Genomic DNA, 144,179 nt, shown 5'->3' with positions numbered 1-144,179 from the left:
AGATATCTCGAGAACGGTACATAATTTGTAAACACTTTTTGAACAAAATGTGTTTGAATTGACAAAAGCTTTCATTTGAAATCAAGAAAAAGGGGCTGGCCCTTCAAATTAGGGGCTGAGGGAGCTCTGAAGTCTTTTAATGATAACCTTTTACCGTGAAATATTTTGTGATGCGTTATAGAAGCAATTATGTTCATTCTAAGGTTATTTACCTATACATGGCAATCATTTACACTTATGTTACGTAATTAGTCATTTTTAAGGGGCCAGAAGTCCAAAACTTTAATACATAATATCTCAAAATGAAGAAACATTTGGATAAGCAATATTTAACAAAAGATGCTCAAAATATAGAGCTTAACAATAATCAACTATAATTTCTTTGTTATGCGGTCCCTGAAAGGAGATACAGGGTTGGCCCCTAACACGACCCTCTCAAGATATCTCGAGAACGGTACAAAATTTGTAATTACTTGTTGAACAAAAAGTGTTAGAATTGACAATAGCTTTCATTTGAAATCATGAAAAAGGTGCTGGCCCTTCTAATAAGGGGCTGAGGGGGCTCTTAAGTCTATTAATGATAACTTTTTACTGTTAAATATTTGGTGATACGTTATAGAAGCAATTATGTTTATTCTAATGTTATGTACCTGTACATGGCAATCATTTACACTTATGTTACGTAATTAGGGATTTTAAGGGACCAGAGGTCTAAAGCTTTGATGCTCAATATCTCAAAATGGAGGAAAACTTTGGAAAGCAATATTGAACAAAAGATGCTCAAAATATTGAGCTTAACAATGTACAACCATATATATTGTTTTTATCTGGACCCTAAAAGGAGTTTTAGGACCGGATATCAAAACGATTTTTCCCTGATATCTCAAAAACGGTAACCAATTTCTAAATACTTATTAGTGGTACACAAAAATACCTTTTGACTAAAATGAATGAAAAGGAGCTGATCCCTCAAATAAGGGACACCAAAGGGATAGATAGTCTTTCCCCCATTACTCATAGATCCCGCCTCCTTTCCGGATACGTTTCGTTGATAAAGGTCAAGAGTAAGGACATTCCATATTCTAAAAATCGGACGGAAGACCTCCTCGTTGCTCGCAACGAGATCGTGTCTAGTTATTATTATTATTTTTTTTTTCTTACCGATTTTGTGCACGCGATATCTCGGAAACGACTGAACTGATTTACGTCAAATTTTCAGTTCTGATAGGTAATGATCTGAACCTTGTTGGAAATTTTTGTTGTTGATGACGTCACTTCCTGTCTTGAGACATCGTGGATTTAACTGTTTTTATAGGGGTATTTTGTGCGGAGAACTCCTCTTTTATCATTTAAGATATGATGTTGAACTTTTCAGGGCTGATAGACGAAAGATTGAAATAGTGTCTAATGGTAATTAATCATCTTTATCTCAAAGAGCGCCGAAGCTCGCCCGAGCTTGAAAATTAAGATTAAAAAGGCGTCGTGATTTTTCTTGGTTTTCTTTTAATATCTCTTTTCTCGAAAGCATTTTGTTAAAACAAGTAGAACAAAAAAACTTAATTAAATCAAGAGCTTTCATTTGAGATCAAGAAAAAGGGGCTGACCCTTCAAATTAGGGGCTGAGGGGGCTCTAAAGTCTTTTAATGATAACTTTTTACCGTGAAATATTTTGTGATGCGTTGTAGAAGCAATTATGTTTATTCTTAGGTCATTAACCTAATCATGGCAATCATTTACTCCTATGTTACGTAATTAGGGATTTTAATGGACCAGAAGTCCAAAACTTTGATGCTCAATATCTCAAAATGAAGAAACATTTGGATAAGCAATATTGAACAAAAGATGCTCAAAATATTGAGCTTAACAATCTGAAACCATAATTTTCTTGTTATGCGGTCCCTTAAAGGAGTTACAGGGTCGGCCCCTAAAACGACCCTCTCCAGATATCTCGAGAACGGTACAAAATTTGTAAACACTTTTTGAACAAAATGTGTTTGAATTGACAAGAGCTTTCATTTGAAATCATGAAAAAGGGGCTGGCCCTTCAAATTAGGGGCTGAGGGGGCTCTAAAGTCTTTTAATGATAACTTTTTACCGTGAAATATTTTGTGATGCGTTGTAGAAGCAATTATGTTTATTCTTAGGTCATTAACCTAATCATGGCAATCATTTACTCCTATGTTACGTAATTAGGGATTTTAAGGGACCAGAAGTCCAAAACTTTGATGCTCAATATCTCAAAATGAAGAAACATTTGGATAAGCAATATTGAACAAAAGATGCTCAAAATATTGAGCTTAACAATCTGAAACCATAATTTTCTTGTTATGCGGTCCCTTAAAGGAGTTACAGGGTCGGCCCCTAAAACGACCCTCTCAAGATATCTCGAGAACGGTACATAATTTGTAAACACTTTTTGAACAAAATGTGTTTGAATTGACAAGAGCTTTCATTTGAAATCATGAAAAAGGGGCTGGCCCTTCAAATTAGGGGCTGAGGGGGCTCTAAAGTCTTTTAATGATAACTTTTTACCGTGAAATATTTTGTGATGCGTTATAGAAGCAATTATGTTTATTCTTAGGTCATTAACCTAAACATGACAATCATTTACTCCTATGTTACGTAATTAGGGATTTTAAGGGGCCAGAAGTCCAAAACTTTGATGCTCAATATCTCAAAATGAAGAAACATTTGGATAAGCAATATTGAACAAAAGATGCTCAAAATATTGAGCTTAACAAAAATGAACTATAATTTCTTTGTTATGTGGTCTATAAAAGGAGTTACATGGTCGGCCCCTCACACGACCCTCTCAAGATATCTCGAGAACGTACAACATTTGTAATTACTTGTTGAACAAAAAGTGTTTTAATTGACAAGAGCTTTCATTTGAAATCATGAAAAAGGGGCTGGCCCTTCTAATAAGGGGCTGAGGGGGCTCTAAAGTCTTTTAATGATAACTTTTTACTGTTAAATATTTTTTGATACGTTATAGAAGCAATTATGTTCATTCTAATGTTATGTACATGTACATGGCAATCATATACTCTTATGTTACGTAATTAGGGATTTTAAGGGGCCAGAAGTCTAAAGCGTTGATGCTCAATATCTCAAAATGGAGGAAAACTTTGGAAAGCAATATTGAACAAAAGATGCTCAAAATATTGAGCTTAACAATGTACAACCATATATTGTTTTTATCTGGACCCTAAAAGGAGTTTTAGGACCGGATATCAAAACGATTTTTCCCTGATATCTCAAAAACGGTAACCAATTTCTAAATACTTATTAGTGGTACACAAAAATACCTTTTGACTAAAATGAATGAAAAGGAGCTGATCCCTCAAATAAGGGACACCAAAGGGATAAATAGTCTTTCACCCATTACTCTTAGATCCCGCCTCCTTTTCCGGATACGTTTCGTTGATGAAGGTCAAGAGTAAGGTTATTCCATATTCTAAAAATCGGACGGAAGACCTCCTCGTTGCTCGCAACGAGATCGTGTCTAGTTATTATTATTTTTTTTTTCCACAAATTTTGTGCATGCGATTTCTCGAAAACTATTCGACCGATTTCAATCATTTTTTCACAGAAGATGGGACTTGATGTTAACTTCATACGTTTTTGATATTTTTTTTGTCGTCACTTCCGGTACCGATTTATCGGCCATTTTGCACATTTTCACGACCTATTTTGTGCAGAGCTGATCTCAGAAACTATCAGAGATATGACTATGAAATTTTCAGGATAGGTAGTCTATAGTTTGAAGTTGTGCACTATTATGTTGTTTTACGCCAGTGGCGCCATTTCTTGGAGCTCGCCTGGGCTCGAAAATTGAGTACGAATTTTCATTCAAAATTTTCATACGTTTTCATCTGTATCTTTTTATCAGTTGATATTTTGTTAAGACATATATAACAAAAGTAGTAGATAATTAAACGTTCTTTCCAACAAAATCAAGAAAAAGGGGCTGGCCCCTTAAATTAAGGGCCAAGACACTCGTAAACTCTATTACAAATAACTTAAAAACGATCAAAATTTTGTAATGCAATATAGAAGCAAAATTGTTGATTGTAACAATATCTATCAGGTAAAATCATTTTCACACCCATTTATGACGTAATTAGGGATTTTAAGGGGCCAAAGTACTTAAACTTTGATGCAATATATCTAGAGAAGGAGACATATGTTGTTAGGCAATGTAGAAAAGAAAATGTTTGCATTGATGATTCTAATCGATTCCACTAATCAAAACTCTAAAGTCTGTCCTTATTAATGATCTAGAGGGCTGGCCCCTAAAATATTCAATAATTTGTATCTCAAAAATGAACAACAATTTTAGATGGGTGTAAGAACAACAAATGTTAGTTTTCGTGAGACCTTTTGATCGAACTCAAGAAAAAGGGGCTGGCCCCTTAAATGAGGGGCCAAGACACTCGTAAACTATATTACAGATAACTTGAAAACAATCAAGATTTCAAATATCTTTGGTACCTAGCCTTTTTACAAAATTGATACCAGCGAGATTTTAGTCACTGTAAGTGATTGAGACACAAACTTTTATAAATGATAGACAATCGATTGAAGATATATTTAACGGGTTTTCTTTTGTCAACCGTCACTTCCGGTACTCACCAGAAGAGTTCAAACAATTCATTTTTTTTCACAAGTTTAACTGATTATCTTCGGTGTTTCATCTTCCATGATTAACAGTAGTGTACACTAAACAAATGTATAAAAAAAACCTAGCTTTTATTTTCATAAACCTCTTTTGTTCATCCGTTTTCGGTCTCGAGACAAAAATCCTAGATTCACCAAGATCGCAGATTCGGCAGAGAATATCGATATTTCATCTTATCATATGAAAACAAAATCGGACGGAAGACCTACTCGTTACTCGTAACGAGATCTAGTTCAAAATCTTTTTTTAATTTACTATCGCTCTAAACATGAAAATTCCACTGGCTAAAATTGTTAGGTTTTTTATAATCATATTACTATGGAATATATAGTTTGTGGCAGAAAAATAAGGTTAAAGAACGTCGGCGGTTATGTTGTGAGTGTCCAATGCTCAGAATTCACTTGTCATCTATATTCAACATTTTCACGTAAATGTTTTTATGATTAATATACATTTGTTAAAGTCTCCTTTGATTTACAATTGTTATATTGTGGTGTTATTTGGATTTTCCCGTGTTTGTCTTCGCCAAATGTGTATAATGTTTTTGCTAAAAGAGAAATTCCAATGGCTTGACCCACAAAATGGTCCTCAAGGATAATAACTTAGAGGGAAATTACATGTACGCAATATGATATCTATTCAAATGGTTACCATGATTTGAATAATTCAGTTTCGAGTACATTTTCCTAGAATTTCTATTTCACAATTTCGCTTCAATATTTATCAAGAGATTATACACAACAATATTTCTCCTTATTTTTTCTTTTTTCATAACATAAAATGATTCAATTGATTTAGATCTAAAAAGAGAAAAAACCACCAATATCAATATTTTTACGATAAAGAAAACACAAGACAAATGTAGGTAAACTGAAAAGAGAAAATGTCCTCAATTGTCATATGGTTATATTTAAAAAAAATTATTTTCAAAATACATGTACGTATAGATGCACATTTGTTCTTTGTATGTAACAGAAACAATATTTATATCTTTTTCACTAAAAAAGTACAATCTAAATCCAACGACTGAGAAAAGTTAAAATACATACATAACAATTTTATTTAATTTTAAAACCAAAGAAATCAATTGTACAATTTAAAAAATGAAACTCTTAACTAGACTACAAATGAATTATTGTAAAACATTGTAAATGTCATTTATAAATCATCATCAAAACTGCCTATTTCCAGAGATTCCTCCTGGTCTTTTGTACCATTGACCTTCTTGTCGTTTGGACTAATTTTGCTTGATGTCTTTTTGCTCAAAATAGAGCATACAGTCAATTCAAAAATCTGAAGAAAATAACTATCCTAGTAGATTAATTCAATATAATATAAAAATCATAAGTCGATGCACATTGTCACGCAAAACGTTTCTTTATATAAACTGTATATAACTGACCTCTCAGTCTAGTGATACGCAAAATATTTCTTGTAAAAAAGGGCTCAAAATTAGTGGATCTCTTTTATTGTGCTCTATAATGCTTTGGATTCAATCTTAGGATACAAAACGAAATGGACCTGGATATTCAAAAATGATATCTAAAGGTAAAGGGCATAAACCAGGATGACGAATTTATCACTGTGTGTTTTAACTATGGCTAGCAAAACCAAGTCCAGGAAATCTGTTTTGGTGGAATCAGCTGAGAAAAATAAACTTATTTAGCTTATTCATAGTATATGTATGTGTGCTATTGCTGACTATATAGCCTCAGAAACCTATTCTCTTAAAAGGGTGTTTTGGTTGTCGACTTGCGAATACGTTCAGGGTTCAATATTTAAAAAAGAGGATATACATAGTCAATTTTAGATAAGCTCTTTGATTTCTATGATAATCGACGTAGGCAGACAGCGAATAAAAAATTGATTTTAAGTAAACAGGATTTTTTAGCTTCATAGCTCGTGTTACTTTTTGAAGGAGCCATTGTAAATTCACCTGTAAAATAACTGATGCATACTCACATGAGAACAAGCATTCACTACAAGATAAGCCACCAAAGTTCCTGAAGCGTGAAACAGCAAGTATGAATTCCGGCATACCTAAAGAAAATACACTTTTAAGATATACTTTCATTTAAGGGATATACCACAGTTCAGTGACTGACGTTAATTAAAGAACAAAATGCTAAAATCATATAAATTTCTTAATTTAAAATGATTAAAAATTTCCAGAGTATTTTATTTCGTAATTAGTAATGAAACTAGTTTTTTGTTATCACATACCTCTTGTTTTAAACTATAGTAAAGTGAAGATAAACAGACCGGACCTGGTCCACACAAGCAATAACTCTGTTAAAAAAACAAAGGATTAGTAGCTAACTTATGTAATATATAGATCTGACAGTTTTTCAATTTGAATAAAAACATCAAAACGTACCAAATGAAGAATTGTTGATGACAAAGACAACGTGGTGACATCCGATGCTATCCAGATTATTCGCATTAAGATGCTCTGTGAAATACATTTTGCATACATTAGCATTCAATATCGCAGACAAAGATCAAGTTTTTTAATTTTGAGATCCGTATGTATGTATCCAGGGCTCAGGCCCATCAATATTAAACCAATCCAGAACAGAATACGTATGATCTATGTAGAAAAAAAGTCAAAACGCTACTGAGATTTCATAACAGACTTATTTTCAAAAATACTTCAAACTTTATCTTGATGTTCAAAAATACTTTAAGCATTATCTTGATGTGTGTAATAGTTAGCCAATCCTCAATTTTGTCAAGGTTTATACTTACTAGCATTAAACATAAAATTACAAAGAATGTAATTTTCATCTTTGAAGATTTTCTGAAAAGCAAAGCAATATATGTGTATGAGAAAAATCTGTACCACTGTAAAAGTATATTATACCGTAAAAATAATCATGGAATGGTAAACAAAAGGTAATTTATTTGATTAAAACACAATATATCGCCGACTCACAGACTGCTGTACAAACGTCCAAATGCAGAACGAAACGCTCCGTTAGATACCGATATATCTCCAAGATACGAGTACAATCGATCAAGCATAATGATACTTAAAACCTGTAATATTAAATTAATTAATTCACATCAAGCTGTCAGACCGTTTTCATCTAATACATAAAGGAAAATCAATCAATAATGAGAATAATATACTCACATTTATTATAATTTGAGGAACTAAATATGAAACGTAAACAGCAGCAATGTCGAAGACATAACCCACATTTGTATCGCAAAACTGAAAGAAAATATTCAGTTTCATTGCAATTAGTTCTCCTAAAGTTGAATGCATAAAAATATATTTTTTTTATATGTACTGCTTTTATTATATATTTTACCAGAACTGTTGCTGCATAGTTGGTTGCGCTTCTGATGTCTTAGTCTGTCTTCATAATTGATGCTCTAGCTTACAACAACTTACAAAACAAATCATATGTTCCACATTACGTGCAGTAATGTTACAAATGAATTTGCTAAATATTTAATTACGTAATGATGAGAAAAATTGCAGATAATTATATAAAACAAAGCCATTGCAACTCAAAAAAAATTAAACAATATTAGGAAGTCAAGCATGTAGATGTCGAGGAAAAATCAAGAAATCATTAATCTTCAAATAAAATAAACACACTAGCTTTAAAGTAAATTACAAAACAAATGCCAAGTTTCCAATTACATGCAATGCTGCTGTTTGCATATGCTATCTAAAAACGTGATGGTGAAGACATTTTGCCTATATTCATATGTTAATCTCAGCGAGACTCGTCGAGACTGAAAAATTTTTGACGGACGTCTCTTCCGAATCTCAGACCAGTGCCACACAAAGTGATTATTTTTTAATTCATTTCCACACTCATTCAGATCTCCAATGCTGAAGAGTTCCAGTCAAGGTCACAAATAGCCTGTTTCAGAATATGTCGTACTCAAAGGTTTCAACCTTATCATTTTATGAATATTTCATTATGAAATTAAAAGGTTTAGTTATAAATACCGGATATTTCCTTTTTATTTATTATAAATTCCAGATTTTATTTTTTAGGCAAATAAATTGACATCTAAATGCATTTATAAAGTTTATGTTTGCCCTTTTATAGTTTTCTATGTAAAACTACGAATACGACATATTTTGAAACAGTCTATTTATGACCTTGACTGGAACTCTTCAGCATTGGAGATGTGAATGAGTGTGGAAATGAATTGAAAAATAAACAAGTTCATATTTTGTGGGATATAAATCTTTTAACGGTAGGAACCTAACATTTTATGTTGATAGGGAGTTAAAGGGATGTTCAAAGTAAAAAGTTGAAGCGAGCAGATGATTTAATTCAGCGTATTTCTAACATAACAACCGGCCGAAGTTGGGGCAAATTTTCCCGAATCACTTTGTGTGGCACTGGTCTGAGATTCGGAAGAGACGTCCGTCAAAAATTTTTCAGTCTCGACGAATCTCGCTGAGATTATTCATATGTAACAAAACTGTTGTAATTTGAAATGAATCAAACAATTCAGTCCAGCAATTCAATGGTAAGGGAGAATAATACAATACATTACCGATGAAAATTTCGTCGAACTATAATGTGAAAAGAATCTGTCGTAGCAATTGTAAGCCTGAAATAAAAGAAACACATCGTCAGCTATAAATAAAGTACTCGATAAATAGTTATTAACATTATTTATGGGAGAATTACGCTCAATTTCAAAACCTCTTTTTCTCACAATACAATGTTTATTTACCAAATTTAACAAATATGAAGACTGTGTTATCAAAACAATATATCCTCCCAGAAGAACAATCAAGATGGTAATCATCTAAAATAAATTATTATTAGGCATGTTAATACCATCTACATCAGGATAAAACCGTCATTTTACAACGTCTGAATCTTATTTTGATTTAACATTTTTTTTATTCAAAATTGACACAATCTCGCTTAAATACTTTAAACACAGCTTACAATATAAATAAAAAATGAGCGTGTATGTAATCCAAAACATATGACAGCAACCCTGGAGAATAATGTGAGCGGTATCAGCGACATCAATGTGTAGGTAAGAGCATTAAGAAGATCTTGCATGTCATAGCGATGTTTTTCAAAAGCATTCAAATTCTGCTGCACAAATTGATCGAATGGATAAAAGTTTACAAAGTAGAGGGTGTATATTGCAATGCAGTAGGACGCATCAACAACCTCTAAAAGAAAAAAGGATGTGAAAAAAAACCGATTTTTTTTTTATTAGCTAACGAATTGTGTACTTGCAAGCTCTGTTTTATACTTACGATACCAAGCCATTGCACAGCTTTGAATGAACTTTGAACTTTCACTTCAGAGATTTTTGCTTTCCTATATTAAAATTCATATGAAGAGGATGTTGTATGCACATTTTCACAAAAAATTTTTTAGTGCTTAGATAGAATGACTTTTCAAACGGGACATAACTCACAGCTTAAGCCACAGAATCTTCAGGACTCCTTTGTTTTCCTCGTCCTTCAGTAGTATAGGATAAACTCGGTCTACGAGGATAACGTATATTGTCTATGGGAACAAAGTAATAGTTCGTAATATTTGAAAAAACATAAGCACCGTCTCATTGAAAAAGAATATATTACCTTTTCAAAATTTCAAAATGTTTGTTTTCATGCTCTTACATTTAAGATAAGGTGAATGGTTAGAAAAGTCATCTTGATTGCCTCCATGCTGTGCACAACTCATCTCCAACTATCACAAAACTAAACAACAGAGAAACGATCAATGGTACATAAACAGTACTAAATAAATAAAACGGGTAAAAATATTTATTATAAATTTCAGACACGAACTCATGGGTTTCTTTCGTTTTTATACATTCATCTACCTGTTTTCGTGAATACCTTCTGTGTAATATCACGATTCTCGTTGAAAGCAGGTGTATGTCTTTACAATAAAGATATGTATTAATAAAACATTTCTTCAAATGTAAATAATAACAGTATATATGTATATGAAGTTTTTAACAAATTTTACAACTTACCAAGTTCAACAGAAACGATGACAGTATTAACATTGCCAATTCTCCAACTATATATGCAAGGGAACTGACAACAAACTAAAACAAAGTTTTGAAAATAAATATAATGTAAAACCAGCATAATAAGCAAATATAATTTCGTATTTAATCAATATTCCAGTAATATGTTCCATCGCTTAAAAAACGCTGAAATATGGATACATAAAAGCTAAATATGTTATCAAAAAATTCTCTTTTTGTGCGTCTTTTAATTGATCAATTTCAAGTCTGACAGAAATATCATAGTAAACTCTAAACAATGGTTATTGAACACAATCGGTTGTCTATATTTCATTACTTACAAGAAACGAAGCTTGGAGTTTGCCGATTAGCAGTATTAACCACAGAAGCAGTGGACGGAGTATGAGTGTAATGGGAATAACGGCCATTCGAGTATACGTCAATCCATTCATAAGGTATTGCATATTCAAGCCATGATATGTAAACCTCCCTAAAAACTGCTGAAGGTATGCTGGGTAAATTTTCTCAAAGAAATATGCGTATGTTGCTATTCCAGTTGCAATCTCAAAAACCTGCGTTAAAAAAAAAAGAGTTTAGCATTAAATTGCAGTTTGATGAAAGCAAGCAAACTGTCCATTTCACTGACGAAACAATATCCATCCAGACAATTTTATGACTTATCTAATATTTAATTATTTACTCTGATAATTTGTTTGTCTATATTTTACATTACATTTAATAACAATAAATATTTAGCTAGTTCATAAAATATTGTGAAAATTATATATATATATATATATATATATATATATATATATATATATATATATATATATATATATATATATATATACATGTATATATATATATATATATATATATATATATATATATATATATATATATATATATAAAATACAAGCCCATACCATTGTAAATACTGTCAGAGATTCAATGAAAATTTGTGGGTTGCTGATAACCCTGAAAAAAAAAATTAAAATCGGTGATATATTGGTTCATACTGTTAAATCAGACTTAAGGAGGTTTGATGGCAAATAAATCACCGATCGGATTTACCTTAATCTTTTAAACAAGATAATATGGAATAACAATTTATTAAAGACATAAAACCCCATTTGTTTAACATTACATTTGAGCATGTTCCAAAGATTTTTAAACAGAGATTGATATAATGTAAAGTAACCACGAACATTTAGTCTTTTTCGGGTTGATATTCTTAAATAAAATGATCTAATAATATACCCAATATATATCCGCTTAAAATGCCGCATACATATTGTTTCTGAAAACAATTTCCGGTGCAATTTCCAACAAAGAGCCACAGAGAAAAACTGAAAAAAATTACAAAACAATTGTCAAAATCAAAACTTTAAAACTTATTTACTTTAATCCTTTGAATGTATGTTATGATAATTAAAATAAAGTACAAACATCTGTACATTAATATCTTCGTAAGATACAATCACCTACCTCTCATAAATATTTGTTGTTGCAAATTTATCTGTTCGTTGATTCGATTTAAATTCATGTCACAAAAACTAAATGTCATGAACTATTTAGATATATGTGGTTTGCTAAATGATATTGTCATTTTAAAGAATACTTTACAGTAAGAAGATAATTAAGATATATTCTCATTACCTGCAGTGAGAGGGATGCCAGTGACCAAAATAACCAAATTTACCTCGCAGTACTAATCCAAAGATCGGTCCGGCCATTGCAGAGCTTGAAACAGAACGGGAAAGTTGAATATAAATAATGACACTGTTCTGCTCTAATAAAGATCTGATAAATGAATATTCATGTTTCTACTCACAAAGTGTAAGTCATCTTAATCGGAGGAAAATTCGCACTGTCCGACACCCTCGATGCAGCAATATATCTACGAAACAATTGATATTATTTCATCGTCATAAAACTTACAAGTTTAATAATTAAGTCAAACCACGTGGTTCCGTCATGTAAATCCTGAAAATGATTTGGCAAGTTATTTTATTAGTAAGCACGCTTTGTAGTATTATAATGGTTGATAAAAATTAGTTTAGCCAAATGAGGCAAAACTAAGCGGTATAGACGTTAGAATGAAACCGGGAGTAGTTAATCTATAAAACAACCTGTATACATGTTGTCATTGTCTTTAATATTTTAATATTATTCCTTTTTCAATTATTTTGGCTTTTAATTACCAAAACAGCTTTTTTAGTTATATATGATTGCTTTGGTTTTGAAATATATATATACAGTGTTAAACTGTAGATAATTTCTTACCATCTTTAGAGGAACCACAATCATAAACAGAGATATAATGTGCGGCAGTAGTAGGAATGTCTGAAATTCAAAACAGTGATGAAACAGTTCCTGCTGACAACTGATGTAACATCCCAACCATTCCTTTAGACGGAATATTTGTTTTCTTTTTCCTGGGATTTGTTAGTCTTCTCTTCTATGGAGTATAATTTATAATGTCATATTGTGTATTCAGAATGTTAAGATATCCATTTAAACCTATTTGATAGCGATTTCCAATATATTCTTACCTTTTACGCATATTACGTACTTCGAGTGTATCAATATACCACAAATTCAGTAAAGTATACAAGAGAACTACAATAATTACTTGTGCGAAAGACATATTATCGCGTGCGCAAGACATAACGAGTCGTGAACACAAATGCACACACTGTTCATTGTCGCAAAAATTGAAAAGAATATGTATGCCCTAAATGTACCATAATGATTGTACATCATAGATGCAAACTTAGCTTTTGCAAATTATAAGTACGATTTCTGTGTTAAAAAATAAGCAATGCTAGAAATGTTTTTGTCTTTCTTCGAGGTTTTAAAAATTGCAAAAAGCAATTTAAAATCCAATTCAACCAGATTATAAAAACATGCGTGTCTCCTTGTTGAAATTTTAATAAATAAAATACTTCGTTATACTAAAACGTCTAAAGTCTATCCTCTTTATCCCATACGTGGTTCGAACATAATGTAACAATAATTCATACCGTCGACACAGTGGTTGTGGGATAAGTATATTCGCTGCATTCGGAACTATCTTTCTCAAAACAGCAATACAACTGTTATTATTGAAAGGAAAAAAGAAAGGCCTATAAGCTAAACGAATGTTGATATACATTTTCAAAGAATTTCAAAGTAGGTAAATACGAGGGCTGTCCAAAACGATTTTGAACATTCACAATTTTGTCATTGGTTTATAGATACATATTGCATACTAAAAAATTTGTCATAAAATCCAAATCGAACTAGAATTGTTTTTAGTGTTATAATAACTAAAACTAAACTAAAATGAGTTTATTAACGGGTCGCGAAAGTATGCACGGCCAAGTGTAAAAATTGCCCAAATTTCGTAGAAGAGTTTCAGCTATGAACATTTACAGTTTTAAAAAAACATATCAAAATTTCATAATCTTCTATTGTGATATTGTCTGTATGGTGTAGGCTACGTCGTTTTCATAATTCATTTGAGGACGTTTTCAAACCAGTAGAGCATTTTTACAAGATATAACGACAAGAACAAGTCTTTAAAAACGCCAGAAAAAGCGACATCGGCTGACAAATAATAGACGAAACAGGATCGAGTTTATTTATCTTTAAGCAACAAATGCGGTTTTTTGATGAAGCATGCGATTGTACCTTCTGACAAGTTGATGAATGCAACATATCACTCTTGAGTAAACCCAGGACTACGGCGTTATAGAAATGTCGTTATAACTCAAATTCAGACTGGGTCATGCCGCCTGTTTAGGCAATGTACATTTAATGATAACTCTAACATAAAAATGTACATTTGTCTGTTTTTATAAATATTCATTATTATACTCTATCAATAAATATTATAATACAATTCTGAAAATGACGCCGTTGTTTTGATTAAAATTACATGTTTTCACGAACTTTTTGGACAACCCTCGAACTTTTTGCATTAATATTTTCGAAAACCAAAGAGAAATGATGCATACCGCTTTTATTAGGAGGCCGGCAAATATCAAAATAATACTTTCCAACAACATCGTTATGATTTCAGAAACGATGTACTACAACAAAATGTTCTTTTGTCTTGTACAATGTAGCAATTAATAAAGATTTTTACAAAAGCCCATTGAGCTCATTTTCGTAGGTAAAAAAAAATATTTTTTTCGCGAATAAACGCGATACTTTCGCGATATAACGCGTTAATTTCGCAAATAAACGCGAAACTTTCCCAAATAAACGCGAAACTTTCGCGATATAACGCCTAACTTTTGCGAATAAACGCGAAACTTTCACGATATAACGCGTTAATTTCGCGATATAACGCGTTAATTTCGCGATATAACGCGTAAGTTTCGCGAATAAACGCGTTAGTTTCGCGAATAAACGCGTTACTTTCGCGAATAAACGCGTAACTTTCGCGAATTAACGCGAAACTATTATATAAATATTGTCATTTCTGTAAGCCTCCTGTCTTAAGGATCCAATTGAGGGTCAGCTCAAACTTAGTGATCACGAAGTACAGTAACTGTATTTCTTTCTTAAGCGGTTTTATTAAGCGTGATCGTATAGTTACAACAATTAAAAGCAGCCCAAATCAAGAGTCTGCTCAACCTCATTTCACATGGGTATATATAAGGTTTTACTTATGATGGACAGTTCTGACTAGTTCGGCCCTTTTACTGCGATCATGAGTGAACATTTAGTGCTCAAAATTAAGATTAATAGTTTATTACTAAATAAAGTAACAAAACCCTCAAAACTGCCAATCAAAGAGTCGGGATGCAGGATTTGAGTCTCAGAGTCCTGGGTCTCAGAGTCCCCCACCTAGTATGAGGCATCACTTACTCATAATACGTTCATTCATACATGGCATAAAAGGTTACAAAGTTTAATATAAAGAATACACAATACATGACTCAATATAGAGTACCAGAGCTATCGTTGCAGACACAGAATCGCCAAATATGTCACTTGTTGTTAAACTCTCAATTTGGATATTATTATGCCCGTATTATTCACCTGGTTTCATAACAACATTTAGGAATACTACGCATTGCTACAAGAGTCACAGAGTTCATTCTGTTAATTATCATTAACACCATTCAGTGCGCAGTATCTAGTTACACATAAATATCATAGTGACCATTATGTAACACTATCAATTCAATGTCATAGCATGGCTATCTGTTTACATACGTCCCCCAAACAAAAGAAATATCCCGAAGGGAGATTTCTCATGCCTGGCGCCCGGAATAGGAAAGCGTCCTTGATCTACCCTTGATCAGACGAACTTCCTAGTGACATACCAGTCAGAACATCTATGTTAAGAGATAGCAACAAGTGACATGTTTCCACCTCCGGCTTGGAACATCATTCATCTACAAAAACAAATCTATAACCAGGATGTATACATGTACATAAAATCAAATAGTTTGATTATATCGCATTTCCATCATGAATAAAGTATGACAATAATGACCAAGATGAAATAACCATAGTTGAATATAATCGTAATTCATCATCAAAGTAATACTAAGTATGATTAAACTTAATGTCACATATATACAAAGTCAAGGCATGCTTGTAAGTTCACAAAAAATCTCTCCCTCCTTAGGGGCGAGGTTAGCGTCATAGGTTCGGAGTCCATCGGTTTCTTCCTGAACTTCTCCAGAGTGAATCACCAAATACAAGATTCATATTAGCACAAGATAACGCACATTTCTACTTTAACACATTTTACACAATTCACATTTTTAATTTTCACTAACTTTCACAATTCCTTGATAAGGAATACACAACTTCTTCACGGCTGCAGCTTAATTATTCATCCATCATCGGCATCCGTGGTTATAGGGTCGGCGCGGATGGCGAGGCGACTTCTCGCGGAGCGTCTCTTGCGTTTCTCTGTTGCGTAGACATCGCGGCCTTCTCTTCCAGGTATTTACGTGCCAGCTCTGGGTCCAGTCTATAGTATTTGGTCCATGGAGATTCTTCATTTTCTCCTCGTCAGGAAATTGTTGTTCTAGATTGGTCGATATTGTTCCCGTGTTACTGGTTAATTTGCGAGTTTCGAGTCTTCCGCTCCGTCGGTGTTTCTTTAGGATTCTAGTGTCTTTCGGGATTGGTTCAAGTTCTGTAATGTCACTAGAGGTCCATTTCTCTGGATTCTCACAACAAAATACAGTGTCTTTGGAAGAACCTTTCTTATCTCCGTTACTACCCGTTTTTCGACAACCTGTCCAGCAACCACAACAGCATATACCACCCCACTTTTTAATAGTTTTGCCTTTCTTAACACAAAGTCCTATCTTTATTGTTACTGCCAAAGTTAAACACACATAAAACCAGGGGCTTCCCACCCAAGACGAGGATTCCATGGGTTGCAAATTAGTTACTGGCAATTCCGCCATTAGTGCATTCATAGGGAATAACTTTTAAATTAATATCTTTTGTCTTGAAACATTAAACCATGAAAACCTGATCAACCTTGTCCCATACTCAAGATGTCGATAGTAATATTTAATTGTTTTTATCAATCATCTTAAATCACCTACAAAAATGAGTCTTTCAGTTTCTTTACTTAGTCGCTGTCTCATGTATTTCGAGTATATGTTAAATCTCTTAACTCCGCATGTACATAGTTTATTATAACCGAGGTGCTGAGTCCGCGTTTGCTAGTCAGCGTATATCACTGTCTGTTTTAATGTCACAGGGTTCATCCTGTCATACATTTTTAAAAGCATGCAATACATATAAAGCTAAGCTTATTCAAGATTATTTACATCTACAATATACGATAAATATAACTTATTTATCCTACTAAATTGAGTAATTGCTTCATAATAGCCAAACAATCCTCAGTATGCCTTTGTTTGCTATTTTCCTTACGGGGCTTAGGGATTAGTTTACGCGGTTTAGGAATTGGTTTGAAGCCTCGACCTAGGGACTATTTCATCTATTTCCATATTTTCATCTAAGGGTACATTTGAGTTATATAAGGGTTTTTCATAGTCTTGACCACTATTTTCATCACATTGTTTTGACTCATGGGTCTCCTCCGATTCTGAATCTACGGTCTGATCATTCTCGTGTTTATACTGCTGATCATCCATGATCTTCTTAGCTCTTATACGTCTTTGAAGTTCTGCTAGGGGAATATCCTCTTCGTCTGAAGATCCTTCTCTTTCCCATTGTTTGGACTGTATAGCTCTTTCCAACGGTTCTGGTTGCATGTCTTCATTTTCTGACGACGATTCATCTTCTGGAGGCACCACATAGTTAGTTTTTCTTAGAGTTCTTCCACCATCTTCAGTAGTTTGTGAAAGGGGCCAGTGCGAAATATCTCCCAGTCTTAATTGTCGTGCATGGCATTTGGTGGTTAATCCAGTCAATTGGTCTCTCACCACGAAACTAACTGGTCCTTTCTGTTCAATGATTCGATAATATGGTAGCCACTTTTTATCTAACTTATTTTGTCTGCTGTTGTTCTTAAGGTAGACAGGGTCACCTACCTGAAAATTTTCATCTTTGCTTTTCTTATCAGCCTGAGCTTTCTGTTTCTTCTTGGCTTCCTTCATATTACGATGTACTAGCAGGAAAGCTTTATGTTGTTCTTGAAGGGCGATCTTGTGTTGATCATCTCCCGCATATCTCCTTCGAGGTTTCATCAACGTATCAAGAGGTAATACGACATTTCTGGTGTACATAATGTAATATGGGGAAAACTTTGACGAATCGTTAGGATGGAAACAAATGGCTGCCAACGTCTGATTAAGATGAATATCCCATCATTGAGCGTTGTCTGATGTTTTCCAAGCCATCACGTAATGTAGAGTTCTATGAAATTTTTCTACTTGACCATTACCTTGAGGGCTGTAATAAGATGTTTTGATATGGTTGATATTCAATTCTTTTAAAGTTTCTTCCACTTTCTTGTTCACATTTTCTGTTCCGTTGTCTGTGTGGATTTGAAGAGGACAGCCATATCTTGGATATATTTCTTCTAAGATAAGATGTACTATGTTGTCAGCTGACTTATCAGGAACGGGAAAAGCTTCTGGCCAACCAGAGTAAATGTCAATAAAAGAAACTATGTACTTGTTTCCCGACAAGGATGTTGGATATGGTCCTGATAGATCAAGTCATACTTTAGCCATTGGAAAAGGTGTTATATCTGTCTCTTGAAGTGGAGGTTGATTTTTCTTATTGCTCCTCGTTTGGCATACTACACATCCTTCTATATAAGAGTATAACCTTTTGTACAAATTTGGTATGTAGTACTTTTGTCTGATTACGTCATATGTTTTGTCCACTCCCATATGTCCAAGTCCGTCATGGTATTGCTGCACTACTAAAAGTTCTCACTTTTCTTCGGTTGCCGTTGCTGTGCCTTTACTTAACCGATTCTTCAGTTTCTTGATCGTTGACTTTCTTTGATGTTAATTTCTTTTGGTAGATCAATAAAGGGTTTGACCAAATCGTCCTGTTGCTTAACTTCACATCTGGCCAATCTCTTAGGCGAAAAAGCGTTGGATTTAAGTACGTTCACTTCAAAGAAATTGTCCTTAACATCTGGTTCATCATGCTCTGATTGTTCTTCCCCTTCACACTCGAGGTTGACTGTCGGTAATCTGATATAAACCCCTGAAATGAGCCAGTACCCCTTGAAGCCACTTGGTGGTACCCCTACAGCCCAAATTTGAGACCGGGAAATAGTAGCCCCATAGGTTCTCTACACTGCCCTGGTATTCGTTTGATGCACACTTCAAAGATAAAAGAGAAAATGACCGCCTTTCACCCCTATATCATTGTGAAAGGCTAAAAAATGCAAAGATCGGGTGAGCTGAATAATCTTTTGTAATTTTTCTCCAAGGTTCACGTCAAAACATGGATTGAGGGTAATTTTTTATGAAAATAAAATCTCATTGTAAGAAGTCTGACCGTCCCATATTTGTAATAAAACGAGGATTTTTATGATTTTCGATCATGTTATTTTTGGAGAAAGAGAAAAGTAAACAGAACAGGGAACAATTTTTATGCATAAGAATAAACAAATACCAATATTCAATATTAATCATATTTAATTCATTAGACACAAACACATTAATATTTTTTTCAAGGCGAGCTTTACTGCCTCCGAGGTTGTCCATGCTCAGAGAAATTATTCATGCATAAATCTTCTTGATATTAATTAAAATATGCAGATAATAAATTAAAATATAATTTTCTGTCCGAGTACTCTCAGTACTTTGATTTTCTTATTGGCTGCTAGCTTCTACGGGCTTAGTGGCTGCTGTTAGTGGCTGCTAGCTTGGTTCCAAATAATGACGGGAGCTTGTTTCTGAAACACAAATGTAAAACACAAATGCATGTGATAAAGAGTATGAAACCGCATATTCATAAGTCATAAATGTACATGTGCGCTTTGTGCAGTGTAAATGCATGTATGATTCACATGAAACCCATGGATACCTTTTCCAGTTTTCTTTGAGAGACAAGCACATGGACACAATTGCTCCGTTTCTAAGTTTGTGCAATTCCTTTGAATCAATAGTTTTTACTGATGGTGATTTGAGGAGAATTGCGTAGAGGCCATGTAGATAACTTATTCCTACTATCATAATAATCTACAATAAATTGTTTTTTTTTAATCTAAATTGAAAATATATACTTCTAGCGGAACATTCTATAAAGAAATGACATAGAGACCTACGACAGTTGTTTGGCTAATTTTTAGACAAGTTAATCTATAATTTCCTTATTAAGAATGTTGTTTATTCAGGGTTTGCGTTCTCAAATTCGGATAAAGTTCAATGTAATGAATAAAATTTGTTCCTAACATACAAAATATTCATGAAATGAATTATTATTGATATAACATTCGATGTTTTTACATTATTATGGAATTTTGATGGTTTTCTGATGCTACAATGTGCTTAAGTATAAATGATATGACATCTCAAAAAGAGTGATGACGTATATTTTTTAATAAATGATTAAATGTAACTCCATTCAGTTGAAATCGGTTCTGTTTTTCAACTTTTATCAGAGAATTTTACGAGTGAGGAGTAACCTTACTGCGCTATATACTTAAATAAATAAAACAGAATGCGACAGTCCAAATTGAATAAATTGTTTACTATTAGCGCTTTCAGGTAAAACTGTCTGAAGAGCCGACATAGCTGAAAGCTCTAACAGTAAACAATTTATTTAATATGGACTGTCGCATTCTGTTTTATTTATTTAAGTATTTTTTGCTGTACCAAGGCTTTATATATATATATATATATATATATATATATATATATATATATATATATATATATATATATATATATATATATATATATATATATATATATATATATATATATATATATATATATTTGTAGCATAGAGTAAAGCATTGTAGTATACATGTGTCGATGACGTCATATTGATAGGTAAGTTTCTTTAAACCTCTACAAAATACACTGTCGTATGTATAGTATGAGACTGCTTGATGGTCGTGACCATATTCAAACTATATTTATCTCCTTGATACAAAAAGCTCTATATAGAAAACATTAAGATTCAAAAACTAAACTATTTCTAATTTGTCTTCGCTAAATGACAGTTTATGGCCAAAAAGTATCGTAAATAGAATTTTAAGGAATATTTGATTGATGGTTTGTTAAAAATTAGGTATTCTTAAGCATAAAACGTTAAACAACACAAACGGGTTACTAAAAGGAAACTTAAAATTGCGCATGGTGACTTTAAATGTTTTTTAAGCATTTTTAATATATATGTTTGTATTGTGTGCCATACGATATTCTTAAAGAATAAGTGATGTATAACTAAAAGAAATACGAAAAATATGAAAACTGGCATTGCCTTACAGAAAATATATTAACTTCTAATAATATAATGCTGCAAGAACGTTTTGGTAAATAGCAGACCCAGAAAAATTAAGTCCAAATTCTTTTTTACATTAAATAATGCCAAAAAAATCTTGAATATTATATCAATAAATAGATAATTAATTCATTTAATAAATATTATTGGTATAGAACAAAATTTACTTATGACATTGAACTTTATATGAATCAAAATTTGACAACTCATACCCTGAGTAAACAACATTCATATGGAAAATAATTGAACACTTTACATTATTCATTAAAATACATATATACTCCATCGATTGTATAAATTAATCAGTCTTTATCAATAAACTCACTTATTTACCTCTGTAATACAGTTCAAAACTAGTGCCGCGATGGAAAACCTTCCATACGTATGCACCATGTTCAAAAAGTAATCAAAACAATAGGGACACTCAGTAAAAGAAGACGTTGAGCCAGGCGGTGTTGTTGATCTATCTAACCCACAACTCTCCAAAAAGTTGACCTAAGGATTAATGAAAGTGCTGACGTTTTATTATGGTTTCTTTTCTATTTAAATGTGGAACCTTCTATTTGACTGAATCAATTAAGATACAAAATTACATTTTAAAATCAAATTACTGAAGTACTGAAAGCCGGGCTCCTTTGGTGTGTCTTTATGCATATTGTGTAGTAAAGACTAAATCTCTCTCTCTCTCTCTCTCATGCTTTTAATGTCGGCAAAGCGTCAGAGAGCGGCCAAATTTTGTAAGCGGCTATAAACAAAAATATGTTTGTCTAGTAGAAAAAAATTCAACAGTTGCTGCCTTAAATTTTGCAACAAGCGTTATATATTCGATTTGAACATATTTTTATTATGCAAATATACATTTACATAAATGGATTAGGCAGCAGGCAATGCCTATGTAAGCCTTTTCCATATTCAATCCCCATTGCTTCAACGCGCAGCAAAGTAGTTCATGGAAATTCATGCGCATTGTTAGACTGGCAATGACTGTCTAATATGCATCTTTCGTACGATAGAGACAGAGGACAAGTCTAGCGCAATGTATGTGTCCAAAATGCATAGTCTTGTTTTTAAAACACGTTATTTATAAGAAAACTAAAAAAGACAGACAATTCTCTCGAAATTAAAAGAAAAAGAAACAAAATGCCAACATTTTTGACAAACGTGGCTCTTCGTTTAAATAATTGGTATAGCAGAAGCTTTTACTTTGACGCTGTTTGGTTTTTTGTTTTACTTTTGAAGTTGTGCTATTTATAGTAACATTGGCGATTTGCCTGCCTACAGCCAGGACTCTGCTTTCAGAAGAGCCCGGCTAAAATGAGATTTAAAAATTGCCAATGATTGTAGTAAAAGTTTTATTGATTTAATTTAAAGTTAATGTCGTTGTATCTATTAGATGTCATGTTTTATTTTTCAAAGCAGATGTCGCCTACTAAGATGTATTATAAAATAGAATAAAAAAAATACAATGTTTATCAGTTTTAATAAGTGTAATGTTTGAATGTGTCATACAAAGTTGCTGTAAAAAAAGATCTACATTGTATCAATGCTACTGTGCATGAAACATACGTGTTAAATTTATCAAGATTTTACTAATTTTCTGTCAAATGCAGTTGCAGAAATGCATATGCAAAAAAAAATTATATGCTTATCTAAGCAATCAAATCAATGTCGATTATATGATTTAAGTGAGAAATAATAACAAAGATTTTATAAAGATTAGCAATTGTTTAATCTGAAAAGGTATGAAAGACAGTTAATGTTATAAGAAATTTGCATGTAAAGTGTTCCTGCTTTAGTTTACTACAAACCATTTTCTTATGCGTGTGGATTTTTAGATATACATATTTAGTTTTTGGCCGCTCATAACAACAATTAAGATACCGGATATATAATCAGAATATGTGGATAATTATCAGTATATATTAATGACGTGTATCATCGTGACACCTTTTAAAAGGAATGTCTAAAGCTAAATTGATAAATGAAATGAAAAAGGAAGGAAAACAAATAAGATGAATACTTTAAAATTATCGTTCTTGTATCTGTGCTTCAACATCAGCATAATATTTACAGGTATATTATAATTAGGCCAATTATATTCATTCTGTTCCGATTTCAATGCTTAACAATTCTTGGTATCTTTATATAAGCCTGAATTTTTTTAAATGTGATTAAAGACGCTTTATTTTTGTAATACGATATTTAAAGTTATATGAACGCTGATTTATATGGAAAGAGTTTTTGTGCATTCTATATTTCTTGCTTAAAAATAGATACAAGTTGACGTTATTTTTTTTTTCAAGGAGATGTCGGGAAATTGTACATTTTAGTGGCGTCATAGAAATACAAAGAATATGTTGTCGAAATTTTACAGTGTTGTAACTTAATTCTTTTTCTTAAATCATCTGCATAATGATCTTTTGAATTTGTATTTGTGAAAACCGAGAGCATAAACCAAAGCTCAAACTAAAACCTTATATAGTCATTTAATTTCACTATTATTTTGTTTTTGGTTTGCATCCATCAATTTCGGTTATAACTATTGTTGTAACGTAATCCACTGTCATAAATGGATCAATATTTCAAGAATAATGATAATAGTATATCTAATATAAACTAATAAGCAAGAACATAAAAAAATAGTTTTTTGTAAATATAAGTCTAGAGATTATAAAAACCTACCTCATTAATTACATTTATTAGCCACGACCAGAGCCCAATCACAACTACAAGCCATATCAGATTCAAAAGGCCTATCACTGTACTCTACAACAAGGGTTTGAAATCATTAAACTATTTTTTCACATTTTATATATATATATATATATATATATATATATATATATATATATATATATATATATATATATATATATATATATATATATATGAAATGTGAAGAAATACTTTAATGATTTCAAATTTGTAATAAAGTATCAAAGTAGAAATAATAATATTAATATATAAATAGTGTCTGTATGATGGTAGTTAAAATAGGACATTTAAATATTTGTACATAAATGTTACTCGATTTTTATATATTGCTGTATCTTAATAAGTTTTCTGAAAGAAGGAAGCGTATTTTTGTGTCTTTCATGAAAACGAGACTTGCATTATAAGAGAGAGAGAGAGAGAGAGACAGAGAGACAGAGAGAAAAGAGAGATAAAATACAATAATCATGTTAACTATCTGTAAGTAGTGATTTCGTCTCTTGCAAATGCCGAGGTATATGATCAATGAATTCAACACATTGACTATCACTGCAGGTGTCGGAGCGAATATGAGCCCTTTGATAAAAGACCCCATTTGAAACATTCCCAGCTTGCAGTCGTTTAGTGTTACATATAAGGTCATATTGCACCGAGGTAGAGCATCTTTGGACTGTATTACAAAACCACCAATGATGTAACCAATCGACAAAACCTTTAAAAAAATCAATTGAAAAAGTAAACACTTAAAATGTATATTTCATTAGTTATCGTTTAACTTCTATGACTTTATTGACACAAACTAATTATAAAGGATTTGGTCGCCATATTACTTTCGATCGTTCTTGAACTGCTACTGGGGTACATATTGTAAACAATTCTTTTTCGCATGCAAGAAATTATGTTATTACACTTTCATTTTAAATACTGAAATCTGATTAGTTGACGCAGTTGATAATCCGTTCTATTACCCTCAGCGTTAGCAACACACTTGGCAACGGGTAACACAACGAATTGTTTCATGCGCGTAAATTATGCGCGCATGGTTTGCCGTAGAATTCACTTCATTTCTATATAAAAGCAGTAAAATTTTCTCTAAAATTAAGACATTCAGTTTGATAAAATAAATAGTATCCGTTTGTGAGGATAACTGTTGAAATTGATACCCCTCGAAAACAATTGTCAACCACCACTTCACGTCGGTTGACAATGGTTTTCTCGGGGTGTCAATTTCAACAGTTACTTTCCCAAACGGGCAATATATATATAATGACTCTAGTCGACACGAACATTTCTCGCCGCGAACAATTTCTTTAATAGCTTTGGATACATATATTCCATATAATCAACATTTTGATCGCGAAAATAATTGTTTGTCTCCGGTAAACTGCAAGTTGGTATGTACATGTAGTAAACGGGTTAAGACAGTTGATTCAGGTTGTTTGTTTTAAAATTCCAATCAAGGCATTTAGGTTATACAAAATAATGTATTCGGAAAAGGAAATAAAAGAATTGACCTACCTCTTTGAAAGTAAAATATAACACTGCCATGGAAGGCCTATAACACATTAGTTTTTCATTATCATTAGTGATTTTTTTTTCATTCAGAGTAAACGTAATCCTTAAGATAAACTTACCCGAATTAACAGTGTGCATGATACAATAAGTGTGGACAAGTTTTTACAGAACGTCCGCGGATTACTTATGGAGCCCATATTTCCTGTAATCCAAAAGCATAAAGTGAAAACGCAAATTAAAACACAATAAGTTTATGTCATTTCAAAATTCAAAGTTAAAAATAATTATTTAAGTGCATGTATCTCTTTCAACGTTAATTTTTCATTTCTCTTCTATCATGAATTCAATATAAATTAGGATTTTTAATTTCCTTTACTTACCTCTTGTGTTTTAAATTAATACTCATCAATGAGCAGCGGAGTTACAACAGACCTTTTGCATTGGTGTATCTAGGAAATATTTTACAGACCTGTATTTTTCTTCAATTTGAATGTTCTTTGCAAGGTATTTAAAAATCTGGAAAACGTGTGCTTAATTATGAATGCATAGCTGTGGGGAAAACCACATTCGACCGAATTATTACAAAACGCTTCTCTTTAAGACACGTCTCTTTAAAAGATTTCATTCATAGGTTTAAAAAATATTCACAAAAGATTTTTTTTATTTTCATCAATATCTTTTTTTTTTCAAAATAAAAAAGACAATAACATCTTATTGCATTAATGGACAGGATTTATTAGATAATGATAAAATGCATCTATTCTCTTTCAGCAATCACATACTTTCCACTTCTTTATAAAACATACAAAAAATTGTATAAAATAATGAAGGGCATTAACCTTTGAGCAACAAAATCATGTTTTAGATATGATATTTTAGTGTTTTATAAAATTAAATTGTTGTGTAGCATGTCACTTCAAGAAATGACGCATATTATTGACAACGTATGATAATATATTGCGAGTTTTAAATTACATCATGTGACATACAAACCTTTTTAATTAGTGTTTATAGAATAACCAACGCAGTGCAGGCAATAAAAGATATGTCAATGTCAAAGATAATTTTCCTTATAGCAGAACGATTATTCCTGATAGATTTTATTCTTCGATTTCTATGCTAAATTCATTTATTATCATCACATCATAAGAAATATTAATGATAAAGAGAACTATGGAATTGTAAACATATGAGATGTTCGACATGCAAATAATTTCTTTAGTTGTCTAGCCAAATTTTTAATCGATGGATCAAATGTAATATACAGTCTTAAATTCTAATTACGGGTATTTACTTTGCACGAGTCTTCAAAAGCGATTTGAATTCGGGGGGTTCAAGGAAGTTATTAAACTGTCATTTTCTTTGTCAAATTGCCAGAATCGTCAGTCTTGATGAGCCTGAGCCCCTGGCCCAGGGGCCTCACAAGGGGTTTAGAGTTTGATGTAGGTTTATATCCCATATATAAGCAATTTTTTAGGATTTTTTTTAGAAGTGCATTGCTCAATATGTGGTATGACTATTAAATCATCCTTTTAGAAAACTGACTACTAATAATAAACACAAGAAAATTTAGGGGGAAAATTCATTTTTATTGATACAGGATCTACAAGTACTATACTAAACTGTCCAGATAGTTTTGCATTATGACTTTATAAAGCTGATTTGTCATAGCTATTGTTGCTCAGGTGAGCGATGTGACACATGGACCTCTTGTTCATAGATGTTTATGGGAGTATAGAAGAATACTAATATATTTTTATATGGCCATAATAGCCCAGCACCAGGGCCTGGGCCCCTGACCCATGGGCCACAAATTTTGTAATTTAGATAGAGGGATTTATGAACATCATAACCGTACATTTAGTTTTCCTCAATTTTTTATGGGAGTATAAAAGATTTTTCTAAGATTCAATGCAAAAAAAAGAATTAAAAGATTCAATGCAATCATGATCAAAATATGGCCATATTAGCCCTGTCCTAAGGTCTGACACCCTGGCCCAGGGTCCATTTATTTCACAATTTTGGTAGAGGTTTAATGAGTTTAGTTTTTTTTAGGTGTGTGTGAGTAGAGAATATGATTTTATGAAAATATGGCCGTTATGCATATTTTGTGCCATCTGTGAGGCCCCAGGGATGGTAAGATCGTAAATTTCACAATTTAGATTCGTCATATCCTAGAGATGCTGCAACAAAAGATGGTGACCATTGGCATTGTAGTTTTCAAGATGTTTCAAAAGTAAAACTGTTAAAGGACGACCCACGACTACTTAGTAAGACCAACGGGCAATAGGTCACATAAAAATGTGAAAAATTTATTGACAATTAAACAGTCGGATAAAAGACAAAATTTGATCAGCAAAGCTCACTTGACCTCTCAGCTCAGCTGAGTTAGAAACAGGTGTTGGGAATAACATTAAAAAAAACAAGAACAACAATGATCTACCTGGAACAAGTGTGAATCTTAACTTTTTAAGTTATTTAGGTAGCAAGGGACAGTTTCGGATAAAGTATCCGTCAATATTTTTGTAAAATTGAGAGTTGCTGTATTTGAAGGCTTATGAGTGTTGCTAAAATTCATGAAATGATTTTTAATGATTATCATAAATTAGAGGGGTGTCTCTTGTTGAAATTGATATGCAATATGTAGGCCCCATATGTAAGGTACATGAGAATCAGAAGTAAAATGTGAAACCTGCGGCTATGACTGTTGTGTTGACTTTACACAGTGAAATTGCAAGTTACAGACGGGAGGTAAACTAACACGAAAAGTATGTGGATGGGACATTGTAAACTATACACCGGTAAGTTTCTGACATGTGATAATGCAACATGCACGCAGTACGGAAGGTCAACCCTCTGCAGGGAATTAGCTGGGGGAGGTCTAAAAAGCTGAAAAATCATGAAAAATTAGCAAAATATGAAAGGGTCAAAATCTCATAAAAACCAGTATGTAGAGAATTTTACGGGATTTGTCTAGTAATTTTCTTCAGAAATTGGTGATTGGCCTTTTAAAGAATGAATTAAAGGTATTTGTGCTGAATGGAACCTGGGGATATTATAGTTACAGAGTTTCGAAGACATGCATCTCTTGGCTACAATGAATTGTATAAAAAAAAAAAAAAACCTGTCCCCTGCCACCTTAACCATTTATAAAATGACCCCAGAGCACTTGCCCATCATAATATTAAATGTACCTTAACCAGCATCTTGACCAGACCAGCTGCAAGTATATATGTGACCGCGTTGGTTCATACAGTGTCAGGTAATTCGTCTAGAACTGCATCCGTCGTGTACAGTACGAACGGGGTGAGGGAATGTTGGCGTAGAGGGTACGAGGTATAAGGTTGAGGCGCGCTGTGGGCCGTAAGGTATATATATATATATATATATATATATATATATATATATATATATATATATATATATATATATATATATATATATATATATATATATATATATATATATATATATATAATATACATTTCCATTGTGCGGACACCAAGGCATTATATGTTACGCAGTCCGAGAACATCATAGCCGATATCATACCATGCTTCTCTATCCTCCGCTTGTTCAAGCATACGATTTTGTGTCGCCCCTTTTCCTCGATAAAATTCAATTTGTTATTTTGATATTCCTTAGTTAAGTTATTTAAATGCTAGTTAAATCGTGTCTTTCACGATCTATGTCATTACTGGTAACAGCGTAAACTAAACAGCAGCAAGATGTCTTTGAGCGGATTACTTTGGCTCATCATTGTTGGAGTAGATTACTTCACAAAAGTATCTGGTAAGTTTTAAGAATTTCTCAGTATTTTTTCTAGGGACATATAAACGGGGCTGTGATCTATGTGCTAAGGTGCTCAAATGAATTGATATTTCAAAACTTCCTCAAAATGTGCGTACTAGTCATATTAGTATATATGATTTTTCGAAAGAGCTCTCTCTCTCTCTCAATTTGTTGTTGTTGTTATTCTGGGATCAAGAAAACACATTGGCGCTAACAGAAATTGCTCAGACTATACACTAGACAGGGTGACCTCAGCAAGGTGTGAAAACTGGCCACCTGTGTATTATGTTGAAGGATGTAAATAGCGCAAAACATCCGTCTCGTTTTATTTCAAAAGAAGTCTTTTACACACTGTTAGTAACTAGTTCTCAGTTATTTTGATGTTTACATTTCACATCAGATTTGATGCAGATCCATCAAGATCAATTATTTAGAGTTAACGGTATCACTGCGTCGCTTTATTTTCTTTGTATCGTAAAAAATTATAGTTTTATTATTTAACTATATACACAATTTCAAAATAAATTACAGAATTCGAAAGATTATGTTTGTATACATGATACTGTTTATATATACTGTATATAAGTGTACGTTTTATAAATTCTTTCATAACATCAATTCATCTGCGTTTTAGGGTCGTCCACAAATGAGACATAACTAAAGTACTCATGACGTACAGTACAGGCATTACAGGCAATGCGGGTCGCTTAAATCCACGTCAAATATGCGACTTCAGATTTAAGCATAACAGCTGCATTGTAAATAAATTGTCGTCCATAATAATATTAAATTAATAAATTTTATTTATGAAATAGAATTTCATGAAATCGGAAACTACATTCGAATTACAACATAACATGATTATTACGCTGTTAAATTTTGTGACGTGTAAATAAGAACGCATATCTTTGTATTTGACGTGCTTATTTCATTTATTATTTCTATAAGTTGATAAGATTTCCTGTTTTTATAACAATCTTAAAATTGAATATTTTCATTAGATGAACTCGTATCAATGCAGAGCAATTTCATCTTCTCATTTTATAAGTTGACACGCATAGCGCCGTAAACTGTCAATACATGTGTATGTTTTTAATTGAGAAATGAACAAATGTCGGGAATCAACTAACAAATTTATTTTTCAATTCATTGATAAAATTATCATTCATATATAAAGTTGGTGCTGCGTTAAAGCACATGGAATCATAACGTGTTATGTCAGTATGCGTTTCGTGTGTATACATATAAAGTTTAAGTCACGATCATTTTCTGTGTATACATGTAGTGATTAACAAACTGAGGGTAGAAAACGACATGCCCTTGAGAGTTTTCACACCTATTCACGACCAAAGAAAAAGTCTTTATCGCGTACGGCTTCGTCTAATCGCACAACACCTTACAAGAGAGAGAGAGAGAGAGAGAGAGAGAGAGAGAGAGAGAGAGAGAGAGAGAGAGAGAGAGAGAGAGAGGGGCGTTTAGGCGTAATTTAACGTACACTTATGTGAAATACATTAATATCCAATACTAAATATTCATAAAATTAGTATTCATAAAAGAATATGGTACGCTGTGATTGAATCCATCATGCAATTTCAGATTTGAGTCCACGTGCTGCACCTGTCAATCAAATCAGCCTGCTAGCTCTACCGTTCTATTAGTTTTATTTTTAATAAAGAAAATAAGAAGTATATCCAACAGTTAAGTTTTTTTTACAATGTTCGTGATGCATGATAAACTGTGTTTGGAAAGTTTAATTCGTTGTGTTTTTTCTCTATCTCTCGTTTAGTTTCTAATGGAGGTTTTTTGCGGGAAGGAACATTTTATTTTAAACACGTTAAGCAGTTAAAGAAAGCAGTAAAATGAATCAATTATTTGATATAACTATTAGTAAAATTGTTTGATATGCATGTACAATTCTTCTTGTTCAATCGTTACACTGCCTCATTCCTGTGTATTCTGTGCGTTCAAGCGTAGAGTGATTTTCTGTCAGTGCGATGGTTTCACACCTTTGTGTAAAACAATTGGGACTAAAGTCAAATAAAGTTAACTTCGACAGTCATAAAGCTTTGTGGTGGGGGTGGTGGGGGGGGGGGTAAGGTTACGAAAACGGGAAACGGGTTTTCATAATTATTACTTATATTCAATAAGATTAAATGTACATGCACACATAAAATGATATCAGTACATTTACTGAAATGTTTAAATGTTTTTTATCGGCCGCATGAAATACTTTCAAAACATGTTCTTAATTTCTTTGAAATGTGTAAGAACATAAGAACGGTTTAACAACATTTTCTTCTAAAAAAAAATGTATCTAGTTATTCTGTTAAGAGAGAGGGGTCTCGGTCGCGAGCGAACGCTAACCTCCGTCACGGTGGGTAGTTGGTACACCATCACGACAACATGACAAAGGATACCCACAATATCTTTCGATTACATAATCTTATGCAACTCTTGGTTTCTCTAAGGCTCCTTACTCTCTATTTGTTATAATTCAGTTCAGAGAGATACACGTTAATTTGATTTTGCGCATTACGATGTGGCGTATTCGAAGGTGTGAAAGAAGTTGATGAGGAAGGAGAGGCTGGTAGACTCTCGGTGTCTTCCATCTCTCGCAGCTTGGCCCTCTTGTCCTGCTCACATCCAGCATGCAAGACCACAGCTCGATCGACTTCCTCAAGCCGGCCATACTGAACGTCATACTCATTTCCACACTGAATATTTAAGTCAGACTGAGTCTTGAAGAACTTAAAGATTGTTGTCGCAAACGTAACGCACTAGAAAGTGGGAATCCTCGTACAATGACAAACGAAGAGCCATACTTAAAGTAACGCAACACAAATTCACTAAAACGCAATCTGATTAAAATCAGCTGTTCTGATACGCTACCGCTCTCGAAAGCGGTAGCGTGTCAGAACAGCTGATTTTAATCAGATTGACTAAAACGTGAATTCACGAAAAATGTTCTTTACACGTAGAAGAAATGAACGGAACTTGCTAAAAATACCGGGGTGGTAATTTTATTGGAAGCCCTAATTTTTAATCACTTGCTCATCATTAGTTGACACGCATGGACTTCAACAACAAACAATACAAATGTAGGCAGACCAATTAATTGTTAAGAAAACACAATCACACTGCGTACACATTTATAATTTTATTGGCAATTAAAATCATTTCATGATAATTTTTAATTTAACGACCTTCTTAAAATATGATAATGGATTCGAAAATCTTTTATTTGCAATTGCTGCACAAGTATTAAATTAAATACTTTAATAATTTTTTCAATAGCTATGAAATTAAAAAAAATAGTAAAAAAAGACTCCGTATTTCGAATATAATCTCTGTCAAAATCTGGTTAAATATCGTCATTAAATATAAAGAAACATGCAATTTATTTGTCATTCGGGAAGATAACTCCCGCTTGTATACGATACTTTTCCATCGATAATTTTACCGTGGCGGGGACAGGTAGATGATGTGGGAACGCGGTATACCTGTCTCACCTGGCCGATCACCTCGATGTGTTCATACCGTGACGGGCGCGGGAAACACGGGATCCGCGTTGCCTGTACTGTACTAATCTTGTTTTTTTCCTGTATTTCAAATGGGGCAGCCTGTACCTCCGGTAGGACGACTGGAAAACTACCAACAACCAACAGTTACGACACCGGTTCAGGTAAATATTTCTGTGCATAAGTCATGGAGACAATGAGAATGGTTTAAACAATCACACGCCTATTACCCGAGACAAAAACTGACATTGTAAATTTATTCACACCACTTAGTTTTGTTACATGTAATTAAAGATGGTGCTTGTTCTCAGTTATTTTTACATAATATTCACTTTCATGGAAAGAATGACTGACAGTAATTATTATGATTATCTTTACTCGTACAGGAAGGACGTTTGTGTTAAACTCTGATGATAACGACTACCGATTTCCTTGCTGTGGCTTCGTGTCTGGTTGGGAGTTCTATGTAACTACTACCAATGGCACTTTGTACGCTCAGGTGTGGCGAAAAGTATACGGAGTGTGGATGTTAATTGGACAAAATTCCTTTGATGTTGAAAGTATATAAATTTGATATTCTTACATCAGATTTCAAATGTTGAATGTCATCAAGTATATTTGTATAGAATCCTTTTGCAATGTTACTAATTATAACGAATTTCAGCGGCTGATTTTAATGGAGTCTTTACTAGAACTGTTACAGCGTCACAACAAATATCGGTTCAACCAGGAGATTTTATTGGATTGTAAGTTTATCATTCATTACAGAGAATCTAGTTAAATTGAAAATCATTTTTTGAAAATCATTCAATTTTTTGTTGTTTTGTACAAGCATGTCGTCTGGGGCCACCATACCGTCATACCACAGAACAAATTTGGGTACAGGTTCGAACTATGAGGACGTGATTTACTCAGATACAGCCTTAAGGACAGTTGGAAGCCTGTCCGCTTTTTTAAGCTACGCAACAAATAACGTTGAATTTAGCATCAGAGCTACATTGTCACCTGGTAAAAGTGCTTAATTTTAATGATTTAATTTACTCATTAGATATTCTTTAAAATCTTGTGTGTCTTTTTTATTGATTCTACTTGAACTATGGTTAATTAGTAGGTTTTTAAAAAGTCTCCTTTCCTGCGCAGTACTTTCTGATTTTAATTATGATAAGGAAATTAATTCATGTGACACTAATTATTTCATTTTTATATTAAAACGTACTTATCCTCTAAAAGAAATAATCCATTACGGAACTGCTTATTTTGAGGGCCAATGTATAGCATGGCGAAGTTTAGGTCAATAGATAATAAGAAATCATAAATCAAACAATTGCCGTTAAATTACATTTCATCAAACTGTACCATTGCGCCCTGCAAAGAGCAGTACTGCACTACAGGTACCGTCAAGGGGTCCATTTTTGATAACTGTACACGCGATAAAAACACAATTTTATTGCTGTAAAAAATTGCGGAAAGTGTCGAGTAATTATATGAAACAACACTTTCTACAAAGCATTGCAAAACAATTAAGAAAATTAATATATTTTAGAATTAAGAATTCGTGTCTTTTAATGAATATCGATGACTGAAGAGCAAAACCAAAATTAATCTTATTGCGCATGTCTACGGGCAATCAGATGGTTGTAATTACATATTACAGTTTACATATATCTGTCACCATTGTATAAATGGTTTGAAATATATAAGTGTAATACGTTTTTCATTAACGGTGCCCTATACTCTTGCCTGTTTGAAATAGGATTACAATCGCACGAACTAGAAATTGTCCTGAAGAAAAACAAATACGTCATTGTTCCAGGGGAGTATACACGTCACAGATTGCTCATGCAATTTCTTTCTGCCTTGTTTAGTTACTTGTATATAGAATCAATTTAGTCATACAAAAGTAATTGTATCCTTTCTTTCTTGAAATAATTGCAATTATTTAGGTGTTGACCCTCCACCCTCTTAACATATCAGACTAACATTAGCTGTCGGTGTCACGTGATTGATTTATATTCTCTCATAATTAAACATATACAAGTACATGTTATTATGATCATGCTGTTGTCTATAGTAGAATCATATATTGAAAGTTATCAATGATAATTTAGTGTGTATGTTGTATTTTAGCCGGGCTTTGCTGAAAGCAGAGCCCTGGCTGAAGGCAGGTAAACGCCAATGATACCATAAATAGCACAACTTCAAAAGTAAATAAAAAACCGAGCAGCGTCAAAGTAAAAGCTTCCGCTATACCAAATAGTTACACAGAGAGCCATGTTTTGTCAAATCTGTTGGTTTTTTTATTTGTTTGCGAATAAATTTAGCGTTGTTTTTTTTTCCTTTCTTATTAATCACGTATTTTTTTATAAACAAGAGTATGCGTTTTGGGCACATATAAAATGCGCATGAATTTCCATGAACTACTTTTCAAAGCATTGGTGTTTGGCTGCACATAGAAGTAATGCGGGGAAGGGGGTTAATTTATAACGCTTGTTTCAAATTTCAATGACTGTTGAGTTGTAGACGGGATAACGTGACCCCATCTATTAGTTTACTGTCAGCCGAAGTCTCAAACCGGAAGGCACGCGTAGAACACATGAATTAAGTCTACGCGTAAGAAAATAGTGCAGAAACTTTTCATACATTTCAGTGAATATATATAGTAAAAACTCGCATTAAATCGTTTAAAGTCCTCTATGTATAAACCAAAGTCTATAAAGAAAATAATCAAATTGCTTTATCGATCAAATTATTCTTGCTCGGGTTCAATAGTTGTAGTGATTTGTGGAATAAGTTACGTAAGTGAATGCACAACACCGTTGACGATACAGCTGGTGGACGAGCTCATAAATATATAGAAGAGATTGAATGTTAAACCGAAAGTAAAGTTCCCAAACGCAATGTGCCATTTTCTAGTTTTGTCGATTTGAAAAGCAGTTGACTGAATTCGGAGTATGAATTTTAATGAAAGTAACGGTTGTATCGTAATTCGTGTAGATGATGCACGAGTTAACACAAAAAGTAGTAAGTGGCGAACGAATTTATTTTTACCAATTAATTTAATATGAATCGCTGCAAGAAAATCGTGACAGATAAGTCGGTCTAAAAAATCAAAATAGCTACCGTGACGAACTATTTTATTGTTATAGTACATGTACTTGGAATAATCTTATTGTAAAAAGAAATATTTTCTACGTCGGGTGCCTGTGTTTGTTATCGGTATACAAATGTTAACTTTGTTCGGTAATTCAGCAGTTTGAGAGTTTTCCGGTTTTTTCATAAACATTGTATAACAGATCCGTCTGACTTGTGGATTTTCCCTTGGATCACAAATTAAAAAAATCTAAAAATTTAAATTATCTACCATGGTGGCATATCTCTGCCCATTGTGTGCAAGTTATTTTTCAATTAATTATGTCGACATTCAAGATAGATATGTTGATATGCAAGATAGTTATGTCAACATGCAAAATAACTATGTTGACATGCAAGAAAACTACAATCAAATAAGAGTTATAAAAAATCTCAAATATCGCCAACATGTGACATCCAAGATGCTAGATACGCTACCTACTGATGTCAACATGCAACTTATTAATGTTAACATGCAACTTTTTTATGTCTATATGCAACTTATTTATGTCGGCATGCAACTTAGTTATGTTGACATGCAAGATAAATATGTTGACATGCAACATATTTATGTCGACATGCAACTTAGTTATGTTGACATATAACGTATAAGTTGCATGTCAACATATTTATATCGCATGTAAACATAACTAAGTTGCATGTCAACATATTCAGATGCTAGATACGCTACCTACTGATGTTAACATGCAACTTCTTTATGTCTACATGCAACTTCTTTATGTCGGCATGCAACATATTTATGTCAACATGCAACTTAGTTATGTTGACATACAACTTATAAGTTGCATGTCAACATATTCATCTCGCATGTCAACTTAAAAAAGTTGCATGTTGACATAAATAAGTTGCATGTCGACATAAATAAGTTGCATGTTCACATAAATAAGTTGTATGTCAGCATATTTATCTTGTATGTTAACATAAATAAGTTGCATGTCGACATAAAAAGATACCATCTAGTATCTTGGATGTCACAGGTGGGCAATATTTTTAGATTTTTTGAGATTTTGTATAATTCTTATCTGATTCCTATGGTGGCATATCTCTGCCCCTCGTGTGCAAGTTATTTTTCTATCAAATATGTTGTTATGCAAGATAAATATGTTGACATGCAAGATAATTATGTCAACATGCAGCATAACTATGTTGACATTAAAGAAAATTGCAATCAGATAAGAATTATACAAAATCTCAAATATCGCCTACCTGTGAATTCCAATATGCAAGATGCTACCTTTTTATGTCAACATGCAACTTATTTATGTTAACATGCAAGATAAATATGCTGACATGCGACTTATTTATGTCAACATGCAACTTATTTATGTCGACATGCACCTTATTTATGTTAACATGCAACTTGCGTATGTTGACATGCGAGATGAATATGTTGACATGCAACTTAGTTATGTTTACATGCGAGATAAATATGTTGACATGCAACTTATAAGTTGTATGTCAACATAACTAAGTTGCATGTCGACATAAATATGTTGCATGTCAACATATTTATCTTGCATGTTAACATAACTAAGTTGCATGTCGACATAAAAAAGTTGCATGTCGACATAAAAAAGTTGCATGTTAACATAAATAAGTTGCATGTCAACATATTTATCTTGCATGTTTACATAAATAAGTTGCATGTTGATATAAAAAGGTAGCATCTTGCATCTTGGATGTCAAAGGTAGGCGATATTTGAGATTTTGTATAATTCTTATCTGATTGCATGTCGACATAAATAAGTTGCATGTCGACATAAAGAGGTTGCATGTTAACATAACTAAGTTGCATGTCGACATAAATAAGTTGCATGTCGACATAAAGAGGTTGCATGTTAACATAAATAAGTTGCATGTTGATATCAATAGGTAGCGTATCTAGCATCTTGGATGTCACATGTTGGCGATATTTGAGATTTTTTATAACTCTTATTTGATTGCAGTTTTCTTCATGTCAACATAGTTATGTTGCATGTTAACATACCTATCTTGCATGTCAACATCTTTATCTTGCATGTCGACATTATTAAAAGAATAATAACACGGGGCAGAGATATGCCACCATAGATTCCAATTTTCTTGCATGGCAACATAAGTATGTTGCATGTTATCATAATTATCTTGCATGTCAACATATTTATCTTGCATGTCGACATATTTGATAGGAAAATAACTTGCACACAAGGGGCAGAGATATGCCACCATAATCTACCTAAATATAGTTGTTTTGATTTTACCCGGTTAGTTTTAGTTTTTATAATTTTTTCTTGGGGTCTTATTTTAAATTAAATACCGTTGTGTCAATTTTCTACAATTATGAAGAACAGTCCCAGTCGGGATTTAGTAAAATTTAGACAAAGTATCAGGCAATTGCAAAAAGCCGAATTTTAACATACTAGATTGAAACAACTAATTCAAACTCATAATTTTTTGGAACATATTCGAGGAAAACGTGGACAATTATAAATTCAAACTTTCAAGACCCCGTCTTTCAGTTCTCTCAGTACTTTGATTTACTACTAGACAGACATATTTTATTTATAGCCGGTAACAAAACAATTCAGTCGCTCTCTGGCGCATTTCCGACATTAAATGCATAGGAGAGAGAGAGAGAGAGAGAGAGAGACAGACAGACAGACAGAGAGAGACAGACAGAGAGAGATTGTCAGTTTTATCAATAAAAATGCATAAGGTCACATCAAAAGAGCCCGGCTTTCAGTACTACTTCAGTACTTTGATTTTGTCTTGTTTCTGTTTTGCCTTTTTTTGTATATGCATATTATTTCAATCAATGTGTTCTGTCCTTTCTCACTCTCACAAAAAACAAACAAACACACAAACAAACAAACTTTCACAATAGTTACACATGATATAGTTGATTAAAATATAGCTATACTTTCATGCATATTATTTGTAAGAAAATTAAAGAGATTCCAAAAGAAAGGTTACATTGACATATGAAAGAACTGTGCACTATGTACACATGTAGTATATAACAAAAGTTTGTAAAAGTCATGAATAAAAATATAGATAAAAAAAGGAGTCATTACTTTCCTGGCAGGATAATACCTATTTTTTAAATTATTTATATTTTATATCATTGTAACGCAATCGATAAACAGCATTGCAATTTAGAGAATAAAGGTAACTTTTATAAGTAAACAAAAGCATGCATTTTCAACGCCTTTAATTCTTAATTATATAAATTAACATATTACATTATTATATGTACGGTGTATAACGTTGAGTTAGTAAATAAATTGTTTCAATCGTCTTTCTCACCTTCTGTTACATGCTTTTTAGGGAACACTCCGCAGTTTATATCGCTACCTACGACATCATCTGTAGTTGAGGACACAGCGGTTGGAACAACGCTGATTACAGTAACAGCAACGGACGCGGACTTGTCCGACAAACTGACGTATACATTGAGGTCAACGAACCCTGCTTCGACGTCTTTCAACTATGACCCGATTTCAGGTTATATCTGAATTAGTTTTTGGGAGTTGATTTTAATCAACTCTCCTATGCAGTTACTCAGACAAACCGAAAGTGAAACAGTGTTTGGACCTCAGCACAAATCATCGCTGCTGACAGGACTTAGTTCTTGAAAATGATTGATGAATTCGATGTAATGTATGCTAAAGCATTGTATTTCAAGGAACCTTATTTAAAAATACCTTGAAAATAGTCATATTTTAAATGGTACGAACAATCAATTAAATAGTTTTTGTAGTCGTATGTATTCCTACGCCAGAGTTCAATATAGTCTCGTTCAACTCGACGCTCGGCTGTCTTCGTAAATGCTTGTCGGAGATTTACGGTGTCAGCCGAGCGTTTGGTTGAACAAGACGAGAGTTCAATATTGCTTGGATCCATACAATTTTCGAGAAATATTTTGTATTACTGATACCTAGTTTGATTGAAATAATTCTACTCTCAATATTATTTAACATGATTCATATGGGGGTTTCTCCACATTCTTATCGAAAAAGTCCAAAAGTTCATATTATAAAAATGTGCGTAATTCAAATACAAACTAGAAACTACATGTACTTGTCATGCAAAATAACATATAATTGATTTTAAGATAAACAAACATCGACAAAATCAACTCCCGTCAGTTCTTCAGTACTTTGATTTCTTATTGAGCTCGCCTGAGCAAGTAAGTTTTTAAAAAAAAATTGCGGTAATTTATTGTTCACCCCTTCTGCATTATATATATATATATATATATATATATATATATATATATATATATATATATATATATATATATATATATATATATATATATATATGGATAAAGGGTTTACAAAAGTCTTCAGATGTAGCGCCAGTCTATCCAAATGAAATTGTATACATATGCTATGTAATCATTTCATTTGTTTTAAAATAATGAAAATACCAAAGGGAGCTTCAAAAGTCTTTTTCCTATAAACAATTTTTTTTAATAAGCTTCCTTAAATAACTTTGTTCAAATCATTTCACCCAGAGGCCAGTTAGTGGCCCCAAAAGAGCTTTAAAGTTGCCATATTCATACAAAGAAAAATATGTTATCTTTTTAAAATATCACAATTGCTAAAACTTATAAGATGTTATGGAAACAAGGCAATGGAAATAAGTTTCAAGTCGTTAATTGCCCCCCCCCCCCCCCCCCCCCTCCGCCTCATGGGTCTAAAAAGTTATCATTGCTTTTTTTAATATTACAAATACTTAGTAGCAAATTAAGGCTTTGGTGTATAAAATTTAATGTAAAAGCAAATCATGATGGAATGAGGTGTTACTATATCACCGCACTTGGAGGTCAAAGAGAGAATGAGGATAGATTGTCAAAGAATTTTTTTTAAAAATCCAAGTAGAGAGGTTATTATAGCATTGAATCATGATTTTTTGAAATATACAGTCTCATAACTGCAGCGATATGTGCATACAAATTGAGTAACGAGTGTTAGCGCGTTATGAAAATTTGTATGCAAGCATCGCTGCAGTTATGAGAATGTATACTTAAAAAAATCATGATTTAATGCTTATATTTACATTATTTTAACTTCATGCCTTGTCTGAAAATGTGATTTATACTTTAAAATTCCTATTTTATCCTAAGGGTAATTTCATATTAATGGAAGATCCACAGTAACAGCTGCAAGCGTTAACTTTGATTTTCGCTTGTGACGTTGCAGTTAGCAGCGTTCAACGTTTGTGATGTCATAATAAAACTCGCCATTTTAACCTTTGAGTACCCTGTGTGCATTACAGTGTTATAACTGCTGTAGCTTTCAACACACTTTACAAGCAAAAAATATGTGAATGTAAATATAATTTTTAAAAGAACAAATTGTTTATGAATGAAAGCTACTTATAATTTGATTATTAAAAAATCAATTATACCTTAACCTGAAACATCAGAGAAAATTTTACTAATGTATTCATATACATGTAGTGTAACTGATTAGGTAACAGTATAATAAAGAAGTTTCAATAGTGAAATGTAACAATGAAATTAAAAAAAGCATAAAGAAGCTATTTCATTAGACGTTACTTGACAAGTAGAATAAGCTACAAAACGTTTTGTGCTTTTATACAATTTTCTTAGAGGGGTGGAATTTTTTAAAGCTTCGTAAGTCCGTTGGCCATTTTTGCTCAAAAGAACTTTATGGCTTTTGAACCACCCCACCCCCATTTTATGATAACAAGTGGTCATTTAGATTACAAAGATGTGCACTAATATTTGATTGTTTTTTCAGGAAATCTGACTACTTTGAAAGCGTTGACTGCCGGTACCACCGTATTCAATTTTTCTGTAGTGGATCTTTGTGGCAATTTAGTTTCATCTACCTTTACCCTTACTGTTACAACAACACATAATAGTAATTATTTTGATTAGAATAAGAGATAAAAACTGATTATCATTACAGTAAACTTATAATGTGTGATATAAGTATATAAAACCGCACATAAAAGTATTCGACGATGTTTTAAAAAGTTGTACCACGAACAAGTGCATTTGTATTTAATTAAAATTTATTGTCATAAAACAGTAAATTCGCATGTTTCTTACAAGCAAAAGATATTCATACCCGTAGATTTTACACAAAGTTGAAAATTATTCATAGGATTATCTCTTGCTTAAAATTAACACTTCAATAGACTTAAGTAAATAACTAGAAATATAGACTATATACTTATAAAAACTTAAACGTACTTTGAATAAACATGTATGATTTCACGTTGTACATTTTAAAATATTTTGATATTTGTAGAAACAGATCCTATCTCCACCAGCGTCTGCAGATCGGCATCTTCTGATTGGCGTAGCTCGGCTACAAAATATATACTGTTAATCTTAACAACCCTTGCTGGGTTAGCTTTGTCATGATTGAATATTGTGTGTTAGTGTTTAGGAAATCACCTCAATCAAAATCTAGAAATATTATAAAAAAACAAACCTTTTACTTAAAAGTAGTGATATTGAACAATGCGCATGATAAAATTCAAATTTGTATGTAACAAGCAAAGACATTGTTTTGAAAAGTATATTTTGCATTAACCTATATTGTAACTTTAAAGAAATAAAATATTTATTTACTCATCATATTAGACAATTTTGACTTGCTTCTAATGCCAAAATATAAAAGTAATGATTGTCTAAACAAGGAAGCAACAACGAAAACGGCTTAAATAAAGTTGTAATTTCTAAATTCTAAGGAACAAAAAACAACGTTTTGAAAAGAAATCCTCCAACATACAATTAACAATATAGCGCAATCAAATTCACGATACAAAATGTATGAGGAAGTATACTTTCTTTATAAGAAATAATTGCTTACTGGTATATGTAGAGAAGTGATAAGAAGAGTGGCAGGGGACATGCTGTTAATCAACCATTTTAAAGGCACCTGACCATGAAAAATTTATTACATTGATTTAAAAAAGAAGTATATATATATATATTTGCATTTCCATTGTTCTTTTCCACTGTAAGCCCATACGGAGGAGCTGCAATTATTTCTCTATAATCGCAATTGCTCTGTCTGTATACTATGACGTCATAAAGGTGTAACTTTCCATGACGTTATAGATTTAAACTACTATATACGATACATCATGTGTTTTTCTCCAACTCCATTAAAATTGACGTATTTTATATTAAAACATGTTTTTGATAACATTTTAAAGGAATTACTGTTATAAATTATCATTGACTCTGTTAACAAATCTATGCAATTAAAAAGATGCATTACAGTCTGAATGTTTACTTTTGATGTAATAGCTAAATGTCAAGGTCTAGGCTAAAACAGGGTATTTGCGAGTGGTAAAATGCAAATATAAGTAATAAACAACGATTATTTAGTGAACATGGCGTTATGAATAGCAACTGCTCTGCTGGCATATTTTCCATGATGCGCTAGCGCGCATCATGAAATATGCCAACAGAGCAATTGCTATTCATAACGCCATGTTCACTAAATAACGTTGTTTATTTCTTAAATATATATATATATATATATATATATATATATATATATATATATATATATATATATATATATTTTTTTTTTTTTTTTTTTTTTTTTTTGAGAATATATATATATATATATATATATATATATATATATATATATATATATATATATATATATATATATATCAATCTCTCTGACCATATCTTTAAATTTCACCAACATAACTTAAATCACGGTATCGTCTTTCCCATCCGTATAAGTTGAAAGTTACCATGGTAACTACAACTACTTGGAAATCTGAGATCATTTCGTGCTCTGAATATAGAATAAGTTTTGATACATCAAGAAACAATCTCCAAAAAAAAAAATAATACAAAAAGGCATCTAATAAACGATATAAAAAATATCAATTTTAGCTTCTTAGATTAATACGGACGTTTTATAAGGTACATGATTTTACATGATTTTTAAACGGTATAGAAATGCGTGTATTTATATGAGAACAGGTCGTTTCTACGGTGGCTGTCATAGGACATATACTTGAGATATTTTTTAAATTCGTGTCCACGAAATAAAAGTCGTGACCACAAAATAAAAGTCGTGGCCTCGAAATATAAGTCGTTTCCACGAAATAAAAGTTGTGCCCGCGAAATAAAAGTCGTGGCCCGAAATAGAATTCGTTCGTACGAATTTCATTTGTTGTAACAAAATGAGAATTGAATAGGTTTAACACGTACTTTAATTACTACGTGTTATATACTACTTTAATGTATTTCATCTTTTTAGATGGTCAATATACAAGTTGACTGTTTCTATGAACCAGTTTATTATTTGTTTATTATGACATGTATTTACTATTGTTAAAACTTCAGATAGGAATAAAAAGCTTGTTGAAAAATATATTGATAAAATCCCTCGTTTTTATCCAAATCCAAATTTGATTAAACCTGTAAAACAAATGAAAAACCAACTAATTCTGTTAATTTTTAACTCAAATGACTTTATCAAATTAATATACATCCGCAAAAAAGGGGGGAAAATGCTTTATAAAATGTAAGGTAGAGACAAGGCTGTAAAATGTTACAGTAACTGAAATCATAAGCACAACTGACTCTAGTTTATTTGGCTATTATCTACTGTTAAATTCTTTGCAATTAGATATTGAAAATCAAAGGTTTTGTTTTTGTTACAAAATGGATTGCCTTTATAGATACACTGTTTATTTTGAAAGAATCATAAACTATTTAGACGATAAAAATATTCTAGAATTACAATTGTAATATCATTTGAATTTATATAATTCATGAGAACGAAAGTTATTTCGTGGCCACTACTTTTATTTCGCGGGAACGACTTTTATTTTTGTGGCCACGAATTTTATTACGTATGAGCGACTTTTTTTGTGGCCACGAATTTGAAAAAAAATATATCTCAAGTATATGTCCTATGGCAGCCACCGTATGTTTCATCCAATCGTGTAGAATTTTTGCTTCTCACTACAAAACTATGTATAATAAAATCGATTTTCTCAAGAATTAGAGAAAAAAATATCTGGTGGACGAGTCAATTAATTTATCACATGAAAAACATAATTATTAAAATCATTTATTTAGACAGTTGCCTTATGTAAGTATGTAATTTCTGAAGTAATTCCTCAAGCTCATTTTGTTATAAGTCCAGCGGGATTAAAGCAAAATTAATATATAACTCAATATATTTTATAGAACCTGTGTTTTTTTCTTTAAATCGAATGATCTCGCAATTGCAAGGTCTTTAAAGATCTGGAAAACTTGTGCTTATATATACACTGTAAATGTATATCTGTCGGCAAAATTAACATCCGTTCCAAACATTACATAATAGTGCTTTCATAAAACTTATTCATTTGATAAATGACAGATTGTGGACGACTTACAACAACACATAGCAATTTCAAAATTACATCATGTGACATGAAAACTTGAATTGTGAAATGAAATCGTTTTTAATTAGTGTTTGTAAAATGCTCAACGCATTGCGCACAAAAAGGATATGTCAATGTCAAAGATGATTTTCCTGACCTTAAGAGGATTATTATTGAACGATTTTATTCGTTGCTTTCTATGCTAAATTCACATCATATAAAATTAATAAAAAAGGAACTATTATGGAAATGTAAAAATATGGGGCGTTTGAATGCACATGCAAATACTTATGTAGTTGTCTAGACATGCCAAATATTTTATCGATGGATCAAATGTAGCATACAGTCTTAAACGCTGATTAAGGGTTGAGTATTTACTTTAGATGATTATTTAAATGCACTTGCGTAGGTTGGGACTCCGGAGTTTAAGGAAGTTATTAAACTGTCCTTTTCTTTGTCAAAATGTCATTAACATCAGTCTTATATTGAATATGGATATCTTCTGCGGCCACGGTCTATAAAATTTGAAAGGATATCATTTATACGTAAACACCTTAATTACCAAAAAAAAGCAATGTAAATACTTATGTAGTTGTCTAGACATGCCAAATATTTTATCGATGGGTCAAATTGTTTTCGTACTGTTCCTTATTAATGTTTTAAGTTTCAAACGGAAGACCTTATTGTTTTCGTACTGTTCCTTATTCTTCTTATTTTTATGATTACAGTGTATTATTTTTTTCCACAAATTTAATCAATAACAAATTTTCAGGATTGATGGATGATAGATTTAAATTGAACAAGTAAACGCTTTTATTCGTCAAAGGCACAACGCGTCGAAGCTTGACTGCGCGCAGTTATTGAGATCGAAAATGTTGGGATTTTTTCTATCACGTTTTCTCATGATTTGGGAAAAAAACATTACAAGTCATTCCGGCCTTGAGACAATTAAGACATTTTGTTTTGGTTCATGATTTTTCTCTAAAAATATCAAAAATAAAACTTTAACTTTTCAGGGATAGTAGAGTATTTTCAGCGGCAGTGATCCTAACATATCTGAACGTCTGCCGTCACTTTCGACCATCACCGATAGGAAACAAAAATATATCAATTTTTCAACTTTTTTTTTTTTAATATTTTATTTTTCAAAAGAGACACCTTATTCAAGTCATAATATGAAATGTGTTTTTAATTCATTTGACGCATTCTAAAGATTTCAGGCTCGAAAGTCCTGATTTTTAGAGTTCGCGAAGCTCATTCGTTTGAGTGGTGGATTTGTTAACCGGCGACTCGGCCTCAACCACGAGTGACAAATGCTTTTTCTTTCCTGATTGTGTTTCACTTTATGGTTTTATCTTTGAAATGATGAATTTTAAAAGGGGCCTAATTCCAGTTTTAATTTTATCAGAAATTTCAATATTAGCGACTTTTTCCAGTTCAAACGTAGAGCTCGTTTCAAAATACTGTTGAAAAATCGGGGATTTGTTTTTTGACGTTTTTTGTTTTTTTAAATATTTTTTTAGTTTTCTTTAAAGTGTTGGTTGTCTTTTTAAAGTGTATATATGTAATCACACTAAAATCTCTCGTTGCTCTCAGTGTCTAGTTAATTTTATCACTAGTGTATTGATAGTATGTAGCAGAGAAATTAAGTTATTAAACGCCGGCAGCTAGTGTGTGGGTCCAACTGCCAAGCATTCTTTATTTTTTTAACTAATTTTAACATCTGCACGTAGATAGAACTTTTTTTATTGTGACATTGCTCCAATATTGTTTGGATTTTCCCCTCTGTGTTTCTGCCATACTCGTTTTATTTTTGTTGCTTAGTTAAAATGATCGCCAAGGGTTACAAATCAGAGGGAAAATATATGTACGCATTATATGTTTATATGTTTTCAAAGATAAACTAAAAATTGCCGATACACCAGTTTTATTAAAAGCAACAACCCCCTTTCCCATCCTTAGGGGCCAATTGGACACACCCCCCTTAGGATATTTATACGAAAACAAAAACACTGAAAAGTTATTCTGTCATATTAACTTTCGCGGTTTACCTGTTTATTTATAAACCATTCATTCAAGGATATTATCTGGCATTCATTCAAAAATGTTGTACACATACCACACTTCAGTATTTTAGGCTGATTAAATTTTACTTTACTATTAACCAGTTAACTGTTGATTTAAGAACTTGAAAAATGGTTTGATTAAATAAAAAACTTGTCTAACCCTTTTAATAGTTTAACTTTTTTAAATACATGACCAGTATTTTACAATGATTAATTATTCAATATGAAAAAGCAAGAGAGGATGGCTCCATTAACAGTTACACTCCCTTCCCAAACTCTTGCCTGGGGTTTTCGTGATCTATTTAATTTTGATAAACAGCTTCATTCATTCTCTTTTCTAGATATGTACTTATTTCATTCATTAGAATTGAGGAGCTGAATAAAAAAAATCAAAATTTTCAACATAATGTACAGTCAACCCACACCCATTATATGGATTAATTTAACACAATATGACTATTTTGGCCCCACCCTAGGGTCAAAACCCCTTCACAGGAGGACATGAAATTTACAATTTTGATATGTGGCTTCCTTGTCTACAAAATCTTTCTTACAAGTGTGTAGGAGTAGAGAAGAAGATTTCTGAAAGTTATGTAGATTTTCTTAAAATAGAACATACCCGGTATATTAATCAATATCACCAAGTGACAATTTAATATATGTGTCGGACAATTCAAAACTATGATCATATTAACCCCCCCCCCCCCCCCCCCGTCTCAACTTCTGCCTCATGGACTGGGGATCACCATCGCACTATTTAACATCAGGAATAACAATGATTGATTTTATCTCCCTCAAATGTGATAGTACAGAAGAAAATATTAAATCAATACAATTTTACAACATGACCACATTGGTCCCGCACTAGCACCTGAACCCCTGACCCAGGGACCATGAATTTTAAAATTTTGGGATAGGGATTTATCGACATTATTACCATGCATTTTGTTTTTCTTAAATATAAAATAAAGTAAGGACGATTTTTTTTTAGATTTGATATATTTTTACTATATAACCATGATATTGATCCCACTCTAGGGCCTGAATCCCCTTCCCAGGGGTCATGAATTTCCCAATTTAGGTAGAGGGCTTCATGGATATCATAACCATGCATTTCAAATGTATATGGGAGTAGAGAAGAAGATTTTAAAAGATTTAATAAACTAAATGACCATATTCGCCCCACCCTGGGGCCTGATCCCCTGACGTAGGAGCCATGGATGTCACAATTTCGGTAGATGGCTTCATAGATATCATTACAATGCATTTTGTTTTTACCCCCTTAAGTGTGGAAGTAGAGAATAAGATTTTTGAAAATTTTGCTTTATTTTTGTATATTTTGCCTTGTGGAAGGTACACTGGGGTTAGAAGAGCCATGAATATCACAATTTTACTTTTTCTTACCATAGAGATGCTTCAAACAAAAAATGGAAGCAACTGTAGTTTTTAAGAAAGATTTTAAAATGTAGAATTGTAAACGCACGACAGACGACGCACACCACACGAAGAAGGACAAGGATCAATTGCAAAAGGTCACCTGAGTTACTCAAGTGACCTAAAGAACCCAAATTAGATAATCATGGGTAAGCTGAAAGGAGAAAATGTCTTAAATTATCATATTGTTATATCAAAAAAAAAATATTCTTCAAAATACGTATCCATGCACATTTGTTCGTTGTATGTAACAGAAACATATTTATATACTTCTTCACTAAAAAAAAGTACAGTTTGAATCTAACGACTAAGCAAAGTTAAACACATCTATATTACTTTATTCAATTTTAAAACAAATACAAAGAAATCAAATGTACAATTTAAAAAATGACACCTTTTAACTCGATTGTAAATAAATAATTGCTAATCATTGTAGTCGTCATTTATAAATCATCATCAAAACTGCCTATTTCCAGAGCTTCCTCCTGGTCTCTTGTACCATTCACCTCCTTTTCGGTTGGACTAATTTTCGTTGATGTCTTTTTGCTCAAAATAGAGCATACAGTCAATTCAAAAATCTGAAGAAAATAACTATCCTAGTAGATTAATTCGATATAATATAAAAGTCATAAGTCGATGCACATTGTCACGCAAAACGTTTCTTTATATAAAATAAAAAACGTGCGTATATAACTGACCTCTCAGTCTAGTGGTATGCAAAATATTTCTTGTAAATAAAGGCTCAAAAAGTGGATCTCTTTTATTGTGCTTTATAATGCTTTGGATTCAATCTTAGGATACAAAACGAAATGGACCTTGATATTCAAAAACGATATCTAAAGGTAAAGGGCATAAAACGGAATGACGAATTTATCACAGTGTCTTTTAACTATGGCTAGCCAAACCAAGTACAGGAAATCTGTTTTGGTGGAATCAGCTGAGAAAAATAAACTTATTTAGCTTATTCATAGTACATGTATGTGTGCTATTGCTGACTACATAGCCTCAGAAACCTATTCTCTTAAAAGGGTGTCTTGGTTGTCGACTTCCGAATACGTTCAGGGTTCAATATTAAAAAAAAGATATAGTCAATTTTAGATAAGCTCTTTGATTTCTATGCTAATCGATGAAGGCAGACAGCTAATAAAAAAATTGATTTTAAGTTAACAGGATTTTAAGCTTCATAGCTCGTGTTACATTTTAAAGGAGCCATTGTAAATAGAGATTTGGGTACTTGTGTCAGGGCTGTTTCAGTTGAGATCAGTTAATTTAGTTTCTGAGAAGTTTAAATCAAATTCAATTCGTGACAATGATTAAGTGGTCACTCTAAGTAACTCTGGTGTTTTAACTGCATGTAAAATAACTAATGCATACTCACATGAGAACAAACATTCACTACAAGATAAGCCACCAAAGTTCCTGAAGCGTGAAACAGCAAGTATGAATTCCGGCATACCTAAAGAAAATACACTTTTAAGCTGTACTTTCATTTAAGGAATATACCATACTTCAGTGAATGACTTTGAACAGGAAAAGGCTAAGATCATATTTTTCTTAATTTAAAATAATTTTAAAATTTTCAAAGTATTCAATTAGGTAATGAATAATCGAACTAGTTTTTTGTTATCACATACCTCTTGTTTAAAACTATAGTAAAGTGAAGATAAACAGACCGGACCTGGTCCACATAAGCAATAACCCTGTTAATAGACAAAGAATGAGTAGCTAATTTATGTAATCTATAGATCTGACGCTTTTTCATTTTGAATGAAAACAGGCAAACGTACCAAATGAAGAATTGTTGATGAAAAAGACAACGTGGTGACATCCGATGCTATCCAGATTATTCGCATTACGATGCTCTGTAAATTACAATTTTACAATTTACATACATTAGAATTTCATATGGCAAACAAAAATTGTTTTATTTTTTAATTTCTATGAACGGAAAAAAATAAACTCTTACCATGATTAGGAGGGTTTTGTTCATTTTTATCACTGCAAGCAATTCAAGACCATGACAAGCAATATCCACTGGTACTAAGGCCATATGAGAGTACATAAGACCCATTGACATTGTACCGTAATTCAAATTTCCAATATGCATTGAATGTAATGTGTCAATGAGATCCGTATGTATGTATCCAGGGCTCAGGCCCATCAATATTAAACCTATCCAGAACAGAAGACGTATGATCTATGTAGAAAAAAAAGAACAAAACGCTACAGAGATTCCATAACATGATTATTTTCAAAAATACTTCAAGCTTTATCTTGATGTTCAAAAATACTTTAAGCTTCATCTTGATGTGGTTATAGTTAGCCAATCTTTAATTTTGTTAAGGTTTCATACTTACTAGCATTAAACATAAAATTACAAAGAATACAGTATTCATCTTCGAAGACTTTCTGAAAAGCAAAGCAATAAATGTGTTTGAGAAAAATCCTACCACTGCAAAAGTAAATAATACCGTAATAATGATCATGGAATGGTAAACAAAAGGTAAATTATTTGATTCAAACACAATAAATCGCCGACTCACAGACTGCTGTACAGACGTCCAAATGCAGAACGAAACGCTCCGTTAGATACCGATATATCTCCAAGATACGAGTACAATCGATCAAGCATAATGATACTTAAAACCTGTAATATTAAATAAATTTTTTCACATCAAGCTGTCAGACCGTTTTCATCTATTACATGAAGGAAAATCAATTATTATTGAGAATGATAAACTCACAGATATACTTACACTTATTATAATTTGTAGAACTAAATATGAAACGTAAACAGCAGCAATATCGAAGACATAACCCACATTTGTATCACAAAACTGAAATAAAATATTCAGACGTTTTATTGCAATTAGTTCTCTTCAGGTTGGAGACGAACAAGTAATGGTTTTTTTGTTTTTATGTTCTGATTTTGTTATATATTTTAACAGAACTTTTGCCGCATAGTTTGTTGCGCTTCTGAGTGTCTTCATAATAATTGATACTTTAGCTTTAGAACAAATTACATAACAAATTATTGGTGCCACATTACATGCAATATTGTAATTTGCTATGTTGTTTATGTTATCTAATTATGTGATGGTGATTAAATTTTGCCGAAATTCATATATTACAAAGCCATTGTAACTCAATAGGAATTAAAAATTTTAAATGTCATATGAAACGATTTTTAACACTATGATTTTCTTTCATAAATATAAAGCTTGATATAAACAAATGTTAAAATACGTGATGTAAGATTTTATTGCCTTTGCATTACTGAGAATTAACCGTGAAAACTGAGCACCTGAAAAAATTCTTCCCCGCTTATCGTTCTTGATTTTGTGGATTTATGACGTCACGCAGACCCACCGATGTACACAATGCATCAAAACTAGTGTAATTTTACAGTAGTTTGTCGATTACATTTTAGTTATTGAACGTGTCTTTCTTTTCAAATGAGATCATTTGATATCGTAGTAGCCTACAGATGACTTAGTTTTAATTGGTTGTTAATGAATAATTCTAATAGCAGCTTCTCACTAGAGTAAAATCATGATGAAGATCCCGTACTGCAGTGGAAATTTAACGAAAGAAATGCTCCAACATAAACAGCTGATTAATGAATTATCTTTATCCTTTTGAAATAGAAACATCATTTTCTTCTTCGGTACGTATAATGATTGAGCTACATTTAAAGGGAATTAAAGAATTTTAATTGATTTGATTTATTTTGTCACATAAAAAAGTATAAGGCAGGCCAATGAAAACGTTTGAGGCATTGTGTACATAGTTTGTATTTAAGAGCTGCTGTAAAATGCCGCAAAATTATTCTTAAATTTTATTTTGAAATAATATAAATTTCTGACTTATTGGTATATACATGTAGCAATATCTTTAGAAAATACTGTGTACACGTGTATTAATGTTTTATTAAATTAGATCGCGGAAATATGGCATTTGAAGATTTAGAAATGTATCAGTAAAATAAATCGGTTGTTTGATAGAAATAGTTGTGAACGAATGTGAAGATAATCAACAGATTTTATTAAGAGCAAGCATCAATAATGATAAAAAAACGAAAGAAAAAATTGCGGAAGAAAGTGAGATAGAAGGGATCTGTGAGTAAACACCGACATACACGTTGTAAAATCAAAACACCGCACATATAAGTACACGTTTCAAAAAGAAAACATTTGAAGAAATTTCTCTTAGACTAAAATAATTAAATTGTAACATATTTGTGAATTTTAAAGCGAAACAAACAATTTAATTGTGAAGCGAATGAGGCACCACGAGGCCTATAAGTTGTTTAGGGAAAAAAAATCTAATTGAATTGCATGAACGTGCAAATAAGAAAAAACAATTATTTTTGAATTTGTCAATTTCATTAAAAAGATCGAAATTAAAACATATATACATACATATATTAAAATTATATTATACTTGCATGTGGATCTATGAAAAAAATCATTCATTTTCCGTGCAGTCTTGATACTGAATATGTACACGCTATCAAATATAAACGCACACGATTTCATTTCTTGAGAGAAAAAATACTGTCGTGGTTGATTATTGTACTTATGAACTCATTCCCGTATATAACTCAATATGGTCAGGATATCGTTTCATATGACCTTTAAAAGCAGATGTTGAAGAAACATCAAAAATACATTAGTCTCCTTAAATTTAATTGACACGCTATCTTTAGAAGAAATTATAAAACAAATGCAAAGTTCCACATAACATGTAATACTGGTGTTTGCTTATGCTATCAAAAAACGTGATGGTGAGAACATTTTGCCTATAATCACATGTAACAAAACTATTGTTATTTGAAAGGCTGGGAGACCAGCAATTCCATGGTAAGTGAGAATCATACAATACATTACCGATGAAAATTTCGTCGAACTATAATGTGAAAAGAATCTGTCGTAGCAATTGTAAGCCTAAAATAAAAGAAACACATCGTCAGCTATAAATAAAGTACTCGATGATTAGTTATTAACATTATTTATGGGAGAATTACGCTCAATTTCAAAACCTCTTTTTCTCACAATACAGTGTTTATTTACCAAATCCAACAAATATGAAGACTGTGTTATCAAAACAAGATATCCTCCCAGAAGAACAAACAATATGGTAATCATCTAAAATAAATTATTATTAGGCATGTTAATACCATCTACATCGGGATAAAACTGTCATTTTACAACGTCTGAATCTTATTTTGATATAACTTTTTTTTATTTAAAATTAACATAATCTCGCTTTAATACTCCAAACACAACTTACAATATAAATAAAAAATGAGCGTGTATGTAATCCAAAATATATGACAGCAACCCTGGAGAATAATGTGAGGGGTATCAGCGACATCAATGTGTAGGTAAGAGCATTAAGAAGGTCTTGCATGTCATAGCGATGTTTTCCAAAAGCATTCAAATCCTGCTGCACAAATTGATCGAATGGATAAAAGTTTACAAAGTAGAGGGTGTATACTGCAATGCAGTAGGACGCGTCAACAACCTGTAAAGAAAAAAAGGATATGAAAAAAAAAACGGATTTTTTTTATTGACTAACGAATTTGCAACGTACTTGCAAGCTCTGTTTTATACTTACGATACCAAGCCATTGCACAGCTTTGAACGAACTTTGAACTTTTACTTCAGAGATTTTTGCTTTCCTATATTAAAATTCATATGAAGAGGATTTTGTATGCACATTTTCACAAAAAAAAAAAGTTAAGTGCTTAGATAAAATGACTTTGCAAACGGGACATAACTCACAGAATCTTTAGGACTCCTTTGTTTTCCTCGTCTTTCATTAGTATAGGATAAACTCGGTCTACGAGGATGACGTATATTGTCTATGAGAACAAAGTAATAGTTCGTAATATTTGAGAAAACATAAGCACCGTCTCATTGAAAAAGAATATATTACCTTTTCAAAATTTCAAAATGTTTGTTTTCATGCTCTTACATTTAAGATAAGGTGAATGGTAAGAAAAGTCATCTTGATTGTCTCCATGCTGTGCACATCTCCTTTACAACTATCACAGAACTAAACAACAGAAATACGATCAATGGTACATAAAAAGTACTAAATAAATAAAACGGGTAAAAAAAATTGGAATTAATTTCAGATACGAACTCATGGGTTTCTTTTGTTTTTATACATTCATCTACCTGTTTCCATTTAACAATATCTTCGGTGTAATATGACGATTCACGTTGAACGCAGGTGTATGTCTTTACAATAAAGATATGTATTAATAAAACGTTTCTTCAAATGTAAATAATAACAGTATACATGTATATGAAGTTTTTAACAAATTTTACAACTTACCAAGTTCAACAGAAACGATGACAGTATTAACATTGCCAATTCTCCAACTATAAATGCAAGGTAACTGACAACAAACTAAAACAGAATTTTTAAAATAAATAGAAAGTAAAACCAGCATAATTAGCAAATATATTGACGAATTCAATCCAGTGATATGTCCAATCGCTTAAAAAACGCTGAAAATTTAGATAATTCAAAGCTAAATATATTATCCAAATATCCTCATTTTGTGTGTCTTTTAATAAATCCATTTAAGATCGGACAAAAATATTATAGCAAACTCTAAACAATGGTTATTAAAAACAATAGCTTGTCTATATTACATTACTTACAAGAAACGAAGCTTGGAGTTTGCCAATTAAGAGTATTAACCACAGAAGCAGTGGACGGAGAATGATGGAAATGGGAATAATGGCCATTAGAGTATACGTCAATCCATTCATGAGGTATTGCATATTCAAGCCATGATATGTAAACCTCCCTAAAAACTGCTGAAGGTATGCTGGGTAAATTTTCTCAAAGAAATATGCGTATGTTGCTATTCCAATTGCAATCTCAAAAACCTGCGTTAAAAAAAGAAGTGTTTAGCATTAAATTGCAGTTTGATGATAGCAAGCAATCTGTCCATTTCACTGTAGAAACATTATCCATCCAGACATTTTTATGATTTATCTAATATTTTATTATTTACTCTGATATTTTATTTGTCTATAATTCACATTACATTTAATAACAATAAATATTTGGCTAGTTCATAAAATATTGTGAAAATTATATATATATATATATATATATATATATATATATATATATATATATATATATATATATATGCCCATACCAGTGTAAATACTGTCAGAGATTCAATGAAAATTTTTGGGTTGCTGATAACCCTGAAAAATAAAATAGAATCGGTAATATATAGGTTCATACTGTTAAATCAGACATAAGGAGGTTTGATGGTAAACAAATCGCCGATCGGATCTACCTTTATCTTTTTAACAAGATAATATGGCAATAACACTTTATTAAAGACATAAAACCCCATTTGTTTAATTTTAAATTTGAGCAAATTCCAAAGATTTTTAAACAGAGATTGGCATAATGTCAAGTAACTGCGAACATTTAGTCTTGCGTCAAATGTTTTCTTCGGGTTGGTATTCTTAAATAAAATGATCTGATAATATACCCGATATATATCCGCTTAAAATGCCGCATACATATTGTTTCTGAAAACAATTTCCGGTGCAATTTCCAACAAAGAGCCATAGAGAAAAACTGGAGAGAAAAAAAATCGCAAAACAATTGTCAAAATCAAAACTTTAAAACTTATTTACTCTAATCATTTGAATATATGCTATGATAATTAAAAGAAAGTACATACATATGTACATTAATATCTGCGTAAGATGCAATCACCTACCTCTCATAAATATTTGTTGTTGCAAAAATATCTGTTCTTTAATTTGATTTAAATTCATGTCAAAAAAACTAAATGTCATGAACTATTTAGATATCTTAATAATATTGTCATTTTAAAGAATACTTTACAGTAAGAAGATAATTAAGATATATTTTTATTACCTGCAGTGAGAGGGATGCCAGTGTAAATGACCAAAATAACCAAATTTCCCTCGCAGTACTAATCCAAAGATCAGTCTGGCCACTGCAGAGCTTGAAACAGAACGGGAAAGTTGAATATAAATAATGATACTGTTCTGCTCTAATAGAGATCCAATAAATTCTACTCACAAAGTTTAAGTCATCTTTATCGGAGGAAAAATTGCACTGTCCGACACCCTCGATGCAGCAATAGATCTACGAAACAATTGATATTATTTCATCGTCATAAAACTTACAAGTTTAATAAGTCAAACCATGTGGTTCCGTCATGTAAATCCTGAAATTGATTTGGCAAGTTATTTTATAAGTAAGCACGCTTTGTAGTATTAAAATGGTTGATAAAAATTAGTGAAGCCAAATGAGGCAAAACTAAGCGGTATAGACGTTAGAATGAAACCGGGAGTAGTTAATCTATAAAACAACCTTTATACATGTTGTCATTGTCTTTAATATTCTAATCTTATTCCTTTTTCAATTGTTTTGGCTTTTAATTACCAAAACAGCTTTTATTGTTATCTATGATTGCTTTGGTTTTGAAATATATATACAGTGTTAAACTGAAGATAATTTACTTACCATCTTTAGAGGAACCACAATCATAAACAGAGATATAATGTGCGGCAGTAGTAGGAATATCTGAAATCCAAAACTCTAAAAAAAAGTAATAATTGATTAATCGATACTAATATCCATCAATGCTTTTTTATCAAAGCAGTATATATATATATATATATATATATATATATATATATATATATATATATATATATATATATATATATATATAAAGATTTACTTACTCTAGATTCCTTATTTTACGCGAGTACTTAATTCTGCAATCCTTCTGTTTTGTACAAAAACTTAAAGATATAAAATCGCGAATACGGAACTTTTATCCCAGTTCCTTATTGTTCTCAACTCTCAGAAAATAAAAGTAAGATTTTAAAATCCACGAGGGGTGCTTCTCGCGATATTACGCGGATATCAATTCATCGTATATAATTCGGAATCTACAGTAATTATTAATTTATATATTTAGGGTTTTATATTTCAATCATTTATTATTCAACTCACACTTGTCAGAAGATAATGTTTTTCAAAATAAACTCCAACAAATAAGACGATCTGCAGCAGTGTTGTAAGAATTAGGGTGACTATCATTAAAATGTATGAGGTGTCCCTGATATCTCCTATGTTTCCCAAGCTGTCTGATATCCCATGTAACGTGCTTGATATCCTGGTATACGCGTTCAGGTCATACCTTACCACAAGAAGTCCACAAAGGAAAACTGTACTGAATACCTTTATCCAAAACAAATTGCGTGTCAATACTCAAGGATATGATAATCATTAATATGAATTTATTCAAATGGAGTGTTAAAAAGACATTTTTCTTTAATGTTTTTTTTCTATTAGGACTCATTCAGTATTATTGGTTACCATTGTGAAAACTCCTACTCCTATATTGGCAGCAACAAGTGGTTTCCTAACAAAAAAAAATGTACAATAGTCATTTAAAACCTGGTAAAGCATCTTTATAAACTTTTTCATTATTATTTCATTACTTCATATTGTTGATAGGCAACATAATTTATGAAACACTTTACTAGATGTTTTTTTAATATTCTGATACGTTACCTTTTTATTTTTAGAAGTAAAAAATGTAGAAATCCTACAGTCTGTTTTTCTTTCCCTGTATTGATAGATTTGAATAATCTATCAGCCATTGCTAAATGTGATATCTGTAAATGATAGTTCTGAATTTTGAATTTTTATGGTAAAAAAAACAAAAGCAATTTACATCCGTTTACATTTCAACAGTCAATTTTGAAGCACAGTCAATGCTGTTGATATTCTTTGTCAGTTGGAAAATACAGTCTTAATAACAATGCACAATGTTTGAATAAGAAAAAAGACGCACCATGTTGATATTAAAACGTTCGCGTGTACAAGAGCTATGTAAGTGACTGGAGAATGAGCTGATCCTACCCTCTCGGATTTGCAAGAGTAAACGTTCAACTTTAAATTGATAACTGTGAAATCATATTTATTCGTGAGAGTTAATGCTCGTTGGTAGCCAAAATTATCGAAGTGTGCTGGAGACATAATAATTTCTTTGTTAGCAGCATCGGGACAATTTTCATAGATATCAATCAGTTGCTTGTAGATAAGTTCGTAAAGATGTAAATTCGCGGTCAGGCATTTGTCCCTCACTAACAATAATAAGTTCACAGTAAATTGGGACCCTTCCAAACATACATATGCATGTAACACTCTGTTTGATACATACTCAGTATACCCTGACCCATTTAGTGAACATTTGATAAAACGTTGAATAAATAAATAAATAAATAATGATATTAGAGAGAAGCAGTTTCATTCTATTATACACTTCTTAATAAAATATAAAAACCCAACAAAATAAGTTGTCTGTTCTTGAAATAAAACGTTTTAGGATTTTTTAAAAATAAAGGTTCGGTGTACATGTAGTGAGTAAATATTCGTGTGCACTAATGACCATGTTTTGAACATTGCGTAACGACCAGTGATTTCTGAGAAAACATGCTTCAGTAGTTCAGTAGAAGTAGCGAAATCCTGATTCATCTTAAAAAAAATTTTTGTTTTTATTTCTTACATTACCTTTTTATGATATGGGAATTTTGGCCGTACTAACGATCACTTTCCAATAAGGTAATAAAACTGTATTGCTTGTACTCATCGTTAAAAAGATTTGTCTACTTAAATTTAATACAACCTTTTAAATATGATGAACAATTTAATAAAGTAGTTTCGACTCCAGATAACAATTGTAGGATGGCGGGTTGACAGTGTAAAAGTATCCTAAATATATTTGTACCTTTATTGCTAAATGGAGGAGAAAAAATCCAAATGCCAACCAGATGTTTCGAGCTGCTCTAAGCCAAATTCCTTGGGTGTTGTTGCACAACTAAACGTATAATAGAAGAAAACAAAATTGTCCAATACTAATAGTGCAAAAAACGCTGCAACTAAACGGTGGTGTTCCTCATATAAACACTAGATATGTAGTTTCAAATATATTTCATAGGTAATTAGAGGAATTCGAACAGTTGAAAAAGAGAAAAGAACGTTAGATCTATATTCTTTTGAACTTCAAATACAGTCCTGGTTCAATGCTTCGTGTGGTTACGTATTTTGTAGACTCTCATTAGCTTATAGATAGGGAAACATCAATGCACTTTGATAAAAATGTTAAAAGTGCGTAGGAATCTTCCCTTTTTTCAATGAGTAAACAACTTTTTTGATAATTGGCATTGCCCATTCCTTCAATCAAATCATATTATACTAATTCCGTACTTTTAGACTTCTGTTAGGCAGACGTTTGACACGGTATACACCATTTTGAAAATATCTATATAATTATACGTATATAGAATATGTATAAGGTACCTTATCAGCGCTGTCGGTATTAGAAAAATGACAGTAATAGCTTTCCTTTCCCGTTATACAGCAATAAAGCTGAAGAGAAAAAAATATTAAAGAAAGTCGATGCAAAAATAATACATTTGATAAATCTTCATCGGGATATTGTGAAAGTTTGTACAATCTTACACTCTTACCATTCTTATTAAAAAGGTGAAAAATATGAAAATGATGATTTCAACCAACAGCAAGAAAAACTCTGCTATTATGTACTGAAAATCAAATGACAAATGAATAAATAATTTGAAGAAAAAACATAATGCGGAATAATACATACAAAACAGTAATTAAAAATTAAATCAAATAAAATAATGCTGCTAAATCATTGTGCGATCATTAAATTCATATTTTACTGTTTATGCATGACTAGTATAAATTCAACATTTTATCTGTTGCTTTAATTGATAAAAACTGAACAACATGAGTGAGTATCATATATACCGCTATCATCAAGATTCCACTTTTACGGTTAACTGCTGCAAAATTTAGAAATTTCAGACCCATTGAAACTGCTAAAACACATAGAAATGTATGGGTGAGAACGTGTTCTAAATATCCCATTGATAGGCCGTCCTTCCACAGATTGTAAATCACATCCTGTAGATAGTAGTCCCTCAACCAGCTATGGGACAAAATTAAAACAGATACCGCCAGTGAAACTTCATAGACCTAGATAAAAGATTACTTTAATGATATGTACATTGTATATTCTAGCATTAGTCGATCAAAATATGTATTTTTATTTCAAGATGGTATTTACTTCATGAAAATCAATCTAATCTGCTTACCAAATCGATTGACTTTAAAAGGGTTGAGAACCACACAAGTTTATTTCTAAAACAAATTAAACAATTTATTATATAAAATACTTTTATTTTGGAATTTCCAATATAAACTTTGCAATTTTCAACAATACATGTATATATATTTTTTTAAATTCACACTCTCGGAACCTAAATATTGGTAAAAAAAAATAAAAATAATAAAGACCTCTTTCTTCGAATTTCAAACATAAATTTAATTTTTTTTTGAAAATTTTAACTATGACTCTGAACCTCTTCTTCAGGGTATGGTTATCATCTTAAACAGGTGTACATTGCAAAGTAAAATACATGTATCTCATGTTAGGAGGGCAATTTCATTATTAAAGCTGGTTGTTATCAAATAACTATAATACTTATTAATAGGATATTCCAATATTTAAGTTTATAAAAAAAAATTGAAAATATAAAATGTTTTGAGTTGGAAACTCAAAACATTTAGTATAAAGAGCCAAGATGACTGAAGCTTAATTTAAGCATGAAATGTTGCGATAACGAATGGTGTTCAAAATCAAAAGTCCACATGAAAAATACAAATCAGAGCAGAGCAAAGATAGACCTCTACAAAAAGAGGGAAGATCAGGTGCCATGCTCTGCTTACCGGTCACACCTGCTGTGTGTTTTGTCGTAATGGTGGAAAACGGAAAATTCCGTATACAATTCGATGATTAAGTATGGCCTAACAATAAGCATGAAATTTAATAAAAATATTTAACGTTCATGTTGCTTTTTGAAAAAAAAGCCATTGACTAATAAACATTCTTTTTCACTTACTTTTTTGTAATCAGCAAGGAATATTAATCTTTTCTATGAAAATGATAGCTAAATTGTGCGGGACAAAGGTGTTATACCGGGTCAGAAACGAAAGAGAATAGTTACCAAACCACTGTGGTCAGTTTGTTAGTAGCAATGAAGAACAATTACTTCAAATGAAAAATTTTCAATACTTTAGGAAATGATACAATTTTTGGCATTTATCAATTAACTTTTACTTTATATTGCTGACTTGTGTTTTTTTTTTATTTAATTGATAGTACAATGCGTAATATTCTTGAAAAGTAAGTTAAGTAAATGTATTTACCTTTTCCAAATAGTTGACGATTTTTTATATAACTCTCCAAGGATTCCATTTCTACATTTGTACAATTCGTTGTGATTTTCTTCTTTACTGTGCTTGAGTTCTGCAACTCTAAAGAAGTACTCAGTGATCGCTAGACAAACGACCTATCAGACAAAATTGCCAAAGGTTTAGTATAAGACAAATATTATATTCAAAAAGATTGTAAAATTACAAAAGTCTTAAAGTTTGTAAAATTAGTTTTAAGCAAAATGAATTAATATAAGCCAAACACCCAAGGTAGAAATTGTACAAACACTGGTGACGATGTTGATAGAAATGACAGCTACGTAGTAGCCGCCATAGGTTGAAGTAAAATGCTTGATCTTGTCTAAACATCCAGTATTGTAGAAGCATCCGTAGGGGCCGTTCTGTAAGTTCCAATACACAGTGCTGGTCTCTGGTAGTTTTCCAGAGACACCACAGCAACTTAGCTATGAAAATAATAAAAATACGATTGGTGGATATTTAGTCAACAATGTGAACGGGAATATGAAAGCTGACAACTCTATTTATTCACTGGATTTTTTACCTTTTCAAATAAAGTTCTCCACTCGTTTTCAAAAGCAAATTCGTGTGCTGTTTCGAAGCCTTTAGTCATAGTTGAGTTGTCTGCACTCTGATTAAATTTTTATTAATTACAGTGATCATTATTTAAACATCAAAATTATTATAATCATCTAATGATAGAAGATTTATATAACAACTGTGATTATATTTCTAGGTAATATACCCTTCAGACGAGAGAAGTTAATAAATTCTGTAATTAAGTATATGCCACTTGTTTTTTAACAAGTTTTCATACCCTAAATGAACGTGACAAAAATATATCAAATTCCATTAACTGCATGTTATATCTAAACAATTACATACCTTGAAATTTTAAATAAAACATCATATGACTTTACCTCATGTACTATCCACGATATTAAAGAGAGATACACTGTTTCGATGATCATCAAAGCTGAGTGTCCAATGGCATGCTATTTGGGTTTTTTTTTTTTCAAATAAGAAAACGTAAAAGTATTATAACATTTTGAATTTACGACCAAACTAAATTTCTGAATGTGATATGATTAAATGTGAAACGTGAAAGTTTATATACATTGGTGTAAAAAAGTAATAACAATACTACTAGTGTATGAAGTTCCGAGCACAACAGAGGTTAAGATCTAGTGAATGATTCCAGAGAATCTTTTAGTGCTAGACCTATTATGGCGTCATAATTGATTTGATCTTAATATTCTTTTTCCCGTTCTTTATAACAATAAGAGAAATATACAGAAAGGGAAACATATTTTGGACATTCGACTGGAAATCCAACAAAAAAGTACGCCCGTTCCTTTGTTCAATTTAATATTATTTCAAAGGAGAGATAGAGAACATTTTATATTCCGTTTGAGAGATTGTTGGAATTATGGGTGTATTCAATTTGTTAAAATAGGAAACAATTCCAAAATGTGTATCTGGTTTCCTTCATACACGTTTTCCTTTAAAAAATGACATTTAATAACACAACTTCTCATTGTGTTATCTTAAATCAAGCCTCGGTCCAACATATAAATCCAGACTTAACTGTTATGAAGAATCATTGAAAGAATTAATATCTCAGTGTTTAGAAATCTTTAGGCTCCTTTTATTTACTAGATCTTGACCTTAAACACGCATTTTTTACAATTTGAAAGTATGCTTGTAACACAAAAAAAGATTTAAAAATATGAAGTGGTTTGTGGTCATTATTTAAAAATCGGAGCATTTTCTTTGCATGATCAAAATCTTACCGCTAGAAGCAACCACTTTGATCTCCGGACTATGATTATCAAACCAACTCCCCCAACAATGGCATACAGAATCAGAAACGGCATCAGTGAGTAGACCAGAAACATCAATGTCGATCCCAACGGCAGCAGTCCAAGGGGCATGTAATCCAGTATTTTCACAATATCTTTTTCCAAGTAAAAAAGTTCAAACCTCATCACGAAACCGCCAATAACATATCCAATTGTCAGTGCCTTTAGAAAAGAAGTACATCATCATCATCATCATCATCATCATCATCATCATCATATGTAATAATGGTACATGTATAAGTAAATGTTTGTTTTACTCTTTGGTGGATGTTATTAATAATTTTGCTATTCATGTATACTAGTAGCCAGCCACGCGCCCTACACCTTGATACCAAATATTTTTCCTTTCGTCGTCAAAGAGAACGCTGATTTCTTTATTTTATTTTATTTTTATATAAAGTGAACCAATACTTTTACTTTTGCATTGAAAATATTAGTAAACGGAGTTCTGCAGTGGTCCTTGCATATTAACTAAAGACTAAATGACTATAGTTTTCAGAGTTGAATTCGGTAAGTTCGTTGCTGATGTATTAAGTACATTTAATTCTAAAGTATAATCCAATCAAAAATATTTAAGTAAAACCGAATGCATATCAATCAGGAATGGAGAATCAAAATTCGTTGCTTGGTAGTCTTACCCGAATTATCATTGTACAGATGAAGATGGTAGTTGTCGTTTTGGTAAAAAGAGGTTCCTTGGAGATGGCCATGATGTCCTCCTTAAATTCAGACTAGACGATGTTATAAACTGATTATACCTAGATCCTTGATTTTCCTTTTCTTAGTATATACGATCAATTGATGATTCCACGTAATACAAAATTGAATAAAAGAGCGGTTTTGCGACTTCCTTCTCTTCCTTGCGATCCTTCTGTGGTCAATCAAAAATGATCATGGTACGGTGAATACACATCTTTCACGTGAACGTTTGTGTATAAATGTAATCAAAGATAATATTTGGTTTCACGTCCATAAAGAACCCATCCATTTATTTGAACATGATTAAAATACCTGTAAAAAAAGCAAGCTACTACGGAGGTTTCTTCGGGTAAATAGTTCATGTAAAATAGTTCATGCAATTCTGCAGTCTGTTCATCGCTTGCAAGTCAATTTTGAAATCTAAGTTAATTTAACCCATTTTCATTGCACGCAAATTTTTTGTCTGGGGAGAATGCATTTTGTATTTTTTGGGGTTCTTTGTTGTTGTTCCTTATTTTGCATCCTTAGTACAAACTTGCAGACTGCTCTATGATCAGTCACTCATTCCTTTACAAAAAGCAACTACGACAAGCAACCTTTAATTTTGTTTTACTAGACCTTAATAAGTTTCCGTAGTTTATATTCAACGACTTTGTGTCGGCCTTTAAAAATCAGAAAAATAACGATCATTTTAAATGTGTCCTGTATCAAGATGTTAAAAACATGTATTGTTTTCGGTAGGTCGTGTCCTCTTGAAAGACACCGCATTCTCGGTCACAGAGGAATATAACTGATCGCCACGATAGGTGTCTTGTAGATAATGTCCAAGTTCGCCAAAACATCCAACTACTCGAATCCTGTTATTTAAAATTCGTTCATTTACACTGTAATTACGTTTGTTATAGAAAATTTGCATTGTGTGTTGCAAACTTTCAAGAATAATTGTTTTAAGATTTTCAACTCGAAGAATGTAAGATTGCATCGATTTCAGGACGCCATTCAGAGAGGGCACGTTATAATGATGATAGACACGCATCATCGTTTTTTGAAAGTTGAAAGGGGTAGGAATAAACCAAACACAAACACACACAAAATATCTATTCAATTCATCAAACCTAAATCAGGGGTTAGGAGAACCGTTTCCATGTATCTTTAAATCTTAAATAATTTGATTTTTTTTATATTTCGGATACACAGTAACTGTAATAGCTGGTCAAACAACCGTCTTATTCACTCGCTATTGCCAGATTTAATGTATCCTATATAAGGTTGCATTGAACGAAATTCAATCATAAATTACTTCAGCTATTGCAATTGCAGAAAGAATTCACCGCCTAACTGTGATAGGGTTTGAGTTATATTTAGAAAGAAAATATCTGCGAGATTAATTGTACGAAAGTATGTTTTTATAGTTTGTTTGTTTGTTTATATCAGGTATGAAAAATACATTTCACATACCTTACATAAAACTAGTTTTTTTTAAATTATTTATGTAAGGTTTGACGTATTTTTTTCTCTTAAAATAAGTGATAGGTTTGCGATTTCCTGTGCTGAAAATGACCAGACTATTCTTTAACCCTTGCAAGTAACACTAGTACTGTCCCCGTTTGATTTGTTTAACATACTAGTACTTTATCTTTGGAGAAGGGAGATGGGATCATGTTAAATCATGGTGAATTATAGGTCTACCCTAAATAATCTGCAAAAACTAGTCCAAAAGGATCAACCAGATTTATAAAAGTTTTAGTTTCTCCATACATGTATAAGTATAAATAGTTCATCCGTTGCTAATCTTTAATTTTTTTTGTGAACAGCAACGGTGACCTTTGGTGAACCTCAGTGTGTGATTTTGGCTACAGTATTCTGTATAGATCTTCGTTATGATTTGTAAGCATGGCATGTCAAGGAATGCAGTCTGACCACAAAATGTTGGTGGTTTTTTTTAATTAAACTGCCTAATGTTGATATGATATTTTTAGTCAATGCACTTGATTTTTCTTTCTAGGAATTGTACAGTTTTATTATTTTTTTCTTTAAAAAAATCGTTTATATATTTTTTTAGTTATACCACCTAATGTTGATTTATCTTCAGACCACCTAATGTCGGTATTTTTAGAAAGACCACTGACTGTTGGTGTCTCTACTTAACAGTCTATAGACCGCCAAAAAGTTTGAGTAAGATTTCCTATTGTTTATATTTAATTTTAGACCACCTAATGTTCAAAATTTCTGTTTAACCTCTAAATGTTGATTTTTTTTTAGCTGAACAACCTACTCTTGATTGTTTAGTAATGTTAGACCACCTGACGTTGATATTTTAGTTAGACCACCTACTATTACACGTTGATATTCTACAGTTAGACCACCTACTGCTGATATTCTTTAGTTAAACTAATGAGTTTTTTTAGTGTACCACCTATTAATGTTGATATTCTTTTAGTTAGACCACCTAATGTTGATTTTTTTTTAGCTAGAAGGCCTCATGTTAATAAGTATCTGTGACTGACTGGAACCAACTTTTTTTCGGGGCTTTCCAGTAAGCTCGGAAAGCATATCCGAGATTGACCTTGGAGATAGTTAAGATAAAACTCGCTGTTTATTATGATATTGAAAATAACTTTGCATTATAAGACATATTAAGCTACTGTTACTTTTAGACATTTACAATAAAACACAAAACTTCATGTGAAGATGATAAAACGAAATTCAAAAAGTACAGTTTATCTAGAGTACTACAGTATTCCCAGAATCCCCTACTATGGAGTCGAACATGCGTATTCCAGTGAAAAAGACTAACGTAGAGCGCTAGCAATAAAGATTTGCCCCGTTCAGTTTTTACCGTCAAATAACGTTAACCCGATTTTACGGCCGCGTGGATGATCGTGGCTTCAATTGTGAATGTGTGACATGGAGTAGAAGATCAACGATCTGAATTATCATCTATCTAGATAACTATCAGACAACGACAAACAGTGCGATCATTGTTTCCGTCATATATCCATTTCGGAAAAAAAAAATACTTGTTTTTACACGCTCAACCACTTGCAAGTGGCAACACGTTTGTATAATAAAAAAACAGATAGCAATAAATATTTCTTTTGGAAGTTTCCTGTTGTGCCAAAATATTCGCTTTATGCATCACATAATCTCAATACCCTTCATGACACCTCTCAGTTCCTGGTGTGTCAGTTTGAACAATACAGGAGATTGTGTTGATTTAAATTCGCGACCTCATTTCAGTTTAGTTATAAGACCATGTCCATATTGCTATTCATTTTGATAAAAAAAAAAAAAAAAAAAAAAAAAAAAAAGTCCCAAGACAGCGACACATTTTGCAAATATTTTAAAATAAATCATTTTATTATACTGTCATGTAAATTTTTAATTCATTGGGTGCATGGGTGTAAATACAAAATTTACAACATGACAATAGTCTGACCCAAGTATATCAGTGTCCGTGCCTTTCAAAGAGCTAGGCGCAATACATGGGGCGTTACAAAACAAACTACATGTACTTGAATTTTTTTTCATTTTTGGTAACGCATCTAGTTAAAAATATTGAAGTACTATGCAAATAAAAGTGATGGAAACGAGAATTGAAACTGGGAGGGGTTAATCAATACTTGAGGTACGATTCCAGCAATTATATTGGACAAATTCGCTGTAATCTACAGAGATAGCAAATGAAGAATAAAACAAAAGCAATTGCAAATCGGTTTTTTTCCGCATGTGGTGACGTACATGTACGAGGGGATATCATCACAAACCAAAAGAGATCTTATCTTTATATACATGTACTAGTATCTAACAATTACCCGTGGATGAGACTTGGAAGCACAATTGTAAAAGTGTATCAATAACTGTATCAAAATGTCTCTGATCACGTGGCGAGTCAAGTCCAGATATCTGTGAACTTTTTAAGATTATTTGTTAATTAAATGAGATAAATTAATTTATTTATTTTTAATTCATTTGGTTTTTAGTAATAATATATACGTCCCTGATTTTTACAATTGCACTAAGCTATACATACAAATTTTACTTTTGCGATTGTTTTGTTTCTTTGGATTTTTTCGTTTTTGTTTTTTGTTGTTTTTTTTTCAGTCATTTTCTTTTATTTTGTTTTTTTTGTTTTTTGTTTGTTTGTTTGTTTTGAAAGTTTTTTTTTTCAGGGAGGGGGTCTTTCATCTTTCAAAGTCATTTTAGTCTAAATGACCGAACAGGTAGGTAATATTTTTGCGTGGACCCTGAGGTCCACGCAGAAAATATAAAATTTGCGTGGACCCTGAGGTCCACGCAGAAAATATATAAGCGATGTTAAACCGGATGCTATGGGGAAAATTCAGCCTGCGCATGAGCTAGCTTGGTTCCTGTGCGTAATGGGTAGCTCAGGGAACCAGGCTTAACACGTTTATCTGAATCGGGATCGGGATTCCGTGCCATATGCACACAAAAGTTCAAAGGCGCTGTAATTGTAAAGTTGTCGGTAAACAGTACAGAAACAAAGTATTCCTTTTCAAGAAATGATTGGCATGTAATATGAACTATCAGTATTATGAAATAAGTTAATGTTATGCCGAAACTACAACATGCATCAAATAGCATAATTTGCAATGTTTTGTTGTTTTCCGAATACACATGTAACTTAAATATATATCTGCGATATTTAAGGTAGTCGAGGCTAGAGAACTTCCCGATTAAATTTTTTAAGCATTTAAGTATGATTGAATAATTATGTCACTATAAAAGTTTGAATCTCAAGAAAAATGCATCAAAATATGAAATTTTTAATTTACACAAAGTTGTCACTGCATAGTTAACAAAGTAGTGCGAATCGTAATGTGTGCGCAAATAGTAGAATTCACCGAATGCCTGATACTAATCTATACATGCAAACTTCATTCATAGTTAGATCAAAATTATTTTAGAAGTATGAATCCTTTAAATTCTGAGATAAGAAGTCAGGGCTATACATACATGTTTAATACAACGTACAAATTTAGTGGTTAAAAGCAGAGGGCTAGAGTCGGTGGAATCTCTGATAATCTTAAGGCTTTCACGTTTTCGTTGGAAACACATGCAAATGGTCCACGTATTGTAGTCCTTTTTTTAAGGACAGCAACTTGTTTTTATTATTATTAATTGATTGTGGGGTTCAATATCTAGATATAGGAAACTGACTGATCGGTGCGGTTTTGTTAGGGTTCGGTTTGACTGAGAACCCTTTTCAACGTACCATTAAACTGAGTCACTAAAATGTTTTACCATATCAGAATTATTTGTTATGATAAAAGATAAAAAAGAACACTGATTTCATTGTTAGCGGGAAAGAAGTGTCCCTAAAGAAGGCTTTATGCCGCGTTAGCCTGGCAATTGTAGACATGTTGAAAAGATATGCTTTGTCTTAAACATGTCAGATGATCCACTATTCAAAGATGTCACCTACTACATTGTAGGTGACATCGATCAAAAGGTAAGCAACTTCACAATTTTTGTCTCTTTGCATTATTTTTTTAACAGGTTGGGCACAGTTACCCTATTTAGGAATAATTACGTTATTTATATATCGTTAACACTGACAACAATCAAATTATTTATGCTCTTATTACAGATGTAAAGAATTTTCCAAAGGCAAAATATTTAATGACTAGGGTGACCTTTGATTTTAATTTCATTTTTGCACATCTAGGAATGTGGCATTAATTTCTTGCGACAACAGACAAAAGCGTTGATAATGCCGTTTTATATGAGGTGCAATACGCATGTCGTTTGTTTGTAGGAAAACGTCTGCAAAATAGTGCTTGCATGTAGCAACACTCAATATGGGAACTTTGTTAACCAGTTTCGTTTATCCTACAAAAAATGTTACCATGTCGAAGATTTTTGGGATGCACTGTAGCAGGGGGCAAAATTAAATAATACGAAGCACGTTCTTAAACACCGAAAGTCATTTTGAAAATATAATTTTCAAACCGAATCGGACTGATAAAAATTTTCCGGATCGAAATACCGAACCACGGTATAGCCTATAGTATCGTGACATTGAACCGTAGCATATTTTTACCATGATATACTGTCTCACGATTTATCGTTGCACCCTTAAAAGATAGGGTCCTTAGGGCGACAGGAAACAGGAATAATTTTTTTTTTTTTTGCCTAAGAAATATGCTTAATAGATTTTGTTTGTTATTGGATTTCATTGAATTGCAGCTGTGAATATCAAAGTTTGAAGCATACACATAGTAAGTGGGTCCTTGTTGTCAAGGAAATGTGAAACTATTCTTGCACTTTTTCTTCAGTTTGAAGAAAACAAGATGTGAATTGAAAATGTGTCAAAGTACATGTATTGCATTTGCGGGAATGTTTTTATTATTAAAAAGGGAAATCGTTCCTATTTAGTGTAATAATTCTACAAAAGGATAACTGTGCCCAACCTGTTTGAGGTGGCCAATAAGTGTATTAATTTACTCATTGCTACAGGTTATATCGCTGCTAAATGATGGCGGCGCCAAAAAAGATTCGTACCTCAGTGAGATGGTCAGCCATGTGATTGCGGATGACTGTACCCAGAGTGAATATTCTGAGGCTAGGGAATTGTTTGAACTTCCTGTTGTCACAGTGAGTGCAATATTTCAAATTTTATTGTTGTTGTTTTCTTAACCTCTATATTTGAAGATAATTATCAGTAATTATAAGGAATAACTATAAATGGTAATCAGTAGTTGTTTCCTGTTTTATGTGTCTTATAAAAAAGAAATCACATGTATTGAACTTTCTGAAATTTGAAATGCACTGATACAATTTTACCTATTTATGAATTTTTAACAAATTTTCATTGTTTCTTTCAGAGTGACTGGGTCAGATTATCAGTTGCATGCAAGAAACAGCTCAAGTATCCTTCTTGTTCATCATATTTTTTATACATGTATTATAATGTGACTGTTTGGAGGGCGATAACACTATCACAGTTTTACCATCAGAATCTATAGCTTTATTAGAAACGTGCTCAGTTGGTTCCCCTGTTATTGAGTTATTCCTTACAATAAAGGTCACCTGCTCAGTCTTGTTAGTATGTCAGTCATCACTTGACAAATTCTGTCTTAAGTAACAATGCACTGAACAGTTTGTGCAAAAAAAAAGGATTATAACTACTAGCCACAGAACATTTTTTTTATCTTTAAAACAGTATTTACTGTATTTTCAGGATTTCTTTTGAATTTCAAAAGCAGTGATTTTTATCAGAAATGAACAATTTTAGATAAGATAAGGGTGCAAAATTTAAAATACCGAAGCATATGGATCCCTATCTTGAACCACAATTTTCAAATTGAATAGGTAGAGATTGTAATCTCTGAAACATTTATTTATCTACATGAATAGGGAGAACTGCAAGTGTCTTAAAATGCTGTTGAGTTAGAACATTTCTGTTTCACACACTAACATGAATTTAGCATAAATTGAATATCACCAAATGGCACCAATGAATCTTTTATTTAATTTTTTGTGTGTTTTGTTTAATTCAATTAAAAAATGCTACTTTGTCCATTGTTTTTATAATACATGATTATTTTTTGTGGTCTTTTTTTCTATATTTTTACTAAATAATACAATGAATATATTGGCCAATATTTTTTATTCTACGAAGTCCATATTTTCAACGACATAAGATATCAATTTTGATTCTGGATGTTAATTTGCTGTTTGTTTCAGTAGGAAGACTGTTGAAGATATTCTTAATATCATTAGTCATAATAATATCACTGGTGATAATTATATCAATGGTCATAATGCTATCTCTGATCTGAATTTAGTTAACCTTTCTTTTGTTTGTTGTTTGGGTTTTAAGACCCAATATGGACACTTTATAGGTCACATTGTAAGTTTTTGTATTAAAAACCTTGACTCACTGAAGTTTGGAGTTGTTTAGTCCAGAGGATGTTATCTTTAGTGGAGTGGTAGCTTGCTGCTCGGAGGTCAGTATATTCTTAACTGAAAGTGTTTTCATTTCAATCTGTTATACTGTAGAATAATGTATTTATGCGTATTATCTTCTTCTTTTTTTGATGAAATTTGAACAGCTGACACTGGAAGATACTAATGCTTTGTGGGCAATGTTAACAACCAATGGAGGAAAGTGTCAACAAAATCTGGACAAGCAGTGCACACATCTTATAACTGGAAACAGCCATGGGGTAAGACACATTTTTTTCACGTATGTGTATATTGTGTATGTGTATATTGTGTATGTGTATATTGCATATTATATCCATGCGCGGATCTAGAGGGGGGGTCGGGGGGGTCCCGACCCCCCCCTGGAAAATGAAAATTTATTAAATTTACATAGTAAAATTATCGCGAAAATATGCCTCGGACCCCCCCTGGCAAACACAATTATCCTTCGGACCCCCCCTGGAAAAATTTTCTGGATCCGCGCATGTTATATCAGTTAACAGTATTTGTCATAAAAAACTGTGTCATTTTCATTTTGTGTAGAAAAGGCCAGAGATCATCTCTTTTGTATTATAATTATTATGAAAATTTAACTTGCAAGTTTTAATGTAATTTAAACCTCTTTTTAAAGGCAAAGTACGAAGAAGCTCTGAAACATGAAGCTACCATAAAGATTGTGTGTCCTGACTGGGTGACAGATACACTGGAAAAGAAGGAAAGGCAAGATGAATCTCTGTACCACCCCAAACTGCTGAAGTCACCAACAGACCTAGCCACACCTCCTTCCACCCCTCCACCAGCCATTAACACCACCCCTCCCGAACCAACTCCCATGGATGTAGAGCAGCAGGAAGAACAAGCCAAGCAGCAAGCCAAACAGAAACTGAAGGCCCAGGCCTTGCAGCAACACGGACGGATTCACCAGAAACAGGAAGTGGCTGTCAGTCGGTCGCCAGCCAATCAGGTGATTGCTCAGCAGCTAGCTGCCGCTGTTTTAGAGAAGAGACTAGCCGCCGAAGAAGGAGGTCACAAGGCCCGCCCCTCTACGTCCCCAGTGACCGCTAATGCTAAACAAGCACTGGCCCAAATGGTCAGCAGTCGGCTACAGGTTTGCTGGGTAGCAATGTCTGCATGCAGCATGCCTGTTTTTAATGGTCCATTATCTCTTTTTGCCTCAATATTTGTTTTGATGTAAAAACTTGTTTTAATACTACTTTTAGCATAAAAAAGATACAAAAAATCATAAGATAAATTTTAGAATTAGAATGATAAATTGGAGTTGCAATTAGAAAAATTCAAATGAAGTAATGTTCAGCATTGTGAAGTTTTTTTTCCAACAGAAAAGATTAGGTGCATATTTTTCTAGTTTTATAACTTCTGTTAAGAGGGTTGACTTCAAGGTAATATGTAAAATATATAAACTTTATTGTGTTTTGATATAAATATAAGATATTAATTTTTATCATTTTTTGTTTGATTATATAAGTTCTTAAACAAGTTTTTATCTTACTGAGGCAAAAAGCTTAATGACCAGAGTATAACTGAGTGACCCTCCGTGTTGAAATACCCAGCATAATGGACGGAATTACTCTACTAACGTAGAATAAGTTACACCGAGAGTTGGATCACTTACATGTAGCTGTGTATTTAAGTATGCTATAGGAGGGAAGCTAATTCCATTTATCATGCATGATGGAGGAATATACTTTTATTACAAAAAGTAAAGAATAGTACATGTACATGCTATTGTACATGTATTTTTAAGGAACTAAATTTCATTGGTCTTTGTATAATTTTTACCTTGTACAGCATTAAATCTATGAGTTTGGAATATGCTATTATTGATAAAAAAAAAATTGACTCCTCCATAACTTAGTTACAAATATTCAACTGACCATGGTTATTTAAACAGGTGATAGGGGAGAAAAAAAGAAACTATCAAACCACATCTTGGTACTATACTAATACTGAGTGTGGCCTCCTCAGTCAGTAATATTCTCTATTTACTTCAACTTTAATGGTTTCCAGTTGTGTAACATCTTTAATCAGAATGTCCTATATTTGCAGTGATGAAAAGAAACTAACCGGTGATGGAATTGAAGCATGTAAAGATGAAATTTCCTGGATCAAGCATTAGCAAAAATTTTATTCTTATGAATCTGTCTTAAATTTCAGGGAACTCGACCCCGACAGAAGTCTCCAGCTCGACCTGCTATGCCACACCTATCGCGGTCACCAGGGGCGGTGCCAACCATGCCACATATGCTGCCAATTCCAAACATGCCACAAATGGGGCTTCCTTCTTTCCTGCCCCCTGAGATGCAGAGGCCAGGAATGCCCAGGCCTCTACGGAATATCACGAACAGGACGGAGCTTCCAGGAAATATGCCAGGAATGATGCCAAACTCTATCAAGGTGATCTGACATGCCTAACTAAGACTTTTGTCTCTGAATTTAAAACAATTATTCTTTCTTTTAAGATAATTTCTGCCTTTTATTTAAGATTAAGTCACTTGATTTTAATGAAAAGGATTGAATTTTAATTCCAGTAATAGTTACTTATTATAGAAAACTTGAGTTAGTGACATTAATGATAATAAGCATGTTTTGTTGTGATAATTTTTTCAGACAAATCAAAGGATGCCATTCAACCCTGCTCTCCCTCCATCCCACAGGCCTCCCCCACCCCGTTATGTTCCTCCCTCGAGTCAGCAGGGGCAGATCCGTCCTTCAATGTCAATGCCCGCCACGTACTGGGGGCATGACCCCTCAGATAATTGTAAGTTTTTCATAGAATGTCTAATTCACGGTACTCATATTTCGAGATAGTTAGTTGATTTTGAATTTATATTGTTCTTAAGATTCTGTATTGCAGTAAATTGTATCCCAAATATTGAAATGTTAAAATATTGTGGAAGTTCAGGGTTGTATCAAAAAATTAAAGTCAAAGGATGAAATGAACAAGTAGAAGGGGGTCCCGGGGTCTAGCTTATAGCTAGGTTGTGTTTGAAATGCAATATTAGCCAGGTAAGAAAGGCATTATAGGCAGGGGGAATCCCTGCCCACCGGGTCTTAGAGACAACCCTTGAAAGTTACATCAGTTTCTCTGTAAAAAAAAATTTCTAATTTGTTCAACTTCATTGTTTTTGTAATAACTTAAACAGTTGTGATTAATGATGCAGTAGAAACATTCAATAGTAACAAAAAAAGATGATATTGGGATCAATTGTAATGATGATGTTGTTATCAAAAGGGCATAAAGATATAAAAAAAATTGTGTAGAGATAGATTGTCAGCAAAAAATAATTTAATTGAAAAAAAAAAAAGCAATAACACATGCAAGGAAAGTCAAAATTGTCATTGCTGAAAGAAATTTTGAATTTTCGTATGATTGACCTATTAAATGTGTCAATTCTTCTTTGACTTTAGTACCACCAGAGATGTGTTTGCTGGGCTGTGTATTCTACATCACTGACTATGTGAAGATAGTGGGCCAGTCCGAGATTGATAAATGGAAAACGGTATCATCTGACACTTCCTCTCATATCAGATCCCCAATCAGAATATAGTACACACTTGCATTAGCATTCTGTTAAAAATTTTTATTAAACTTTTCTTGCAATTTTTGCAGATGTGATAACACTACAGTTTTAAATACACTGTATGGTTTATTTACATAGATATACCGGTACACATAGTATTTTCTCTTCTTTTTTTTTTAATATCGGACTTGTTTTTATTTTGTCAGGTAATAGAACAACATGGGGGACAGGTGGACAATGCCTACTCCAATCGGGTCACTCACCTGTTGTGTGCCACCCAGCACACTGATGTCTTCCACATAGTATGTAAAATGTTGACATTCATGAAAATTGTTTGAAAAAATTACTGAATTACATTTGGATTTTAATTTCTTTTCTGCACACTGCTTTATGCTTCATACATGGAAATCTAAAGACCTTGTTAATATTTTGTAATGAATTATTGTGCAGGTATGTGTAAGTGAATGCAGTGTGCATTCTTTGGAGTTTTGAGGTTTTGTTTTACAATTTAATTGCATAAAACAGGCTTTAAAGGACCAGAGGAGGGTTGTCACAGCCTTCTGGTTGAATGATGTGCTGGTTAAGAAAAAGATGCTGCCTCCCTATCAAGCCTTACATCTGCCTATCATCTATGGAGAAAATAAACCCTGCAGCAACCAGGTAAATGATGGCAACCAAATAAATGATTGCAAAAAGGTATTTAATACTTACATGTATAAACAGAAAAGATACTAAAAGAGCTTCTCTTTTCTTTTTTATTCAATGTTGTACAGTTTTTTGTGTCTTGCAAAAAGGTAAATAATATTTATGAACAGAGTAGGTATTAAAAGAACTACTTATTTCTTTATTATTTAATGTCGGAACAGCTTTTGTGTGTAACAAACTTTGATGGAGATGAACGCCTAAGAGTGAAGCAGATGATCCATGCTATTGGAGCCAAGTACACAGGCTACATGACCCATGGGAATTCTGCAATTATATGTGGCAGGTATGCACATGTTAAGATATTTCATTTCATTGTCTTTGATTCTTTAAACTTATATTTCTCTGATTTTCTATAGTTTTAAATTTCTTGTCAATATTTTCAAATTTCTGATTTTTACAGACCTAATGGAACCAAATATGACAAAGCCAGTGAGTGGAAAATTCCTGTGGTGAATGTTCAGTGGCTGAGTGACCTAGTTTTAGGACATCTAGAAGCTCTGAAATTACCTTTGAATCCAAAGTACAGAGTCCTTGGCCAGGAAAACCAATTTAATCTAGATCTCTCGAAAGTATTCCATTTAATGGGTGAGTGAGGATTACAAATGATTCATTCTTGGTAATAAGAAAGAATTCATTGAAGAAGATTTGTCCTTGAGTTAGATTATACATGTATTGACTTTTACTTTATTTTGTAGTTGGGTGGCAAGTTCCTCTTAAAATACAAAAAGAGACATGGAAGGTATTTGATATTTTTATTTTTTACTGAAATAATATCAATTACATGTAACTACATTTGTTTGATAACATATTACTGCGTTTGTTTAATAACATGAAAAGTTTTTCAGTGTTTCTTGATTTGTTGAACTCTTATGTAATTGTTGAGTCATATAGTATTATATATTTAGTCAAATCAATTTAAATTCACCTGTTTTTCTTCATCACAATTTACAGCATTTAATGTTTTAAACTGAATTACTGAATTTACAAGTTAATATATAATTTTGGTTTACGATAAATCAGCATTATTTATATTGATTGAATTAGAAATTTATCCCAAATCAGAAAGTAAAAAGAAATCAGGAGAATGAAAAACAAAAGGAAGATGTGGATGGTGAGCCTGATCTCAAGAAACAGAAGTGAGTCACTAGAAAATGTTACTCTTTAATCTCCAAGACATAAAATCATAAAATAAATACTGTATACAGGGAAACATTCCCCCCGTTTTATTTTTGCCCTTTCTTCCTCGTCATCAGTGGGCGAATTTAAGGCTAGGCGAATTCCAGTGTCTCGAATTACCTCTTTCTAGATGACGTGTCTTGACGAATAAAAGATCAGGCAAAACTTTTTATTTGCAAGTGTATACAGCTTACTCCACTTATATTGAACTCGCTTATTCTGAAATTCCGCTTATTTTGAAATAGAAATAAATCCCCAGTTTTTGCCTCTCATATTCTTTGCATTGATTTCACGGATATAATGAAATCGGTTATTTTGAAATATCGCTTATATTGAAGCCACTGATCGGTCCCCTAAGGTGATAATTAGTTGTTTTTATAACGGTAATATTGAAGTTCTCCCTGGCGGCTGTCGTCACGGTTGGTGACAGTAATTATGCCAGACTGACCGGTTGATATACAAAGGTGTGAATTGATAAGTTCTCTTCATGTGTGTTTTTATACTTTTATTAAAGATTAAAAATTATTCAATGTTTAATTTTTTGTTTTTATGAATACGGATGTATTGAGGCTAGACATAATATGGAATCCCCACGGAAAAGAAACACCTTATCTCCGGACGCTAAATACAAACTATATTCTGTCCCGAGTTTTTGCTTCCACCACTTTTTGCTTGATATTTCAATAATAGTTAATACCTTTGTGCTCAAACTACGTTCATCCACTAATATGAAAAATGTCCAGATTATCTGTTTTGAAACGCCCCCTCTAATGCTTTAGGTTTCAATACACAACCAAAAATTGAAAGTCTACGGAGATTTTGCATTGCATCAGCCATTAATAAGCCTGGATGATAACGTTAAAAAATTGCGCGATGTATTCCGAGTGTATTCCGAATGGAGAAAAGATGTAAACATTTCCCATTACAAATCCCCGTAAGAAAATTGTTTTCGTTCCTGTCAAATTTTATGAGTGAAAAGGGATAATCTGTCAATGAAGATATCTTGGATATATTCTTTTTCATCGATTTCAGTTGTATTTCTTTCACAGGTATGTGTATTTTTATTAAAAATCAGCAAAAAGTGATGGAAGCAATTACTTGGGACAGACTATAGTTATGGCTATTGATGAAAGAACAAAGCCTAAATTTGAAATAGCTAAGGATTTTGAGATTATCGCGTGTACACTTACGATGTTTAGCAATATTTGAAGCGTTTAAGTGTGGTGATTTTTCTCTAACGTTTTTCTAAAATGTAAAAGAATGCGATCCGAGATTATGATGAGGTTTAAGATAGTAACAAAACGAAACTTACAAAACTTTCGGATATAATTTTAAACAAACTTTCAAGGACTAATGTTCAATGTAATCCGTTTATTGTAATAGATAAATGATGATCTAATAATTTGTTCAGGTTTGGTTTTCTATGCTTATATCGGGATTGAACTTTCAAAAATGGCGGCTTCACGTCAGTCAATTTCGCTTATATTGAAATACGGATATATTGAAATAATTTGCATGGTCCCCTGAATTTCAATATATCCGGAGTAGGCTGTAGAAGGGCAAAATTTCAAGGGGAAAAATAAACCTGTATACAGCAGTGTTTTAAAAAATGTATGCCATTATATATGATAGGAAATCCTTTGTCTTTAGAGCATTTTTTACCCGCAGAAAATGACATTGATTCTCTATATTGTAAAATTAATTATTTTGTATTCTTTTTAGGAAATCCTCTTGTATTCTTTTAGATTCAGTGTTTCAAAAAATAAAATTCAGATACAGTCTTCACAATAAAGGAGTTTTTAAAATAACAAGATTTGGGTTTTTTTCTTTGAAAATTTGGTCTGTATGAATTGGTGATACTAATCCACTGATATCTGTGATAAATATTGCACTGTGTAACTCACAAAATTCTTTTTAATGTTTGATATTTAGACTGAGCATTGAAGATCCAAGTGTAATACAAAACACTACTCAGCCTGTCATTATATTCACTGGATTTCCCAAAGGACAAGTCAGAAAGTTTCAAACGGTAACATTGTATTCACATGAAAAGAAAATAGACATGAAAAATTTCGGAAATTTTTACTTATATCGCTGAAAATAAGTTTAAAAATATGTTGAAGCATATGAGAAATGGACATCGTGAGTGAAAATTGAACACATTTATGTAATGTTACTGTTTTGTGATAGGTTGTGAGTCAGCTGGGAGGGATTTCTACAGAGAACCCTCGACTGTGTACCCACCTTGTAGCTCCATCCTTGTCCAGAACCATGAAATTCTTCGTAGCCATCAATGTGTGTAAACATGTTGTCACAGGGGACTGGATCGAGGCTTGTTTGGCACAAGGAGCTTTTGTTGGTAAATGACTTTTATTTTTTGCAAAAACTTGACATTGCACCATGATTTTGAGAATAAAAATTTTGAATTTCAGATACCCCCGGTAATGCTGCTCTTTCATAAATGCATGTTTGTTAAGAAATGCAGTCTTGTTAAACAGCAGATTATATGATAAACCAACCCTTGCATACAGTCTTTAAGAGCAAAGTGTAGATGTATTTTTTAATTTAACAATTTGACCCTTTGTAAAGTTCAAGTGCAAAGTGTAGATGTATATTTTAATTTAGCAAGTTGACCCTTTGTGAAGTTTAATAATTATTTATGGGTTTTAATTGTTAATGCACCATTATTTTGATAAAATGCTTTTAAAAAATGCTTGGCTCTCAAAATTACCAACATTATGATTTTTTCTCTGTTCTGCAGATGAAACTCCATACAAACTAAAGGATGAGGTAACAGAGAAAACCATGAACTGTGTTTTGGAGGATTCACTCAAACGTGCTCAAACTAAAAAGCTTTTTGAGGTACAATTTGTCCCTATTAATCTACACACTTTATTTTTTAAGATAACAAAACAATTTTTCTATGAGGGAAATATGATTGATTGATTAATAAGTACTGTTTCAAATTTTTATCTTTGATATGAAGAGAGACAAATTTGGATGTATGAAAATTTATAACAAAGGGTAGTGAAAATGATAAACAATAAGTATTACTTTATCATCAACCTTTCACTGTTGTTGTTTGTGAACAGGGCATGTCCTTCTACATATCCCCCAGTGTCTCCCCGCCAAGTTCTGACCTTGAGAAAATCGTGGAGGCGGCCGGAGGTCAGATTCTCAAACAGCGACCAAACACACAGATATTTACGGAGCATAAAGATGAAAATGTGAGTATCTCCCCACAGGAGGGCTCATTTCATGTTTGTATCACTTTTGTAGGGTCTTATTATGGTTGCCAGGAAAAGCAACCATTATACAAGCCTAAAATTTATTGTTTTGCTGATTTATTGATTTAAGGTTAAAAAAGGATAAAATTATTGTTCCACAATGGGGTGATAAAATAATTGTTCTTCTTTGAGGCTTACACATGCAAGGTTAAAACTTAATTATCTCATTAACACATCTACACTAGCCAAGGGTTTACGATCCACTCTGTTCCTCTACAACACTTGCCAGATTTAACCGATGTTTTCAGAAATAGAACAGCTTAAATACATGTTTTTCATCTAAGAGGTTTGTGTGGAAAAAAGATAAAAATAAGATTAATTTTATAAAAAATATATTTGTAATTATATATGGTATGTTATTCATTAATCACATAAAAATTTATTATGGTTGTATGTGAATTTTGTATGAAAACAAATTGAACAACACTGCCAATTAATAGATTCCCTGCGATTGCCTGTCTTTGTAGCCGATCAGATTCCATTGCACAAGATTTAATTTTGTCGGCTAAATCTGCCAAGGGTTGTAGAGGAGCAGAGTGGATCGTTAAACCCTTGGCTAGCAAAGATGTTGTTAACATTGTATACCAAATACTGAAGATATATGAAAGTGATTTTGACAGTCAAACATTGTTAATGTATTTTAAACTATTAAATGGTAACTTCCAAGTTATTTTTCTCTGCTTTGTGGAGTTTGATGATGACAGTGTTCTACTGTATGTTAACATTAACATTGATAATTACTGGTTGTGATGTTATGGTAACATTTACAGGGCAATATGAAGACTGTGATGATCACTTGTGAAAACGATGTGATGCTATACAAGGATTTAATTGCCAAAGACATTGGTAAGTAAATTGTCCATGTGTATGTCTGTCTGTCTTGTTCCACAACCATACAGATGTAGATGAAATAATAAGTTGTCAATGCAATGGCATGCATCACACCTGCTGTAGGGGCACAAGTATCACACCATAAACATGTGTGAATCGAATAATTGATTGTTTAATTATTCAAGTAGATGCAATCAGCATCCATAGTTTGATGATTTCAAGTGAACAATATTTTTAATTCAAATGCAGAAAATGTTTTAGGTGGAAAATCACATACTCCTAATTTATTTTACCAATGAGATTACCTGTATATACAAAAATTCTCATTCCTTTCTTTTCTTTGTCAAAATGAATGAAAGCCATATTAATTAACATGCACTGCATGTATCTTGACATTATGATTACATGTTTATTGTTCATTATTGCTGTGAAATATAGCCATTTGGTTTCTTTCAGCAATCTTCAATGCGGAGTTTATCCTGAGCGGAGTGATGCGACAGACTGTGGATTTTAAGTCCTATCAGATTGATGTTCACTGATACAACAGATTGTAAATAGATGTGCATGTAAAAACTCTCCCTGCTGATGTCCACTGCCTCTTCTGTTGCTTTTGCTCTGAGAAATTGGCATGGACGCATTCACAGACCAGGAAGGTCTCTGAACGAAAAACCCCTACCCTTTCCCCCTCACTCAAGGAGAGTTTGAGATACAGTAGTGTTTGAAATACAAAGTCAAAGAATGACTTTAACAATCAAAACTAAAGCAAGGCAGCAAAACTAGCCATGAATTGCATGCGCATGGCTTGTTACATGATTTCTTGAATTTATAAGTGTGGTAGAATAGCAAAATTACTGTATGTTGTTTATGACGAGTATGACTTTCTATGACCCTTAATCTGAGCAATGTTCTTCTCCTGCTTTGCAAGTTTTAGAAGATTTGTTGGAAAAATGCGAATGGACTTAAAAATCGTGAAATTTGAAGCTGGATCTTGATTATAGGAGAATTACCTGAAAACGAAAAAAAATTTCCTACCTGTTTAATATATAAGATATTGGTAAAGAAACTGTGTATTTTAGTATTTGATATAAAGAGGGTTTTTTCCCAAAATATTCATGGTTTTAATATACGGTTTAAGTTTTCTGTACCTTTGGTTAGTACAGTCATGCCTCTGAGTTGAGTGAATAAAATGTAATTAAGTATTGTTTAAAGAATTCCATAATTTTAAATTCTGTTGTTTTTACAAGCAATTATGTAGATGCAGGTATATAGACAATGTTTTTAAAACACCTCTAATACTGCAGAAGGTTGTAGTGCTATTGTGGAATTTAGGAAGGGAGTCCATTCCGTAGAAATGAAAATTAAATAGACATTGCTAACTTTGTTATTAAAAATGTAGGTTTATAATTTTGTGAGAATAAAACCCATGTTGAGCATGTGAGACCTTGTTTTCTGTCACAATAACACAGTTATGTCGAAAACTGATTGTAAAAATCAGCTTAAAAGTTGGAATATGAAACCTTGTACAATGTACATGTATTCACATAAAGATTGAGACTGAATTTGAAATTTGAAATTTATTGTATAAAATAAAAACACGCATATAAAAATACATACAAGAATCTGACTACACCCAATGTGATACGTTTACATGCAGTATTTGGTGGAGAAATGTACATGTACTTAATAACATGAAGGGATACATGGGTGATTTATCACAATGTGTTTATAAATACCCTAATACAGGTAATGTAAAATAGTCATTAAATTCACCAATATGGGGAAACATGACAAAATAGTTCTATATTATGCGCAGTGACTGAATGGCAAAATAAAACGAGTAAAGTTGCAGATTATTGAAGGATCTATTTAAGCTGTGTATTTTTTAAAGCATGATTGTAAAGGTGAAAAGTTTATGACCTTTTGGTTCAAACCAGTTTTGGTTTGTGATTACATCACAGTTAGGAGAGTTATCCTTAATCCATCACATAATCTCCAGTAGCTAAATACCCCCCGAGTAAAAAAGAAAGAAAAACTTTATAAAAGACCTGTTGTAATCAGTGCTACATGTATACCCCCCCACCCCGTTCCTCTTGGAATAATGCTGCCCCGGGACTGAGGTGGATCTGTTAACGATACCACTGAAAGGCACAAATGATACAAACGACGGCGATGACTATTCCCACCAGGGTGAAAACCTTGATGTATATTTTTCTTCTTTGTGAATCCATTGGAACTCTTGCCATTAGAGTCTGCAAGCAAAACATTTGAAAATTGCTCAAGCTTTTATTACCTATTATGTATCTTACTTAAAATTACACAAACTTTAAAATTAAAATCGGAGACATAAATGTCTCTGATTAAAATGCAAGAAATTACTTACCACAGGGCGGTCTCTCATCCGAGCCAGAACTTGTAAATCATGCGGCGTGAACACTTGGCGTTGTGGTCCTTGGTGTTGAGATTGGTACCCATACATGAAGGGCTGGGGCGAGTCGTAAGCTCCGTGCATCAGAGAAGATGGCGGTGGGTAACAATGAGGGGTAACCATCATATCGCTTGGTGAAGCAAAGGAGCTCAGGTCTTCAATATGCAAAAATGAGTTGTATGTATAGCATCATAACTGTAAGTTGTACAAGTATCACTATGTACATGTTAAGGTATTTTAAAAGCATGCGTCAACGACTAAATGATCCTTACCGTAAGGCTGAGGGGGGTGGACGGGCACCGAGTGGTGCCCCGGCATGGAACACACCTCCTCATAAGGGGGTGGCGGGGCAGGCTCGTCTTTATCTGTAAAGATCACATTTGAGCTGAGTCAGGAATTTCCCCGGTTGGAGGTTTTGTACATAAATGTACATGTAACAATTACTTAATAAATATTCCGTACACTGAGGTTTCAGTTACTAGTACAATATGGACCATAAATTTGATGAATACTTCTATTTATTGCTTTGCAGGCTCGTTTCAAACTTGATTTATTAAGTTTATGCATGCAAACGTAAAGTAAGTTTTCTATAAATTATTTATATATATCTCAGGCAGAATTCAGCAATATTCGTTCACAGAGAGCTTGGCCCAGCCAACATCTGTGACTGATGCTTTTCTTAATGAACAGACTTCGTGTATGAGTTTCAGTATTACCGGTATAAATGTATGTAATAACATTTATTGTTATACCCCCGCAAACGAAGTTTAGGGGGGTATATTGGTTTCACCCTGTCCGTCTGTCCGTCTGTCTGTCCGTCCGTCTGTCCGTCTGTCTGTAGACGCAACTTTGTCCCCCCTATAGAATTTTTTATTACTGCATGGAACAGTTTGAAAATTTGTACATATGTTGAACACCATCTGAATATGTGCACCTGCAATTTTTTTTAAGATCAGACAAGATTTAATGATTTTATGACAGTTTTCATTTTCCTTATTCTATATATTGTACACTAATGTTGAAAAGTAAGGGAGGTAATCCTTACAGATTTTATTAATTAATTAATAGAAAACACTCTAAAATATATTTATATAAATACATCCAGATGGAGTTTTTTGTCTTTATGTCTTAATTAATAAAAATTTTTTTATTTTTTATAAGTATTCTATCAACTGACAATGCAAAGTTTTTGTTTGTCAATGATAAATTCTTAGGAGCTAATGAGAACATCAAAGACAAGTGTGGCTGAATTCATTTGTCCCAAGGGAGCCATTATCTGAGCCATGGTTCAGATGGAGCATGTGTTTAGGGGAAATTGATAATCTGTAAAATGGGTGATGGTTTTGGGGCTATTTTAAAACTGTTTCATGTAAACCAAAAGGTCTATCATTATAAGGAAATAAATAATATAATTATTAATAAAGAAGTTAAACTATTTTTAGAGGTTGTTTAAATTTATTTGTCAAATAATTTGATGAAGTGACCCTATTGGGCATTAATTTAAATGAAATTCAAAATTACTGATATGATTGTAGTGTTTTGGCAATTTAAAATTGTTTGTAATATTAAATTTTCTTTTTTACATATTTTTACATAGTATGGTAATTATGGTAATGTTTTGGGAGTTTATTAAATTGAACAAGCTCATCAAAGAAAATCATAGTCCTATGGGATCAATTTTCTGATATGGAGTTCAATTGTGCCATAGGAGAAAGTGAGGAAAATTTGAAACAACTAATTGCATCTGTCAAGACTCTTATTAGAAAGATATTGAAAGTTTTATCAACTGAAGAGCATTGCTTGGCTACCGGTATTTCTATTCACTGCAAAGGGAGGGGTTTTTGTCATTTTGTTGGTTTTTCTTTAAATCAATTAAATTAAAAAAATATATCATCAAATACATACATTTGTAAATGTATTACTGTTATAGATATGTATTTACAGTGAAATTCTGACAATTTTGATTTTTCTTTGTTAACTATTTTTTTTTTTTTTTTACAATTCTAGAATTTTTTTTTTTATGTGTTCCAAACCTTAATTATTATTCAATTCAATTATTTGTCCCATTTGAAATTAGCCTAGCGGGGGTATTAGTCCCATTAGGACAGTTCTAGTTTCGTGTAAATTTGTGTGTAAACAATTTCACAGGTGAGATTCAGTGGATGAATGATTGCAGTAGTAGCCATGCGGACACCTTACGAACCATTGAGGATAGCTAATGCCCGTTTGTCACATTTTCTTGAATGGGTTAACATTCATCGCTTTTATCATTGTAAAAATTGTGTTATAAATAATTGCTTCAAAGTACTAGTACACTGGTTATTAAGACCTTATGCATATTTATACTAGGCGATAAGTATATATTTAGAAAATAAATTATCAATATACTATATGTTTACAGGAGTTGATTTCTGTTTATCACTCGTTTACATTTGTTTATTACGTAATGCCAATACCCATTGGCGGATCCAGAGGGGGGGTTCCGGGGGTCGGAACCCCCCCTTTCTCTGGGACAAATGAATTTTTTTTAAACTTTTAATGCCTATTTAAAGACAATTTCCCCATTTATAATATAAATACTCTAAAAATCTCAAATAAATGCTTATAAAATTGCTTATTTAAAGAATTTCGTACAACGTACCGTAATTTTGTTACTATATGAAAAAAACCCTATCGATTTTTTTTTACTGTCCTTCAGCATCCGGTGTTTACTACACCGAATAAACACGTGGGTTATGCTATTTTTCTGGAATGCTAGCTACCCTCATATCCACATGAGACACAAAAAAACCTTTTTTTGTTTTGTTTTTGTTTCCAACAATTGGAAATTCTGTTACAAAACTACCGTGTAAAAGGGTTATATGTAAACTATTATGAAAATGCAGAACTTTTCAAAACTTTCCTAAATACATGTATGATCGCATCTGTACTACTACCGGATCATGTAGCGCACCCATTACAGAAGTACCCTGGGACAACAATTGCTTGTACCATTGTATTACACATGTACCATATATTCAGCAGATAAATTATCCCCATTCTTTTGTCATATCGGATCATTTAGACCTTTATTTAAGAAGGCAATCGATAGAAATCAAAATCGATAAAAAGTTCAGAATTTAAACATCAAAGACATTAAAAATTACCAACAAAATCCATTTTTATAATAACTTGTCGTAATTATTCCGAATTATTGTTTGTTTTTTAGTGTTTCTTTTCTATTAAGCATAGACGCACGTTTTTATTGCTGGATACTTGGTTTTTTTTTTAAGGCTAGAAATTATGCAAATCTTCCTTACCTAAACCAAAACAGCAAAACGCTCAATAATGCAGTGCACTCTGCTGTTGATATAGATGTGATATAGATAGTAACTAGATAAATGTTTATTAAATTTACGCACGGAAAACTTTCAAAAAGTCATTTTTATTGACAAGTAATGAATTTTGCACGTATTGATTTTCATCAATTGGAACCCCCCCTTTTCCAAATTGCTGGATCCGCCTCTGATACCAGAGAATGTATGAATCGTATAATTATGGTTTTTATTAGGTACGCTTATATTTTGATGCTGTACACGATTTGAAGTAATTTTACGTTCAGTTTGTAACTGAACCAGAGGCATATCGTCTTAGAAAATCAAAAAGAAAACTCATTCCAGAAAAATCTACTTTTCAATAAAATCCTTATGCTTATTTTATCCCTTAAATCTTTATAAACGACAAGTATTTGAGAACTGAAAGTAAAAAAAAATAAACTGTATTTACTTGGTTCTTTAAGAATTTCTGCTGGCATTGTTAGAGTCCCTTAATATTCTGAGAAATAGGGCTTGGTTACAGGTCAAACGATGACTTAGTATGTCTTATAAAACCCGTCACTTGTATATATATTTAGAAGGTCACAGGTGGGTTAATGTTGACCTAGTTTTACACCCGTGACAAATCCGGCTGGTTACCAGAGCGGAACACAATGCTCCAGCACCCCATCGGATTCTTTGATACCTACATGTATATATTTGTACTTTACCTGTCCAAATATTACGTAATATTATCTACCTGATTGGGTCGCTGATTGAATGCAAATTAGAGAGAATTGCGTAATACATAACGCGATTGACAACGGATTCAAAATGCCATAGAAAACGAGTAATTGGAATGACTGATAATTGAATGCCCACGAAATATGAATATACAAGTATTTCCTGCGCAAGATCAACTCCACACTATTTAAAGGATGGTTTCTTTAAATCTAACGGAGAAAATATTTTTTTTTCTTTTTGATGAATGAGCTTAAACTGTATGTTAGATATGTATATTTGTTTAATTGTTTTCAAAAAGGGATCTGAATTGATTTCACAAAACAAAAACAAAAACTCTCTTGAACAATCGATAAATTAAGGATGTTTGATTACAATTGCATTTTAATCGGAATGAAAATTATAACATGAAAAAAAACAACAACAATGGAATTCATAGTGTATAATTTTGTTTACAACCATTTATTTTTGTATACATCTGGGATCATGGATATAATTATATTCATCCAATATGCGATTGTTAAATGATTGATGGAAACAGTTGTATATAAAATGGAAAACTCATATCTACAATGTGTACATCAGTCATGTACAATTTTGAAAGTTAAAAACATGGATTATTCGGAGTTAGGTCGTCTACCTATGAGTATTATACGTAAATTGGTTGAAATTATCGATTAAAACAGAAATTTTATATTACGCAATATATATGATGAAGTGGTCTCACAGTTGATACCAAATACATAGTGTTTTGATGTAAATTAACTTTTTCGGACTGTGTTAATTGCTATAAAACTTTTTTTTTTCCTATTTCGACAACTGTTTTAAAAATCTTCTAAATCCCGCGCCGCCGTTATCCCACCTGAGGCACAGTCAGGGATAGACTTTTAATTGAATTCTGTTAATATTTATTGACACTTCATCTTTCATCTTATGTACATGCTGCTACTCAATAGCTGTTTGATAATTGATTTCCTTACATCTGTACTTATTGTGTTAATCCTTTATTGTGTTATTCCATTGTTCTCTTCATATGATTTTGATTTGTAAATTATAGTCAGTTGGAATCAGACCTTCGGTGCTGATCGATGCACATACCAAACTCACGTAAAAGTTAATTCCATGTAAATTCTAGATAAAAGTCTGAAAACTTAATCGAGTGTTGGCTTGACCTCCTGGTTATTTATTCCTATATATTTATCTACGTAAAAAATGTACATTTAAACTTCATATACAGTGTATATGTTGTACAGCACCATTATAATTGTTCATTTTTTCCTCTACTCACGCATAAAGTGTAAATGTGTACATGTTTTGTAATAGTCTCTATGTTGTGAACCAAAGAGAAAGATGAATGTTCAACAACTGTTGGAGGTTTCATGAGGCTGGGTCCAACAACAAGAGAATAAGCTCAGGGTTGGCCCAGTATTAGTCCTGTACAGGAGAGAGCGCCTCGTAATATATTGTTTAACGTTGATAATGACATGGTGATGCGTGTTCTGCTTAGATAAAGTATAGATCTGCTAGCGTAATGTGTTTATAATTATATATTTACATCTCCCAAATTTCCCCCCCCCCCTATTTCTTACGGAAACTTATAGTTAATTCATAGCTCTATAGAAACAGCCAGACTGAAATCTACACGCCCCGTTTATCGATTGGTCGATCTACAGCGGCTGAAACTGACAAGAAAATGACAGGGCAGATATCGACACGACCTGTTTATCGATTGGTCCAAACCTATAGCGACCTAGGAAAAATCACGGACTGCACGAAATAATCATGACGATGTCAGACTCAAAGTCTCACAGGAGACGATTTGGCTGTTTCTTTTATAGCTAACTTACTCACGTACATCAACAGTAATTTAGTGAATTTTACTTACTTTTCCAAATTAATTTATCGATTAGCTTAAAGACGGATGTTAATATAAACTATAAAATGCTTTCCTTGATGATTCATTCGGGTAATGAAGGTAGTGATAATTGCAGAAAAAAATTTACATAACGCGCTATCGCGGGTTATGTATTTTTTCTGCAATGTCACTACCTTCATATCCCGAATGAATCACCAAAGAAAGCATTTTATTGTTTGAGTAAGTAGGCCTATGTTACAACTGCTTATAGTTCAAGTGAATTTTATAGCAAATAAACAGTACAATACAATACATATATATTTTATATTATAAATGCACGCATCATTAATGAGAAATATTGTATTACGTTGATATTGTCCTTATATGGTTCAAATCCCAGTGATAAATGTTACGCCGAAGGAAACGACAAGTCGAAAGGGGGAGGGGATGAACTCAGAATCATAGCATTATACACTACATGTATTTACTATTTATAATATATTGTCTCGAAGTGTGTTTTGGATTTGTGGAGGAAGCTAGCTGCATGCGCTGAACTTCTTCCGCCACAGATTTGGATACCAAAGATTACATTTAATGTTCAAACAATGAAAATTAATAAACACCGTTTAAAATTTTTTTTGATATATTATCTTACAATTTAATAAATATGTGGCGGTAGACTTCTTTATTTTATGTGAATTAATTAATATTTCAGTAATTGAATTGTATTTAATCAGCATATGTTTATGTGTATCAGTGTGCATATTGTTATTATAGTAATATTGTTCACGTATATCAAATTGTCGCACTCGTTGTATAATTAACGTCATTTGTTAAATATGACGTCACAGTACGTCCCGGCCCGGGGTAGCCCGACGGTGTTTGTATGTTCTCCATATATTGTTGAGAAGCAGGATTTGAGAGAGTGGGGTGGAAAACATTTGAACAGTAAGCACTGTTATTGTTACGCTGTGCAAGTATTGTTGTAATATCTTAATAAACGGTTATAAAACTAGAATCGATTCCTGTGCTTAATTCGGGACTATACAGTACTGTATAACATTGGGCAACCGCCCGTTACATTTTTGGGGGCTCCGTCCGCGGGATATTGATTCTGGTTTTAACTGTTTGTTTTGTATAGTTTGTTACAGAGAAAAAAAAAAAGCCAATGGCTTCGAATGAATCATTTTTACATAACTTGTCCAGTGGTTTTAACGGGTTTGTGAAATTTTTCACACCAAGTTTCTTGATGCGCGGATCTCCGCCATTATTGACAACAGACGATAAGTCCGCTCCCTTAGATCAGAACAGATCTTTCGAGAATAACGTCGAATGTAGACATATATGTAACAAAGCAGTTAGTAAGAAACTTCAGAACTTACCCCTAGACATTGACTGTTCAGAGACCGAATACGAGTCCGAGCGCTTATTTAATGGAACGTTTGATCCGCCTCTTGACAGTCTTGGAAAGAACGATAACTCAGTCGTTAGACCAAAATCTTATCAAAACAATGATCGATGTCTTTCAAAATCAGAAAGTGAATTTATCACTTGTACGTGTCCGCGACACAGAAATTGTAGGTCGGTCGCTGATCATTCATCACAGAAACACGATCCGTACCCCTTTCCAGATACACAAGTTCATGTTGAATCAGGTTTGTTTTCACGTTCAGAACAAAGTCCTCTCCACTGTTTCGATAGGAATGAAGAATTATCGTGTGATTCAAGACAACGTGTATCAAATAGGAGAATGAATACTCCTGATATAGTTGAAACATTCACACATAATCCAAAATATCCTGGAAGAAACATAAATCCTCCCCTCGATTCTAAACATGTCGCGCCGTCAACTTTAACAAATCACGTGACTCAGAGAGGCCCAAATGGGGCAAATGCTGATTTTGACATGCATGCTTTTTACAATGACTTAGAAGGTACAAACTTTGGAGAAAAAGCTACAAATGTACAGAAAAGTACAAAGCTTATAAATATGAAACCGAAAGAACCGGACACTTTTGATGGAAATAAAGTTGAATGGAATGATTATGTATGTCACTTTGAGCAAGTGGCTCAGTGGAATGAATGGAATGATCATGAAAAAGCGCTTCAGCTTGCTATGAGTCTACGAGGCGTAGCTCAGCGCGTGTTAGGAGAATTACCCAGAGAAATTTTATGTCAGTACGAGACATTAAAGTCCGTATTAATGCAGAGATTCTGTCCACCTGAACGGGTTACAGCATATCGCTGTGAGTTTAGAAATAGACGTCGCAATCGCGAAGAATCGGTAGTTGAATATGGATATGCGCTTAAGCGTTTAGCGAGTCGCGCATTTCCGTCTATACCTATAGAAATGAGAGAGAGTTTGATCGTTGAGCAGTATATTTCTGGGTTAGGAAATCAAGATATCAAGAGACACATTCAGTTTGCACATCCGAGCACGCTGGATCGAGCTATATCGTTAGCTGTAGAATTTGAAGCTTTTGAAGGTTCGTACAATGTACTACGTAAACCGAATGAGCCCGTACATTCAAATGTTATGGCCTTGACAAACACAGGAAATTCTGAAAAGGATATTCAGAAAACCCCATGTCATTCAAACCTCGAGACATCTAGACTTGATAGGTTAGAGGATTCGATGAGAGATGTCAAAGAATCTCTAAACAATTTATTAAATAAACCGGAAAGACCCCGTCAGGTAGAGAAAACCGAACAGAGAAATCACACGCGTTCGCAAATTAAAACTAGAGTCTCTCAAAAGTTTATTTGTTTTAATTGCAATGAAGAAGGTCATATCAGCCGTAATTGTCCTAAGAAAAATTCAAATTACGCGAGAAAAGAGTCAGTCAGGACTCCAAGGACACAACAGTCCAAGGAGCATGCCAATTTAAACTAGAACGGGCTGAGATGGAGGCCACAGGCTCAGCTCAGACAAACAATTGTGTTGCAAATTTTGATAAAAATGTAAGGCCAAATACTAATAGTTTCAGATTAGCTGCTATTTCTCAACACTGCTGGTTTATAAAAGTTTCAATAGGAAACTCAGATATTAAAATGCTCGTAGATACGGGTTCCGCGGTTACTTTGCTGTCGAAGCAAATGTTTGATTCCTTGAGAAATGTTGAACTGGAGAATGAATCGTCAATTTTGACGACCGCTGACGGAGAACCTATGACCGTGTTAGGTCGCTGTACTATGAATTTATGTATCGAGAATGAAGAATTCAGTCAAACGGTTATGGTAGCTGATTTAGGAAATCTTGAAGGAATTCTCGGATTAGACTTTTTAGCTCGTAATCATGTTACTTTTGATACCGGCAAAGGTGTTTTGAAGTTCAAAAATTTTGACTTGGCCTTAACCAATGAGTTTGAATCGGAAAACTCGTGCGCTCGCGTACAATTAATTCAGACATGTAAAATTCCCGGAGAGTCAGAAATATTTCTGAAAGGGAAAATCAAAGGGAAATTACCCGAAATGGACAGTATTTTAGAACCATTTGAAGGTTATATGGGTGAAAAACACGTCATTATACCAAAGTCAATAATAAAATCAAACAACTCAGAAGTGGTATTTTCTGTTTTGAACCCTACACCAGAAACAGTTATATTAAAGAAAAACGCTTATGTAGCTTCTCTTGAGCCTATAACAGAAATTTATCGGCAAGAAACTCAAGCGTCTACAGACGTTAGACAAGACAACCACGGACTGTTAACGACAGACTTACCAGACCACTTAAGTCCTCTTATGTCTAATGTTTCAGACAGATTGTCAACGGACGAGAAAAATAAACTTAAACAAGTTTTAGTTCAGTATTCAGATATATTTGTCGGACCGGATGGACGAGTGGGTCAGACAGACCTAGTCCACCACAAAATAAGGTTACAAGATCAAACACCTGTAAAAATTCCTGCTAGGCGATTGCCTATACACCAACGAGAGATAGCTAATGAAGAAATAGACAAAATGCTGAATCAAGGCATCATTGAGCCAAGTGAATCGCCATGGGCAGCGCCCATTGTATTGGTTAAGAAAAAGGATAATAGCACTCGATTTTGCGTCGACTATAGAAAATTGAATTTAAAAACAATTAAAGATAGCTATCCTTTACCGAGAATCGATGATTCATTAGACTCACTTTCAGGTGCTCAATACTACTGTACTTTAGACCTCGCTCAAGGATTTTTCCAAGTGAAAATGTCCGAGGAGGATAAGCCTAAAACGGCTTTTGCGACTCACCGTGGGCTGTACCAATTTCGCGTTATGCCCTTTGGATTGGCCAACAGTCCTAAAACGTTCGAACGGCTAATGGAACTTGTTCTAAACGGGTTACAATGGGAACGTTGTCTCGTTTATCTTGACGACGTGATTGTATTTGGTAAAACATTTACAGAAACTTTAGACAACTTGAAACTAGTTTTTGACAGATTCAAAAGTGCTAAGTTAAAATTAAAACCCAAAAAGTGTACATTTTTTCAAGATGAAGTTCGATATTTGGGACACATTGTGTCAGTCGACGGAATAAAATGCGATGAAGAGAAAATCAAGGCAGTCGACGACTGGCCGCAGCCCGAATCTGTTACCGACGTTCGCAGTTTTCTGGGTCTTGCGTCATACTATAGAAAATTTATTCAAAACTTTTCAACTATAGCCTTTCCATTAACGCAACTTACTCAGAAAAACAGAAAATTTTCCTGGACCGATGAATGCGATGTAGCATTTCAAAGGCTGAAAGAAGCTTTAATTTCCGCACCCATCTTGTCTTATCCCACACGTGTCGGTCAATTTGTGCTAGACACAGACGCGAGTAATTTCGGAATCGGCGCGGTCTTGTCACAAATTCAAGATGGCGAGGAACGAGTCATCGCTTATGCTAGCAAGACTCTTTCTCGTTCTCAACGTAGTTATTGCACAACTTACAGAGAACTGCTTGCAGTTATAACGTTTGTAAAGTATTTCAGATACTATCTTAGCGGTAAAAACTTTCTTATCCGAACAGATCATTCGTCTTTAATTTGGCTCAAAAATTTCAAAGAACCGGAAGGTATAGTAGCAAGATGGCTCTCATTACTCGATATTTATGATTTTCGTATCGAACACCGCAAAGGAGTTTCGCATGGTAATGCGGATGCGTTGTCACGTAGACCGCGACGCAGATGTTTACGTGCCGAGTGCAATCAATGTGGGAAAGAGCAAGTTTGCTCTGCGATCGTTACTGCCGTAGATTCGCAGGATAGTTCGAACAAAGAGACATCAGCACAAGATGCTGATCAGTCGTCTTACACTACAGAACACTGTCTAATAAATCAACATGAACCAAATTGGTTACCTCACTGGAGTAATCAAAGTATGATAGAAGCCCAGACTAATGACAAATCTATATGTGAAATTCGAGAGTGTCTGAAAAATGGTACAGATATATCAAAGCTTAAAAGTACTAGCATTGAAATGACAGCGCTTATACGAGAACGACAGCTGTTAAAACTGGAAAATGACATTTTAAGTAGAGTATGGAAAAACGAGAACGGTTTGACATATTTACAAGCAGTTGTGCCTAAAGTCCTTAGAACAGAAATTTTAAATCAATTACACGATGCAAAGTCAGCTGGACATTTAGGTCGAGAGAAGACCTTAGGTAAAGTTAGGGCTAGGTACTATTGGCCAGGGATGACAAGCGATGTATCTCGCTGGTGTCAGACCTGCGTTCCATGTCAGCGTAGGAAACCCGGTCCAGGGTTGGGCAAGTCGCCCATGAAACGCGAACCAGTGTACCGACCCTTACAATGCGTCGCAATAGATATAATGGGTCCTCTCCCTATAACTGATAAGGGCAATCAATATATTATGGTGGTCGGAGATTATTTTACGAAGTGGACAGAGGCCTATCCTCTTCCGGACCACACGACACAGACTGTCGCTGACAAATTAGTATGTGAATTTATATGCCGATATGGCTCGCCTTTAAGAATTCATACAGACCAAGGGCGCGAATTCGAGTCAAATCTTTTTAAACGAATGTGTGACATTTTTGAAATTGAAAAATCCAGGACAACGCCCTTTCATCCCCAATCAGACGGGATGATAGAGCGCTTTAACAGAACTTTACAACAAATGTTGGCGATGTTCGTCAATGATTATAAAGATGATTGGGATGAACATTTACCATTATTAACTATGGCATACCGAGCCTCAGTACAAGAAAGTACTAAGTGTACCCCAAATATTCTAATGCTAGGAAGGGAGACTTCACTCCCTATCGACATTATCACAGGGTCACCGACTCACCCTAATGACGCCCCTATAGAATGTTCCGTAAAATACGTCGAATGGTTAAAAGAAGCAATGCAAAATGCATTTGACTTCGCGCATGAAAATTTACAGAGTAGTTTCCAGAAACAAAAGCGTTACTACGACACTAAATTAAAGATTAGGTCATTCGAACCAAAAACATTAGTGCTACGCTGGTATCCACCTGAAGCAAACCAAAAACTTGGTTTAGGATGGACAGGGCCTTACGAGATTGTCAGAAAATTATCAGATATAACTTATGAAATAAAAAGATGCAGTGACGGGAAACTAAAAATAGTACATGTTGACCATTTAAAGTTACTCAATCAGAAATTAGAGTCAGATGAGGGACAGGGGGTGGATTTTAATAATGATAGAAATGAGTATGAGGAGGAAAGTGATGATAGGGTTGAACCCAGACCCAAATCACCGCAATTCAGTAGAAGAGGCAGACGCCTCAAACCCAAAGTTATTTTCAGTCCATAAATATAATAAACTACGTTACATATTGAAATTTAAAGCGATTCAGTAAAGAAATTAGCCTTGTTGTTGGTGTTGTAATTTCCATCGAGAGAATTAGAGTGTAATGAATATTCATTTATATAAAGTTCCGTGAACATACATGTAGGTACATGAATAAGACATGTGAACTTTATGACATAAATTGTTTTAATATATTGTTTTTACACTCATATGAAGTGAGTTATGGTGGATATTATTCGTACATGATACATGCATACATATAGTTTAAAACCATGGGCTAGTGCTTTCGGTTGTGTATCGACTGTATCTGTGCATGTTTGCGAATGTTGATATTCATTGAGTGATTTTGTTTAAGCTTGATTTTATTTGTTGTGAGAAACTTAGTGAATTACATTCACTTGAACATAAGACTAGAGAAAGGTCTTGTTCTTGAGGATATAGGTTGGTGTTTTGTAGAGTTTATGAACTTAACAGTTTATTTTTTTTTTGTCAGGAATTATGTCAAGTTCACACATGGACGTCGTACCAGATGCATGTATAGACGTACTAGACATCATGGCCGATGATGATTTCAACTTCGAAGAAAGCATCTTCAACTTGGAGGTGAAGGAGTTTGGCTATGTTGCCAACATGGGATGCCCTGTTGCAGATTGCAACTTTCAAGGGACCTTCCCATCGAGGGCGAAATTCCAGCGCCATTGGGAAGAGCGTCATGTTCGTGAGGTACAGAAGTGGGCGTGCCCTCACCAAGGATGTAAGGCACTGGTCAGGAGGAAATCGGACATGAAAAGCCACCTTAAGTTTACACATAAGGAGACGGATTCTTTCATCCTCAGTTTGACCATCGCTAAGGCAACCAGCCAGATGGTGAGGGCCACCAATTTTATTGACCCCGGACTTCTGAAATACAACTTCCGCCGTGCAGAGACCTTCCCGACAGCTGGCGTCCTTTCCCTGCCTGGATTCCCCTCGATGGCGAATGTTGCTCCCGGGACTGTGGTCATTCCTCCCCCGGTGATTGAGCCGTCCTCTTCGTTGGAGCCATCTTCTTCCTCGTTGGAGCCATCTTCTCCCTCTGTGCAGACGTCCTCTCCCAAGTTGGACCCGTCTTCTTCCTTGTTGGACCCGTCTTCGTTGCCGTTGGAACCTCCTTTGACGTTGGAACCTTCTTCTTTGATGGCAGCCCGTCTTCTCTCTACGACGGAACTTGCAAGTGTATCAACGCAGACCGACTCGAAGAAAATTTCCCTTGACGATTATTTACACAAACCACAGTCTAAATCAACGCAGACTTATTCGTATTGTGACGACGATTTTGCTATACCGCCCATACCTTCAAGTGAGGACTCACTCCAGATGTATATTGTAAAATTGGGTAACCAGATCGACAGAATTGCACGTGTGCGCCTGTTAGCTAAGGAGCGCTTGGAACGACTACAGCGACCTGGATCGTCCCTCCGCGAACTAGAGAGCGAAAACCGCGCAATGAAGAGGAAAATTACTGAATTACTTGAGCGTGAGGAACTCTTCCCCGAACCGTGAACGTGAGACAATAAATTTATAAATGTGCTTAATTTCATTAACTTTGATTTGTGAACTTTGATAATTTTCATATTGTTTACTTTGTGATTTGACATGTGTGTATCCATTCATATCTTATATGTTGTAATATATGAAAATGTCGTGTTGCTTATTATGATATGTAAGTATTCTTATGTATGTATTATTGATACTTGTTCAGTTCTTTATGGTATGCACATTTGATGTTTGATAGTTGAGACTAATGTACATAGTACATTAGGTCTTGGGAAGGGGGGAGTGTGGCGGTAGACTTCTTTATTTTATGTGAATTAATTAATATTTCAGTAATTGAATTGTATTTAATCAGCATATGTTTATGTGTATCAGTGTGCATATTGTTATTATAGTAATATTGTTCACGTATATCAAATTGTCGCACTCGTTGTATAATTAACGTCATTTGTTAAATATGACGTCACAGTACGTCCCGGCCCGGGGTAGCCCGACGGTGTTTGTATGTTCTCCATATATTGTTGAGAAGCAGGATTTGAGAGAGTGGGGTGGAAAACATTTGAACAGTAAGCACTGTTATTGTTACGCTGTGCAAGTATTGTTGTAATATCTTAATAAACGGTTATAAAACTAGAATCGAATCCTGTGCTTAATTCGGGACTATATACAGTACTGTATAACATTGGGCAACCGCCCGTTACAAATATATGCTTTATGACTACTTGTAATCATGCATATTTTTATAGAAAAAATGGTGAACTTTGAATTTGTCAGAAAAACAAAAAGACTACAAGCGTTGAAACAATTCCATAATACCATTATTATAATTACATCCACATTTTCCTTAAACCTATACTGAGAAACATGTAGGCCTACATTTTTTTCCTCGAACACGCGCTTTTCTCTCTCAGTCTGATTGGCTTCCTTAACGTTTCTTGGTAGTTAACATTAAAATTGAAATGCCACACAATCTTGATTATACACAAAATCTGTCATTCACTATCATGCTCTTAAAAGCACAGGGGCATCGTATCTGCGCTACTGTCATAGAGTGTAGAGCGGATACGATGCCCCTAATCTACGCATATCTCACGTCTCTTGACCCCTGGACCCAGCTAACACTACGTCGAAACAAGAAGACACCGGCAACTAAATGAAAAGTAAAAATCACGTGATTTGTCATATGATTGTTCACCCTGTGACTGTTTTTGTCTAACTCAGTAACTGCAGCAGTGTTTCGCCGGTGTACAGCAAGATGAAGTCGTTTCTGAGGGTCTCCATCCTACTTTTTGTTGCAGCATATGTCTCTGCCTTACAAAGGTAAGCATCATATCCTATCTTCAAAGCCTTTTTCTTGCATTTATACGATGAACAGCAATCGTTGCAAACAAAGCACCCTATCCTATGAGTCGCGTAACGTTACTATGACCCCCCCTCCCCGTATCGGTTGGAAAGCGTCAGATCCTATTCTCTTTTGAGAAGTGGACAGGCATAGCCTACATCCGCTATGCCTGTCCACTTCTCAAAAGAGAATAGTCAGATCCATACTTTTGCGCTCGTAAACAAGTGCTAGGCATGTGTTGGATCTCTCTCAGTTTGTTAACCCAAGTCTCTTTCCTGAAATCATTACATATCTGACACATCTTATTGCTATATGTACATGTAGCTAGTCTTGCTTAGATTGAAAAAGGTTGGACTATTCTGTTACGTATGTTTGAGTCATTTAACAGTCTGTTTAAAATTTTAACACTATCTACTTGATGATTTACTGTACATTAACCACTTGACCCGAGTAAATGGAGTTCTCAAATCTCAGGGAGATTTGTTGAGACTAACAATTTTGTACTTATATCTCTTATGACAAGATATACAGTAAGTGCAACATTTTTAGTATCACCAAATTTTGCTGAGAGCAGCTAGTATATGTTTATCCCTGGAAACACATGATTTTAAAATATGTAAGTTTTTTGTAAGATACATGTACTAAGAATTTATGCTCCTTTATGGTTGGATTAATGTATCAATTTCAATTTTCTGCAAAATGGGATCATGTTCTGATATCCTTTTATATTAATGTGAGTACAGTGCTTTGAACCATTCTTATTACCATACATGTGTACACATTGTCAAATTTACTATGTTTATGGGCAGTATAAAGTTAACATCTTTAGAAGTACAGCAATTTTTAACAGTAGTTGAGTACATTGACCCTTAAGTGTGCCTTGCTCCCCATTGCCATTATCATTTTGGCAATATACATAGTACTTAAGGTTCTAAGGTAATATCAATTGGGTAGTTATAAATTAATAGTATTTACGGTATTTGTAATAAAGAAAGGTAATCTAATTTTCAGAAGGCACAGTACTGTACCAGAGCTATATGATTGATTAATTACCTCTAGTAGCCATACTAGTATTTATATCTTTATGACCATGAGAGATTGCCATTGATGAGTACAGTTGCAGTGTTCATTCACAATAGTACATGTACATGCATATATACATGTATGCTGATGTCTTTGTCTGCTTTTTTTTCAATCATACAACTCTGTCCTTCTTGTGTTTAAATGTGTTTATTGTGCATTATAAGTATATATTGTACATTTTTCCTCTTGGCCCCAAGAGTCATCAATTGAATTGTACATTGAAAATTAAGAATGTTTTGGTAAAATCTTTATCTTGAATTATTACCTTTTTTGGTTCTGCATGGAATTGACATAATTAAAACAGAGTATGTACAATGAAAGGCACAGACAAGTCATTTGAAAATTTAACTTGTTCTTCTCCAGAACAATGCCCAAAGTTATAATTATTGACACATCCACTAATTCTTTAACAATTTAAAAAAGGTACTTTTTATCAATATAAAAGTGCTTAAATTAGAACTGATTATTGGTATGTAATTGAAAACCAGTTAGTGTGTCTCCTGATTTTGTATAACAATTAATAAATTGAATAAATTGCACCATCACTAGACTGTGTTCTGCACTTATTTTTTCAGAATAAAGCTCCACAAGATAGATAAAACAGTCAGAGAGACTCTTTTGGAGAGAGGAACTACAGCTGAATATCTAAAGAGGAAGTACAATCGATATGAGACCGGACCAGAGCCTGAACCTCTGTCAAATTATATGGATGTAAGGCTTTATTTCTTATTTATTTACACTTTACCATAGTTACATGTACATGTATTTTTTGTAATGCAAGCTCAGTCGCTTAGTCAAATGATAATTCCTTTACAATATCATGCATAATTACCTGATGATATAGATGCAAAGGACTTGAAGGTTTATTATCTTAAGATTATAGGATCAATTCTTCCTAGTTTGTTGAAACTTACTGAGAGGACCACTTGATTTCCATACATTCAGAGATACATTTATTAATAACTGCGAATACATTTTTAACATTCATTTAAATTGTTTGAAGTACTATTGATAGTAGTCTTTAAATATCATCAACAGGCTCAATACTATGGACCAATATCTATCGGAACTCCTCCCCAGAACTTCAAAGTCATATTTGACACTGGCTCATCAAATCTTTGGGTTCCATCAAAGAAATGCAAACTGTCAGATATTGCATGCTGTAAGTATTTTGGTATTTGGAAAAAAACATTTTATTTTATGAAAACAATGACACAACAGTTTCAGAATTTATTACATTGTAATAACTGACATTAGGTAGCAGGAGATGATATAGATCGTTTTTTTGAAATGAAACAGAAATCTGCATTTTGTTTCAGTATTGCACAATAAATATGACAGCACAAAGTCATCAACTTACAAAGCCAATGGAACTGATTTCGAGATCCGCTACGGAACAGGAAGTCTGAAGGGTTTCCTCAGCACTGATACTGTTACGGTACGGTCCTTGAAATTATAGATGAGGGTATATATATAAACCAATTTATATAAGTAATACCTTATAATTTGAATTAACTTTCCAAGAATAAATAGTTTAAACAATTGATTAATTATCATGTAAGCACATAGTTTTTGGATCATTAAACTTTACAAGAATTGTTGGCATGCAAATTTTTAACATTACAACAATATTTTATTATGTAAATACATGTATTAAATATGGTTGACTGCAGAAACATATATGTTTGCACACGCCTCATATGGATCAAACAACTTGTTTAGTACTTAAGGAGAGATATCCTTTTTTTTTGCACATGTAGAGCTGCTTGACTCAGAAATGACTGAGTTGATGGCCTCTTTAAAATTTAATTTGATATACAAAGAAGCATCAAATGAATAGAAATATAACCTGCATTTTAAAGATCCTGTATGATGCTCTGTTAACAGGACATTTTATTCAGTCTTTGAAGGACACTAGGTCTTGATCATATTGGGATATGCTCTTTCACTTATACAACAATAAGGGAATCAAATTAAATAAAGGATCACCCAAGACATGATCATGGATATAAAAACATTTTTTCTGGTCAGATGGCAAAAATCTTTTAACTACTTCTAGACAAATTTTTAAATCCCTTTTTGTATGATAATCAACATCTATGTGTAGAGCTTGGTTAACTTATAAATCACCACATTGATATTAGTATTAGGCCTAGTAATTCTCTCTTTTTTTTCTCGAAGTTTTCACATTTTCTTTGAACTTAAAACTTTGTTCCATGCATTATCAGCCAAGAGTGTTAAAGTAAATTTAAAGTACGATTTCTTAATTGCTCAAAGGACACAATGTCCTATAGTTATCGAGATAAGAATTGATAAAATTGATAAAGGACTGTGTCATGACATGAAAACTAAAGGAATGCTTTTATCTGAATCATCAAGATGTTTGAATGACTTTACCCTCACACTCTGTGTCATTGATGCATCACTTAATTGTAACCTGGATTTAAGATCATCTTTTTTATAAAGCAATAAATTATTTTTAATGCATATAAATGTTTCAGTTGTACATGTATATTCAATAACTATGATTAAATGTCGATGTAGAATTGACAGAATGCGATATATAGATGATAGATTCCTTTTTTTTGAAATTCACAATAAATGAAATATATACAGTCAAATAAAGTTGATTTTAAGCTTTACTAAACAATTCTGACCATTATAATTGTTGATTGAAAGTATCTGTGTTATACACAAAGAACATACACGTGTACATGTACCTTGTGATATTTTACAATCTTTACATCTCCCTTGTAGGTAGGAGATATCAAGGTCAAGGACCAGACATTTGCCGAGGCCACAGAACAGCCCGGAATCACATTTGTTGCTGCCAAGTTTGATGGAATTCTGGGAATGGGCTTCCCCGAAATATCTGTAAAGGGTGTTACACCAGTCTTCAACAACATGGTAGCACAAAAACTTGTCCCAGCACCTATCTTTTCTTTTTACCTGGATAGGTAAGATATTTACATTGAAAGATCCATCATACAGTCTTATAATTGACCTCGCATTCACCCACAAGTACCTTACTTTTAACTTAATGAAATTTAATTATTTTATTATTGACTTATTTATTTGTCATTTATTTGTCATTGGATATATACACATTGCATTTTATTCACTTGAATGGATTTTAGGCATGGAGAAATATCTTTATACAATTTTCACCTGACTCATCAACTAGCTAGTACACAATGTAATTACAGTCAAACTTCGTTATCTCGAACTAGATGGGACTGTTTAAAAACTTCGAGATATCAAAGTATTCGAGATATCGAGAGAAGAATACTTAAAATAAGTAGTTGGGACTTACAAATCACTTCGACATATCCATTGTATTCGAGATTTCAGTGTTCGAGATATCGAAGTTTAACTGTATGAAGTTTTATTGATACAGTGATGTACAGTGATACTGGGTTATTTTTGCCCCATCCTTGTAAATGGTTTAGTCCAGTTTTGAATTCCCCCAGCAACACATGCAGTTAATAATAAATACTTGATCATTCTATTCAACACAGCAATTTTGAAATTGTTTTGGATTTTTCCATTGACAACAAAAGCAAAAGGGGCGAAAATAAAATAGAGATATAAATTTCTCTGTATACAGTACTAAAATCCTTAAATTTATAGTATTAACTTATTTCACATACCGTACATGTTTTTTCATATATTTATGTAAAAATTTCAGAAATCCAACTGGAACGCCAGGAGGAGAGATGATTTTGGGAGGAAGTGACCCCAAGTACTACTCCGGAAACTTCACCTACGTCAACGTAACCCGCAAAGGATACTGGCAGTTCAAAATGGATGGGTGGGTATTGTTTATTGAAGTTGAATATTTACACTGAGTGTTAGGATGACAGCTGTGTGAATATACAAGGAAATTCCCCGAAGTCTTGCTAAAGATAGACTCACCATTGTCTTTGCTGTCTATATACTAGAGCAATACTATAAATCTGCCGCTGTCTGTTTTTGTTGCACCAAAGTAATTTCATCCTGGGCTGTATAGACCTTCTTGGCACACACTGGAATTTTCTGTTCTCCAAATTATAGAGTTAAAGTCAATGGAAAGGCATCAAAATACTGCTCTGGAGGTTGTAACGCCATTGCTGATACTGGAACTTCTCTTCTGGCTGGTCCATCCACGGAAGTCAAGTCTCTCAATGCCATGATTGGAGCTAAACCATTTGCTGCAGGGGAGGTAATACATCTGAATGGTACCTAGAACAAGAGTTACCTTACTTAACTTATATGAAATGCACTCTGTCTTTATAATTAATTCATTAAAAGAGTTGAATTCTTATTCCCTTTTCTCTAATTGATTTGATTATAAAATTGTACAGTGGAAGGTGTCTTGAATACCACAATTTGTTGAATTTGTAATGCTATGATATTATGATGTGTAAATATTTGTGTGTTCTGTTCACAGTACACTGTGGACTGTTCTAAAATTGGAAGCTTGCCTCCAGTGAGCTTTACACTGAACGGAAAAGACTTCACCCTCCAGGGCAAAGATTATATACTAACTGTAAGTATTATAAAAAATAGAAACAAGACCATTTCTCTGATCCCCCTGAATCAATGATGCAGCTGTTCATTAGGAAAGTACTCCATTTAATATAGACAAGTTGCGCATATGATCCACTATCTTTTTCTTTGATAATCAATGATTACAGATTGTGTGGTCTATAATGAATGAAGCGACCTCATAAATCATCAGTTATCAGTCGAATAATGATGGTGACCTTAACTTTGTTTGAATTGTGTCAGACAGTTGTAATCTTCACTGATATATTTATCTCTTTTTGTGTGGTATATCATAGATGAAGGCGCTGACATAGAGATAACTGTGTAAGATTACCTAGTTAAAGGACAGGGACATTTTGGATAAAATTTATGGGCAAATTGTTATATCAAATTATGTATATGCAATCACAACTTGGTCAATATTCATTTATTGAAGCATAAACACCATGTAGAATTTTAAATGATTTTCTCAACAAATAAGATTTTAGGTTCATCATTTCCACAGATTATTACAATTGTTTTTTTGAAACAATTATACTGCTAAATCATTAAATTTATGGGGATCAATTTTCATTGTCAATTTTTAAAGTTTTGTTCTGATGAAATTTTGTAAATCTGGTCCTTAATTTATAGCATTTAAAGAATGTTTTTCATGATTTGTTTGGAATATTAATTTGTGGGTAAGGGGTATCCAACTAATCCAAAATTCATCCCCCATGAATTCAGTATGAATGATTCCACAGCATTTTATGAAAAACAAGGTTTTATGATGAGACTTGCTGGTAATTCCAGGTATCTGAGATGGGTCAAACAATCTGCCTGAGTGGTTTCATAGGACTGGATATTCCTGCTCCAGCCGGCCCTCTGTGGATCTTGGGCGACATTTTCATTGGTGCTTTCTACACAGAGTTCGATATGGGCAATAGCAGAGTTGGCTTTGCCCGAACCAGTAGCTAAATATCTGGGTTTCTATATCCGGGATGTAGTATTTCCTCTGTATTGATCTTGGCTTTTATCACTGAGTTCATGGAATTATATCTTCAGTTGGGATTATTAAGGAACATTCCATTTTGTTATGAAACCCATATTTTCAAATACAGGCTGAAATGTCAGTTTTATAAAATTTGTACCCCATTCAGTTACTGATGAATACAACTTGACAACATAAATTTAGGTGAAATAATACTGGGATAATAAGGGGTAATTGTTATCATTCTGTCTCAAACAGTTTTGCCCTCTTATACTAACATCTTTTTTTCTGCTTTTTAGAGTAGTGCCTGGAGATTTAGCTTTTTGGAATGGGCTGTCTTTTTCTTTTACTCTTTGCTTTTGAATAAACAGCAGTTGATTTCGCTATCATTTCTTTCAGTCTCAATTAATTAATATCAATACTAGAGTTGTTTGTGTCTCTTCAGACAATATATATTTTTAAAATTATTTTGGATTGGGGGAAGGGAGGGGGAAGTTATTGCTTAGTTGGTATTTGTTCATACGGAACTAAGGGCTATAACTTTACCAATCATCTTTACAAGCTAAAGAGATAAAAACTCTTGGTTAGTAAAATGATTGATTACATGATTTATACTGTTACTTATGCTAGTTTATTGTCTGAAGGGATACAGTAGCTTTTTTTGTATGATTTGCCATGACATGCTCGAATGCACGTGCATTGTTGGTGTTTGTTTGTTTTTTTTTTATTTTGTGGATGTGTGCTTTAATGATTTCATTTGTAGACCCTTTTGCATGGTTGATAATAAAAAGAACCGACATAGGTTTCTTTGAGAACTAGTGCTATGCGTATGTGTAGCGTTTAATAAATAATAGCCTATATAATGATGAACTCTAGCGATTGATTTAAAAAAAAATCTCGAAGACTTCAAAGTCAGAACCATAACAGCTTCCATTAGGAACTATTGGTATCCTGAAATCAATATGCATTACTGTCATTATATCTCTATATGAACACTAACATACATATCTCTTTGATTTATTATCTACGATTACACCCACTTACTATATATCATATCTTATATGCTGGAAGGATTTTTTTGATAGAGAGCATGCTATACATGTAGCATCGAGTGTGTGAATATTTAACCCATTCAATTTTGATCTGATTACAAAACAATCCGCTAGCATCATTCGTTGATAGAAATTGATTTGAAATGTTTTTGATCAGGCATTTGTTGTCGTCCCGTACTACCGTATATCTGGTTATTCTCATGATGATCTAGTTTTCGGGGGGGGGGGGGCGATCACTTTTACATTGCAAAAAATTATATCCTGTATTAATTTCTATAAGAATATTTCCAAATTGCAGAATATGACTGACTCAAATGAATTTTCACCATTTTCGCAAATTTTGTGATACACGTAAAAAGAACCGGCTATACGGTATATATACACGTAGTTGACACTGATATCAGATGCACGTGTAAAATCTTATTGGCGGCTGCATTAGCATTGTGCAAGTATTACTTTACGTTAAGTAAGCGAATGTGGTATGTAGCATGCATGTGATTGAGGTCTAGTATTATATTCATTACGCACAATAATTGTGTTTGGCGTGTGTAGTGTGCTGCCGTATCGTCTTTGCACGGTGCCTTTAGACTATCACTAACTGCATGTAGTTCTTTTTCTAACACACCACTAATTCATTAATCAGGTCTCACAGCAAGGGCAGACTATTTGTTTGAGCGGTTTTATCGGTCTAGACGTCCCACCGCCCGCCGGTCCATTATGGATTCTTGGGGATGTTTTCATTGGTCGATTTTACACCGAGTTCGACATGGGAAACAACAGAGTCGGTTTCGCCGAAGTGGCCAGCCCATGAACCGTTTAATAAATGTATGATGTGTTATATCAAAAGTAGAATGTTCACGTTCTGAATTATCAGGACGTATATTCTTGTCAACTTTAATAAAATATATTTATTTTCTGTATTGTCTCTTTTATTTTGTTTCAAGTTTGAGTTAACTCGCTGTTGTGATCACTAAATTAATTTTAAGTTCTTTTGTATTGGTTTGAATAACGTCCTTACATTTGCCCCTAGCTCTCAACGTTTATGTATTTCTATGGTTTTAATACTACATTTCCCATGTTAGAAATTAGAAAAGAAGAAAATTTATTTGCAGGCTGAAGAACATGATTATATCAAAACGATTCGGAACACAGAAACATGTATTTTAGAGACAGTTTTTAGAATTCACAATTATGGGCAACAGTACACTTTCTTTGCAATTAACAATGGCAATAAAATCAATATTTTCCTTAAAAGAACACGAATGACCAATATTATGCAAAACCTAATGGGTTGATACATTTAAATGCATTGATTTTTAACGTCAGCAGGATCGTTTAATTACAATTACAACTAGTCGAATATTTTCATGCGATTGAAGCTTGACTAATTTTACAGAATTTTGCTCTAATGCTTTAAAGGGGTATGGTCACGATTTTGGTCAAAAATTATTTTTCCGATTTTAATGTTTACAATTCTTCAAAAGGGCATTTTTAATGGGCAACCAAAATTTTATTGTCATTAGTTGAGTTACATGTATAAGCGAATTACAGAGCTAACAATTCTTTGCTATGTAAACAAAGCTTTTGTTTACATTTCGAATGTTGAAGTGAAAGTTCCAGTTTTAAACCTAAATTAATTATGTTAAATGTTAGGATGTGTTTATTTATGCTCAAAATAAATGAGAAGATACTTGACAAATCAGCATGAAAATGATTTTTTACTTGCATATTAAACCTATGTAAACAAAAACAGGACACGAGCCTTGTTTACATGACAAAGAATTATGAGCCCTGTATCTTGCTTATATCTCTACGGATTTCATTTGATCAGTAGATATGCATCGGATTCCATAAATCATTGTAAATAATAATAAAAAAAAAAAATAAACAAGAGGCAAATTGGCCTTAACGGTCACCTGAGTAGCATATAACCCATACACAAACTTGTCGAGGAGTCTCATATATGCATTTAATTAGGTTTCATTCTGGAGTAGAAAAATTAGAAATTTGTAATGACGACCACCTCCCTGCTTGAAATCTTTCAAAAAGAACTGAATCCTATAATAAACTAGAGGTACTGTGAGCAAGCTCACAATTGATACCCCCCGCTAAGAAAAAAATCATAACGCGTGTATTTTTGCTATAATAGAAAATATTGGATGAATCTATTTCACTGTCCATTTTCTATAAATAACAACTGTTCTATTTTTTAAAACTGGTATTAATGCTAAAAGGAGTAAACAAGCAATTTCTATCCTTTAATTCCATTTAATTTTAAGTTAACTGTTTATGCATGAGGACATTTGCATCCTTCTGTTAACAACCATGACTTGAATAAAACGAAATCCACATGTCAAGCAGCCATTTAATATTTTAACATTTTGAATTATTGGTATACTGGGCCCGATTTTTTGCGAAATTGTATCCCCCCCCCCCAAAAAAAAAAATTTCATCGGGGCAGGCCATTTTCAGAAAAACGGGGATGAGAATCTAAAAATGATTTTATGTGGCCTGAGACAAGCAAGCTTTGTGTCAAATTTTAGCTTTTAATATTTCCATAAATACAAGACATGACACACACAGAATTTAGCATTTTTGAAATAATGACCTTGAACCTCCTTAATTGACCTTGGGTCAAGATCATGACACAACCTTTGGTCATAAGCAATATTTTTGTGAAGTAAGAACATTCAATGCTTCTCACTAAGAAAGATATGGACCGGACACGAATTTTGCACTTTTTTCTGCCAGTGACCTTGCCCTTGCCCAATTGACCTTGGGTCAAGGTCATGACACACCCTTTGGTCAAAAGCAATCTTTGTGTGAAGTAAGAACTTCCAATGTTTCTTCATAAAAAAGATATGGACCGGACACGAATTTGGCATTTTTTTCTGCCAGTGACCTTGCCCTTGCCCAAATGACCTTGGGTCAAGGTCATGACACAACCTTCGGTCATAAGCAATCTTTTTTAAAGTAAGAATTTCCAATGATTCTCCATAAGAAAGATATGGACCGGACACGAATTTGGCATTTTTCTGCTAGTGACCTTGCCCTTGCCCGAATGACCTTGGGTGAAGGTCATGACACACCCTTAGGTCATAAGCAATTTTTGTGTAAAGTAAGAATTTCCAATGTTTCTCCATAAGAAAGATATGGACCGGACACGATTGCACAGACAGACGGACAGACAGACGGACAGACGGACGGACGGACAAGGTGATTCCTATATACCCCCCCCCCCCCCAAACTTTGTTTGCGGGGGATATAACAGTAGATGCTTGTGAAATATGTATTCCCCTTCCCTTGGAAACATCCACAAAGAAAATGAGCGGAAACTGCAAATAACTGGAATTTTTCTATGTCAAAGGGCCATAACTCTGTCGAAAATTCCTCGATCGTACCCAATATCAAACTTGACCTATATATTATCATGATAAACCTGTATAACAAATTTCATACCAATATGTTCATCCTCCGAAAGAAAATGAGCGGAAACTGCAAATAACTGGAATTTTCCACGTCCAAGGGCCATAACTCTGTCGAAAATTGCTCGATTGTACCCAATATCAAACTTGACCTAGATATTATCATGATAAACCTGTTTACCAAATCATCATTTCAATATGTTTATCCTCTGCGAAGAAAATGAACGGAAACTGTTGGTTGACCGACCGACAGACAACAGCAAAGCAATATGTCCTCCCTTCTTCAAAGGGTGGCATAAATATATAAAAAATTAAAGATCTGATCTACAAAATCATGAATTCAGTTTTCCTATCAGGTGTGTGGGAGTAAAGAAGATAATTTTTAAACATTATATGCATTAACACCTATACATCCATTTTGGCCCTGCCCTAGAGTCAAAACCCATACTCCAGAGGACATGAAAATTAAAATTTCAGTAAAGGACTTCCTGGTAAACATAATTATAAGTCAGTTTTTTAATACAGATGTGTGAGAATAGAGAAGAAAAATTTTAAACATTATATGCATTAACACTATATTGCCATATTGCCCCCCCCCCCAATGTTCTGAACTCCTGACCCAGGGGCCATGAATTTCAAAATTTAGGTAGAGGAGTTAGTGGACATCATAACCATGTATTCAGTTTTTTGCCCACACGTGTGGGAGAAGAGAGGAAGATTTTCTAAGATTTAAATCATTTTACTAAATGGCCATATTGGCTCAACCCCAGAGTCTGAACCCCTGACCCAGGGGTAATGAATTTCACAATTTTGATAGAGGGCCTCATGGACATCATAATCATGCATTTAGATTTTAACAAATATATATGGAAGTAGAGAAGAAGATTTTCTAAGATTTAATACATTTTTAATTTTTTACTATATGGCCATATTGGCCCAACTCTAGAGCCTGAACCCCTGACCCAGGGGTCACGAATTTCACAATTTTGATAGAGGGCTTCATGGACATCATAATCATGCATTTAGTTTTTAACAAATATATATGGAAGTAGAGAAGATTTTCTAAGATTTAATATATTTTAAATATCTGGCCATATTGGCCCCACCCTAGAGCCTGAACCCCTGACCCAGGGGTCATGAATTGCACAATTTAGGTACAGGGCTTCATGGACATTATAATCATGCATTTAGTTTTTAACAAAAATATATTGGAGTAGAGAAGAAGATTTTCTAAGATTCAATACATTTTTGCTATATGGCCATATTGGCCCCACCCTAGAGCCTGAACCCCTGACCCAGGGGTCATGAATTTCACAATTTTGGTAGAGGGCTTCATGGACATCATAACAATGCAACCAGTTTTTTCCTCGCATGTATGGGAGTAGAGAAGAAGATTTTTGAAAATTTGGCTTTTTTTTGCATATTTGGCCCCACCTGTGGCGCCCCGAGGGCGGTAGAGCCATGAATTTCACAATTTAGATTCCTCTTACCAAAGAGATGCCTCACACCAAAAATGGTAACAATCAGCCTTGTAGAAGTTAAAAATGTAATTTGTTAATGCACGACGCCCGACGACGGACGAAAACGGATAGCAATAGGTCACCTGGGGTTACTCAGGTGACCTAAGCAACAGGTCATCTGAGTTTACTCAGGTGACATAACAAAAACAGAAAATAGAAATTGACTTAAATCATGACCATGCCCCTTTAATCACGGATACTACTTAAGATGACCCAATCTGTAAATTGAGATTTATATAAACAACACTAAAGATATCAAATAAAATGTTCAGGAAGGACATTAATATGGTTACATATATGTATGTACTGCGGCGAAGTAGGGTGGGTTTTTTAAATTGTCAGAGCCACGATTATAATAGTATTCAAATACCATATGAAATCTCTGCTCCAAATCATATTTATGTACATTACCCGCAACGTTATTTTTTACAAGATAAACGATAGGATAGGATTCACGCACGATAGGATAGCATTAACGCACGATAGAACAGTATACACGGACGAAAGGATAGGATTAACGCACGATAGAACAGTATACACGCACGATAAGATAGGATTGATACACGATAGGAAAGGATAAACGATGTTCATGATAAACGTATGATCGCTTTAAACGATTTTTACGAACAAACTGATAATGGCAGAATTTGAGAGAGAACACGTACAAATAAAGATTTACGTGGAATTTCTTTTAGTAACAATTGCCGAGTTGTTAATCATCGCTGCATCATTTATAGAATGTATAAAAATGACCAGTTAATTTTTTTTCAAATAAAATTATGAGTTTGAATGATCAATAATTTTTTTGTATTGTTAAAATTGTTTTCATTACCGAACACCCTAGCCGATCGCCGCGAATATTTCAGCCCGAGATTAAATCACTCTGAAAGTTTAATTATACTTGTATAAAGTAAATATAAAATCTATCATAAGTACATTTCTTTCTGTATAAGAAAATGATGCATTAAAAACGAATTATTACAGTCAAGTTAAATAAATATTTACGCAGATACACATTCCGCGTACAATTTGTTAACATTGTTTTCATTACCACACACCCTAGCTGATTGCCAAGAACATTTCAGCCTGAAATTAAATATCACACGGAAAATAACGGGTTCAAAATACAAGGTTTTAATTAAATATAAATTATATCATGAATAGTTTTTTTTCTGTAAAATATGATGCAACAAAATTATATTGCATAAAAGTTAATGTTTACGCAGGTATACACTCTGCGTACGATTTAATATATTCGATATACGGGTAAATATGTTACCTTGTTCCTAAAAACTTTTATTTCATTTTCAATGTTAACATATATGATTTATATATTATATTGGTTAATTTTGTTCTACAAAATTTAAAAATTAGTATCCTGACGGAATGTTGGATAGGATTTTACAATTCTTGTTCGATAAATATTCGTATACGGCGCACCGAACGAGTTGCAACTTAGTAATAAATTTACTTGCTTATAAAAAGCACGAAACGATTAACACGATAGGATAAACAGAAGAATTGTTGAAATTAAACGATAAACCTGATAGGATTAACGCACGATAGGATAGGATTAACGCACGATAGAACAGTATACACGCACGATAGGATAGAATTAACGCACGATAGAACAGTATACACGCACGATACGATAGGATTGATACACGATACGATAGGATAGGATTGTAAAAAATAACGTTGCGGGTACTGTAAAATGAAGAATTTTATAAACCGTTGACTTTTGTGAAGAGAGGAGAGAGAGGGGTTTCTTTCTTCTTAAGGTGGAATAACACACCTGGAAAAAGTCACTCAAATTAACAGAAAATGATTTGATTATGAAAAATATAATGATAAATAAACTGTACATATGTCAAAAAAGCTAAAAAAAATTGCAGCTTTTGGATAAAAATGAATATCTAAACAATTCAATTCAGTAAATACCGGTAACAACAAAAGACCCTGAGGGATTCAAACTCTGGATGTACGGATCACAAGCCCGACACTCTATCCACTCCTCTATGAAGTAAGTAACATGTTGACGTCAATAAAATCCTTTTAAAAAACGAAATGTTGTTTCGATAAGAGGTCATCCATTTTGTGATGATGTGTTATTCCACCTTTACGTACTGTCGTGTTGTAAATTTGTATTAACTATCACCCGGTCAATTCAGAATTTACAACATAACAATGAATTTTTATTTAGAATTCTTAGACAATCTACATTGTATATTATGCATTAATTTACCCTTTCATGCAATTAAAAAATATATGTATTTTAAAAATAACAGGGAATTCGAAGCAAATAAAAAATGTCATATACGATTACAGCCTATTGAACTGCGCAACCACTCGACTAATCTAGACATGAGTTGTAGTGGGGAAATTTACAGATGATTCTTAGAATTCAAAGGCGAAAATAATTTTTTTCCCCAAAAGTTAGATTTTTAGAAAATATGCCTCTTTGAAACAAAAGTCGGAAGAGGCAGTTTTCAGGCAATTGTCTCACTCTAAATGTTAAGATTAAATGAATTTTGTTTCCAGGAGGCAGTTTTTCGCATCAAAGAGGATTTCCCTTTTATAAAGCGTGAAACCCGCCACATTTTTCTGTGTAACCATTTTCAAATTTATTTCACAGTCTTATAAAAGTTGATACAAATTCCTCACTGCTTTAAGAAAAACGTAATATTGCATGCAGAAAAGATTTACATCGAATTCTGTAACTGATTTTTCCATTTTAAAATATCTGCAACTTCTTTCGTGAAAAATACTAGAAGCATACGAACTAAAGTTAAAGTTCATTTATTTTCACTCATAACATATAATGTTACATGAGATGCAGAATAATTATATACAAAAGTATATGTAAAGCAGGATTTACAAATGAGAAACAGAATAAAGTAAACAATGAATTTATTATAGTTGTTACGTAGGATGACCGACCAAATAAAGATATTTTTAATTAAAGTACGCATTTTCATAAGTATGTGTACATGATTTGAAGATGACATAAGTCTGCAACGTCTTCTTTCAAATCCTGATATAAATGACGACATACATGCACAAAATACTGAAAGAGTATGTGAGGAGACAGTATTAACAAACAAATGTTTACTTGGAGAAATCGATAAAAATTACCTGACGCTGTTACTACACTAGTTATTGCTTTAGTAGTTACCTTTAAGAATATTTACACTATTGGATAAAGTATCACGTATATACCAGGATGACACAAATGTGCACTCGGTAGGAATTGCAATGCTATGTCACGCAAAGTGTGACAACCTATTTATGCAAAATAATTTGTTGATATCCACTGGCAATTTCCTTAATCGGTTTTTACAATACTGTAGCATTTTAGGAACGGTTGTAAATGTTATTAATATGGCGGTAAAATACTGTTAAAAATTCATGTTAGCTTTGTGAAAACGATTTTCAGAGTCGAGTTATTATATCGAGAAATTCATCATACTCAAGGATCGGTGAAAAGCTTTGTTAAAATCAGTTTTATCGAATCAATAGTTAAAAATTAGGAATATTTCTTGTTACTGTTAGTGGTCTCAAAATTAATTAACGGTTTATCTTCAGTTTTGCTTTACAGTCCGCACGGATTTAAGAAAAAATATATGAACATGTATTAGTAATCCGAAAGAGGAAGCCGAATTAGTCATGATAAAAAAATAAACCTATTCATCAAATGTTCTACTGTTTTAGAATATACATAAACCATCTTTGAAAACGCAAGAAAAAAACTAATGAAAACTTCTTGAGTAGTGAGCACCAAAGATGGAGAGTTGTGTATTTGAGAGAGAGAGAGAGAGAGAGAGAGAGAGAGAGAGAGAGAGAGAGAGAGAGAGAGATGTTTAAATGAAAATCAATAGAAAAAACATTATAAAAGGCATTTGTGCAATTAAGAAAATGCCAGTTCACTGTAAAGTGTCATTCTGATTGCGTAATACTAAAATCGGCTACGCAGCTGTTCAATATTATGGGAATTCCCCAGGCATCAGGAACGGACATCCTTCTCAGTGAATCATCCTCTTTTAGGAGATATTTTGTCCGTGTGAATTATTGACTTATTTAAATTTGGTAAGCATGCATTATGATATCTGATAACGAATGTGAGTTTTGATGTAAAAAATATTTAGAACATTCAAAACAAGTAAGATTTATTTGTTTTTGCTAGACCCGAGAACCAAAATGATTATAAGTACTTACGGTTATGTTGACAGTTTGATTTTAATAACAAGAATCGGATCAAACAATACCCCTTATTTATTAGACATCGAAAAATGAACAAGAGGATCTTTACGAAGATACGCGTTAGTTAATTAATATTATGAATATAGATTGCTATAACGTCCTTATTCAAGTGATATTAAAAAACGTAGTTATGAAATGAACTCTTTTGATGTGTTCTGATCTTTCCAGGATAGCAAAGAAAAACCAATGGCACAGGGCCTCATTAATCTAGAATAATGAATCTAGAAAAAAGCCCGCCTTACTTTAAAAGCATCGCCAACGACCGTACCACGCTTTTTCCTCGATATGTTGCTGACGACTTTTTGTTCTGTTCTTTTGGTTGCGACGGCGATCTGGGCCAAACGTAAAAATATAACAATCGGGGGAATCGTAGCCGATAAAAACGCATTACCGTTCGCGCTCCATCGTACGGGACCAGCCATTGAAATTGGAATAAAGGAACTACGAGAAATCGTTGCAGACGAAGCTGATGTCACGTTCATTCTAAACGTCACTACAGAATTCTGCGTGGCCGATATGGTAGGAGCAATAGCAGCAGAGATGTACTATAAGCATAAAGTATCTGCATTTATTGGACCAGGTATGTGTTATGTATAAGATCCCGTTTTTAACTTAAAAAGTAAAGAATAATTATGAACTCTACCTGGAAAAAAAACCCGTAATTGTTATGTACAACTGTACATAGTACCCAGTAGGGTTCTACACTATTTTGTGCATCATTGCTGTTCAGAATAGATTAATTATTCAACCATTGCCGATGCAATATCGCATCATTTTAAACATGAACTCATTAAATGTTTATATGACTTTTTTGTAAGCTTGTAGCTCAGCAGTGGATGTGGTAGGAAGAATGGCGGGGTACTGGAATTACCCAATCCTGACTCCCGTCGGCACCGATGACGAACTAGGCAACAAAAATGATTTCAGGACATTGACAAGACTTGCTTTCAATTACGAACACTTAGGTCGGTTTTACAGAAGTGTATTTAGAGAGTTTAATTGGACAGATATAACGGTCATATATGATGTCATGGGAAAACGCCAAATCCCATCGAGAAACTTCAACAGACTGATAGGAGAAAACCTGCACAAGGAATTTGAGAAAGCGGGGTTAACCTGTACGCTTCTTAAGTTTGTATCGGATTCTCGAAGAGATTACTTAGATGTATTAACAACAGCTAACAGAACATCTAGAGGTAGGTGTAGAGTAAAATGTAAAATTGGTAATGGAATCTCAAAAATTCATAAATTAATAATTACTTCTACTAATGCCTAATACTTATTTACTTTACTAATACAGTTCCCTCATAAGCATTGTCAAGATCATTCCAGACTGTCTTTTTGGTGCTAGAACCATTATGATGTCATAATTGATTTGATGAATCTTTTCCAGTATTTTACGGATTTAAAGGAATTATGTAGAAAATAAAACAATATTTTGACATTCTATCTTCAATCAGAGGAAAAGTAAACCCGGTACCTACATGTATATTATTCAATTTAACATCATTTTAAAGAGTAGGTCAAGAGCTTGTTTAATGCCGTTTTTGGAGAGACTGTAGGCATTCTAGATATATTTCATTAGTCAATAATGGACAAAACTTCGAGATTTGTTTCTTTTATCCTTCATATTACATAGAAAATGGTTGTTTAAAACATGATTATTGGGAGTTGATTTTAATCAACTCTCCTATGCAGTTACTCAGGCAAACCGAAAGTGAAACAATGTTTGGACCTAAGCACAAATTAACTACGCTGACAACATTTAGTTCTAATCAATAAATTCGATGTAATGAGTTCTTAAGCATTGTTCTTCAAGGAAACTCATTTATAGATACCTTGTAAATAGTCAGATTTTAAATGGTACAAACAATTTAGATATTTTTTGAAGTCGTACATTTTATGTATTCCTACGTACGCCAGAGTTCAATATAGTCTCGTTCAGCCAGACGCTCGGCTGTCTCCGTAAATCTCCGACAAGCATAGGGTCTCTCTTGCTTGTCGGAGATTAACGGATACAGCTGAGAGTCTGTTTGAACGAGAGAAGAGGATCCATACAATTTCGATAACTAATACGTAGTTTGGTGGAATAATTCTTTGAATATTACACAACGTGATTGCTATTGGATTTTCACGAAATTCCTGTAGGATTCATATTATAAAAATGTGCGTAATTCAAATACTTATAGGAATTTACTTGCCATGCAAAATAACATATGATTGATTTTAAAATAAATAACAATCGATAAAATCAACTCCCGTCAGTTCTTCAGTACTTTGATTCATTGTGTTACCAAAAATTTAAGCCCCGGTACACCAAATGAAACAAAGATATTGTTATGAAACATCATTAAAAGAATTTATATCATGAATTTCATAAACCTGTAGGCACCTTTCATTTATTTATATAGCTTGGCCTTAACCCCGACAAATTAATGGTAACTGAACTGAGAAATAGAAAACAATATAAACCAACCCTTTGTCTCAAAATTATAGTTTAGTATAAAGGAGGGCGGTACTTAGTAAGAATTGCAGCTGTACTTTTGACCACTTAGAGTGAATCAACAATGTCATATATTATGTAACTGTTGCATCACGGTTATAGAGACCCTCTGATTGGTATCAATGACAGACTCCCCATAGAACACACAACTCAAATCAAATCATCAGCTAGAATAGAGCGACAAAGTCAGCAAACACAATCGCCGTCAATGCTTTATAGCGTAAAAGGGGTTACAAGGCCAAGACTACATCAAATGTGTTTTTTGGTTGTTCTTCACTTTAAACTTATTCAAAAGATTCGATGAAATAGCTCATCACTTCAGTGTATATTCATTAGCCTGGATAAGATCAAATTGATTCATACATAAGAAGACCCCCCCCCCCCTAAAAAAACAAACAAACAAAAAACCCATCCTTTTTTAGCTTATTCTTCGGGTCAAATACACCGTAGTTACCCGCATCAATTGATTATTTAACTGTTTGCAATAATAACAAAATTTTAATCCATCTCGGATCACACATAAAAAACATGTATTGATATGTATTCTAGTTTTTACATATTAATCAGAAAGTGTGGTGCCAGAGCTTGCTGTATGTACATGTATCAATCGATCACAAAAATAATTCTCCAAAACTCAGCATAAAACACCTACTACTGTGTAATAAACGTTGAACAAATTATATACATTGGTTGCTGTTTTTTTCTATCTCAGAAACATTTATTTAACATTCACTTTCATATATACTGGTGAATTATTAAATTCATTATGCATTTTAACGGAAATAAAAAAAAATTCCTATGATCTAATTTGGGTCGTTACGACTGTTGAGATTCAATGTATTGTTTCATTAGAACATTACCTTTGAATCTAAATAATCGTACTTATGATATAAATAATTTGAGCTTGCGTCGTAAATAATGATCTTATAATAACGCATAGCATTCTCGTTTTCTTTGTTACATGTAGGTATCAAGACATACAAAATATAAATAAGCAAGGATAAAAATTTAGTTTAGTATTTTGAAAAGCGCAAATTGTCATTTGTACATAGACGTAGAGAATAAGATGCATTGCAATCAAATATTTAGTGAAAATAGTTTTAGATGAAAATATTGGTACAAGTACTTGGAATGTTTATTCTGATTAAACAATGCAAATTTACATTTCAAAGCTTTAATGGTATTTCATAATCTATAATTCATTTGTTCGATTTTCACTTCAAATAGGTTTGATACTCGAAAAGCCCACATGCATGCTCTGCAATAGTTCACCTTAATGGAGTGATTAAATATTTAATTTTTAACCCAGGTAAAACCGATTGACAGAGAATAAAAAAATGAATGCTTATGTAATGAAAATTGAAACAATTCACTGTGTGAAATTTGACCCTTTATTCCTCCAGTGTTTGCGATATCCGGTGATAGTGTTGCTCTCAGACAACTGATGATAGTTGCACATTCCCTTGGGATGCTGGAAGGAGATTATGTTTTCATCTATTTTGAGTCATTTCGTGGTAACGGGAATGGTAATATCCACTGGAAGAGAGGAGACCAATATGATGAAGTAAACGATATCTTGTTCATGGTGTTCACACATTTGTCAAGGGAAATAATGATGTTTGCATTCCAATACAAAACGTAACGTTAAAAAATAACACTGTGCCGAATAATTATCCCCGTGCCAAGGTGGCAATTTTACACCCGCTTAGAATACATTTTCGTATAAATCCATTTATACCAAGTGATAGACCATTGCGTAGAGAGTATATAACCACTTTCGTTTTTAGCATATCTCACCAGACATGTGACATATTTAAGGTCTTCATTTACATTTAAATGATGGGTTTTATAGATCTGATCTATTAAAAAATCGGACAGAAGTCCCACTCGTTGCATACAACGAGAACGATCTAGTTACCTTAAACAATTAATATCCCCTAGGAATATAATAATTCCAATGGGAGAAGTAATTTTCCTACACAAAATATTGAAAATCCTATGGTATTTTCAAACAATTGTAATGGAATTATATTTCCTAAAGGAGAAAAGTATTTCCGACAGGAATTAAATTCAGACAGGTAGTTCTATAGAAAATTAGGACTTCCTGTCTGATTTTAAAATCCCAAGAGGGTTTTGTTCAAATCCTATTGGAATTCAAATTCTTATAGAAAGTTCCTTCATTCCGGCAGGAAATTCAAAATATCCTAAGGGAGTATTGCTTTTCCTGTAGGAAAAATTATTTTCCCGTAAGAATTTATTTTCTTAAGGTAAATTTCTCACCTGAAATTTAGATACAGCAATAACAAAAATGGTTATAAACTCTATAAGTAAAGGTCTATCATATGGCAAATTTGAATTTTCCGATACTTGCAGCTTAGACAGGTGCAAATATCCGACACAGTGTTAAATTCAAGGTGGACAAAATATTAAGATCCTATATCATTTTCAATAGGAAAAAAATTTTCATTTAATTTTTTTTTATATATTTAATCCCTCTTTTGCTCAGATTGTTAGGAAAGCATACGAGTCTATGATGGTTGTTAGTTTGTTCAAACCATCGAGCAGTCAGTTCAAAACGTTTGAATCCATAGTTAAAGAGAGATCCATGGAACTTTATAATTTCAGCTTTGATGCTCTTCAGTATGAGGTAAGTATATGCAAGTATAAGTAAAACATGAGAAAAATAACAAATAAAGTGTTTAAAAATAGTAGTTGACTTTCTTGGGATTTTAACTTTTAAGGTTAGTCCCTATGTCACTGCCTTCTATGATGCATTCACTGTATATGGCCAAGTTTTGAAAGAAACAATTGAAGCTGACCAAGATTACAACGACGCAAACGAAATCAACCAAAGAATGTGGAACAGGACCTTTGACGGTGAGTTTAAACTGGATGTACAGTACTGGACATTAAATCATACATGCATAAACTTTCATTAAATGACCATAGTGATTTTGTAGTTGAAAAACTTCGTGATCAAAAGCTGTAAGTGAACTTTTCTGATAATCCTCATAGTAATTCAATTCGAATATTTGTTTAAACAGACAGTGCCAAATCTTTTCAAAAACTATATTTAAATTTTTTCCTTGTATTTTTTTTCTCTAGAACTTGTTTCCTCACCTACTTTGTCGATGATTTACTTAATATGAGCCTTGATTAATTTGATATCAAGCAGAGGTGAAAAATTAATGTTTTCTATGATCTAGGGGTTGGCGGATATCTACGGATCAACTCTAATGGCGACAGAGAGATGGACATGATGTTGCTGGATTTGAATCCTGAGTCGGGAGAATTTGAAGTATTGCTCTCTCTCTCTCTCTCTCTCTCTCTCTCTCAGTTGATTACCAAAATTATATATATAGATATGTAAACTAAATCGATACCTTTCGATAATTTTTTTTCGTCGAATTTCTATATTATAGGCTGTGGGTTATTTCTATGGATTTAAAGGATATTTTGAATACGACAAAAATAATACAATTCATTGGCCAAATAATAGAGGTCCTCCCAAAAATCGACCCACTTGTGGGTTTCTAGGAGACGCACCGGAATGCCAAATTGAAGGTAAAAGGCATCAGTCTAAAATGTTGGGAAATTTTTATTCTATACTTTAAAAACAATACTTCTACTTTTTGTTTTTTTTAGTAAATTTCAAGAATGAAATGTTTAATATAACTTATAGAGACAAGATGGAGTTTGTTTACTGCACATTACACATAAGTTCTTATTTGGTTCAATTTAGAGTTTCCATTGGTATGGGTCGTAAGCATTGTGTTTTCTGGTGTTATATTGATCTTTGGAATAATCTCAGTATTAGTTTACAGGTAAGAGTTCATTTCTCTGACTTTGAGATTGCAAAAAGATTTGGAAATACAATCTTCTCCTTCATTTATAGCAACACTTTCATCACATACTACACGCGTATGAAGGAAAGGAAATTGTATTGATCATTTTGTATTTGATTTCGATTTCGAAGTATTTTTTTTCATTCGTAGAAAAATGAAAAAGGAGTCTGAAATCCACAGCAACTGGTGGAGAATAACGTGGGACGATTTGACGTGGATTGCTTACGCAAACAGCGAGGCTTCTAGTTTAGGATGTTCCCTGGCAAAGGCAGAACACATCTTATAATGAATATTTTAATATGCCATACACTGAAATTAAATTTTAAATTAAACATTCAACCGCTTCAACTACAATTTCTTTGAAGAGTTTACTTTTGTTATGTATTTTTCATTATTGCAGATTATTTCCATTAAAGATATAATCAAATGGTTATTTGAAACCTTAACATTGGAAAATGTTTCAAACATACTTTCAGCGTATTAAAGGACACTTTTATTTTCAGTTAAAATCGTTAGCTGGTGACGAAATAAGTATTGTGAATGTGAAATACAAAAACACATTGGTAGCAACGTACAAGGTTTGTATTGCTTATTATTTATAATGCTGACATTGTTTTTTTAATGTAATAGTATTATATTAACCAAATTGCTTTGCATATTTATTCTATGTGATATACTTAATAAAATAGATTATTTTGATGAAAGTAATAATGTGCAGAATTCCATTTCATGCTGCTGAAATGAAATATCGACATATTATTAAGATCTAATATTCTCCAATTTAAATTTTATCTTACAAAGGGGACAAAAGTGTTTCTTTTCAAGTTCAAAAGAAATTCATTGCCCACTTCTGAAGAATTTCTTAGAGATTTACTGAAGGTAATTTTATGTGATTAATGCTTAAATAAATGAGTTGTAACATGTATTTAATTTTGACCTTCTTTCTGTCATTGCTCTCACTATATCTTTTAAACTTTCCTCTTCTTGCAAGAAGCTGTTCAACATAATTTCTTATAAAACTTCAAATTCAGATTTGCTATGCAAATCCGCTATGCCATTACAATATGAAAACCTTGACCTAACATGCGACATCGACTTTGAAATTCTTTATTTTGCACTCATCTTCTGCAAGAATACTATTTAAATGGACAGTTTGAAAAATAAAACCGGGATGTGTGTTGGCAACTTTATTTTAATGTCAAAATGTAGTACATAAAAGATTCCTACAGGTTTATGAAATTCGGGATAAAAAAAATTTCAATGATGCTTCATCACAATAGCTGTCTTTGATAGTATGTATCGGGGCTTAAATATTTAGTAAACACAATGAAATATAATTTTTTTAACTGTCAATTTCTATATTACTAGTAAATGAAGGAAATAATTATAAATAACAAATCTCGGAGTTTTGTCTATTTTTGACTAATGAGATATATCTAGATTGCCTACAGTCTCTCCAAAAAAAACGACATCAAACAAGGTCTTGACCTCCCCTTTAAAATGAAGTCAAATTGAATATGGGTATCGAAATTATTTTTCCTATGACTTATTATAAAATGTCAAAAAACCGTTTCATTTTCTACGTAATTTCTGTAAAGCCGTTAAGTACGAGAAAAAGATTTTAACAAATATATTATGACGTTATAATGGTTTTGGCACCAAAAACATACCCTGAAATCATTAAGTAGATCTTGATCTCATACAACATCTTTTCAGCTCCGGACAATCAATTGTAATAACCTGACGAAGTTCATAGGTCTTACGGAAGGTTCAACAGGCATTTATGCAGTGAATGAATACTGTACACGTGGGGATTTACGGGTAACTTTTAACCTTCATTCATGTAGGTATAGCTTATTTTAAACAAACAAATTTTCCTCTACATGCTGTGCAAGAGTATGAAAGTTATATTTTCTTGTCGCTAGTTAATTTCTGTTAAAATTAATACCTTGATCCAGTTATATTATAGCAACACAGTTACTTGAAAATATAGTAAATTTAATCCTTTTAATGTAAAGGAAGTGCATAACAATGTTAAGTAGTACAATGACTTATGAAGATCTTTTAATACTGTAACGAGTGATTTGTTGAGAATTATCTTGAACTTAGACCTATAAACACGATGTGTTTGTCTATTGTGTCATATATTTATTTAATATAATTTTTTAATTTTCAGTAAAATAATATATATATATTTTATCCAGGACATCCTAAGCAATGATTCGTTTACACTCAATTGGGATTTTCGGGCATCGTTAGTTTGCGACATTATTCAGGTAAATTAAGGAACAAATGTTTCATGGTGTATTTCTTCTTTAGGTCAAATAGCTGACGTCTGAATCTCTTAATGCAACATGGTAAAGCAAATACCTTTTTTTAGGTTATTTTTTTTTTTAACTTTATAAAAAAATAAATTTTGGAATATGACTCTTTGAAATTGGAGTCTGAAAACTTAAACATGTTGTTTTATATTGGAATTCAATATAACTAATACATTGTTATATTCTTTAAGGAATGAATGCATTATTGATTAGTTGTATAATACATGGAATGGCTTGGGACTGTTTATGCTTTTTTTTATAAACCGCGCGTATACAGTTTCAAACTATTTTATATCGTATTAAACTAATAAATATTGTATTCATTTATTAGCTGTATATGATATAAAGTGGTTTGGGACTGTTTACGCTTTTTATAATCTGCTTGCAGTTTATGAAAGAGCTCTTAATACAAGCACAATTGTTTTTATCTGATGAGATGCAGTTCTGGAACTATTTCATCGAATGATTAACAAAGTTAACTTGTTTTGAACAAGTTAATTGTAAGCATACTTTTGTGTGTGCAAATAAACGCGCAGTATAATTTATTTTTACAGGCAATGGACTACATCCATAATTCAAATATCAAATATCATGGTCACCTGACTAGTATGAATTGTGTCATCGACAGTCGCTTTGTACTGAAAGTTACAGAATTTGGAATACAGTCACTGCGGGATTTCGACATTGATATTACCAAAAAAGGTGTTTTTTCTAGATGTCTACAATTTAACCTAGAAAATTGTTCAAGCTAATTAAGATGGGCAATAAAAAAAGGATCAATTTCAATTGCAATTGAACGAATTCGTGATTAAATCTAATTTAAGGAGGCCGATTTGGGTTTTTTTTGCCTAAGAATAGCAAAACTCTATTTTTTAACCAAGGATAATTTACACCAACTGTTTTTACTGACGAATATATAAGGAAATCTACCATCTGGTTTATTTTAAGGTCCATTTGAAAATACATATTCATTTAATATTGAATATATACACTGTATAGGACAATGTCATTTTTCGCACTTCGAAGCAGATTCCAAAAAAAAAAAAATACCATAGGAATTTTCCTCAAATTATGATATGTGATAAGTAATATCATTGTCTACGTTATATGAAAAATTACAACTCCGTCGACTGCTTTTAAGGGGGGGGGGTCATCTCAAAGAATGAAAATGCACCACATTTTGCTCTATTTTTGTAGCATGACAAATTTTGATTGTTACAATGGATTTATTTTAAAAAAGGGGGAAAAATTCTGAGGATAGCATTATGTTGTGTATGAATTTTCAAAGGCGTACGCTTTTTCTTTTTTCTTTCATATGTTATTTCTTATTACACACTCCTACAAGGCTTTATTTTATCATAACGTCGAAAAGCACAATGGCAACGCTCATCTAACGAACTTCGGAAAAATCGTTTAAAAAATATAAAAAAAATCCTTAAAAAATCAAAATTGTTTTATGTATATTTTGTTTATTGTGTTCAACTTAACAAATGGTATGGAGAAAAAAATTAATAAAAGATAAATACACGTAAATAAAAATGCGCAATGAACACATAAGTCAACCCTCTTAAGGTACTTCACTACACCGAGACTTATACTTTTTAAGACACTACGTCACAAGATGGCGATTTAAAAGTCTTGTTAAACTGTTTGTATCAATCGATTCAGATGTATATCGTCATAGCTCAGTGGTTAAAGTATCGGGCTTGTGAACCGCAGGTAATGAGTTCGAATCCACCTGGGGCTTTTGTTCATGTTTACTGAATGACATTTTTGAAAATATCATTTTTTATCTAATATTGTACATTTTCTCGCCTGTTTGATATATATAATTCTTATCCATCATTCTTTCTATCATAATCAAGTAAATTTCTGCTGATTTGAGAAACTATTTCAAGGTGTAGTGAGGTACCTTAAGGAACAAACATAACCACTACTAAGTATTTGTGGCGGTAGATATCACTAATTGCATTTATTTCTTTTCAACTTCAAACTTTCGTTCTAATTTTAGACATCCTGAAATAAATGATAAAGTTAGAATTTATCCCATACCACCATTATTGCAAGTTCAAATACTATTTTTTTTTTAAATTGTTGTCCTCTATAATACTGAATGAGGTTGCAACATATTTTGCATGAGGTCACTATAGCTACAGTTATGTTACTGAATCCTCGTTTTATCTACACAACAGCTACGGCCTAACAGGCAAAATGAGATAATTGTTTTATCGCAAAATATTTTTTACCTCGTACTTCACCCTACAAAGATTGATGCCCAAAGGCCTCAAACTCTGTATGATATGTCGACTGTACATGATTAAAGTTAAACGGATTTGATAGAAAAAGTTAAGTATTTTCAATAATTATCGGTATTCTGTTCATATTGCGTAATTCTTTGCAGCTGTAAAGAGAATACTGAAAAGGTATTATGATTTTAGTTGAAAATGCCATTTGAACAAGTCTTTTATAAATGTGCAAGGCGTTTATTGGTGTATCTTATTTAGTTTTAGCTGCATTTCACTAATGAAATCAACATAAAATAGTCTTCTTTAATGTATTATTACATGATCAGACTTCGTACAGACAAACATTTTCTAAAGATGCAAATTTGTGTTCATATTTTTTTTTTGACACAGAATCTCTCTGGGTTGCTCCAGAGGCCATCCGTCAACAGAATGCAGTGAAAAGTATACAAGAAATGCAATATGCAGATGTATATAGTTTTGCAATTATTTTGTATGAAATTCTTTCACGCAAAGAACCATTTGAGGACGACCAAGAGTTCCTTACCTTTAAAGGTAGTTAGAATTTTCTTTTATATTATACAAGCCACATGTAAATGCATACAAGAAGTTATTATTTTTTTTTACATAAAACAGTCAATATTTTCTATGTTTATTTTAAATGCTTATATTTGACAAAACACAATTGATACAAGACAACACACATTAAAAAAATCAATAGATGTATTTAAGCTATCAGCTGGCGAAAACTCTGGAATAAATACAAAAGAAGTTTGTAAATGATTTTAAATATTGTCAAAAATTTGCAAATATTGTTGTTTTCAATTATATATTGTATATATTTATAAACAAATGACTATCATCCCTTTGCTCTTGTATCATTTTTCTTCAGAATATAGAACATTAACTTAGTCTTCATCCTTTTAATATCTTTATTATTGTTTCTTAATAAATTGTAAGAATGAAATGCCGATGTAGTTCAACGCAACCGATAGGCATTGCTTAAACATGTGCATATGTACGTATGTATTGTATTTACCCAGAGATAATCATGAAAATAAAGTATGTGGAAGAGACGCCTTTCCGACCACGTTTAGATGCCGATTCTGACAAAGACATGGTCAGTCTAATGAGAATTTGCTGGGATGAAAACCCGAAATCTCGGCCAACGTTTTCTATCATTAAGAAGGAAGCAACACGTTTGAAATGGTATGTGACGACTATATGTATGTTCCTCATGTAATACGTTCATTTTCATTTAACTGTAGAACAATTGCATCTATACATAGTGTTATACGAAAGAGTATTAAGAAGGATCAATGATCGTGACCTTTTTTAAGCTGTATTTACCCTCTTAAGATGAAGAATTCTGTTTAATTACATAGTAAAGTATTGGAATTTTAGAGCTGAAATATTTTGGATTTTTCTATACTGAATAATAGTTTATGGTAAAAAATATCCTCTGGCAAAGTTTAAGACAGATATAATGGTTCTTTTGTTGACCACCTAGCCACCTCAAAGTAACATAAATTCATTGTGTGTTTCAGAGCTATGTTTCTTCATACATTCATGATTCTGTATCTGTTAAAAATCATCTTTACTTTATGAGAAACTTATCGAAAAAAGATGTTTCAAATGATTAAAATGTTATGATTTATTTTAAATTTATGTTTAAACACATACACATATTGGAAATAAATACCAATTAGTCGTGTGATATTGTTTATGCAAAAGCTAGAAAAAAAGAAGTATGTTTTGTTTAAAAAATGTCAAGTCTTAAACGTTGAAACATTACGAATTGTTTGTTTTAAGGGACAAAACTGGAGATAAATTTTTGGACAATCTTCTCTCCCGCATGGAAGAATACGCAAACAATCTGGAAGATTTAGTCGAAGAGAGAACGCAAGCATTTTTAGATGAAAAGAGAAGAGCCGAAGAACTATTGTATCAAGTTCTACCTAGGTAGGACTTTGTTAAATACGTCTGCTGCCTTTTATGCGATAATCAAAGGCATAAAGGGGAAATGTTGATTTCTCACATAAATATTTGTCATTTTGTTCTTGATAGAAATCATTTTGTTCCAAATATACATAAAATAAACACGAACCTTCTTATATTCGTTACATGATTAGATTTTATTGTCAGAACAAAAGATAAATTAAAAGCAAGTAATTATAATTAAGTAATATTAAGTAGAATATGTAATGTTCCAATTGTTATCATAGGAGTGATTTTAGATATAAATCTTTATTTATGATACATGTATTAATAACGTTGATTTTTTTTAAATTTCAATTTCAGAAGCTTTCATGATATACATCATAGTGGTTTTTAGAAAGTGATTTAACAGCTAAAATTCTTCTCTTAGGTCAGTGGCAGATGAACTAAAAAATGGAAGAATGGTAAACCCAGAGGCGTTTGCTTGTGTTACCGTGTATTTTAGTGATATCGTCGGCTTTACTTCTCTTTCCTCAGAAAGCACTCCAATGCAGGTATAGTATATGTATTTTGTAATAATATTTTGTATCTTTATTTAAGGTACATTTTCACAAGATAATACATTTTACCGTGTCTAGTGTCGAGATGTAATGATATCCCAAGAAATCGTAAACAAGCCCTTTGTTGTATATTTAAAAAAAAAACCCACAAAAACACAAAACCCCAAACCCAATGCAGTTTTACAATTCACTTTTGTTTTGAAAAACAGAAAATTTCAGATGCATAACTCAGCAAAGTATAAAAAAAACATGATAAATAGCATGCAGTAAAGCCTTGCAGCATCAATACAAACATCAGTTCCATAACCTTCATGTATGGATATTAATTGCATTATACTGTATATTGGACTAGTCATCGCTCACTAAGGTGCCATAACGATTAATAGCAGTAGCACCTGTTTCCTATATCAAAACTCCGTAAAATAGCCTAGTGGCTCAATTGCAATAAAATTATAAATTATATGACACCATTATAGATAATGATTTACATTTTTAAAAATATCTAGGATATCTCATAGATTTATTTTTGATAAGGACGGTAAATTAATATATTATATACGAAATATTAAAATCAAATTTCATAAAAACCATAGGTAAAGCGCTTATCACACAACGAAGCATACCCAATTTTAGTTAAAAATATAGTTTACTCTGAATGAAGCTTTTGTGAAAATGTTTACGATTGTACGAGTTATCGTATGCTATTTTTACAGGTAGTAATAATTGGTAATATTAAACGTGCTTTAGCAAAACACTATCTATGCGTGGTAATTTTGAAAAAAAAACATTGTAGTGTGACATGTTTACCGAGATACTGTTAAATCACACATCAAACACACTTGAGTCCAATCAAATCATTTAATTCAAAATAAAAAGCTTGTGAAAATTCTGACTATAGCACAAAATGAGAGAAGAAAATTTGGGGAAAAAGTCTTGGTAGAAGCATTAGGTTTTTTATGAAAACGTATTGTCCACGGATTTTCAATTTGTTATTTACACATTTTCTTGAAAATATCCAAATAAAATAGTAAGAAAAATATTTCCGAATTTTCTCTATGTTTTAGATTGTGGATTTGCTGAATGACCTTTACACCTGCTTTGACAAGATTATAGAAAACTTTGATGTTTATAAGGTATGTTTAATATATTTTATTTTAAAGTACACCATTTTTTAAGAAGATGTAAATTTTTATGTTCTATCGAATTAAGTGTGGTTTTCATATTTTAAAATCTTCAGGTCGAGACGATAGGGGATGCGTACATGGTCGTATCGGGACTACCTGTGCGTAATGGCAACAAACATGTGGAGGAAATAGCCAAAATGTCGACGATAATTTTAGATAACGTCAAAAATTTTAAAATCCGTCATAAACCGAACGTACAACTGCGTGCTCGCATCGGTTTACATTCAGGTATTTATCAAACTTAAATTAACTCTTTCAAAAAAAGAGTTATCATATACAATGATTAAAAATTTTCCGACTACTGTTAATAACAAGTTTATAGGCTGCACCCATATTTGACTGAAATTAATCATGTAGACGTCAGCGTTAAATTACCTTGTTTTAATGCCTAGTTCTTAGCTTACCTGACCTGAAAGCTCAAGTGAGCTTTTCTGATCACTTTTTGTCCGCCGTCTGTCTGTCATTGTGTCTTTCTGTATGTCAAGGCCCTCTTTCAAGTGGAGATAATTAAAATTCATTGAAAATTTGTTGTTATTTTTTTCAAAAATCCTCTTCTCAGAAATCATTAAGCCAGAAAAGCTGAAACTTGTGTGTATGTAGTGTGTAGGTAGTGTATATTCAAGTTTGTTCAAATTTTGATCCCCGGTGGTAGGGTGGGGCCACAATAGGGGAGTTAAATTTTTACATTGGAATATTTAGAGAAACATCTTTAAACATCTTCTCGTAAACCGATCAGCCAGGAAAGGTGTAACTTGTGTGGAACCATCCTCAGGTAGTGTATCCCAGGGTTAGGGTGGGAAGACAATGGGGGGGGGGGGGGGGGCGGGGTTGAATTTTTACGTAGAAGAATATAGAGAGATATCTTTTAAAATATTCTGCTCAGAAACCGATCACCTAGAAAAGCTGAAACGTGTATGAATGCATCCAAGGTTTGGTAGATTCAAGTTTGATAAAAACTATCCAACAAAGGTAGGATAAGGCCACTGTGGGGGTTTTAATTTTCACATCGGAAAATAAATAAAAAATCTTCTCAGAAACCAATCACTCAGAAAAGCTGACACTTGGATGGGAAGATTAAAGTTTATTCAAATCATGATCCCAAAGGGTAAGGTTAGGTCATAATTTGGGGGGGGGGGGTCAAATTTTTAACATATGAATATGGAGTAAATCTTTAAAAATCATTTTCTAAAACACAATTTGCCTAGAAAAGCTGTAACTTTAGTCAGTTCAGATAATGTACATTAAAATTTGTCACGATCATAATCTTCAGAAGTAGGGTTGGGTCACATGGAGGGGGGGGGGCAGTTTTACGAAAGAAAACATTTAAATTTTTGACACAAACTCAAATGTTATTCTGTATGGTTTTACTTATATGCAGGAATTTTGACATATTGTTGATTCTTTAAAATTGTTTCGACTCTGGTCCCTTGGACAATTCTTGGGCCTCATTAGGGATTCAAATTTTGATGTAGGTTTATAATCCACATATAAATGGTAGTTTAAGATCTCGAGAGATGCAAAGCTCAATATGTGATATGACTGTTAAATCACATTGTTACGAAGGGACTCAATGACTAACATATAAATATGCTGGGGATTTTTATACAGGATCTATTATTTGACATTGTTTAGATATTTTGTTTATGACTCCATGAAGCTGATTTTATTATGTCTCGTTTCTCGGTTGAGCGATGTGGCCTATGGGCCTCTTGTTTTCTAAAAGTTTTGTATATAATTTGTTTAAACAATTTTATATTGGCATTTCATGCTTGATTTTAATGTTCAAAGATGCAATGTTTAAAGTAAAAGTTTACAGCTTTTAAAGGGTAGGATGGTCAACAAAGTAACCATCATATATACCTACAATTTTGTTGTTGTTTTTTTTTTTTAACTTGAAACAATTATTCAGAAAAGAAAAATCCGTATATTTTACCTATAAGGTACTTTTCTTGACATATTAAAGTAGAGCTCTTCTTCCATCAATTAAGTCTAAAAATGGCAACAACCATCGGCCTTTTATTTTGGTAATATCTATATTTAAAATCATGTATTTATGATTTGTTTTCAAAACTGCATTTTGCATCAATGCATGCATCTTTGTGTTAGTTAATGTCCAACTTTTTGTTGACTTTAGGTCCTGTGTGTGCTGGAGTTGTTGGGCGAAAAATGCCTAGATACTGTCTTTTTGGGGACACGGTAAACACTGCTTCACGAATGGAATCTACTGGAGAAGGTTAATATTATTTTATAGAAAGCACTGCAGTGCCTATTCTTTATTTTCCGATTCAGAGAATTTGTTGAAAACCAAGTTGCAAAATGACAATTTTCTTTTCATCAGACGAAAGAACACAGCAAAGAGCAATTTAAAAAATCTTAAGATCAATAATCATAGAATGTTGAAATAGAAAATACATAATCATTTAATTACTTTTTCTGGGGGTAAGTCTTGCCTTCTATAAAATTGTGGTTTATCTGACCAAATTATGTTAATTAGGGGCTAATGACTAGTTTAAAAGTTAAGAACTGTAAGTCTAAGTAAATCCAAATCTCCATTTTGTTTTAATTTGTCAGAAACATAGGTTTAAATGTTTCAACATTTTACATCATGTATGCGGGGAAAATAATGATGTCTTATCTCTATTTTAAGCCCTGAAAATCCATGTAAGCGAGTCGACCAGAAATCTTCTCTCTGAAAACCAAGCTTTCAAATTAGAATTAAGAGGTGAAATTCCAGTAAAGGTATTTTTCAAAGACTGTTTTGCTAACTCTGTAGAAACAGGATTTACACAAAAAATCATGGAAAATATTATTTTTTTTAACAGTTTATTATGAATTTCATTTATAGGGTAAAGGTTTCATGAACACTTATTGGTTGACACGGAATGAAGCAGTGAACTAAATCATTTGAAGACCTTGAACCGAGTTGTGTACATTTTGGAAAAACATATTCTGAAAAAAATCTTATATATTTATACATATATATATATATATATATATATATATATATATATATATATATATATATATATATATATTGATATCATAAATTTTGATACATAAAAAATGAAAACTAGTTGATGTTTTGTTTTTAAAACTGAGAGGATTAGTATGTCCAGCCGCTTTTGCAGGTATATTCTGTAGACCCTTTTACTGTGCAATGCAATATACCGGTATAATACATCATATTGCAAATTATTGACAAGAGTAATTAAATTCGATTCCCAGCTAAAGGAACTAGGGCTATAATACATCATGTATTAAATATGTTTATGCTTTTTCGTTCGTGGCAATGACCCATTTAATTATAATTTTATTGAATTACACAAGTACAAAACTTTTTTTCAATTTTTTTCACATTTTTTCATTCTTTTCAAACTGCAAACGTAATGAAACTTTCCGGTTTTTTTGGTTAATTTTTATCATAACAATTGTAATTATAAATTTGCATTGTCAAATCTTAAATCAATATGAAAGCTTAAACATGAGCATAAAATTTATCACTTTACAATATTGTATACAGGGAAATACTATAAACATAGAAATATTCAGCCCGTTTTATTTTCGCCATTTCGCTCTCGTTGTTAGCTGGCCAGTTGAAGACTGGGCGAGTTCCAATATCCCAATTTTTCTTTAACAAAAAAACAACTGTGTCTTGACGAATTCAAGCAGGGCAAAACTGTTTCAAAGTGGAGAAGGGCAAAACTTACATGAGGCGAAAATTTCCATGTAAACAGTAATCGCAGCCTTTTTATTCTCGCCCCTAAGGTTTTCGTGTAAGACGTTGCTTAAAAATCTTGTTTAAAGTTATACGATCCAATAAATAAATTAAATGTTCTATTTTTTAAGATCCTTTTTAACTCAATTTGAATTTCTTGATTCGGCGCATTACCATAATGCGTGATATTGATGTGCAAGTTTTCTTCTTAACTTTTCCCTTTCATTTATCATTATAGAAAGACTGAAGTAAAACAATTGTCTAAGTTCCCCGTTCAAATATTTTGAAATTAGTATCCTATGCATAGTACAAAAAACCCAGCTAATGGTAAGTTTGTTCGGTCATTACTTAAGACAGCTTATGAGCTCCTCTAGGTTATATGTAATAGGTATGCTTGTGTTTATGAACAATGAATATTCATTGTACAACAAGAAAATATTTTGAATGTGTGTCTTTTGCATTTCTCATTTACCATCGAAATAGATAGAATCATGATAAATAACAAGTGAGTGCCACTATTTTGTTTTGTATACATGTGTAATAGCTAGTACATGTATAACGATAATGTTTTACAGTTAATAATTCTACAAATCAAAATCATCATATTTCATAACATCACTACAAAGTCTTTAACAGGTTCATTAACTTTAGGTATTACATTTAACTAATCTTCTAATTAATACAGTTGTTTTCTGTTTAGCATGGTCACTTTATATGTCAGAATCAATAGTTGAAAGACAACTTTGAAATTTAAAATCATTATTTTTACGTCTGCTTGATAGGGTTTTTTTTTAACTTCCCTGAACCCAAGGTTCAAGTGAGCTCTTCTGATCACCAGTTGTTCATCGTCCGTTTGTCCATCTGTAAACATTTTCCTCATTTTTGACTTCTTTTCTAAAACCACTGAGTCTAAATCAACAAAACTTGGTACAAAGCATAATAATGGAGAGATATTTCTAAATTTTAAATAAATAAAAAGGGCCAACCCTTTTTAAAGGGGAGATAATTGCAAAACAGTGATAAGAGTGCATGTTTTTAAGAATTTTCTTCTCAAGAACCACTGCATCAGAAATGCCAATATTTACACAAAATCTTGTATATATAGTGAATATTTCAAATTGTTAAAATCGTGACCGCCGGATTAAACTTGGGCCCCGAGAGGGGTTCAAAGTTTAACATTGAAATCTATAGTGAAGAATTTTAAACATCTTCTCAAAAACTGCAATGCTTCAATTTATGAGATAACTATGAAAGCGTCCCAATGTAATGTATATTCTAAATTGTGAGAATAGTGACCCCCAGACTCACATTGATCACAAAGAAGAGTTCAAATCTTATCAGAGAAATATATTGGGAACATGTTTAAAAATCTTCTCAAGAACTGCAAGCTACAATTTGTGAGATTACTACGCATGAATCCTCGTATAATGTTGATTCATAATTGTTCAAATCGTGACCCCTGCATTAATTCTGGGGCCCCCAAGAGGTACTGTGAAAAAAATAGGTACAATGTTTAAAAATATTATCAAGAACAACTATGCTACAATTTTAAAGATTACAATGCATCATCGTTAAATAATGTGGACTCTAATAGTCGAAATTATAAGACCCTGATTAATCCTTAGGGGCCCAAGAGGGGTTAAAAGTTTTATAGAAAAATAAGTAAAAATGTTTTAAAATCTTATTCTAAAAAATTACAATGCTATAATTACTATGCAAGCATTCTTAGAAAGGGTAGATTCTAAATTGTTTGAATTGTAATCCAAGACTATAACTAGGGCCTTTAGAGGGGTTCAATGTCTAACTTTGAAATACATTGGGGAAAATATTTAAAAGCTAATATAAAATGATATAATGAACTGTTGCTCACTTGAGCGATGTGGCCAATGGGCCTCTTTTTTCTTTCATTGATTACAATGAATGGTTTATCAAAAACCAAACTTTAACAAAAAATTGGAATCGGCCAACTAACAAAATAGTACTAAACTTGGAATGTTTAACCTTAATGAGGTCCTTGGGTAAATAACAGTGGTTAATTTGTTAAATAAAGCCATCGACAGTCAGAGACCGTTCTTCTTGTGAACATACCATAACGCCTTGGTTTCAAAAAGAACCATAATGAATACTGATTTACAATCACTGTATTCGATAAAGGAAAGTTGATGACCGTTATTATTATACATGGTCACTATAATGGAAAAGGAAATTCGTCGTTTCTCGTTTGATTTTGCTTAAGTCAACAGACCCTATTTTCTATGATTAATAATTGATGTCACTTGTTCCAATTATCGGTGATTATGATATAAAAACATCAGGCTTAATTTATTAGTATATTTTTCATGTTTCTGACATAATCATTATTTTGCAAACAGGTTTATGTGACAACGAATGGAAAACAAATTTTATCTTTCGCTATAAAAGGAAGCAGTTTAATTATATTGCATTACAGTGAATTGCTTTATACATTATAGCAATAAACATGAAACCAGCCTTTATGTCCAGACTTATCATTTTAAGTTTGGTATTTGCTGTAGGAGCACACGGTATGTATGACTGAATCATCGTCTATGTTTTGTTATAGTTGCCTTTGATGAACGAAATCAATATCATATTTTCTTGGTAAGTCGTACCTTTTATGATTAAAGATTATTAATATCTATTTTTTTTTTACGAATGACTCTTTAAAGCAGTCTTTTAAGTAAAAGTATTTTTTTAAAGCGTTTGACGCAGATGCTATTGCACAAGCAGCCTGTGCAGCTAGTTCCCCTGGTGGGTTTGTATCTGCCATTCGGAGGACATGCAGCGGGACACAGGCATCGTGTAATACGATTTGTAGCAATGCCATCAGTGGTATGAGAGCAATCTATGGGAATCAGGGATCTACTACGTATGTATCAGTTAACTTATTTGCAAGAAACAGAGAGGTATTAGATTTTATTGAATATTTTGACATATCATAAACTAATACTGAAGTTGGGGAATGGTCAATATAGGTCAAAGTGACAATCTGTAAAAATATTCCTAAAACATATTTGAATTAAACCAAATTTATATTAAAGTGTCCTCTTACCCTGTTCGTTCGTTTTTAAATTTATCTCGCACATGTAATTCTGCAATAGTTTAACATATACCAGTTTTGTTTTTAAATCACAATAATTACTTTTTAAAAAAAAAAATACATTTTCCGATTTTTTTTAATCCAAAACTGTTCCGATTAGTTTTTATCAACTGTAGACGCTTTGTTGTGATAGAAACATTTTCAGTACCTAATTTTTTTCCATTATGCATGTTTAGTTTATATGCATTATATTTAATTTTGGAAGTCGAAAAAAAATGAAATTAACAACAAAACGTACACGGTCGTTAGTCAGCCTTATATATGATATTGACTTAATCATATATATATATATAATTTGCATTGTTTAAGCGTGAAGCGTTTGCTGTATTTTAGAACCCAATCTTGTACGAAACCTAATTTTATATTCAGTTCACATAAAGTTTTGAAGACGTACATATTAATAGAACAAAAAAAAATAAAAATTAGAAAACGAAAAGATGCTTTTAAAATATGCTTTCAAGTGTAACAGGCTAGAAATACGCGGCAGAATTCATTATAAGAAACAGAAGACATAAACACTAATAAATATTCCGTATTTATTCTATCTTTAACGTGTTTTTTTTGGTTAAGTCAATAGCTAGCTTGAATATATTTGTGATTGGAAATCAAATAGAGCTCTAGATGATTATTTCCAAGATATGTTGTCTCTATACAGGGGAACTTGTTTCCAAGCATTCCATTTCTACTACAAGCATGCTACTTTGAAACCGGAAGAGAAGGGGAAGGCATTGCTTGCCATGCATAGATACCGAGATGGCTGTAACTCCACTAGCTGTGGCCCAAACTTCTGCTGTTGTAAAGCGTGATCTGATAACTAAGTAAAACGAGACTTTCACGTCTTTTTCTTTTGTATATTTATTTTTCTTTCTTATTTTATTGGAGATGACTGGGTTTAAAAAATGAATGAAAATGAAACACAGTGTGATAAGCGGTCTACATGTACATGCAAATACCTCAAGGAAATTTATTATGTGCTTTTAATGGCATAAAACATGGAATTGAAAGGTTTCTATATAGGTATTGAGATTTTGTGTGAAAAAAGTATTTTAAGAATATTATTAGACTTGCAACTTTAAACAGTATGCAAAACGGTTATAATGATCACTGCTGCCAATGGAAAGTTTTGAATTATCTTAGATTATGAGAAACATTTTTCTCGCATTATCACCGGTGTGAGATCGGTTTGTCCCGTGTGAGACAGCAGTGTGAGATTTTTCTGTCTTACATTGTGTATTACTACGCCGCTTTAAAACGTAAACAAATGTTTTCTGCTGTATGGAAATGCAAAATTATTGATTGAGATTATTCATTAAGAAATTGTTTTGCTTAGTTAATTACAATTTATTATATTTTTATTAATGAAACTGTCGGGTGCTCTTATTTTGACTTGCACTATTTGAAGCACGCGCGGGGATAAACCGAAAGTAATCTTTTGAACGTCATGACAGAAAGTTGTCAGACATTTTTTTTTATGTAAAATAATGCTAGAAAAATAATCATTCATTATATACTCGTGTGAGATAGTGAAATTCCACCTCGGGGCCAAGATTCACGGTCTAGGACTCGGCAAAGCCTCGTCCTAGACTATGAATCTTGTCCCCTCGGTGGAATTTCACTATCCCACACTCGTAATAATGAATGATTCTATTAATATTTTTTCGTCCTTGTATATTTGTTTACATCTTTACTGGCATAAATACCGGTAGTTTTTTATAAGTTGAGTGCTTAGCGATAATAGTTCATTAAATCGTTTGAAAGAACGCGTATGGGCTTTGACAATCGAAAGAGTGGTTATGCAGAATCATAATATTTCATTTTCTGGGCCTTGATTCCTATAGCATAGCTTTATTTGAAGGAAAGTGTTATCGTAACGGCCTTCAGAATTTCTCTGCATTAATAGAAGCGACAATCTCTATACAGCACGTAGTGTATATGATATACGGTAGTACGCAACATATGCATAACACAGATATACAAATAACCAATGCCTACTAAGCATATGTCGTTAAGGTAGTTGTATGTACTGATATACAGTCAAGCACAATACGAAGTGTCAGTGTCTTCAGTCATATGTCAATTCACTGAAAATAAACTGTAAAATGGAAAAAAAAAATATGTTAATTATGACTCAATTCCTTTCATGAACATTTTTATTATTCTTAGATCGTACGTTCATTAACGATACATAACAGTGCCTGAGGTAGATATGCGTCTTTTTAGGGTAGATTGTGTCGTGTCTTCTTAAACATCCGTAATGCAGATACCTTTTTAGTAGTGTTTCTAGTAAATGACAACTTTTGTTACTTGAAAAATGCTTTTCATAATTCTAATTCTCGGGCAAAACTGTCTAATATTGACTTTTTTTCAAAAAGGTCATAAACAGTTATTGATGATCATCAGGAATAATGGGAGACAGGGCGTTGATCACCTAGCGTTTGTTGATCACATGACAGTATTATAGAATATATTATAGTAATAGGTCATAAGATTGCGGGAGTTAAGTTATTTAATCATTTCAGCTAATTTATTGATTAGATTAAGACGATATCTCTAATTTGATGTGTGCCCTCAAAAACCAATTTTTAAGTTCATTTTAAACGCGCTAAGCATAGCTCAGCGCTTCATTGTCCTTAAACTTCTACTTTCGGTGAAAGGAATAACTGTCCCCTTGAGCAGAAATAATACATCATTCAAACTGGTTAGGGAACCAGTTTCAGGGGTTTACGCATATAATTGCACGGCGTTTTCTGAATGTGGATGAGGAAATATAATATGTACACAGAAGCTGAAATGTAGAAAAATCAAATCGATTCTTTGCCAGAAAATGTCAAAAACTATGATAATTTTTTTCTTCACTTACCGTCGGTAATTTTTATTACATATGTTGTTAAGAACTGTTTTAGTTTAACAAAATATTCTTGTTAAAAGTTTAGCTATGTTAAGTAGCTATTTAGCGATACTGCAAAATTATGGAGGGTAATCGTGTTCAAAAATCCAGACCTGTAAACTTGTAAATCCGAATATGTAATCGTGTTGGTGTGTGAGCCTGAGCATGAATATGTGTAATTCTGATCGTGTAACCTATAAAACTCGGGCATAAACACGTGTAAGATTTGACTCAGTTCCTTCGCATGATGCACATTTTGCAACGTCATTGTTTACATCAGTTAATTAAACCTTCAACTTTGCACACTTTCAATCCGTACTTTCTGCATTTGTAACTTCAGGCTCGGCAAAAGCACATCTGACATGATACAAATTGACAAATGTAAAGTCTACAAGTTTGTCGAATTTTGACATGACCTTATATGGCAACTGCCTTGCTGCAGGAAAAGGCATGCCGTAACCGCCGGAATGAACGAAAAATAAAGATAATATTCAGCTAAACTGTTGCAATAATTTTTTAATGAACGACACCTTTTTTATCGAAAACACCGGTATTATTTTTAGAAAAAAAATTGAGGTATGATTGAAACTGGAGCAAACAGGAAGAGGTTCATGTAGAAAAAAATCGTTGTCAATGTGACGAATGCGCTAATTTCCGTGATATAATTCTCATGGTATTATAAAAGGAAATGCCTAATATCTTATTTCTCTAAAAAAATTGACATGTAATTTAAACTGGAATATAAGTAACTGCATACTCTTTTCTAGAAATGAGACGGATCAAGAAATTTCCTAAGGGGTTAAATATATTTTGAGCGGCATGGCTATCAAAGACCGCTGTGAGGTCCCATGTAACTCCATTGCTTCTGAATTCTAAGAATTTTCAGAGAGAATTTTTATCCGGGTTTCCGATTATTGAAAAAGTAAAAATTGCAGGCGGGCGAATGGCTGTCATAAAGGTACCCTTATTGTACCGATAACTCCTCGAACAGTTTTCAAGATAGGAAGTTGTTCTTTTGCAGATCATTTAAACATATTTATCAGAGGTATGCAAATTGCTAGGATTTTAGGAATTTATGAAAAAATATCAGCTGTTGAACTTAAACATTTTTGGGCAAAAACATTGCATATAGAATACCCCATTTTTACTCTTGTTATTTTCTGAATTAGTTAGAATAAACGACCTGCAAGGATTTGGTAATTTTTCGCGGAAAAATGTATGTTACTTTACATTTATTTATACTTTTTGTTGTTGTGTAAGTGATAAATAATAACACAATCTTCAATAATAATAAAAAACTAGCGCATATTTTTTGTGCGCCGTAAATTGAAGTTTTATTATGGGAGGCACTGTAGCTCCCAGATCGTCCATCTGTATTTTTAGAGACGGAGCTACAGACCTGCAGCTAGTTCAAAAGTGGCAGTAAAGCTGTATTATACTAGCTCTCCAGAAATTTTTTATCAACCAACTTCACAAAGTGAGTCTGTATTGAACCGACATTCAGGACGTCATACTCATATCCCGTAATAATTGCTTGAAATAATAAAAAAAATGTTAATTTTTACCTGCATGATAGGCGTTGTCCCCTATATATTGCCGACAATGCAAAGAAACATTTCTTAAAATAATTTATACGCATTTTAATTTCACGACAGTGAACCTTTGGAATTTTTATTCATTTTTTTAAAGATGGTGTCGCTTCTTATGTCTCATATTAATCACAATCTCAAAGCCAATGTCTTTAAATACTTTGTTTTTCTTATCGATAACTTTGCAACTCAGCTGGCCGACCCCGTGTAATTTTTCGCGGGGGGTGTGGGGGGAGGGAGGTCTTGTCACAACTTGTGGTAGCGATAAGGATGCATTTGGAGATATTTTCTTAATTCAGCTGAGGCCTATACTTTAACAATTAGTTGCATGTACTCTAATAAAAGTGGCGTCGGAAGCAAATTGAAGGGGCGGGGGCTAAACTAATCATAAAAATTATTGACAAGAATTCCTATAATCATGAAAATTCTAATCCGTGGGGGAGGGTATACCAATAACTCCAATCTTACCTGCCCAATCCCCCCCCCTCCCCCAATCGTGAAATTCCTAATCCGTGGTGGTGCATGGTGGTGGTGGGGGGGGGGGGGTGCTAGTATACCTACTTTGACTCTAATTTTCAATATTACTATTAATATTTCATTCTCTTTAAGGTCTTTTAAGGAACAATTTTGTTTGTTGCGAGGGAAAAGTGGGGGGGGGGGGGGTTGACTCCTCCCTCTTGCTATGTTCCTAATGGTTATGTCTAACTTGGCAAAAAAAGTGGGAGGGGGGGGGGGGCTAAGTCCCCCCCCCCAGCCCCCCCTCCCGGTTCCGACGCCTATGAATAAAAATGCGTATATATCTTTATACACGTGTATTCAAACAAAGTCATTAAATGTAATTTTTTTCAGTTCTAAGAGGATGTCTGAAGCCGATCGAATTCTTTACTCGCATCTTTTATACATTCTCTTGATAAAATTTACACCAATCTCATAATTTA

At 32.9% G+C, this 144,179-nt stretch overlaps 9 protein-coding genes and 1 long non-coding RNA gene across 21 annotated transcripts; 6 read left to right on the top strand and 4 right to left on the bottom strand.

Moving 5' to 3' along the window:
- Window positions 1-5,626: 5,626 nt before the first annotated feature.
- Window positions 5,627-13,772, bottom strand: LOC136275466 (uncharacterized). 7 transcript variants are annotated; one of them, XM_066084785.1, is made up of 20 exons: window positions 12,956-13,772; window positions 12,504-12,569; window positions 12,329-12,412; window positions 11,930-12,018; window positions 11,596-11,647; window positions 11,008-11,238; window positions 10,670-10,744; window positions 10,514-10,572; window positions 10,308-10,388; window positions 10,103-10,194; window positions 9,939-10,002; window positions 9,395-9,469; window positions 9,212-9,268; window positions 7,818-7,898; window positions 7,617-7,720; window positions 7,430-7,481; window positions 7,059-7,133; window positions 6,905-6,970; window positions 6,644-6,721; window positions 5,627-5,974 (listed from the first exon to the last, which is right to left on the bottom strand). In XM_066084785.1, exons 9-20 carry the CDS (start codon window positions 10,353-10,355, stop codon window positions 5,840-5,842), a joined length of 927 nt encoding a protein of 308 aa, XP_065940857.1. In that variant the 5' UTR covers window positions 10,356-10,388; window positions 10,514-10,572; window positions 10,670-10,744; window positions 11,008-11,238; window positions 11,596-11,647; window positions 11,930-12,018; window positions 12,329-12,412; window positions 12,504-12,569; window positions 12,956-13,772; the 3' UTR covers window positions 5,627-5,839. The 7 variants fall into 7 exon arrangements, with proteins under 7 accessions (XP_065940857.1, XP_065940860.1, XP_065940861.1 ...); XM_066084788.1 differs by having other exon boundaries at window positions 10,308-10,377; XM_066084789.1 differs by lacking the exon at window positions 9,395-9,469.
- Window positions 13,773-19,808: 6,036 nt separating this feature from the next.
- LOC136275280 (uncharacterized) lies at window positions 19,809-26,313 on the bottom strand. The gene is made up of 7 exons (XM_066083848.1): window positions 26,188-26,313; window positions 25,927-26,009; window positions 24,768-25,004; window positions 24,263-24,346; window positions 21,914-22,075; window positions 20,156-20,310; window positions 19,809-20,024 (listed from the first exon to the last, which is right to left on the bottom strand). Exons 2-7 carry the CDS (start codon window positions 26,002-26,004, stop codon window positions 19,967-19,969), a joined length of 774 nt encoding a protein of 257 aa, XP_065939920.1. The 5' UTR covers window positions 26,005-26,009; window positions 26,188-26,313; the 3' UTR covers window positions 19,809-19,966.
- A 3,158-nt stretch (window positions 26,314-29,471) lies between these two features.
- Window positions 29,472-43,762, top strand: LOC136275700 (location of vulva defective 1-like). Its single transcript, XM_066085452.1, has 8 exons — window positions 29,472-29,599; window positions 33,219-33,281; window positions 33,504-33,677; window positions 33,782-33,863; window positions 33,950-34,125; window positions 39,574-39,750; window positions 42,018-42,140; window positions 42,534-43,762. Exons 1-8 carry the CDS (start codon window positions 29,536-29,538, stop codon window positions 42,647-42,649), a joined length of 975 nt encoding a protein of 324 aa, XP_065941524.1. The 5' UTR covers window positions 29,472-29,535; the 3' UTR covers window positions 42,650-43,762.
- Window positions 43,763-49,545: 5,783 nt separating this feature from the next.
- LOC105327254 (uncharacterized) lies at window positions 49,546-65,418 on the bottom strand. Of its 4 annotated transcripts, XM_034452015.2 has the most exons (36): window positions 64,996-65,409; window positions 64,289-64,519; window positions 63,416-63,490; window positions 63,040-63,126; window positions 62,765-62,941; window positions 62,472-62,614; window positions 61,358-61,403; window positions 61,011-61,238; window positions 60,707-60,781; window positions 60,537-60,605; window positions 59,965-60,054; window positions 58,746-58,849; window positions 58,548-58,593; window positions 58,182-58,409; window positions 57,684-57,758; window positions 57,237-57,302; window positions 57,069-57,158; window positions 56,674-56,762; window positions 56,326-56,377; window positions 55,817-56,047; window positions 55,485-55,559; window positions 55,325-55,387; window positions 55,119-55,199; window positions 54,926-55,005; window positions 54,759-54,822; window positions 54,432-54,665; window positions 54,212-54,286; window positions 54,029-54,085; window positions 51,896-51,976; window positions 51,683-51,786; window positions 51,497-51,548; window positions 51,106-51,336; window positions 50,927-51,001; window positions 50,774-50,839; window positions 50,518-50,595; window positions 49,547-49,717 (listed from the first exon to the last, which is right to left on the bottom strand). In XM_034452015.2, exons 1-36 carry the CDS (start codon window positions 65,065-65,067, stop codon window positions 49,583-49,585), a joined length of 3,825 nt encoding a protein of 1,274 aa, XP_034307906.2. In that variant the 5' UTR covers window positions 65,068-65,409; the 3' UTR covers window positions 49,547-49,582. The 4 variants fall into 4 exon arrangements, with proteins under 4 accessions (XP_065940854.1, XP_034307906.2, XP_065940855.1 ...); XM_066084782.1 differs by lacking the exon at window positions 55,325-55,387 and having other exon boundaries at window positions 49,546-49,717; window positions 64,996-65,412; XM_066084783.1 differs by lacking the exon at window positions 54,212-54,286.
- Window positions 65,419-70,334: 4,916 nt separating this feature from the next.
- LOC105337693 (PAX-interacting protein 1) lies at window positions 70,335-83,980 on the top strand. Of its 2 annotated transcripts, none has more exons than XM_011442556.4 (21): window positions 70,335-70,529; window positions 71,537-71,674; window positions 71,905-71,948; window positions 72,969-73,029; window positions 73,135-73,248; window positions 73,638-73,970; window positions 75,182-75,421; window positions 75,635-75,785; window positions 76,436-76,527; window positions 76,755-76,850; window positions 77,074-77,208; window positions 77,415-77,536; window positions 77,654-77,838; window positions 77,949-77,992; window positions 78,298-78,389; window positions 80,362-80,458; window positions 80,620-80,788; window positions 81,191-81,291; window positions 81,522-81,656; window positions 82,487-82,562; window positions 83,004-83,980. In XM_011442556.4, exons 1-21 carry the CDS (start codon window positions 70,467-70,469, stop codon window positions 83,084-83,086), a joined length of 2,571 nt encoding a protein of 856 aa, XP_011440858.3. In that variant the 5' UTR covers window positions 70,335-70,466; the 3' UTR covers window positions 83,087-83,980. The 2 variants fall into 2 exon arrangements, with proteins under 2 accessions (XP_011440858.3, XP_011440859.3); XM_011442557.4 differs by having other exon boundaries at window positions 70,339-70,529; window positions 78,316-78,389.
- A 126-nt stretch (window positions 83,981-84,106) lies between these two features.
- On the bottom strand, window positions 84,107-88,964 carry LOC105337692 (uncharacterized). The gene is made up of 4 exons (XM_011442555.4): window positions 88,738-88,964; window positions 85,245-85,337; window positions 84,928-85,127; window positions 84,107-84,796 (listed from the first exon to the last, which is right to left on the bottom strand). Exons 1-4 carry the CDS (start codon window positions 88,763-88,765, stop codon window positions 84,674-84,676), a joined length of 444 nt encoding a protein of 147 aa, XP_011440857.3. The 5' UTR covers window positions 88,766-88,964; the 3' UTR covers window positions 84,107-84,673.
- Window positions 88,965-91,532: 2,568 nt separating this feature from the next.
- Window positions 91,533-99,795, top strand: LOC136275512 (uncharacterized). Its single transcript, XM_066084938.1, has 2 exons — window positions 91,533-91,809; window positions 98,120-99,795. The coding sequence occupies exons 1-2, from the start codon at window positions 91,701-91,703 to the stop codon at window positions 99,166-99,168; spliced, it is 1,158 nt and encodes a 385-aa protein (XP_065941010.1). The 5' UTR covers window positions 91,533-91,700; the 3' UTR covers window positions 99,169-99,795.
- A 523-nt stretch (window positions 99,796-100,318) lies between these two features.
- Window positions 100,319-109,049, top strand: LOC105337691 (lysosomal aspartic protease). 2 transcript variants are annotated; one of them, XM_011442552.4, is made up of 9 exons: window positions 100,319-100,479; window positions 102,160-102,295; window positions 102,623-102,746; window positions 102,904-103,022; window positions 104,342-104,541; window positions 105,273-105,395; window positions 105,638-105,785; window positions 106,014-106,112; window positions 108,777-109,049. In XM_011442552.4, the coding sequence occupies exons 1-9, from the start codon at window positions 100,415-100,417 to the stop codon at window positions 108,942-108,944; spliced, it is 1,182 nt and encodes a 393-aa protein (XP_011440854.3). In that variant the 5' UTR covers window positions 100,319-100,414; the 3' UTR covers window positions 108,945-109,049. The 2 variants fall into 2 exon arrangements, with proteins under 2 accessions (XP_011440854.3, XP_011440855.3); XM_011442553.4 differs by having other exon boundaries at window positions 106,904-109,049.
- Window positions 109,050-117,010: 7,961 nt separating this feature from the next.
- On the top strand, window positions 117,011-134,887 carry LOC105337690 (atrial natriuretic peptide receptor 1). Its single transcript, XM_066084753.1, has 24 exons — window positions 117,011-117,164; window positions 117,507-117,918; window positions 118,157-118,534; window positions 121,245-121,405; window positions 122,348-122,488; window positions 122,583-122,718; window positions 123,048-123,139; window positions 123,264-123,405; window positions 123,584-123,665; window positions 123,837-123,954; window positions 124,190-124,264; window positions 124,488-124,565; window positions 125,403-125,507; window positions 125,891-125,962; window positions 126,562-126,709; window positions 128,644-128,805; window positions 129,294-129,459; window positions 130,063-130,212; window positions 130,619-130,742; window positions 131,813-131,881; window positions 131,986-132,160; window positions 134,067-134,165; window positions 134,580-134,671; window positions 134,778-134,887. The coding sequence occupies exons 2-24, from the start codon at window positions 117,624-117,626 to the stop codon at window positions 134,829-134,831; spliced, it is 3,114 nt and encodes a 1,037-aa protein (XP_065940825.1). The 5' UTR covers window positions 117,011-117,164; window positions 117,507-117,623; the 3' UTR covers window positions 134,832-134,887.
- Window positions 134,888-138,064: 3,177 nt separating this feature from the next.
- LOC105337689 (uncharacterized) lies at window positions 138,065-139,601 on the top strand. The gene is made up of 3 exons (XR_010714027.1): window positions 138,065-138,190; window positions 138,366-138,534; window positions 139,421-139,601. It is a non-coding gene; the product is annotated as an uncharacterized lncRNA (long non-coding RNA).
- Window positions 139,602-144,179: the final 4,578 nt, after the last annotated feature.

The sequence above is a fragment of the Magallana gigas genome, chromosome 5, assembly GCF_963853765.1.
Source record: "Magallana gigas chromosome 5, xbMagGiga1.1, whole genome shotgun sequence".
In the NCBI taxonomy this organism is placed as follows: Eukaryota; Metazoa; Mollusca; class Bivalvia; order Ostreida; family Ostreidae; genus Magallana; species Magallana gigas.
The sequence above is the reverse complement of the archived record's forward strand: the minus strand, read 5'-3'. Positions and strand labels throughout refer to the sequence as shown.

Bases quoted from the DNA above. Each gene is read 5' to 3' on its own strand.
- LOC136275466 (XM_066084785.1), bottom strand. From the start codon at position 10,355: ATGGAGGCAATCAAGATGACTTTTCTAACCATTCACCTTATCTTAAAT. The intron at 7,482-7,616 runs GTGAGTCGGCGA...TTTGCTTTTCAG, and splicing joins GGACGTTTGTACAGCAGTCT to AAAATCTTCAAAGATGAAAA. The intron at 5,975-6,643 runs GTGAGTATGCAT...TATTTTCTTCAG, and splicing joins TAGTGAATGCTTGTTCTCAT to ATTTTTGAATTGACTGTATG.
- LOC136275280 (XM_066083848.1), bottom strand. From the start codon at position 26,004: ATGGGCTCCATAAGTAATCCGCGGACGTTCTGTAAAAACTTGTCCACA. The intron at 25,005-25,926 runs GTAAGTTTATCT...ATTTTTTTAAAG, and splicing joins CATGCACACTGTTAATTCGG to GTTTTGTCGATTGGTTACAT. The intron at 20,025-20,155 runs GTATCCATGGGT...TTTGTGTTTCAG, and splicing joins CTCAAAGAAAACTGGAAAAG to AAACAAGCTCCCGTCATTAT.
- LOC136275700 (XM_066085452.1), top strand. From the start codon at position 29,536: ATGTCTTTGAGCGGATTACTTTGGCTCATCATTGTTGGAGTAGATTAC. The intron at 29,600-33,218 runs GTAAGTTTTAAG...CAAATGGGGCAG, and splicing joins TTACTTCACAAAAGTATCTG to CCTGTACCTCCGGTAGGACG. The intron at 34,126-39,573 runs GTAAAAGTGCTT...CATGCTTTTTAG, and splicing joins CAGAGCTACATTGTCACCTG to GGAACACTCCGCAGTTTATA.
- LOC105327254 (XM_034452015.2), bottom strand. From the start codon at position 65,067: ATGGCCATCTCCAAGGAACCTCTTTTTACCAAAACGACAACTACCATC. The intron at 62,942-63,039 runs GTAAAAAATCCA...TTATTTTCATAG, and splicing joins GGAGAACTTTATTTGAAAAG to CTAAGTTGCTGTGGTGTCTC. The intron at 62,615-62,764 runs GTTTGTACAATT...TTTGTCTGATAG, and splicing joins CTATCAACATCGTCACCAGT to GTCGTTTGTCTAGCGATCAC.
- LOC105337693 (XM_011442556.4), top strand. From the start codon at position 70,467: ATGTCAGATGATCCACTATTCAAAGATGTCACCTACTACATTGTAGGT. The intron at 73,249-73,637 runs GTAAGACACATT...CTCTTTTTAAAG, and splicing joins TAACTGGAAACAGCCATGGG to GCAAAGTACGAAGAAGCTCT. The intron at 75,786-76,435 runs GTAAGTTTTTCA...CTTTGACTTTAG, and splicing joins GCATGACCCCTCAGATAATT to TACCACCAGAGATGTGTTTG.
- LOC105337692 (XM_011442555.4), bottom strand. From the start codon at position 88,765: ATGCCAGCAGAAATTCTTAAAGAACCAA. The intron at 85,338-88,737 runs GTAAATACAGTT...TGATCTTTACAG, and splicing joins AGAAATTCTTAAAGAACCAA to ATAAAGACGAGCCTGCCCCG. The intron at 84,797-84,927 runs GTAAGTAATTTC...TTTTGCTTGCAG, and splicing joins GGATGAGAGACCGCCCTGTG to ACTCTAATGGCAAGAGTTCC.
- LOC136275512 (XM_066084938.1), top strand. From the start codon at position 91,701: ATGACGTCACAGTACGTCCCGGCCCGGGGTAGCCCGACGGTGTTTGTA. The intron at 91,810-98,119 runs GTAAGCACTGTT...TTTTTTTGTCAG, and splicing joins GGGTGGAAAACATTTGAACA to GAATTATGTCAAGTTCACAC.
- LOC105337691 (XM_011442552.4), top strand. From the start codon at position 100,415: ATGAAGTCGTTTCTGAGGGTCTCCATCCTACTTTTTGTTGCAGCATAT. The intron at 103,023-104,341 runs GTACGGTCCTTG...TCTCCCTTGTAG, and splicing joins TCAGCACTGATACTGTTACG to GTAGGAGATATCAAGGTCAA. The intron at 104,542-105,272 runs GTAAGATATTTA...TAAAAATTTCAG, and splicing joins TTTTCTTTTTACCTGGATAG to AAATCCAACTGGAACGCCAG.
- LOC105337690 (XM_066084753.1), top strand. From the start codon at position 117,624: ATGTTGCTGACGACTTTTTGTTCTGTTCTTTTGGTTGCGACGGCGATC. The intron at 125,508-125,890 runs GTAACTTTTAAC...TATTTTATCCAG, and splicing joins GTACACGTGGGGATTTACGG to GACATCCTAAGCAATGATTC. The intron at 129,460-130,062 runs GTATGTGACGAC...GTTTGTTTTAAG, and splicing joins GAAGCAACACGTTTGAAATG to GGACAAAACTGGAGATAAAT.